This window comes from Cupressus sempervirens, chromosome 8 (genome assembly GCF_028749045.1).
Source record: "Cupressus sempervirens isolate cs-2001-9-10 chromosome 8, ASM2874904v1, whole genome shotgun sequence".
In the NCBI taxonomy this organism is placed as follows: Eukaryota; Viridiplantae; Streptophyta; class Pinopsida; order Cupressales; family Cupressaceae; genus Cupressus; species Cupressus sempervirens.
Window position 1 is genome coordinate 623,033,644 of NC_143125.1, and position 144,179 is coordinate 623,177,822.

General features: G+C 36.0%; 1 protein-coding gene across 5 annotated transcripts; it reads right to left on the reverse strand.

Moving 5' to 3' along the window:
• Positions 1-19,082: 19,082 nt before the first annotated feature.
• On the reverse strand, positions 19,083-113,900 carry LOC149543984 (arginyl-tRNA--protein transferase 2-like). 5 transcript variants are annotated; one of them, XR_016355726.1, is made up of 6 exons: positions 113,528-113,900; positions 57,112-57,150; positions 25,562-25,712; positions 24,199-25,407; positions 20,026-20,241; positions 19,083-19,884 (listed from the first exon to the last, which is right to left on the reverse strand). XR_016355726.1 is itself a non-coding variant. In XM_089798628.1 (6 exons), the coding sequence occupies exons 1-6, from the start codon at positions 113,682-113,684 to the stop codon at positions 19,762-19,764; spliced, it is 1,980 nt and encodes a 659-aa protein (XP_089654754.1). In that variant the 5' UTR covers positions 113,685-113,900; the 3' UTR covers positions 19,083-19,761. The 5 variants fall into 5 exon arrangements, 3 of the variants coding, with proteins under 3 accessions (XP_089654754.1, XP_089654753.1, XP_089654755.1); XM_089798628.1 differs by having other exon boundaries at positions 19,083-19,875; positions 20,026-20,335; XM_089798627.1 differs by having other exon boundaries at positions 20,026-20,335.
• Between the last annotated feature and the right edge of the window lie 30,279 nt (positions 113,901-144,179).

A 144,179-nucleotide genomic window follows, 5' to 3' on the forward strand; every position in this document is an offset into this window, starting at 1 on the left:
TCTTATTTGGCTCTGACCATCAAAGAGCCTACAATAGGATAATCATATAAGGAAGACCAATTTAAAGAGACCTCATACATGTAAGGACAAGGAGATTGTTCCTTTATGAATCATCAGTTGGAGGAACATTGTAATGTAAACCAAGATTCCATTGCTCACAACACTAGGAGCAAAAGAAGAGCTATTGAAGATGTTGCCCCTCCTCTCCCCAATTAGGCCTCAACTTCAAATGCAATACCCCATGAACAAGTAGTAAATGATCAATCAAATACCTATCAATAGAAAATGCAAAATAATGGCAGAAAGAATGTAAGTGATTCTCAGGTTGTTCCACCTCAACCTCCTACAAATGCAGCTCCCAAGGTTTCTACCAAAGCACCTCCTATGCCATTCAGTGTAGTAGAACAAATGAAGAAAAAAAATGTGAATATTTCCATGTGGGATGTTGTTGCTACCATACCCATGCAAAAGAGGTTGCTGCAGCAAGAATTGGAAAATATTGAACCAAAGGATCAGCTACCCCGCATGGAAAGTGCCACAAGCCTAGTACAACCATCAAGGGAGGAAGAAACAAGTAAAAAGGTTAGAACCCCTCCATTTTATGTTTCTCTAATTATAGGACATAAATTAGTCTACAATTACATGATTGATTTAGGGGCTAGTAGTTCAGTGATGCCTAGGTGTGTTACTGATGCTTTAAGAATGAAATATGATCCCATTGTTAGGGATGTGTTACAATTGGATGGTAAACTATCAAGACTATAGGGATCCTTAGGAATGTGGAAATGGCCCTACATGCATGTCTTGGTTGTACTGTAACTCAAGATATATCTATTGTTGAAGTCAAGCCATATTTTGTCATTTGTCTATCAAGAGATTTCATTGCCCAAATAGGTGGTTGCATATCTTCTGATTGGTCATATATGTTTTTTAGAACAAGATATGGAGCCAAAGCTTCAATCAAAGCAGAGCCTCTAGCCCTTCATCATAGTGAACCCTACACCCCTAATCTCATCAACATGAATTGCACTATCCTAGAAGTGGATGAGAATGACATAGTGAATGAACCTACTACTTCCCTAGCAGAGGTACCTAATTTTCTCTTAGATGAATGGGCTAATGCATATCAGTTTGATCCTATGTCTGAAACCCTTAAAACAGGCCTCAGTTCATATTGTATATTAGAGAAAGATGCTCTAGTTCCCAATCTTGTGGAGACTAAAGAAGACATGAGTGGGATATGGAGTATGTACTTTGATGGATCAAGGAATAAAAATGGATCAGGGGCTAGTGTGATGTTGATTTCTCCTACACAAGTAAGATATTACTTCTCATTCAAGCTCCAATTTAGTTGCACTAATAATGTAGCCAAGTATGAATCCTTGATTCAAGGTCTCCTACTTGCTCAAAGAAGAGGAATCCAAATTTTAAGTGTATATGGAGATAGTGAGTTGGTGGTCAATCAAGTGAGAAATCAGAATATCACCAAGAATGGTTTGCTCAAGTCTTATAAACATAGGGTATGGGATTTACTTGAAGGTTTCAATGCATTAAATATTCAAAGCATCCCTAGAAAAGAAAATAGACATGCTTATAGACTTGCAGCAATAGGTGCATCTCATGATGTGCGAGGGAATCTTGGGGAGAAGAAGAAGCAACAAATTAGGATGGTAGTAAGGCCTGCCATCCCTGACAATAATATACATTGGCCAGTGTTTGAATTTGATGAACAAATCGTAAACTTCTTACAAAATGAAGTAGAGTTTTCAGAGAGAAACCAGTCAAAACTACAGGATCAGTATGGTGACCAAATCATTAACCTCAGTTCCAACAAGTTGCCTAAGGGTCTCATTAACTTAGAGAGTGTTTTTAATCCTGATGACCAAGCAAGAGGCAGAGTCATGAACTTAGTTGCTGATGAAGATGATCACACTCCAGTCATGATTGCTAATGGAAAATTATTAAACTTGGGGAAGGTATGTTATGAAATTGAACAATAAAATTTTATTCATCTATGTCAAGAATTTAATGATATATTTGCCTAGACATATGATGATTTAAAGGGTTTTGACCCAAGGTTGTTTCGGCATACCATAGATTTAATTGACGATGTTAAACCAGTAAGACAAAAACAGAGGCCAATGAATCCCAAAATTGAACACTTAATGAGAAAGGAGTTGTCCAAATTGATTGAGGCCACTATAATTTTCCCCATCAAGCACTCTTCATGGGTAGCAAACCTTGTCCTTGTTAGGAAGAAGAATGGAGAAATTAGATTGTGTGTGGACTTTAGGGACCTTAACCAAGCTTCCCTTAAAGATCACCATCCTCTCCCTTCCATGGAGTAGATTTTGTCCAAGGTCAATGGTTCAAAGAGGTTTTCATTTCTTGATAGATTTTCTGGCTACAATCAGGTGTTGGTCAAAGAGTCTAATAGGTACAAGACTGCATTTACTACCAAATGGGGTACCTATGCTTACTGAAAAATGCCATTTGGACTAACTAATGCAGGTGTTACATTTTAGAAGGCAGTGGAAATGGCTTTCAAGAATATGATTCAAAAGCTTGTATTAGTTTACCTTGATGATATCATAGTGTATTCAAAGAATGTAGAAGATCATTTTGATCATTTAAGGTAGGTGTTCTCAAGGTGTAAAGAATTTGGGGTATCCCTCAACCCGAGCAAGTGTGTCTTTGCTACCAATCAAGAAAAATTATTAGGAGATATTGTATCTAAGGATGGTTTAACTATTGATCTAGAAAGAACAAAAGCAATACTTTCTCTCCCTCTTCCTAGACATAAGAAAGGGTTGCAAAGTTTCCTTGGTAGGATAAATTTTGGGAGAAGATTTATCCCTAATCTTGCTACCATAGTGAAACCCCTTACAGTTATGCTCAAGCAAAGTATGGTCTTTGCATGGACCAAGGAAGGGAGGGAAAGTTTATAAGGGATCAAGGTGGCCATAGCCTTATCCCCTACTCTCATTAATCCAAACTTTGAGAAGGATTTCATCCTTTATACCCTGGGTGGTGAGTCAACTATTTATGTTGTCTTGACTCAAACAAATGATAAAAATGAGGACCATCCCATAGTCTTCTTTAGTGAAGGGCTTAAAGAATATGAAGACAAGTACAGTTTTGTAGAGAAGCAAGCCCTTGTAGTCATCAGAGCTTTGGAGAAATTCAAACACCTCCTGTCTTATAATAAAATTAATTTGTTAGTACCTCATGCCAGCATGAAGGATTTCCTTTTGAGCAAAGATATTAGTGAGAAAAGAGCTAGTTGGATTACAAAAATGATGGAATATGATGTTGACATCCAGATTACCAAGCTAGTAAGAGGGAAAGGATTGTGTAAATAGATGATATCACCTCAAGAATCAGATGAGGAAGTTGTTATGATACTAACAGAACAACAAGAAGCAAGAAATGGTGGCCCAAGGAACTGGATGGATGATATGAAGAATTTCTTATTAGGAAATGGATACCCTCAAAGATTAGATAAAGTTAAAAGAAGATAGTATAGATTACAGTCAATTTCTTATATTATAGTTGATGGTATCCTTTTCAGGAAAGATTTAAATGGAGCCCTATTAAGATGCATTGACATAGACCAAGTTGAAAGAATGATCAAAGAGCTTCATGATGGTCCTGATGGTGGTCACTTCTCGGCAAGCACAACTACAATGAAGATCATGAGGGTTGGTTACTGCTAGCCGTCCTCGTTCCATGATTGCCATATGTATGTGAGGAAATGTGAAAAATGTGCTTTCTTTTCTGGTAAGCAAAAGCTTGCAGCTCTTCCTCTTCATCCCATTTAGGTGGACCAGCCTTTTACTCAATGGGGATTGGATTTCATAGGTCCTATCAATCCCCCTTCTAGTTCTGGTCACAAGTGGATCTTAGCTGCTATAGATTACTTCACTAGATGGACAGAGGCAGTTACATTGAAGGATGCCACAGAATCTTTAGTTGTTGAGTTCCTTGATGGAATTGTGACCAGGTTCAGTGCTCCTTCAACCATTATTTCAAATAATGCAAAGTCTTTTGTAGGAGCTCAGATTTGTGCATGGGCAATTGACCATAATATCTATTTGAGCACGTCTTCAAACTACTACCCTCAAGGTAATGGCCTAGCTAAGTCATCCAACAAGAATCTAATTAGGATCATAAAGAGGACAATAGAAGAAAACCAGAGGTGTTGGCAAAAAAATTGAGAACAGCACTGTGGGCTGACAGGATAACACCTAAGAGGTCATTAGGGAATTCACCATTCATGTTAGTATATGGTAGAGAAGAAAGGCTTTCAATTTCATTGGAGTTCTCATCCCTGGAACTAGCTCATCAGCTGGAGCTAATTGAAAATGATGTCATGACAGTGAGAATGGCAGAACTGATGGAGCTAGAAGAAAGAAGAAATCAGGCCATGCAGACCCTGGAGACATATCAACAGCAGGTGAAAAGAAGCTTTGATAGAAGGGCTAAGGTCAGAACCTTCAGAGAGGGTGACTTGGTCTTAAAATGGGATGCAGATAGGAAAAAACCAAGGAGGCACTCAAAGTTCGATGCACTGTGGAGTGGTCCCTATGTGATCATAAGTTGCAAGCAGGCCAATGCTTTTCAATTAAGCAAGCCTGGTGGTGAAATTTTGCCCATCCCATTCAATGGAATCTACCTCAAACCATGTTTCTAAGAGGGCTTGATTTTCCATGTACATAGGTAGTGTAGTTTCTTTCTGTTGGTTCCTACTTCCTAAGAAGTGCATGAGCACAGCTGTCTCTCCTACTTCCTTATCTTAATTTGATCATATCTATCCCATTTTTGTGTCTCCTCTATCTCATTTGAATTTCAATCACGAGGAGGAAGGAATAATCTATAATCTATTTGTAAATTGATTATGTTATCTATCTTGTTTTTGCTTCTCTTAGGGCAGACTTTGACCTATCTATTTTGATGTATCAACTCTCATCTTAATGTTATGGGTTCTGATTCATCACGATCTATTTATCTTGGATGCATTAGTGCCCATCTTATCGTTATGGGTGTTGATATTGTCTTATCCATTTTTGTCCTAATGTTTAGTTACACTACTTATCAACTGTGCATTTAGGATCATCTATCTTTATGTGCTTCATTCAATCAAATTTGGATTCATATTTTTATCAGCTAACTTGACATCATCATTCTTTGACGTAATGTGTTCCCAGATCATGCACAGATCAATCCAAGAGGGGTGAATGTAATCACCCAAAAATGGTCATCTAGAACATGAGCCCCCTTTCTATGATCACATCCTTATGCTTAATCAATCTTGTGTATTTATTCAAATCACTTATTCTTTGATCAAATCATCATGTTATTATTTATTCAATTGTAAGACATCATTTGACCACTTTATCCCAAGTCTTTACTTAATCGAAAGAATATGTCCCAGTTTAATTAAATAAATTGCATTTATCATAAAAGGGATTTCCTAATTTAAAAATAAAAGAAAAAGACTTTTTGTCTACAACTTGAATGCACACTTTCTAAGGCAATGGAATCTCTTTTTCCTCTTGATCTCTATAATCCATTTTTCTTTATTAGGAGGCTTTCTCCTCACTCCCTCATAGATCTCATGTTCATCCTAGTGTCATGTTGTCATTTTGTCTACTTGCATTCTTGAGCACTTGAGCACATACTTGCACATTAATCTACTTTCTTGCATCATACTAGCATAATTTCATCTTGCATTAGAGCATAGACCTTTACTTTCCTTGTTCTTTGATAAGATTTCCTTTCTTGTACTTGTATAACATTTAGGATAGCTTATATCTCATTCTATCTTGAATTTTCATTGAATCTCTCATTTCATGGTGCACTTTGCAAGGATCTCTTATCTTAGGTTCATTTGAGAGCCACTATTACATCTCTTTGATTCTTGCACATCATGGATAAAGAGATTTAGGTCACCATTCAAGACTCCATTTCTATTGGACATTTAGGATATGAGGTTTATAGAAGTGTGTGTTACATTTTTACACATACACTTTCCTTTATCCAAAATCAATTGCCCTCTTGTTACTTTCCAAGAATCAAGATTACAATTAACATTACAACCTTGTGAATAAAGCAAACTCACATAAATCAGATTGTGATTAAGTGTGGGAACAAAACTAACATCCTTCAAAAGATATTGATTACCATTTTTCAGAAGTAATAAAATATCTCATTTACCAATAATGTCACATTCTTTATTATCTTCAAGAAAAACTTTACCTAACATACCTTCATGATAATTTGTGAAAGCACTCTGACATGGGGTAGCATGAAAGGATGCATCTGAATTGAGAACCTATGAATTTGTATTGGTTTCATTGGTTACAAGAACCAAACTCCATCATCTTAACCGTTTTGGTATGTACACCATCATTTATCACTTCGATTTGAGCCTTCTTGTAATTCTAACATTTCTTTTTTTTTGTCATGATTTACCACAAACCCAACAAGTATTATTATTGCCTCTAGACTTTGAATGATGAGTTGATCTCCATATTCTATTGTTGTTATGATTACCTATTTCAAAACTTATACCTCTATTTCTTGTGTTCACAATAGTGGGAGTATCACCAGAGGAAAAATCTTGGTTCTTCCTTCACATGTCTTCATTGAGGAGTATGGTTGCAACCTCATCAAATTTCAGCTTATTCTTGGCTTCTATTGAAGTACTCACAACCATTACTACCACTTCCCATCTATTCAGAAGTGAAAATAATAGTAAAATATCTTTTCATCTCATCATCTAAAGTATACCATATGAAATCAACTAACATATTGAACTCATTTAGATGATTTGACATTACTCTCCCTTCTTTCATTTATAGGTTGTATAACTTTTTTTTATGGAAATTTTGTTTGATATTGAAAGTATCTCATATAATGAAGAAATTTTTTCAACTCATCTCTCTTGTTGTCTTCTTTGTTGAAACATTTTAAAAATCCATTACTAGAAACTGATAGAAAAATCATTGCTCTTGCCTTCAAATCAAGTTTCTCCCAGTCATTTTTTGACATAGTAGCTCTTCCCTTTGCTTTACCAAGAAATGTTAGTTGCAAATGTTGCTTGATAAGTAGTGATTCTCTCTACACTTTCCATAATCCAATATTCTGCTTAGAAAACTCTTCAATTTTCCATTTATCTACTTTGTCCATGACATTGAGACATCTTTACCGAATTGTAGAAAAATGAATAGAGCTCAACCTACTCCAGTACCAATTTTTGAGATAAAAAAAAGAAAATGCAAAAAAAAAAAAAACTAAAATCTAAAGTACGCTAGACACAAAAAAAAAAAAAAAAGATTTTATAGTTGTTCATCTAGGGAACTAGACTACATCCGCTCTTCAAGCAAATGATTCTCTATTATTCACAAACTATAATTTTACAACTTCTAGCAATCTTTCAACATTCTTACATTAATCACTCTAGTTCTATTTTGTTTATCACAACAACATCAAGGAAGATGAAATGACATATTCCACTTTAGCATCAATTACAAGAATAAAATGATTGGGCTTCAATAGGCAGTCAAAACTATTACAGTATAAGATCCATTGAAGAAAGCCTGATTATAGTTCAAACTCTTAGATATGTTGTATACAATTTATTTGTTTTGATGAGTAGAAGATATTTTCCAAAAGTAGTCAAATTGTGACATTGCTATCAAGATTCAATTAAGTGATTTTTGAGTCAAAATCATTGACCCATATTTCATGAGTAGTGATTCACCGAACCCACTCTTATGATAATGAATGGAACACTTATCACTCATTGGATCTAGGTGATGCTCACAGAGGTGAAGCACCAAGACTTCCCTGGAGGTCACCCATCCAAATACTACTCCAGCACAAGTGTGCTACAAAGTTTCCTCCATGTTTGAACCCACTCTACTTGCAACCCCATTAGCTTTCTAATGAATGGTTCATAAGGCATAATACTTGGTGAAGCTTTTGCAAATGGGGTTGCCAGTAGAACGGGTTTAACCATGGAGGAAACTTTGTAGTTAAATGTGCTCGAGTTGGAGTAGTACTAGGATGGGTGACCTGATGGGAAGTCTCGATGCTTCACCTCTATGGAAAATCACCTAGATCCCATGAGTGTTAAGTGTTCCATTCATTCTCATGATAGATGGGTTCAATGAACGATTATTCATCAAATATGGGTCAATGAGTTTGACCTAAAAATCACATAGGTAAATCTTGATTTCAATATCACAGTTTCACTTGTGGGTTTAAAAGTGTGCTCAAGTTGGAGTAGTATTGGGATGGGTGACCTCCTGGGAAATCTCGATGCTTCACCTCTGTGAGCATCACCTAGATCTAATGAGTGTTAAGTGTTCCATTCATTCTCATGAGAGATGGGTCCGATGAACCACTACTCATGAAATATGATTCAATGAGTTTGACTAAAAAATCAAATAGTTAAATCCTGATAGCAATATTACAATTTGAATTGTTATGGAAAATATCTCTTACTTATCAGTTGATGAGCATAGGAGGATTTACAATACTTAGTGAAGGTTTCGAAAATGGGGTTAACCATGGAGGAAACTTTGTACTTAAGCGCGCTTGAGATGTAGTCCTGGGATGGACGACCTCCCGGAAAGTCCCGATGCTTCACCTATGTGAGCATCACCTAGATCCAATGAGTGCTAAGTGTTCCATTAATTCTCATGAGACATGGGTTTAGTGAACCACTACTCATGAAATATGGGTTAATGAGTTTGACTTAAAAATCACATAGGTATATCCTGATAGCAATATCACAATTTGACTTGTTGTGGAAAATATCTCCTACCTATCAATTGATGAGCTTAAGGGGCACTCTAATGAATGGTTCATAAGGAAAAATACTCGATAAAGGTTTTATGCAAGCAGAGTGGGTCTAACCATGGAGGAAACTTCATAGTTAAGTGTGCTTGAGTTGGAGTAGTATTGGGATGGGTGACCTCCTGGGAAGTCTTGGTGCTTCACCTCTGTGAGCATCACCTAGATCCAATGAGTGCTAAGTGTTCCATTAATTCTCATGAGAGATGGGTTCAATGAACCAATACTCATGAAATATGGGTCAATGAGTTTGACTAAAAAATCACATAGTTAAATCCTAATAGTGATATCAAAATTTATTTGTCTAAGATTGTGAAGAAACTTGAAGGTATTGATAAACTTTATTAGGATATTTTCAGCATTATGATTTATATATAAGTCAACTAATACATTAAAAGGGAAATCTTATTTAGTTTATAGCATTTTTTCTTATACATCTTAATAGTTATAAAGTTTTAACTTGCAAGTTGTAAATTATTAAATACTTGTTTTTTGAAATCCATTGGTTTCATATCAAAGATGTGAAACTTGTGATAACAAGTGTTGGTGCACCTCTTAAGAAAGGAAATGGGTGCTTCCTTCAAGCTGGTGCCTTTAAAGTGTTCTAAACAATGAGTTGGAACAATTGATCCTAGCAACCACTTTTAACATTTTTTTTTCCATCTTAGATTTCCATGTAAAGTCTTGTGCAATATTTTTATTGTATGATTTAATCTCTTTTTTTTGTATCAATTTCAATCCCTTTCAATTATCAATTTGAAGTTTTATAAAGGTCATCATAAGTTTGAATTTGTCAAGGATCAAAAAGCTCTATATTCTACTAATTCACCCCACCTTCTCCATAGAATTGTGTTCTATAGAAAGTGAACAAGGACATATTTCTACTCAAGAAAAATTTAAAATATGTCAAGAAGATGTGAATTTGTGTTTTGAACATAAAGAATAATGGAGGGGAAAATAGTGAGGAAAGGACAAGTAAATAACATAGAGTTAATGTTCGATGAAGGAATTAAAGGAAATCCAAGCAAGAATAAGATATGACGAAGATCTTAAAGATGCCCAATCAAAAGAAGAAATGACAACAAAGAAAGTGGAGCTTTGTGGAGGATAAAATCTAGTAGTTAGAACACCCTTAGATTTAAGCTTGTCAATTTCCAACTATTGGTTGTAAATCAGTTTTGAAATAAAAGAGAAAACATGCATGTCAGTCTCAATCTATAGCTTATGATAATATCAGAAAAGCACAGTGAAAGGTGGATTTTGAATTCAACTACATAATCATTAATTAGTTGTTTAAGGACAAACAATCTTGGGAAGGGAAAAATTATCATGCCTTTTCGATATACATACTCCATATGTCCATTAATGAGAATTAAAATGATTATATTTGATATACGTCTTTGAATCAAGATAAGATAAGATCATATCAAATTAATTTATTAATGTCCAACAAGACACCACCAAAGGGTCTAAGGGACTGAAATCTTGTAGACTAGGAAACTACCAAGAATAGGAAAACCAAACGATGACCTAAAAAGAGGAAGATAGGAAACCAAAAAAGAAAATGAGATCGTTGAAGGAAGACTACAGGGTCTTCCTCAGTTGGAAGGAATCCAGAACCAAAGAGTATGGTTTGGGGTGACCAATGATCCAAATTGTCTTTGAGTACCACTAGAGCTGGAATGTTGCTACCTAGTAAACCCACCATGGGGTCTCACAAATCTAGTGTGATCAGGAATAGGAGTACAAAGTGATCGGTTCATGACCATGGCAGGGGACATGAGCAAGTAAAATTTGGTGGTGATACGTTGATTTGAGGAAACAGCATTTGCAAAGTGTGGTCACTAAATTGTATGGTCTCCTAGAGATAAAGCACTAGACAACGTTGATCAATGTATCAAAAAAAGGTGGATAGGGACCTGCAATCTCTAAAAAGGTAGTGAAACCTCCCTTTGATCTCATAGTAGATGGGACAATGAAAAATGAAATGGGTCTCCATTTCCATCTTAAATAAGGTACATGGGTGAAAAATTGGATCCTCTCTATCAATGTGATGGTCAGTCTAAACAAAAAGCTTGTGGGAATCAAGTCTGAAGGAACCAAGGGAGATATAGGAGTAACAGCAATGTTAGGCCAAGTAGGTGACACACACAGTAATCTTTTCACAAATATCCAGAAAGTGCTCAGCATAAAAGACCATTTGTGGATGCAACCCCTCCAAAGGGTAACTCCAAGTCGTGATAATGTACTACTTGTAAATGTCAAGTTTAACATGTTTTTTTAACTCCTCACACGAGAGGAGGAGGTGGGAGGGGGCATCCAAAGAGAACTGAAAAGGAGGGAGATGGAAAAACTCAATCTTGATCAAGCCCAGTAAAATAGTGGCTTGTGCATACCAACAATAGGCTCTGTTTGTTGAGGTGTTGGAAACAATAATAGATGAACTAGGTAGAAGTATCTGTGATGACCATCGACATAATCAACGAAGCCTTGGAGATAGTGAAGAAACCAAATCATGTCAAAGATGACACTAAGTTTGAAGGGGTGAGCCCTAAACTTGACCAAAATAAAATTGTTGGAGTGGATCAGTGGCATCTGATGAGATGTCTAAGGAGAAGTGTCTGAACCCTCTCTATCTAGTCCTAGACGGAAGCTTCAAGACAGGGGTCCCACACTACCGAACCATATACCATTGTTAGTCTAACCAAAGTGTTTATGAGGGACAATTTCGAACTAGTATCTTGAAAGTGATGTTTGAAGCATTGCCTCTACAACATGGAAAGGGAGCCCAACCCCTTATTAACCCAGGGATGAAAAGATGGTCTCAAACTAAAGAGGGGGTTGAAGAACTTAACCCTGAGGTAAATGTATGAGGAGACAATCTCAAACTCCTAGCCCTAATAGAAAAAATGGTGTGAGGTCTTTAAGTAGTTGAAGACCATAACCTGAGTCTTACTCAGGTTCGCAACTAGCTATCACTAGACATAGAAAGAGGCCAACCCATCAAGAAGCTTTTGAAGCCCCTCAGGAGAGGAGGCAAGAATAATCACATCATCAGTGATGAGGAGAATAGAGATTAGAACCTATTGTAAGTAGCAAACATCCCTAGGGAGCAAGGAGTCGCTAAGAAAAGTCTCTAGCTTGTTAATGTATATGTTGAACAAAGTGGGTGAGACATTGAAACCCTGTTTCATTCCAATCGTGCTTTGAATCAAATCAGAGAAGCGATTAGGAGTCCTGAAATGACTCACAAATTTTTCATAAAGCCTCATAATCGTAGTCAATAGAGTCTTTGAAATCCCAATGTCTCTGAGTCTCTAGAAAAGTGTCACCCAGGGGATGGAATTGAATGCTTTATGAAAGACCACAAAACAACAATAGACTTTCATCAAGCAGTGTCAAACCTCCTCAATGATAGCCCGAAATGTCAAGATATGGTCCATAGTGTTAAAATCCACATGAAAATCAATCTAGCCTCTTGCCCTACAACACCTCATGTCAAGCTCTCTAGAAATAATAGTATTTAGTGTAGTAGTGTAGGCATTGGAAAAAGTATGCCCAATCATGATGATCTTGTAGTTGCCAAGGTTTGAAACCAACACTATCTTATGGATTGGATAGATCATGTGTCTCGACAAAGAGTTAGGGAAGCTAGTGCAAACAACTCTATTGAAAAGCATATGGAGGAAGGAGCCCAAAATTGAAATACCATGCTTGAAGATCTCTACCCAAAACCCTTCCTCATCTGCAACTTTGCTACATCTCAAGGATATGATGACCTCATAATGTCGGAGGGAGTGAATAAGAGGCAGTGGGAAGGGGGGGTGGGTTGGCCAAGAATATCATTAAGAGTGGAGGCATAGGAGACGAGAGAATGGGGATCAAGGGTAGAAGGGGATAACAGGGGAACAAGGTGCACCAGAAAAGCTTCAGGAAATGGAAAAGCTTGACACAAAGGGATCTGCATTGCAAAGCAATGTACAACCAATTCTTGTGGCGAAGAAGGTGGTGATACAAGAGTTGCAATTGGGTGTAGGAGGGGGAGTGAGAAGAAAATGTCAAAGGTAAGGAGTGATGGAAGGCCTTACACTCATCATCAAACCATTAGTGCATGGGAAAGGTCTTCCAGCACACATGACTAAGAGGAGAAGGGGAGGTGCGATGGGGGATGGAAAGGAGAGTCGATTCCAAAATCATAGCTGCCAACAAGTCAAACATTGAAGAGGCTTGGTTAGAGTCCAAGAAGTAGTTAGGAGGGAGAAGTCATCTGAGATGGAGGATGAAGAGGTCACAATCAATCTCAATGAATCAAAAAGACATATGAGGACTAACAACCACAAATAAGGGATGGACATGGGGTGGGCAGTGAGGCTGAGGAGGGCATGATCAACCAAAGGGAGATAGGTGACTATGATGTTGTTGATGTAGGGGATGAAGGAGACACAAGCAAGGACATACACTACTATGTGGCCAACAAGTGAAGAGCTCAAAATCCAAAAAGCAAGAGAGACAATTCAAGATCACAAAGGTGGAGAAGGTGGCACCCATAGCATGAAAAAGGTCTGTGACAATCCTTGGAGAGGTGCTAAAGACCCAAACTGTCAGGATGTATCTCATGAGTATAAGTCATGTATGTGTTGCAGTGATGGAGAGGAGTTTAAAGATCTCAAGAAAATATCTTATTAATAAACCTCACAATCAAGTAATCATGTTGATTTATATCCCTTTCTTTGAATAATAGGCATCTACTTAAAGTCGGTGATTGAATAATAGGCATCTACAAGAATTGGCAACATTGTTTCATAATGAAGGGATAAAAAGCACGTTGAGAGAGACAACACCTTGGGGAAAATAGTGACCATAGCCAAGGAGGTGACTCTTCACCACCAATTGAGGGCTATGCATCGCAAAATGGTACTTAAAGGGCACCATAATTTAAGGAATTCATATCAAATCATCTCTAATATAAGTAAATTGCATATTCATACAATAATATGGTTTCAAAATTAATCAGAATTAGCATGCTATGATTGGTGTTCAAAATGATGCCAAATGTAAAGAACAATTGTCTTGCTAAAGTGTTATCATATATTCCACTGAATAGTATGTTTGAATGACAAGCAATTAACATTAGCAATATGGTAAAGAGAAACCCAATAATCATTATAAATTATATGATGTGCATGTAGGGATTCAATAACATTTTTCCTAACAACCTATCCTCATCATTACGTTCTGTCAAGCCCAAGAGGATAAATGACACTCACCCTTCAACCTCAAAGCCACACTTGGGGGTTGGCATACTGGAATGCAACTTTATGTGCTACTTGTGTACCTTATTATGTACTCTAGTGTATCCTTCATAATGTGATAGTTTGTTAATTAAAGTAATAAGGAGCCTTCTATATATTAGGCATCAATTCACAATGGTAAAATTAGCAATATATATATATATATATATATATATATATATATATATATATATATATATATATATAGAAGACTCATTACTTTAATCAACAAACTGTCACATTATGAAGGATAGGTTGGAGTACATAATAAGGTGCGCAAGTAGTGCCTAAAGTTGCATTCCAATATGCCACCCCCAAGTGGGGCTATGGGGTTGAAGGGTGAGTGACATTTATCCTCTTGGTCTTGATGGAAAGTAATGATGAGGATAGTTTGTTAGACAAAATGTTATTGAATCCCTACATGCACATCATACAATTTAAAATGATGATTAGGATTCTCTTTACCATATTGCAAGTTATACGTTTTCTCATCTTTTCATAATGAGATCTAACTTTGTTGCAATGTCTTAATATAGACTTAAACTTGTCAATCTATATTTCCTAAGTATATCATGTTACCTTATTTGGGAATTCTAGGAAAAAATATAGTAAGCTCCAATACAAGACATTACATAGTTGTGTGATTCAACTTTTGTTTGGTTACCCATCCCAAAAGGTTATTCAGAAAATAATGAGTTACAAAAAATAGCTCTCTTTTACATTTAAAAATTCTAATTAATCTGGCATCTTCAAACAAGCAATTTTAATCAATCAGGCACATCCAATAAGAAAATAATCAAGCAATTCAATTGAACATTCAATTTTTCTACAACAATTATGAAGTAAGCTATGCTATTTTATTTATGAGCATGCACTAATATGTTGCAAGACTTTGTGAGGAAATGATGTATGAAATTTATTTAGAGGGTTTCAATCCTAAGGTAAGATCTTGTCATTCTAGCGTTCATAATTGGTTTAACCTCTTATTTTGAAAGTGAACACATCCTACATTATCATAACCATTGTGGAAGTGTGAACACTAACAAAGTTTTACATAGGCAAGTTGCTGTATGATATAACCATTTTCGCCATTTTTTGCACACGTACAAATTCAATAGTAAGAATGTTGCAAACAAAGTATAGACAACTATAAGTGCCCAAAGCTAATTGTCCAAAGCTTCCATATCCCATTTTTTACCCATCTCTCAAGCCTCTTACCACCTTCAAAATTGAATACCTAATGATCTTTTCCAACATAAGCAACTCTAGATTTTAGTGCTAGGTTCCTCTCTATGTTTTGATCTTTTTTCGTTACTATTTTCGTATTTAATTCTATATCTATTGCAATGTACAAGATTTAGGCAATTTATCATTTTTAACCTACTTCACTCACACTTCACTATGCCAACATTTGTGACAAAGTAATGGAATCACTCTCTCTCTCTCTCTCTCTCTCTCTCTCTCTCTCTCTCTCACACACACACACACACACACACACACACACACACACACACACAAAGCCTATCCATGTTCTAATATCATAAAGAATTTGGGCTCTTTAAATTTTGTTGGCTAATCTTATTGATATCGTTTCCTTTTAAATCATTTCATAGCTCTAATCAAAAACGCTTTATTAATCGAGAGCACCCCATGTTAAGACTTGATAAAATATCACTTTGACAAAAAGCAAACCAATTTGAATTTGATCAGTAGTACTTCTAATTTATGAACTTCTGAAAATGATTTGTCATAACACCATATTTAATTAGTTCGATCGACGTTTCAAAAAGTAGAGAAATAAAAATTGACATAAATATTAAAAAATAATTATAATCTCGGTTGAAATTTAAGCAAAATACATTTTCATGTATGAGATGAGGATATCAAAAGACCAATTAATACTAGCAGTTGTTGTACATGCAACAAAGAGCTGATAGGAGTATATTATTTTATGCATTGAGAATAATTGGTAAACAAGTTATATAAAAATGAGTAATAATGAAAAAAAAAATTATCTATTGTAGATTAAATATGAATAATTTCTATGATGAAACATGTGTGCAGATCACTTGTCTTATTATTAAAAGCAATCTATGAGAAATGTCTAGTTTAGCTCTGATTATTGACATGATATGCCTTAAACATAGAATATTTATTTTTCAAAAATTTTAAAAATATATTATGATATTATTTTCAAAATTTGTGTGGTTATTTTTAAAGATGTTATAATATTATTTTCATATAAATGTGTATTTTTTACTTCTCATAAATTTAAGCAATCTATAATAATTACCAAAGATTTAAAAAGTAAGAAAAAAAAAAACTAAAAAACTAAAGCTAATTCAAAAATAAATTAAAAATATTATAATGTGTAATTTTTACTACTTCTCACAAATTGAAAGTGGAAAATAAAATTCAACAAAGTACTGACAATTTTCCAACCTAAATATTAATTTTAGGGAAACAAAGTTCCCACAGAGCTTATCAACTAAAATTATCCTCCGACCGTTCAAATTGTCCCATGACCATTGACGTAAAACCCATTAACTCACAAAATGTTTTTCTTACAACATTATGTATTTGAAAAATAGACCCGCAGGATCTTGCGTTAGTAAATTTACCTATCGATCAAGGTAAATGTTTCAACATTAAAAAACAACAAACAACAAACACCATTAGAAAGCCCGACCACTTTATCTAAAAGAATGAATGCTGAGGTTCTAAGGACATAATCGAGAGTAAGAAATCATAGACGTTATTACATGAAAATATGATATATCCTCTTTTAAAAGATGCACTGCCAACAATATAATATCTGTATAGCAAGTGTTAATTATTGTTAGTTGGACAGCTGTTATTTCTGACCCGAAAATAGCAGTAATATTTATGGGTAGCTTGGACAGTTGTTCGTCCTTATCTATGTATAGCAGCATTAGTTATGGGTAGTTTGGACAGTTGTTTGTCCACTTGCCAAGAATTAGTAAATGGTTGTTGCACGGATAATTATTTACTAATTTTAGTGATTCTCTTTTGGACACCTTGCAACCAATTCTATTATTGGCTGTCAAGTTGTCTTAATCTCAGCCGTTGGTTTGATTTAATCTCGGTCATTAGTTTTTCCAATAGGGTAGTATAAAAAGGGGTCATTGGGTCATTTGGATATACAAGTTTTGGAAAAGCATTTTGTAGTGATAGCAAATTGTCTTGCAGTGTTAGCAAAGGCGCAGTGTTAGCGTGGGGATAGCAATGGAGAATATCAACGGAGAAATTAGGAGGTTGTCGGAGTTCTGCCAGTAAGAGGCAAGGAATTTTGTATCTCTTGATTTGCTAAAGTTTAATATAATTCCTCAGCTGTAGAACTGGTTTTCCCTTAGGGGTTTTTCCAAGGACAATTTGTTCGAAAATATTGTGTTCATTGTGTTGTTCATTTCTTTTCGTATTATATTAAGTGAAGTTGCAGTTGTGTTATTTTTCAATATTAGCTGGGAATTTGTTTTCAGCAGTTTAATAATCATTTATGATAGGAGATTAATAATAAGTGACTGCAATAGTTGATTTTTCACAGCAAGAAGATTCGATTTATCTCAAGGAAATTGTTACTCCACTAACAAAGAGAGTTGGACTTTCTTCAAATCATTAGCCTAATTCTGCCAATTTGAGCTAGTGAAGGAATAAGTCCAATAATTCTAAATATCATGCTCAAGGGTGGTTGACATCTTGTAGGACAATTTGTTGGACTCGGTTCATTAGTCAGCGAAATGCTAGCATTCCACGTGTTCATTTTAACGCCTTCAAATTTGAAAGATGACATAACTTTTCTTAGAACAGGTAAGGAAAGTGGATGGCATATATTAAGCACTGCCGCAAGCACCTTGTAAAACTGACAATTTACAGTCTCAACCCTACTACTCTGTAATCGAATCATCAATAATTTGAAAAAAATAAAGCCAAACAATTAAAATTCAACTATGACAATTGATGGAACAAGAAGAGGTTCCATGACCTCCCAAAGAAGATAAGTGTATACACTTGGAAAAAGATAGATGATGAAGGATCCATGGTCACGGCAAGCAAAAACTGAGATGCTTGCCACAATGTTTTTTTGTTCGTAGTTCGATTTTGGGTTTTGGTAAGTTCGAAGTCTAGGGGAGAGGACCCAGTTTTTGAACACTCTAACTTCGCACTTATCAAAATCCTATGTGGAAATTTCAAATCACTCGCAATTTTTTGCAATAGCTTATATGGCAAATTATCTACTTATAACTAAGGTTTCAAGTCCACATCAACCATTATGATAACACATCAATATGTTTTTTGTCAAGTTGTCCAAAACAACCCAAATATAAAGTGAGACCAATGGTAGTGCAAAAGGAGTACCTATATTTGAACAATTGATGTGGCATCATATCATTGGTTTATTTTTATAACTGAAGGTACATTTTATTCAATTTTGGGTAGTCATCATTGTACTAACAACTTTAAAGTCACAAGTATTGGTACAATGTTGTCAAAAAAATTGGGCATTAAGTCAATACGTATAGGTATCAAGGCAACAACTCCCATCACAACTATTGGAACGTGTTCAAGTACCCAGTCCTCTCCCCTGCCTAATTAAAGACTGTACCACATCAACATGTTCTTGTTTGGGTGTTCAATAACTTATAATTGTTAAACTATGCTTCTTGATGCACTTGCCTCATCGCATATTTGCTATTTTTTTATGTGACTTATTGGAAGATGTACTTGTGATTTAGTTAACCATAATTGAAAGTCACAACTAATAGCTTAAAGGAATAGTGCTTTCGTGCCCAACACAATTAACTGCTCAAAGTATTGGACCACCCTCAACTACTTTGGTCCTCTCCCCTTCTGTAAGTTTTTTTCTTTCAACTCTTCATCAAAGAAAGGTATTAGCATTGGAGCTCAAAATAAAAACCAATGTAACTTATGGTATTTTCACATAACTTCTGGATAGAGTTCATAACATTCCAATTTTCAATAGATGTTACTGAAAGACAATCATTAAAAGCATCGAGCTCCTTGTGATTTACAAATCAAGTCCAAAGTCTCAGATACGGAGTTGTTTATTTTTTTGAAGACAAGTTTTTTGGTCAGTGTACAAGTTTCTGCATAAGAAATGTGTTGATCCTGCTCCTTTTGCATATAAGACAGCCTCACTAGATGGCTCATAACATTATTATTGGCAACTTTGTCTACTAAATTATAGGTTTAGAGAAAAAATCTCAATTGATCCACTTTTTTCACAATTCCCAGAAGGTACTTGGGATCACTTTGACTTGACGAAAGTGGAACCCCCTGCTTTATATGGTACAATTTCCAATAATATGTGAATGCAGATAAAAGCTCAGTACTAAAGATCATCAAAAAGTAAAAGACCGTCAAGTCTTAAACTCTAGTACTGAACCCCGAATGCACAATTTGCGTATGCATTGAACTGTATAAAGGTACTTTCTGAAAATAGATCTTTGCCTTATTTTTCAGAAAACATATCCTGCATTAGAGGCAGACACATTGAATGTAGAACATACAATTACAATGAGAATTGCCTGCAAGTACATACAACTACCAGTAGCAATACTTTCTGTAGTCAGGCTAGGCAGTATGCCATCCGTCTAGAAAGTTCGGTACCAACTACTTTGACATATTTCCTCAAATGTCCCACCAATGAATCAGGGTTTCCACGATCAAAAAGACCAAAAGTCTGTAAGTCCTTCACATTCAATATTTTAAAAAACAGAAGTAATAAGCCACAGGCATTAAGGCAAATGAGCTTCTAATAAATAACGAGAAAAACTGTTTATAATGTCTCAGAATAAAAATTTGTCTCCAGAAACACAAGCAAAAAGGATACCTGAAATTGAAACCGCAAGTCATTAATTTGAATCAGGACCCCGCTGATATCTTCTGCAGCCAAATCACTATCAGGATTTGCAATGCTATCAATGCCTATTGAATCATCACTACTATCTGAATTCAAGAATTCATTTAGGTCACTATCATGCATTTCCAGTCCATCTTCCATTTCATGATCATCTTGTCCAGAGAAATCCTGCCCTTGCTCGTGATCCTGGTTTGAAATGGATTCCACAGTGAGATAGTCAGAGAGACAAACATAGGGCTTCCTATCAAGCAAGGGTTTTGAAACTTGGAAGGGAATCCACCTGCAATAGGTAATGATAAAAGGTATCAAATGTCTAAATCTCACGAAATCATAAGGTATGCACCCTCTTCACCAAGAAATTCAAGGTAAAACACTTTTCCTTAACAAAGAATGGTAAGTAGGATTCACTAAAAATTTACAATAAATTTGGGTTTAAAAGGGTGTTGAAACACAAAATTTTGAAAAGTAAATTCTGTTCCCTTCCCCATCCAAATTAACTAATGAAACTTGCAGTTCCTGGCCCAAAAAACCTTACAACACAAAAAATATTGACAATTCCCACAGGTCTTGGCAAATTAGAAGAGACGGTGAGTGCTCCCCCAGTCTCATGAGAAATCTTCGAGAATCCATGGATCTGCCACAACTGAAATATAGGACCCGTCATTTACCACATTACATTCTTTTAGAAGTTAAAGGAAGCTTCATATCCCCCCTCATACCCACAATGTTGCTTGAGAGCTATTATGCAGGAGCATCCAAGGATAGTTGGCAATCTTGCATCATCCAAAAAGATTTCCTTTCTGTTTGCCTGTTTTCTGTTCTCACTGGAAAGTCTGTTTTTTGGGTAGAATCGGTACAGTTGGTTTGTTATCTTATGCAATCCTTATGGTGTGCTCTAGCCATCATGGAGATCCTATATCTAACTGTGCAGCTTGATCCGATATTTCCAAATGAAGTTATCTTAAAATTGATCTGGTCCTATATTTGGTTTCTTGTTTTAACCACGAGGTTGGCAAGATTTGGCTTGCGACGAAACTCCATGTTATGCAAAGCCTAATGACACATCATTCTACATTGCTATACATGTGGCAGACTGCCTTGTGCACATCATGATGTATCAAATTGAGAGTGCTCTTATGGATTTGGGCCCTGACCTATATGCTTGTAATACGTTTCTTTGTCTTGAGTGAAGATAGTTGATCAGGTAAGCTGACTCGCGGTTTGCAATCTTATATATAAGTAGGGTAGTAGACCTTGTTTAGAAGTAGCATTCAGGCATTAAGATTGGTAATAAAGACGGCCAATATATCAGATTGTGTAGATAGGAAATAAGGCTCAAGTCCTTAGTAATGAGGCATGTCTGTTGAATAATCTGTAATCTGTGTTTGCAGGCCAACTTAATTATAATTGAAGATCATATTTCCTTATTGTTAGTTTGTTCATTGTTTTGCTTTGTCATTTCTGCTGTGGTGTTTATAGCTACAGGGTTGGACATCTTCTTTGGAGATTTCTCTTGCCTTCACTGCGTCAAATGGTATCAAAGTGTAGTTATGATTCATGCGATTGCTCATCTGAGTTCCTGAGCTCACAAAGTTGCAGATTTGTTGTTTGTGTGGTGGCAGAACTGCAGATTTGGCCTACATCAACAAGAGGCTTGTCCAAGGAGGTTAGGGACTGGATTTGCTGCTGATTGTGCATGACAGAGAGAGTTGCTACAAAAGGATTGATTAGATCGAGTTCCAAAGGTTGTGAATCCTAAGATCCTTTTCATGGGATGGCAGAAGGTAGATCTGACCTACAATTGCAGAGGATTGCACAAGGAAGAGGTGGCGGATTGATTGAAGGGTGAGTTCATGGTTTTCAAGGACTGCGCTCAAGTTGTTCGAGGCAGATTGAAGGTGTTAGTCGATTGCTTGATTGTATTAAGGCAATCAACAATGGTAATCAGACCGCCGGAGTAGTTCTTGTTTAGAAGTAGCATTCAAGTATTAAGATTGGTAATAGAGCCAATATATCTGATTGTGAAGACAGAAAATTAGACTTGGGTCCATAGTAATAAGGCATAGCTATTGATAATCTGTAATCTGCATTTACAGGCCAGCTTTATGAAAATTGAAAATCTTATTTCCTTCTTGCTGGTTTTGTTCATTGTTTTGTTTTGTCGTTGCCACTGTGGTGTTTATAGCTGCTGGGTTGGATATCTCTTTTGGGGATTTCTCTTTCCTTGACTTCATCAAGCTATCAGATCAGTCTTGACCAACAGTCATTTCAGCCATATTAAATACTGAGAAAGGTTTTTAAGTACATCCATTATTGGGGATAAATCGGCCCCATTGGATCAAGTTTTATCTATGTTCTTCCACTCGTCAAAAACACTCAAGAGAGCTTCTAGGTCATTTAATCCACAGAGGAATTATAACCAGTTGGATTGGAACTTTTGACAGATGTATGATCAAAGAAGCTTTTTGAGGATGTTACTAATGCATAGAAACTTGGGGTCCACAAAAGCATTAAAAAATGTTGTAGAACACGTGGAAGCAGATTCGCAGCAGGTGCTCAACAAGAAGGCAGCAGTAAAAGCCCTTTGGAGCAGCTTTACATATGAGCTTTTTGGGCATGAAAAGAAACTAATGATTGATATGAAATGGCAGTTCATGTAACGTTTGGTAGTAAGCCTCTGTCCCACAGTTTCAGAATGGAGAGATGGGGGACACAGCAACAGGTTTTGGTTATGGACCAAAATTTGGGGACAGTGAGGAGATGGTGGCACAAATATAATGTAGCACTTCGAAACTAGTTATAGAAATATGTATAAGAAATTTCAATTGAAATATATAATATGGTACTAAACAGCATCAATTGGCATCATGTGCAGGAAGCTCACAAGGTTCTTGGGTACTCTTAGGATGGTTCTGCACCAAGTTAACTAAGGATCATTAGCATGGTGAAGATGTTTTGGTTTAACCTAATTATGGCAAATATTAGTTTCAAAAGGTACCAGAAAAATTCACCCTTAAAAGTATTGAGTCGTCATTTATTGCTGCTGTTTGCATTCGTAGTTGTTTGATATGTGCTGTTTTAATTACTGTAAAAAAAAATCATAATTAAGCAGCATAGTTGTTAAAGTAGTAAAAAGTGCTGAATGTATGATATCATTGGCGAACCAAACATACAAGTAGAGTTTATGATATTATTGCTATATACTGCAAGAGGTGCAGAGCTAACTACAATGTAAAATATAAGAGAGAGAAACAATTTTTTCTCAAATGCAGAAGACAATCACCACAAAAATGGTTCAATTTCTTTAGAATGTTCTAAACACAAAATTGTTATAGCAGTTCTTCAGGCAGTGGGGCTATTGCTTGAGGCAAGGTGAGGCACTGCAGGAAAGTCTTGGGGACATTCCCCATTGCAGCATTGGTGAAGGGGCGACAGGGGGAAGTTTGCCCCTGTCACAAGATATACTCACACCAGAAACGCTGGGATTCTTAGAGGGACACATCACAGTAAAACAATGTAAACAAAGGCTTTTCACAGAGCTTTTTCATTTGTGATAAATCTTGGTAAACTTTTCTTTAACCTTGATCGATGGTTGGTATACTTCTCCAAGAGATTGAAGCTACTAAAGCTTTAATCATTTATAATTTTATATTAACCAAAGCAGCTTCTGGGCTGTCTACAAGATTAATGTCAGCAAAAAAGATGAAGATATTATAAGGAACAGCCTGAAAGCATAAACAAAATAGAGTGTGAGACGTTATAAGTCTTAACCTGATTTGGAGAGCAACCCAAAAAAGACAAGAATTGTTGATCTGAATGGGGATCAACAGTAGTCAATGTGTCCTTTTATGTAGACGAGGGCTTTCAAAGGGATTCCTTATTAATGGAAAATCTTGTTAACTGTTCAATTAATCCTAATCATTATTTAGTAGGCTTCTTCAAGGCTCTGAAAATGCTTAAAGCGTTACTAATTTATATTACCTAGAGCAGTTTCAACAGCAGGAATGAAGTTGCGAACAGAACAGAACTAAAAGTGTTAAAAATAGAACTTCAGGCACAAACATTCTCAACTTACATTGGAAAGAAGGCAATAACAAAAGGAGCTTAAGTTTAATTTGGACAAGTAAAAGTAACAGAACTTACTGATAGCGAACAGGACACAACAGTTCTGAGGGATTATATGCTGCTTTGTATCTCATTTTTGGACAAGAATGAATATAGTAGCCAAGATAATAATACTGTAGAGAAGGACATATCTTTTGCATCTCCTGCACCCATTTTATTTCTTGTAGAGCTGAATACTTCCCAAGAGATAAAAATGCATAGTCTGGATCCCAAAACAGGTACTTGCTTGAAAAGCATTTAGGTAATATATCAACCACACCAACAGCAACTAATTGCCCATCAATCAAGTATTGCTGGTGAAATGAACCAAAGCCACAAGTTGGAACAGAATTGTTATCAGTTGCTGGAACATAAACTAAAGGAGTGTCTACAAGTAATCCTCGGTATGATTTTGCCTCAACATCCTGTGGTCTGTCATTATGCACCTTTATTTGATACTTCTTGTACAAGGCAAACTCTTGAGGATCAAATGACGATCTATTCAGATGAATCTCAAGTCTTTGTCTTTCATGCTTCTGAGAATTTTGATTGTCATCAGAAGACACAGCTCTTTTCTCATCAACTTTGGTCTTCTCTGACGAAAGTGCAGGACATGTCTTTACTACAGATGTTTTACCAAGAAAACTTTGTTCCAAATCTTGCATTCCATTGCAAGAAAATAAATTGAGATAACCATTGCAGGCCTGTATAAGGAAACCAGGAAACCCTCCAACTGTTTCTAGCTTGGAGGCCAATTTCTCTGCTACAATTATGGGAGAAACTTCTCTCGATCTCTCTTGCTGACGTTGGCCATTCTCCAAAACATCAGATGCACTCTTCAACTTCACTGGCAGCTTCACCTTATTCAGGATGGCTGCAATTTGAAATGAAATATTACAAGAGAATTTTAAGTCTTTAAAATTTTCTTTCAATTTCTTCTTCTTCTGGACTGTCGCTTTTTTCACAGCTGCCTTGGGGAAGTTGACACCAGTAGGAAGTTCCTCACTTTCTACACAAGCATTGACTAAATCGTCAATCTTCTTTGAGATATACATTGCCTCTTTGTCTATTTCAGATGTCTTCGAATTTTGTGATTCCAATGATACACTAGGAGACACAGAAGTTCCCTGCATTTCTGCTTTTGCAGACATATTTAAGGTTGAACTGCATAATCTTCCAGGAGTAAGAGCATTTTCTTTGTGCATGTTTCCTACAGTCCTTGGTCCATCATAAGATCCATCCAAAAACCTGAAGGTTGTAAGTGGAAATTACAAGCTTGGCAACAAACAAAACGAATTGAAGGATAGTCACTATTATTCAAGTGCTTGAAAAGGATCACAATCACTTGCACAAAACTAGTAGATCTCATTAAATTTATCTTGGGATAGTTACAATTTTATACCTTTGCATCTGCCGGCAGACATGTGTTTGCTCTTTAGATGGAACAAATGAGTCTACCTTGAGCCGAATTGTGTAAGGGGGACAGCATGTCCTTTCCATTTCAGGTTTGTAAAGAAACATACCAGATCTTCTCCAGCCACGATCCAGAAGATCTAGAAAGATAAAATGATAACAAAGGCCTTTTACTAAAGAAAAAGATGAAGTACAACTAAGTTCAATATAATTAGTTTCTCTCTCATATCACTAAATGTAAGATATAAAATCAATAGTTCCCACTTAAATCAGTATCAGCTTTTACTATTCATCCATCCATCAATTTTTTTTTCTCTCAAGAGCTTTCAACTCAAGGAATGCCTCATAGTCTATATTCTATGAATTTCTTTTTTCAGAACCACATTCCTGTTGGCAATTTTTCCTCAAACCATAGCTACAGTAAAGTTCACTGTTCTTCTTAATATTGAAATTGTTAAAATTCATTTAGAAAGTGATTTGGCTATCAAAACTTATCAAGTTGCACATAAAAAAGCATTAGTACTCTACCACAATGCTATGTCAAATCCCTCTTCTATTCAGTTGTATGCATAGACATAAGACTTGGTAAATCTTGGCATAAACTTGCCAGGTCACAAGTTGACCACAGCCCTCCAAAACAAACAGTTGCAACTTGCTAGGGCAAGTCTGCCTATGGTAAGTCACAAGTCTCTTAAACTGTCAAGTTTCTGCAGACTTAAAAATTTCAACAACCAGATTCACAAATCTTCCCAGAAAAACGAAAAACTACAGTACTGGTTCCCTCTCATAAGATTCAGACCCTGGTTCGGGTACAATCCGATCTGGATTCCACCCGTATTCCTGTTCAAAATCCTGCCAGAATATAAGCAGAATCCACAGGGATCTGCACATATGGTTGCCATAAAAACAGGGCCTACATTGCATTTTTATTTTTATTTTTTAATTAAAAAGCCTCTAATCCCTAATTAAGTCATTTATTGGTCATTCATTCATCTCTCAAGCATTGTTCACCATTTTTGCTTTGTTCTACAGTTGTAGCATTTTCCTTTGAAAATGAACACTAAGGAGGACTAAGACTTGCATCAAAGATTAAGAAATCGTTGGGAAGGCAGATTTAGTGCACAAAGGTAAGTGAATCTTCATTTTGTTCAAGAATTTAATAAATTTCAAAATATTTTTTAAAAAATGTATACATATTGCGGGGTTGTAATGCCAATTTTTTGTCAATTAATTATTTTGCAATAATGAGTTGAGTTTTCTTTCCATTTTATGTCCATTATTCAGAGTTTGATAGAATGGTTGGAAATGCAAGTGGAAGCTCTAGTTCAATTGTCAAGGAAAACCCTTTCAAAATAGATGAAAATCCACTGCTTTGGTATTACACAACAATGATTAGGGCAGTGCCCAGTGGTAGGAGTTTTTTAGCAGTGTAACCATTGCAATGTACAGTATTCAAGCTCATACTATCAAGTATTTTTGGCAGTATAACCATTGCAACGTAGAGTATCCGAGCTCATACTATAGAGTGAAACCTTGTAAGGGGAAGATGGGAAGAGGCTGCCAACTCATTTAATCTTGCAATATGCTAAAGAACAAGACGAAGCTGATAAGAGAACCAATAGAGGAAAGACAGAAAAATCCCATGCCCAGACACGCTCGATGGGACCTCCTAGAGGCTTGGTAAAATCTATTGTCCCACATCCTTTCTTGCCAATGCCACTACCTTCTAAACCCAAAAATATCTACGGAAAAGAGGCCCACTGGATGTGGCCTTCAAAAATGAATGAAAAGATGTTGCTGATCAAAGTATTGCCCATTGCTTGGCTGTGAATGGGATTCCATTCAACCTTGTTAGATCACATTATTGACAGGAAACAGTGTGTACCTTTTGCAAGGCACTTCTGATTATGTTAGTCATGGGTATGAAAAGGTGGGAACCACCTTATTGTTGAAGGAGAAAGCCTGGGTAGTGACACAATTGAATGTGATCAAGGATACATGGGCAGAAACAAGTGTCTATCATTTTTTATGGATGGAAAGATTGCAAGAATAGGCCCTTCATCAATGTTAGAGCAGTGTCACCTAAAGGGGTGATGTTCTTGGAAGCAGTGGATTGTGAGGGGCTGCAAATGTTATCCAAGTTATAACAAACAATGCTAAAAAATGTAGGGCAGTTGAGGCTATAGTGGAGGCAACATATAACCACATTTCACGGACACCGTGTACAATACACTCACTCAATTTAATCATGCAAAAGATTAGTACTCAAATTGAATGAGTCGATAAAATTTACACAAAGGCTGAGATACAAATGTTTGTGATTAATCATTACATGAAACCAGCGAGATTCAAGATCTTCTCTACACTGGAGTTGTTGAAGGTAATTTAAATTTGTTTTTATATTTTATTTTATAGTTTTAAACTTTTTTGGAGTTGTTGAAGGTAATTTAAATTTGTTTTTATATCTTATTTTATAGTTTTAAATTTTTTTTATAGATGAACTTGACATGTGACATGTATGTTTTATGTCATCAAAAGTTGCTGAAACGGGATTTGCATCTCACACAATTGTCTTAAGACAAAATGTGAAGGTGTGAGAGGCCTTGAGTGCTATGGTTCAACACTTTGTGGAGCATAAGCAGGCAATCAAACACAAAGAAAAAGAAGAGTTAACACATTGATTCTTCATGGTGAATGGTGGTAATTTGAAGAATATGTTTTAGAACTCATCAAGCCCATCATGAGCATGATTAGATTTTCTGATACTGGTCGTCTAAGTTTGGGTGTAATTTATAATGGTGTGGGCACCATGGTGAAGCACATACGATCGAGGGTAAGCACCACTTTAAAAAAAACGTTGTTTGGGGTTGGAAAGAACCACTCTTGTTGTCCATAAAATTATTGTTGATTGTTTGAACAAGATGACCAAACCCTTACATCTCTTGGTGTATGCTTTGTTGCCAAGGTTTTATAGCCAAGACATGGTTTCACAACCAACAGGGCAGCACGATATAGAGATGCAGAGGTTGTTGGTGGTTACAAGGCTGCATTTTCTAAGATACAGTCATAATCAAACTCAAAACATTGTCCTCACTGAGTTTGCCCAATTTGCATCTACCAAATATCACGACACTTCCACTCTTCATGCTCAATATAGGATGACGCTGATGAATGGTGGTATCTACATGATCAACACTTCATTTTCTTGCAATCTCTTGCAATTAACTTCTCTCCCAAGCGTGTATCTTTTTTTTTAAAAAATTTAATTATTCTTCAATTCTGAATTTTCATTTAAACATCGCGCTACCATATTGAAAATTAAAGACTAAATGTAAATGCTGTTTGCTAACTCAACAAGTTGCAAGTTCTTCTTCAGCTGAGCAAAATTGGAGTACACACTCCATCCACTTGGTTAAGCGCAATCATTTAGGTGCCAAAAAAAGAGAAGATTCGATCTTTATAAACTGCAACCTCCGTATATTGTCACTTAAGAAAACAGACTACCATGAGCATGCAACAAAGAATTGGGATCTAATCCCTGAGTGTTCTAACTTAGATGTCATGGTTGCACAACTTGCTCAAGTCTCTGATGATGAACAAGAGGCAGCTATTTCACATGACATGGACATGGTGAGTGCCACAATTGTTGGTTCAAATGAAATTGAAGAGGAACCAAATGTTTACCTTGGTTCCTATGAAGACGAATTTGGATAATAAGTTTTAAATATGGAATATGGCTCATGATTTAGATTTCCATCACGTAATGACATTTTGAGACTTTTGCAAAGTATGAATATGTCATATTCATATATTGACAATTATGGGTTTATCATTTTATGAGAACCCTGCTTCTAGTTTCTTAATATTATTACATGTTTGAACTTTGAAGTTTTGAACCCACGGAGAATGAACATTGACATGTTACATGTAAGAATCTATGAATATACATCCATATATTTTTTTTGAAAATGTCTATATTTATATAATGCAAGAGCATCTTATGTTCTTGGCAATCTTACATAAAACAGAAAATATTTTCTTTCAGTTTTCCTGTTAGTTCAGTTTTTTGTGTTTCTTTAAATACACCTTTGGTTTGGATCATTTGTTGTTGTGCCCTTATGGTATGTGCCCGACATCATGTTGAATCTATGTCAAAATTTGTATCTTGATTCGTTACTTTGAAAATGAGATCTCGTGGATAATCGGCAGGACCTATCTGTTCTTCATGTTCTAACAGTCAGTCAGAGCTTTCCAATCTCACGAAGCAATTTCCCAATTCACAACGCTTCATGACCATATTACGATGTTCCTTGGTCCTTGGCCAACATTTCTCTTGGATTGTGCTTTCATTTCACATCTATTTAAGGGAGATCCATATGATTTGGGTCCTAACCCATATTTTTGAATTATATTTTCTTCGCCTTGGAGAATGTAATCCGTCTAGGCTGACTTGATGCTTGCGAAGCTCTATTAATTCATGTAATCGATCCTTAGGAGTTCTTTTGGGGAATCCACAAATAGATATTGGAAGATTGGCTTTGTGAAGATCGATTGTAAGGATTTCAATCTGCAATTGAACCTGTATGCCTTGAATGTAAGCTTGCATGTTGTTGGCCAATTGTAATAGAATTTCTGATAACGTGAAGGGCTGAGCTTGATTTCTCTCAGTTGTTTCTGTTGTGTGACTCTTGTTGCACAGCTTGGACACGTCTCTTTGAGGTCACTCCTATTGCGATTGCATCAAGTGGTATCAGAGTGAGCTTCATTCCTTGAGATGATTAAATCTCTATTCTAGAGGTTACAAAGCTAGGTAGATTTGATTGTTGTGGGCTTTCGGAGTGAGGATCTGACCCACAATTGCAAAGGACTTTCTCAAATATGGTTCAAGGAAGAAATACCAAAGGTGGTGCTCAGAGAGATACAGATCCAGCCCTGATGGAGTTATTGAGACAAGTAGAAGCCAAATTGGAAGCTGTGGAAACAACCCAAAGGAGAGATCGACATATTGATCATGTGAGTGATGAAGAAGAATAAGTTGAGTAAGAATTAGAACCAAAACTTGATCAGGGAGATTAAAGACTCTTAAGAGCCTTAACAGGGCAAATGCAAAACCTTATTTCAATCCACTTGATTATGATGGCAAGTCAGATTCAAAAGAGTTTCTAGATTTAGTTACAGAGATGGATAAATACTCTGACTTTGAAGGTACAAGCGAAGATAAGAAGGTGAAGTATGCTTGCACAAAGTTGAGAGGTCGTCCATCCTTGTGGGGGGAGCATTCACAAACTGATAGGCAAAGAAGAGGTAAGGAGAAAATCATAAGTCATGGGGTAGGATGGTGAATAAATTGAAGGTAAAATCCTTACCTTCTGATTACCGAGTTAAATTGTTTAGGAAATTGCAAAAACCAAAAGCAGGACACTAGTGTGAGGGAGAATATAGAGGAATTCTACAAGTTGGATATCAGATAAGATCATACCAATTATGATGTGGAAAGGATTGCAAGGTATCTTAATGATTTAAGAATTTCAATACAAGATAAGATCAGTTTCCTCAAGTTGCAGAGTGTAGAAGAAGCTTATCAATATGCCCGAAGAAGATGAGGAATAGTTGAACAAAAAGGCAAGAAAAAAGACAGAGGAAGAGATGGTAAGCTTCAGAGAGAAGATTTGTTGGTGGAGGAAGATCTTATGCAGATCAAAATAAGGGCAAGACAAAATTCAAAAAGATAATCTCATACCAAAGAGATGATAGAAATTGTGAATAAAGCAGTCATAGGAGAGATGTCAGAAGGGTGTTTAGAGGAACCCGTTTCAAGTGTGGTGGGTAAGGTGGTCGAGCCTTTGAATGCATCCAAGGGAATTCAAGCAAAAAAGAGAAAACAAAGGAAAAAAATACATTTGTTGAAGATAAGTTTACTGAATAGTTGAACCAACCAAAAGATGGAGAAGCATTAGTGGCAAGGAGAGTCCTATGTCATGAGGAAATGGATCAATAGTCATTGATGAGGAAGAGTTTGTTCAAGACAAGATGCAAAGTTGAAGGTAAATGTTGCAAAGTAATCATTGACAGTAATAATTCAAATAACCTAGCATCCGAGGAGTTGGTGGCCAAGTAAAAGTTGTAGAGATTGATGCATCCAGAACCATATCAAATAGCATGGATAAAGGATGATCATAAGAAATTGCTGAATGAACAACTGATGCAGGGCCAAGGGCAAGGACCTCTCAAACTCCTTAATGACAATGCTGTCAAATTCTTGGCAATGTTGCAAATTGCTCAATATCTTTTATGCATCAAAATGACTCAATAGGGCAAACTAAGGATTTGGCCTTCCAAGTTTCCAACTAGGGTTTCTAGGACCTTAACTTACTCAAACTCATCCATGGAAAGTATTCGACAAATTTCAAATGCCCATCTTCAAGGAAAACCCAAAATGCTGATCAACTAGGCCTAGTAGCAATTAGGCCTCCAACGACTGAAAAAAATGTTTTCTCCAACTTTATCCAAATGACCTTCAAAACAAATTGCAGTTTTGGACACCCATTTGACCCCTCTTCAACATATCAGAAGTTCGGTATGAGTTGTTTTAGACCAACCTATTCCAATGGCTTATTGTGATAGATTTAAGGTCTCAATAAGGTCACTTTTACAAAGGAACCCCCCTTGAAACTTATCATCCAGCTTTACCACTTTACACAGCGTGTTGAATAGGTCTCAATTAGAGGAATCTTCAATCAATTTGCCTCTACAAGCTTTCTAGCACCAAAGTCCCAATTTGGTCTTCAAACCCTTACTAAATCTAGGGCTTCTTCGCTCTTGCCCTTGCCAATGAAATCTCAACTAACCAACTGTGAATTCACCTTCTCCTAGGCATATACAAGCATATCCAAACATCAAATGTAGGCCTCCAGTGGCCAGATATGCTACTACTATAGACAAGCAACCAAAATGTGTTCCTTCAAACACTTCTCAATGGTGGTCACCAAACCCTCTCATTTTCTTGAGATTTCATGTTAGTATAACATTATACAAGTTGAGATATGATCATTCCACGGGGATCAAGCTCTTACATCCATGGAATGATCATTCTTCCATGAGGAAATGCAAAATTGGTTAGGAAATAAAGCAAACTCCTAAACTCTATCAACAAGTTACTGAATAAATGTACTCACGAAGTTATCAAAACATTCACAAGCCTCTTTCTGATGTTTACAAAATATGCAAGGAATGAGAAATCAATCAATTACAAACCAAGAATTTACAAAACAATTTAACTTTTATTGCATTTTCATGAACTAGTCTATACAAATGTTGTCCAATCCATACCATGGTGATGTCCCTATGCCTTGACCAGGTTATATAGGGTGTCTTTCAACTTTCTTAACCAATCCCAATCCATTGGAATGTATTAAACCTATTTAAGGACTTAAATCCCCTTTCCCTCCTATTGGTTTCCAAAACCCCAAATTGGAAATTCAAGAGCCTACCACTTCTCCGATAGGATTCCACAATCAATTCTGGCCAACGAACGAGAATCACCTTGATTCCCTTGCACTTTAGGTTCACTACATCTAGGCGGGTAGACCTTCACCTCAAATGTTGATTGCCTAGTTTGAAGCTTTTCTATAGCAAATTTAAGCTTTGGAGAGTTCTCCAGCTAGCAAGGTCTTTGAACTCAATCAAAATGAAACTAAATGCTGAGTTTTTGAATTGAATGCATTGTATAAGGTTTTTAACAATAGATTTGATATTTGTAAGGGAGAAGTTATAGATTTTTTGACTTCGAATATAAATCCAATACTTCAATGATAAAAAGACCAGTGCTTTAGCTTATTTCGGCAATAGAGTCAACTATAATGAAGATTATAACGTACAACTTTATAATGTTCTATGCACATAAACTATTAACAGTTTAATAATCAAGATGCGACAGATCAAATATATATACAATTCTAAACTAGTACAGATTGTGCTTTAACTCCTAAGGTCAAGGAGACAAACTAGACACAGATTCGAAAACAATCAAATATTTCACAATATCTGCGATGATCAAGTTTAAAATGCCACAAATGACCTCGTCCACTTATCTAACCAAAATTGTTTACAAAATTAAAAAATGATTATAAAGGATGAATCAATTGAAGTTTAAATCTCCATGCCTTTTAATAAAAATAAACAAAGGTCTTTTATTTTATTATTAAAATAAACTATTTGAATTTACATTATAAAGTCGTATTTAATTTCCTTATCCCTTTGTACAAATGTTGTTCTTATAAAATGCTTGTCGAATATCTAATGTGTGTCTTGTCTTTTTGCTTCTCCCATTATTTATATCTTGATAATTAATGGAACATGACTTTTCGAATTCAAAGTCACTTCCTTACAAAAATAAATCACACTCTTTCTTTTTATAATCGCACCAATTGCTTAAGGTAGGTATTACCTTTGTTTTTGGGTTTATGCTTATTCAACTTTTTAATTACACTTTATTGACTTTATAATTTTTATGATAATCATACTCTTAATTTATTTCTATACCAATGATAAACCTTATCTCATCGATGGTTTATTTCCATAGTTGCCATGTACTCCATATCCTCCAAAATCTGTGGTTTGTAAATTTGGTTATCATTGCCTTTCAAAACCAAACCGTCGAATTAAAAATACCATCTCGTGACGTTTTGGTGCCTCCCGTATCCCTCTTTTGATCCCTACAGATACACACTTTGTTTTGGGAAAGTAAATGATTGGCTCGTGATGGCTTTGGTATCTGTGGGATTCCAACAGTGCTTCATTACTGACTTACAATGCCCTTTGAAACTCATCGTTGCTCTTGGGTGATTGTTGCAATAATCATTTTTGTCTTCTTGCTGGAAGCAATGCATATCCTACTAGCTTGGAATTGTCCTTTGCATCTTAACGTGGAACTATGACTCAGGATGAAAGTTGGTATGCATGAGATGGCATCCCTGTTTGGGTGTATGCTTGTAATCAGGACCTGCCTGAATATTTTCTTTTATATATGTGCCAATTACACCTTCCTTCATCCGACTTGTGGCTTTAGTTGCTAACGATACATGTAATTGGAAATTGTATTCGCAATTTATATGCCAAGATATTTTTCTCTTTCTGTGAATAAGGTTGAAAGTTTGAAACATCTATTTAAGCATCCATGTTTTGAATATTTTCTTGACACGCGGGTCATACTAATCTGTTCTTTCCTTTAGATTGACTAACCTCATATTTTCGATGCCTTAAGACAATGAGACTATTATGTCTAAGGGTTTCCTATGATTTCAAAAAGCTTCAAACTTCAAACTGAGAATGTCCTTTCTATGGAAGTGTTTCATTGGGCATACCAAGAGGAGCCTTGATAATCAATGATTGGAGAGTATTCGGAATAGGCTTGGGATATTTCGCAAATAGTATAATGTTTTTTCTTTTCAATGTCTTTGTTTACTTTCCAAGTCCAAAGGGGAATTAAGATATGTTCATGTTCCAAGGAATTTTCGCCACATATCATCAATAGACGTAGCTTTGCTTCAATCTCTTTAATATTTTGTGGTTGGAACTCAATATATGTAGTGATGATTCCATATTGGACAGAGGCTATGTTTGTCACGATCTTCCTGAAGATTTTGAAACTTTTCGCTAATGTCGCCGATCTTATGTTGCAATCTTTTCTATCTAACACTGCTTCTTACATTCTTACTTCAACTTGAATCGTTATGGTCTTCATAACTAGATGCATATCCAAACATTAACATATTACTTTGCTTCTAAAAGAAAAAAATTCTTTTATTTGCTATGCTTCTATTTTCCAGGCACAGATTTTTGTAGGGATTGCTACATTGAATCTTCCAAAGTGGACACTCCAAGTCCATACACACATTACATTGCTCTCACATCATTACCACATTCTTGAAGTTCTTATTCAGAATGTCACAGTTCTGCACTAGACCTTGCTTAGATGTATTGGAATTGTTATTTATGTATACATGCTTTGCTCCATTGTATTGCCTTAGGATAATCTGCCTAATGATCAGTTGCCTTCAAATTTTGATGACCTGTGCTCAATGTTGCTAGACATATAGCTTTATTGCTGCATCAATTAGTTATGAGTCTCAGCCATGGATGTCTTTCTTATTCAGGTATTATTCTCAATAGATTTACATAGGCTTTCTTTTGGACATTGCTACTATTCCAATGAAACTTGATTTATGCACATGCTCATCACTAACGTCTATCTTCAACTTCATATCCATCACAAGAAGAAACTCCATCAGTCTTATTGACAACAATGACAACTTCATTAAGTCTCAAAAATTAAAAAATTACAAATGGAGACCAAATGTTAGGGCTCCATCACCAAAACTAACTAGCCGTTAGAATTTGAAAATTCAAATTTTCAACTCACATTATATAGCTTTATTTGATTGAAAACTTACTCAAATTGCCTCCACTTTCATTCTAGGGCCTAATTAACCTATCTAAGGTCCTTCTACCCAATTTGATCGCAATTAGGCACTACTGGCCTCCCTTACATTCAAACTGGTCCTAAGGTCCTTATCAAAACCTTTAGGACTTCGGACTTTTCTATACATTTCACCATTACAAATGGGCCATGATAGGCCTTCCATGCCTGGGACCTCCAAATGGCCTTGAACTCTTCTAGGTGCTCCTACACCAGAAACATTTTGTGAAATTTAAGATTGGATCTTATCATGATGAAGTTCTTTGTCATATAATGTCTATGGATATATTTCATATCTTGTTGGATAGACCATGGCAATATGATAAACAAGCTTGGCATGATGGAAGGAAGAATACGTATACTATCTCTGCATGTGGAATGAAACAAGTATTGTTTCCTTTAGTAAAGACTCCTAGGAGTAAGATTAATACCAGTGTTTGTTGGTTGCAGTTAGAAAATTCTTGGAAGGATTGAAAAGTGAAAGTGTGTGTTATGCTTTGATCCCTAAGAAGTATGATCCTAAAGCAAGAGGACAACCTAAGGAGATAAAGAAGTTACTAACAGAGTATGAAGATATTTTTTCAAATAATGTACCTATGGATTGCCACCTGTGAGGAGTTTTAGTTATCATACAGACCTAATTCCAGGAACAAGTTTGCCTAATAAAGAAGCACATCGAATGACACCTACAAAGAATAAGGAATTGAATAGGCAAGTGCAAGAATTATTGAAGGGTTTGATCAGACAAAGTTTGAGTCCTTGTGCAATACCTATAGTTTAGCACCTAACAAGAATGGTGAATGGAGGATGTGTACTAATTATAGAGCAATCAATAGAACCATAGTGAAATACAAAATTCCTTTACCTAGAATGGATGATATAATGGATTGTTTGAGTGGAACTAGATATTTCACCAAGGTAAACTTGAAATGTGGGTATCATCATATCAAAATCAGAAAAGGAGATGAATGGAAGACAACATTCAAGACAAATGAAGGACTGTACAAATGGATAGTAATGTCTTTTGGGTTGACTAATGTATCTAGTACTTTCATGAGGTTGATGACTATGAGGTATTGAAGAAATTCTTCGGTAAGTTTGTGATTGTGCATTTAGATGCCATTCTGATTTTCAGTAAAGCAAAGGAGGACAATTTGTTCAATTTAAGACATGTATTGCAGAGGTTGATGGAAGAGAGTTTACTAATTAACACCAAGAAGTGCTCATTCATTCAGGAAAAGATGGTATATTTGGGATCTATGATCTCAATATTTAGAAGACATGAATCAAAAGTATAAGGAGAGAGCAGACATGAAGAGGAGACAGAGAACTTGAAATAGGAGATGAAGTGATGGTTCATTTGGGAGAAGGGAGATTTCCTGTTAGAACATATAGTAAGCTGAAGGTGAGGAAGTTTGGGCCTTGTAAGATCTTGAGGAGATTTGATTTAGGTAATGTATATGGAGTTACCAAAGGACATGGATATATCACCTATATCCAATATTCCAGTTCTATATGAATATCATGAGGCGTATTTCAGCAATGACGGTGGATCAAAGATGGAGAACCAATATCTTAACAAGAAATTAGAGAAGAATGAAGAGATGTTGGGTAGCAGAGATGGTAAAAGCACCAAAGGTAGAAAATATAGGAATTTCTTGTCAAATGGAAGTACAGACTATTGAAGATTCTTCATGTATTTCTTAGGCTAAGGTTGACCTTGTTGGTTTCTCTTTAGCATCAAAGTGAGAGGCTCACTTTTCACCGTGGCTGTTGGATGCAAGAGTATCTTGGGTTCTTGGCAATCTTGCATCAACCAAGAATATTTGTTGTTAGTTTTTACTTTTCTTGTTAGTTCAGTTTCTTTGTTTCTTTCAGCACACCTCTAGTTTGGATCATTTGTTGTTGTGCACCTCATGACATGTTCCTGGCATCATGTCGAATCTATGTCTAGGCTCCCATCTTGATTCATTACTTTGCGAATGAGACTCGTGGATTCTTGGCAGGACCTATCTGTTCTTCATGTTCTAACAGTCAGTCAGCGCTTTCTGATCTTGCAAAGTAATTCCCAATCAGCAAAGCTTTGTGGCTCATGTCACGATGTTCCTTAGTCCTTGGTTGACATCTCTATTAGATCGCACTTCATTTCACATCTATTTGAGGGAGATCCATATGATTTGGGTCCTGAACTATATTTGTGTATTACGTTGTCTTCAGCTTGGAGAATGTAATCCTTCTAGACCAACTTGATGCTTGTGAAGCTCTATAAATTGATGCAATTGATCCCTAACAAGGAGTTTTTGGGGAAATCTAGGAATAGATCTTGGAAGACTGGCTTTGTGAAGCTCAATTATAAGGAACTGAATCTGTAATCAGGCCTATATGCCTGAAGGCTGGAATGTAAGTCTGCATATTGCTGGCCAATTATAATTGAATTTCTGAATACGCAAAGGGATGATCTTTCTCTCTCAGTTATTTCTTGTTTTTTCTGTTGTGTGACTATTGTTTCACAGCCTGGACAGATCTCTTTGAGGTCCCTCCTACTGTGACTACATCAATATACCCACAGTGCAGAAATTCGGCCCAAATTTGTTTTGTTGAATCCCAGAACTAGAACCCAAATCTGAATCCGAATCTGAACCAGATCAGGATCAGTTGCTTAGAAGAAAAAGAAATGAGAAGAAATTCAACGAACTGTTAAAAAGTCACTCATTTTGTTAAAATAGTAAATACTTATGTGTTCCTTTTACTTCCATTTCATCCACCCAGTTAATGCAAATAATCCTTTGGTTTCTTTATATAACTCATAGATCCAATTTGTAAGTCTACATCAAGCTAAATTATTAAACTAGCTGATTGGTGTAAGGGAAGAATTCTTTACCTAATATCATTCATATTGTTCAATCAAAATCTATCATTTCCAATCCAAACCCAAGATAAAAGTGTAAAGCAGGTACCTGATGTTTCTGTATTGGGTACTAAGCAAAGAGATTCTAGGAGCAGATCCTTCTCTCTCCATTTACTATATTTACAAATTTTACATTCCTAAATTGTCTTCTGTTTCTTGACCTAGATCTGATGAAATGACCAGTTGAGGTGTACAATGCACAAGTGATCCTTTATGCTTCCATTTCACACAACCAGATAACACAACAAATTCCTTTGGTTTCTTTACATCATATATGGATCCAGTTCACAAGTCTGCATCAAACTCGAGTATTAGAATATCAGTTTGGAATATGGAAACAATTATTTATCTTTCATTCATTTCATTCACTCTTACTCTCACATTTCTAAACCAACAATTGAGTTGCCATTGCATAGTACATACATGATGCTGCAAACCATTGGGTTCCAGAGAAAAAGATTCCGGAGTTGGAATATTGTTATTTTTCCTAATTTTACAAATTTCATATTTACAATATTGTTTTTTTCTTGATCTATATCTGAAGATAGTCTACTAATAGGCATAAGCCTTTAATTAATCCTCTATAGCCAGCTTCATATGGTTCCACGACAGGCTATGTTTACAAGGGGCATGGACTTGACCAAGAAGACAGTTAAAGGTTTGTATGGCCACATGGATGGCAAATACTCATTGGGACATCATAAGCAGGGCTTCATGAGACACTGCATTATGCTGGATAATATTTGAACCCAATATTACAATTTTGTGGGAGTTTTGGGCCTATAAGGGAGATGTGACAGGTTTATACAGGGACAGTATGTTAGAGAAGCTTATGGCTATATTTAGATATAAAAACAATTCGATCACTGAATTTTGTCTGTTCTCTTATAATATTCATTGTCCCTTTTAAATGATTCCTTGATGGGTCAGTGTTTCTTGAGATGACTGCTTCCTGGTTTGATGCCCTCTTCAATCCAAAGTCTCCTACTCTTAAACCTTCTCCTATCGCTGAAAGATGATGCCCCCTTAGGTGACCCTCCTCTCTTGCAGAGTGACATATATTCGCAACAAATTTAGAAGCTGTCTTTATTATTTGCTAACTGTTGCCTTTAATTATTAATTAAACTAATATCTTTATGTAATTAAATTGCTGACTTTATGATAATCAATGCCTTAATTATATGGGTCATTGTTTATTGAATGATCAGTGTTTTTTTTATTGTTAATACTTAGATCACTGGACCAGTTTGATAACTTCGATTTCTCTTCCTCAGTCGGGGTCATGATCCACCCTTCCCAAAATTGTTTGTCATCAACCATAGTTGAATGATAATGGATTTTATATCATAATGTACCTTTTTCTATGCTACTCTAGTATTCTCATAGGTTGTGGATTCAAATTAAGACGTGTTTTTTTTTTCCTTCGATTAGAATGTCAGTTGTAACTAAAAGTTGGAAACTAGCACAGTTTTGTTTTAGAAAAATAGTAGGAATATGTTTACAGTTATCATTGCTGGATACATGTCAGGTATGAACCACACAGAGCATACATATAGAACCCCAAAGTATACACATGAATATATGCAACAGAGCATATGCACTAAAACACAAAGCATAAGCATGAATAAATGCAGACACAGAGCATACACACAAATACACTTATTGTTTGATACCTTCTCATTGACTAGAACACATACATTAATATATTTTTATCATGCAGGCTTGCCGGTTAAGGGGGAAAAAAAGAAGTATTTGGATCTGCAACAGGCATGTGTACCGAAGGGTTTGTTAAGAGCTGGGAAACAGCCTGAACTCAACTTACTACTCTCCCAAGTTGAAAAGGGATCTAATTCCACCTTGCCGATCATAAGCCACTTAGAGCTAGAACGAGGACATAACCCCACCTTTCCTGCTACCGTGAGCCGAGAAGGGAGCCTAACCTTGCCTTGCTGCTCATAAGCCACTTAGATCCAGAAGAGGTCCTAATCTTGGCTTTTTGCTTCCATGGGCTGGGAAGGGGGCCTAACATCACCTTGCTGCTCATAAGCCACTCAGCCCCAGAAAGAGAGGCTAACCTTTCCTTTCTAATCCCCTGAGTCAGGAAGGGGGCCTAACCCCACTTGCTAATCATAAGCCACTTAGAACCAGAAAGAGGGCCTAAACATACCTTTTTGCTCCCATGAGCTAGAAGGTGGCGGGGCCCAACCCGACCTTGCTGCTCATAAATCTGTCAAAAATTCGCTCCAATATTCAAATATTTGTTTAGTATGCCCCATACATTTGCTCCACTATGCTTCAAGGATCAACTTATGAAGTGTTACATCCCTTCCTTGTAGACTTTTCAAATAACTGCTTAACTGTTTCAAAGGAAGCATCAAGTTATTTAATTATGAGGATTACTGAAGTTATTAGATATAACTATGAGGACTATTGAATAATGAAGTTTTTTGGTTTATGAGGGTTATTGATTAATGGTGTATTTATAGAAATTAATATTCATGGATGAATAATATTGTACACTGACAACTTAAAAGAAGGATGATAATCAAGATGATTTATGTTAGTTTAAAATATATAAATGGAATTAAAATATTACTAATTTCTCCATATGTTAGTGGGTGCAGGAGAAGATAGCCTTTAAAAAGGGTGGGAGAGTATCATTAGAGATGAGAGAGGGTGCAAGCACGTGAAGAAAGGTCGGAATCACCATTCAAGTCGGATGCTATAGCTAAGTATCTTGGTCATCAGGGCACTGGGAGTTGGGTTTTAGTTGACTGTTAGTCACCTGTAGTCCGGGAGGGCCGGGGGTTGTTGGTTTTTTCCTCGTTGATTTTTAAATTAAAAGTATCAAAAATTCTCTAATAAGAATGTTGCATTAATACACCATGAAAGGAAATACCTTGAGAATCTCCTTTATCAATTTAATGAAACAACCTTATCATTCTGTCCATTTAAAATAACATGAATTGCAAATATTTTGTGTGCATGCATGTTATATGCCAATTGTCATGTGCATACATGCAAATGATAGAACCTCACCCATAAATACATATAATCATGAAATAATAAGAGAATTTATGTATCTACAATGAGCTTGAAAATCCCTATCCATGGGATGTGAAAATTGGCACTAAGTATTATGAGCATGTACACATTTTATATATATAATATTTGGACATACATGAATGATATAATTGAAGATAAATGATTAATATCAAATTAATTCTTATTCGATGTATTTTCTCGTCTTGGTGACACATTCTTTTATTTGATGTGGCGAATTAACTCCTTGCCACCTTAGTTACCCTTCTTGCTTTCAATCAGCTTATTGAGCAACTCCTCCTTTGGTAAATGCCTTGTCTTTTTAAAAACTTGCAACCTTCATTTTGGAGGTTACCTTTTACTGTTTTGCGAGAGCTGTGATTCTGAGAGTTAATGATTGCACCAGAATTGAATCATTGGAGATTTCATCGAACTATTAAGCATTTAATGAATTGAATTGCCAAAGAGTTTTCATTTCATCTACTCAAATTTTCTCAGGGATCAAATCCCATTCATCACTGCTCATCACCATGGACAGGCAAGCAATTCTTTTTTGCAATGATTGCTTGGTCATTTGATACCCATTTCTAGTCTCATCATCAAATGAAGTTTAATTGAAACATGATCTTATTCCATGAAAAGTATGAATAAGCACGAATAACAGCCACGGCTGTATATTATTAGAATGCATAATCTTCTATTAGAAAATAATGTAAAATCAATGTTGTACTAGGTTTCAGTCATTGCTGTCAATCCAACACAAGGAATATTATCTTGTAAACTATTGCATGGGAATTCAACATCTTCTGGCATTTGAAATCATCATGATCTGCATGAAATCATACTGAATAAATATATACTTGCATGTTTATATCAAAACAAAAAGCTCATGATTAGAAGGAAACTGTTGCCTGATAGTATCAACTGAAATGAACAAGCAAGCTGATACAAAGACCATACCATATGGATCGGCATATCCTCATTCTTCTGCATTAACTAATCAGAGAATTATTACATGAACCCAAACTCAGAATGCAGCTCATAATTGCCTTACTGTCATGAACTACCAAAGAAGAACTATGTTGGGTTATATCTATTTATATCATCCAAACATCATCAGAACTTTGTACTTCTATATTGAATCTATCTCCAACAATCAAGTTAGGGAAATCCTGTAGCTCTAATAATGAAATTTCCAAAATAAACTGAATCTAATCTAGTTGTTGAGGGTAACTGTATTTGACGCTTCATATGACATTTGCCAGCACAATGGTGGAACATAAAAGAATATATATTGTAGTACCAAATGAATTCATGGAATGAGTTAACCAAAGCTTGATAAGCATGCAAAAGATGGTCACTAGTTGGGATCCCGTACTTTCTGATTGTATTAGGAAGAATATTTGGTCTGTAATCACTAATCCATAAACCAAAAGTGAATGAATGTAAAAGCTGGGAAGAGACTCACTAGGGAAATAAAAACTATGTATTTTTTTTTATCGGTAATATTTTGTGTTTGACTGGTGCTACGAACCAGTGGGAAGAGACACACTAGTGAAATATAAACTATGCATTTTTATTTTGTTTATTCGTAATAATTCTCTTTTGACTGGAGTTACAAACCAGTGAGGCCACAAACTTGGGGACCTCATCCTCGAAACCAACACTCAAGACCTGCGAGCACAAAAGCCTAGCAGTGACACCAAACCCAATGAGCACAACTAACACACTCCACCGTGGGTCTGGCACAAGTTCCACGAGCATTCCTAGCCCAGCAACAATCTTGAGAGCTGACGACCATTGATTCCATCTTCATCAGCCTGAATGCCGATCGGCATGAACACCGTCTATAGCTGACACCGGCCCCTTATACCTCCCTGTCACCTTATCTCTCCACTATGGCATCCACCTTATATCTCCCTTCAGCCACAGCGACACACGCCTTCACCACGAACGGATCCAGCAAGGCATGGTCTCCTTTTTGCAAGCGGGGGGATTCGAACTTGGGATGCCATATCAGCACGCCTTGCAAGGACAATGACTTTGTCATTGCACTGACAGGTCAACCCCTGAACTATGTATATTTTTAAATGCCAGTGAGATAACACAATTGTCAAATTGGACTATAAATCAGAATAAGGCCGGGAAAGACCAAAAGAGTCTTATGGACTCAAACATATGAGTATTATGACGATTCTGACAGGATGAAGTACAATGCTTGCAATTGTAAACCTTGGCCATGGTGATGCTATGCAATGGTATCGTGATTCTCAATCATATGAACCGATAGTGCACGTCAAATCCGGAAGATCATTCTCATAGGCATGGATGTCTATAGGGTATGACCAGCTAAGATTGTTGTGGGTTCTAAACACAGAGATCAGATGTCACTGAAAAACCGGATCCTATTTCTGCACCCCTCATGCAGAGTCTGGCCGCTTCTAAAAAGTTGTGCGAGCGACAGAAAGGTCAATGGATGGGAGGTAAACCTTTTGGTGATTCTGTTCCTCTTCTTGGATGTCATCAAGATTAATATCAGAAAAGGAACAAGATCAGACACTGTCATCTTACAGGTTCTATGATTTCATGCCTTGAGTTAGTTTATTCAGTTATCAAGTTACTTCCATTTTACAACTGTCAATATTAAAATGTGTTAGTTATGCCCATGGAGAAGGTAGTTTTCTAATATCACATAGCTTCTTTTACTGAAGTCATTAAGTTAGTCATTAGAGGATATCATGTTTATGTGAATAAAAGATAATTAGTAATTGGGGGTTATCATGTTTATGTGAATAAGAGGAAATTAATTGTTGTTATATTGGTTAGTTAAAAAGTTTTATTTCATATGATTTGCTCGGTACTTGTATCTTGAGTAGTTAGTTTAAACATTTTCCATATGGTATAGGAGCTATTGGGTTCCATACTGGACCTAGGAGCTCGCCATGATTCCCCTGGTGAACTGAAATCTATCTGCCGGTGTTTCATAGGATGCAGATCCAATGTACACTGTAGAAGTATAAGACCCTAGTATAATCTTCCTCTAGATGAACCAAATGATGTATGACTATTCATGTTTTTTGCTTCCAAGAGATGATTTTCAGAAGGAGAGGCATAGATGGCCTCTTTTGTTCAAGGAAACAAAGGAAACCTCAATCAAATTTGATGAGAAGGTTGAAACTCGAAACTCACCTATAGAAAGAGTTGCATCGTATAGTCCAATAGGCGTTTACATTCCCACTAGGGAATAATGTCCTATGCCTTATAATTTTGATGGGCAGAAGGAACCCGTCACTGATGAAAGTGACTCATACAAGCACTTAAAAATGATTTTATTTATCTATTAAAAAAGAGGTTAAATTTCGGAATTGAAAAATAAATGGAAATTTAATGATTGTTTTCTTGAGTAATCTGTGTACTTTTTAAGGAAATAATTACTAAGGTCAATATAAACACTAAATCTATTCAAACTACATTCAAGTAAATATGAAAAATGGATAACCCAATGAACAACATTGGGGAATCCAGTAACATCAACAATCCCTAAGCCAAATTGAACCAACTCTTGAAGATGATGAATGACACCAAAACCAAAACCATATCTCGAATTTGGAACGGAAAGTTGAAGGTCAAACAAAAATGTTAGATGAGGATCATGAGACCTAACCTAGGGCAGTTTCCCCAAAATAGAAGAAAATCTCTAAAGCCAACAACAAGGAGAGTTCTCAAAAGCTCTAGACCAAAGCAATAAACAAAACCAGTTGGCTAATGAACTTTCTTTAGACATGAAGAAGGTTAAACTCCCAAGTTCACAAGCTCCCTGTTTAGGAATACTACAGAGAAGAGTTTAGTGGAAATGGAAAAATGTTTCAAAATCTGTAACTACTACAACAATTCTAAGGTGGCCTAGGGAATATCAAAGTTCCAAAGAAGTATTTATTTGGAGGAAAAGTAACAGAATGGAGTTCAACTGAAAATAACAGAAAAATCCATAGGGATTTCCAGGCACAAATGGCTACCACAACTTTTTTATGATCTGAAGTTGACAGATTTCAAGAATTTAAGACAAAGTGATGTCAGTCAATGAGTACTGATTGAAGTTCACCATACTTTACAAGTATGTTCCTCAATATCAACTTGAGAATTTTGGGATATAAAAGTTCATTATGGGACATAACAATCGTATAAGAGGGCCAGTAGATGTGCTAGTACTTTGAACAGTGGATGAGGTCCATGAACGGGCTGTCAAACAGGAGCAAAAAGATGACGATGATTCCAAGGATAATGGGAAAAAATAGAACTGAAAACCATCCTCTCAAACTTTCAGGAAAAGGGACTATAAAGGGAAAAATTGTGACTCTAGAAACGAGAAAAGGGGACACATTGACCACAAAAATAAAGGAAACAAAACAAGAAAGTGAACCTGAAAAGAAAGGTTTAACGGGAGAATGTTACACCTATTGCAGGGATCATTACACCAACCAATGTCCCACTATGATGCCAATAGGACAACAACAAAGAAATCACTTATTGCCACAGTAGACAATGTTTCAACAAAAGATACATGCAGTGGTAGATGATAGGAAAGTTGCATATCAAATTACTCCAATTGAAACAACGGATACACTTTATGACAAACCTATAACTATACTAATAGTTACTAGAGCCACTAAATGTTTTACATCTAAAATGTTGGGTAAATTTCCGAAGAGAATTGGTTTTATTGCCAGTTCTTCCTCGATAGAGTATACCAATTAGACAAGAGCTAGAGTAAAGTAGTGTTTGCTCAGAGCCAAGGTTGAGGTTCCAAGGTTCATTCCAAAGGTTAATTTTGTATGTGGCACCCCTAGGCTCCTACTACGTGATTTTGGGGATGAACTAGTTATGGACACATAGGGCAAGGTAGACTATTTTTCTAAGATTGTGGAGTGTTTAGATGGCAATGGAAACATGGTTTATATTCAAGGGGTCTGACGGAAAATTCCGGTACAACAAATTTCAGCTATGCAGCTCAAGAAAAACAAAACAAAAGGGTGTCAAATGTTTGTGAATAGAATGGATGAATAAAGTCAAAGAACTAGAAGTGGCATACCTAGAAGATGATAAGTGACATAACTAGAAGATATGATGATTTATGAAGAGAAAATAGAAGAAGGAAAAAGAGTAGAGACCTTTGCTGAAAAAAATCCTTACTTTCGTGAGTATTAAAATGTGTTTCCTAAAGAATTACCTAGTCTTTCACCAAAGAAGGTATTTGATTTTCCATTGACCAAGTGCCTGGGGCAGAACCAATTTCCAAGATCCCATATAGGATGTCCACTACTAAGTTAATGGAATTGAAAGCACAATTACAAGAACTACTTAGCAATGGATTGATCAAACCCAATGTATCTCCATGGGGAGCACCGATAATATTCATGAAGAAAGACAAAACCCTATATTTATGCATTAAGTATCGTATGTTGAACAAAGTCACCAACAAAACAAATAGCCCTTTGCCAAGGATTGATCTATTAGAGCAAATGAGACAAGCTACACTATTCTCTAAGATAGATATGCGGTCAAGGTATCACCAAATTTGACTAAGAAAGGAAGATATACACAAAACCACTTTCCAAACTCAATATGGATACAATGAGTTTATAGTGCCAACTTTTTGGCTTATTAATGCCCCAACTACCTTTATGAATTTGATGAATACTGTATTCAAAGATTGTTTGGCTAAATTCATTTTGGTGTTCTTAGATGATATATTAATCTACTGCATGAATGAAGAACATTACCAACACTTGTAGATGGTAATGCAACATTTCTAAGAACACAAGTTATATGGAAAATTATCTAAGTGCATCTTTTGCCCAAAAAGAAGTGCAATGTTTAGGGTATCATTTTTGCCAAAGGAATAGTCGTGGATCCAACAAAAATAAAAGTGATATTGGACTGGCCAATTACTAAAAATGTGCAAAAGGCGAGAAATTTATGGGGCTAGCATTGTATTATAGGAAAATTGTAATGCATTTCTCTCATATAGCCTATTCAATCACTTTACACCAACGAAAAGGGAAAAGCTTCGAATGGACAAAAAGATGTCAACGAACCTTTGATCACCTAAAGGAGAGATTAACTTCCACACCCACAATCAAGGTATCAGATCTAGCAAGACATTTTGTGGTGGTCACAGTTGCATTTGGAGGAAAACTAGCAATTTTAATGCAAGACGGACAAGTAATCACTTGAATCTAGAAAGTTGAAAAACTACAAACAAAATTGTGTTGCTCGTGATTAAGAAGTTGTCACTATTGTTCATACCATTTAGATATGGCAACAATATCTGCGGGCAACACCATTTGAGCTCAAATCGATTCATCAAGGTTTAAAGTACATATTTACTCAACCCAATTACAATGCCTAAAAGTAGATGGAAATAATCTTTGATTATTACTTTGAAATCAGTTCATTAAAGGCAAGGAGAAATGAGTGGTAGATTCTTTAAGTCATCAAAGACATTCATCCTTTGTGGTAACTATCAAGATTCAATACACATTTTAGGACAAGAACCCCCCAAGGATTAGAAGCAAATGAATATTACAACCAGATTCGATGAGCCCTTTAAGTTGACTCTCATGACCCAAGATATGAAGGATTCCAATTTGAACAAGACAGACTACTAAGATATCAAGGGCGAATGTGTGTTACCAATTCATCCATACAAAGGAGTTCATTTTACACCTTATTTGGGGCATCTAAGTGTTACTACACTATTAGTTGATATCAGACCCTTGTAATTTTTAATAGGAAATAAAGAAGAATGCTTCCAAGATTATGGCAAGTTGTTTAGAATGTCGGAGAGGCAAGTTGTTTAGAATGTCGGAGAGTATAAGTCAAACATCAACATCCAAATTGAATTGTTGAAATCTCACTATGTTCCTAATTCCAAGTGGGAGATCATAAGCCTGAACCTTTGAAGGTTTACCAATTCCAAGAAATATACAAAAAGCTATTTCAGTAGTGGTAAATATATTGACCACGGTCGTTCATTCAATACCTAAAAACCTAATTGATGAAGCACTCATTGTTGCACAACAATTTGTTCAAGAAATCTTCCCTTTGCATAGAATTTTTGAGAAAATCATCTCAAATAGGGATGCTAGGAAGACATCCAAATTTTCGCAAACCTTGTTTGTAGCATTGGGAACTTAGTTAAGCTTAAGCTTAGCATATCATCTAAAGATGGATGGTCAAACGTAAAGGATAAACCAAGTATTGGAAGATCTCTTAAGAGTAACCTACATGGACCAACTTTATAAGTGGGAGGACAACTTACCATTAGAAAAATTTGCCTATTAAAGTTGTACCAATCAACCATCATGATGGTACCATTTGAAGCATTATATGAAATAAAGTACAAGACACCATTCAATTCGAATAAATTGCAGGATAAGCTAATACTTGAACCTGAGATGCTCTTGGAAATAGAAGAACAAGTACAATTGATCAAAGAAAGGTTATTTGAGGCTAACGACTAACAAAAAAGTTATGTTGATGCTAATTACCCACCTAGACAATTTGAGGTTGGGGAGAAGGTACTTCTTAGGGCTAAACCCCAAAAATGTTCAACTAAATTTCAAAGATCTTCCAAACTAGTACCTAGATGTGTGGGACCGTTTGAGGTCTTGGAAGTTATCAACCCTATAGCCTACAAAATTCCTCTACCACCAGCTCTCACCCAATTATGTAATGTTTTTCATGTTTCATATTTAAAGAAATGCAAAGTGTATTTTGCGCACATAATTGATTTTAACTCCTTACGAGTGCAGGATTCAAGACAGCTCATGATATTTAAGCTCCACTTACGTAACTGAGAGATTACTCAATGTAAGGTGTAATGGGATCAATACGAAGAGAATAGTGCTATTGGGAGGTTCATGATGAAATCCTCCAAAAGTTTCCTCCTTTGTTTTAAGATTTTGGATATGTTTAAACTTTAAAGAAACATTTAGAATATTAGTTGAGGCAAACAATATAAATAACTGTTGTTAATGTTATGCTAGCTGCAAGACAACTCATTCATACCTATGTTCCTGTTATTCTATTCTCAGTTGTTGTTGAAAGAAAATAGAGACTCTAGCTTGTGTATGGCTGCGATTGAAGTACTTCTCTATTCCTATAGCTGTGTGTTTTGCATGTGATGATTTGGCACAAGGGCATGTGATTGCCTTGTTGGAAGAGGTTCCATCAGCATTTCCTTCGTATGGATTTTGTGGTTGACGATTCTTATGCTCATGAAGACATGGTGGCATCAGTTCCTTTCCTCTCCTCATCGTGTGGTATCATGTTTTGACTCTACTATCTACAAAAATTAATATGGTGGCATGGCATCATGAGTCAATGCATCACAACGATTCCTACTTGACACATGTCTTTGTGGTTGACGATTCTTATGCTCAAGAAGACATGGTGGCATGGCATCATGAGTCAATGCATCACAATGATTCCTACCTCACACATGTCTTCCTCTTGTGTTGAGCATTGTCAGGTTTTTTAAATAAAAGTTTGTCAAGTATGTAATTGCTTTCTGGCTTGTAATTGTTCTCACTTGGCATTCATGTGTGTCCCTTGGCATTTTGATTGAACTCCCTATTGTTTAAAAAGAAATCGAGAAGGATGCGAATGTATTGTTTTGATAATTATTGTTCATCGAGATTGTGTGTTATACAATAGGGTGCAGAGAATTTTGCTTGAGTGATTTTGTTGTTATGTTTAGCAGCGTTAGTAGTATCTAAGAGAGTTGCATCCTCTTGACTCTATATGTCACTACAATTTGTTTGTTGTTGTATTTTTCTATGTTGTGGAGTTATATGTGTTAAGCATGAGCACTGATGGTATTCCTATGGGGAAGTATTCTAGCATTGTTGGAGACATGATTCAAAGATTGTGTGTTGTATTCATGACAGAGTTTGTCATTGATGTCAACATACTAGTTATTCTATCAAGACTAACAGTGCAACAAATAGAGTTTGGTTTCGCGAGGTTCGAGGATTGAAGATGAGCTTATTCACAGTTGGTATTATGTTCTACGAAGTGTCTACATGCTAAAGTTAAGAGCGTGTATGGAAAGATGAAGACTAGATAGAGTTATCGAAGATTTAGTGAAGGCAGCACTCAGCAAGAGTTTGTGTAGTAGTTGTTGTTGTTTGGATTGTATCTCCTAATAGAGATGGAATCTGGTCATGCGGACTTGGACAGAGGTAAAAGACATGATGAAGATACTTTGGTCAAAGGGACACATCCAAATGAGCATCGAGTGAAGAGTTATGAATACTGTGAGCTGCCAGTTTGTTTGCAATTATGAAAAAGTGAAAAAATGTAATGTAACGTGTAAATGTAATATCTTAAGTTGGTCTTATATTATTATTGTAAATTGGGAAAGCCTCAAGGCCGACTCGATAATTTGTTTTAGGACTTAGTATAAAGGAAAGATGTTTTTCTGGAGGTAGAGTGTAATTGATTTGTGTAGTGCAAGTATATGAACTTGTATGTGAGATCTAGGGAACCTGATAATGAATATCTTTCTATCAAAAAAGTGTTTGGTGCATTTGAGGCATGGTGAGCCGACAAAGAACTGTATTTGGAAAAGAAGCTGTGAGACAGTGTTAATGTACAATTGTGTTATTCAGTGAGGATAGTACTGAAGCTTGTTTGGACAGTGGGTCCATTTGTCTTCCTTAACAACTCCTAACAAGGTCGGAATCTCCTAACATAGATTCAAAATCTCCTAACAAAGATTGATACGTACTGAATGTATTTGATTGACTCCTAACAGGATATTAGTACATCATTTTGTGGGTACCATCCCCATCAGGGTTTTCCCTCTGATCAAGGGTTTCCCTAATTAACAAATTTGATGTTATTGTGTATGGTGATCTTTCTATGGTGGTTGCATCTATTGTTTACATGTTTTGGAATTAATAAGGATTTTTCTAATTGCATAACTGATTCACCCCCACCCCCCCGCCACTCTCAGTTATCTTGGAGTTTACTTTCTAACAATATGTTATTATTGCACTAAGTGTAGTAGTGTTGAGTATTACATATATATTTTGCATTGCATTCAAGGTGTATGTGTTCAGTTGGTTCTATTAGAAACTCTAGAATTTCGGATAAAATAAAAGGCAGGCTGATTGTAGACATCAATCTTAAGAAGAAAAAAAACGTCTTGTAATTATTTTGAGAACTAAATAAAGGCACTATTTTCAAGGTGTGGCTAGGTTTTTCCCTCAAGTAGGAGGGTATTCCAAGATAAATGTTTGTGTTATCTATTACTTTTATTTTGCATTTCGTGTTCTTGTTTGAAAACTTAACATGGTATCAAAGCCAGGTCAGCCTTGACTCACTCATAAGGCAGGTTGAAACTTGAGATCACGTTGACCCTTCCAGCTATAAGAATTGAGACACACATATGTGTAAGTCTCCAGAGGAGTATGGATGATGATTGTCATTGAAGTTGGGTGATTGTGTTTCAATAAGTAAAGGATTTGTATGCAACTATGAAGTTGGCAGCAATAAGAAATTTTGCAATTGCTGTTGTTCATGTCTTCTACTAACTTGCATTATTGATAAGTGCAATTAGCTTCCTCTATATGATTGAATGAATGTATCCAGCACTTCAAAGTCAATTGATATTGAAAAGCCCTTGACTTTACCAGATAGTGCTGGCAAGTTAGCTGGCGTATTGCGAGGAAGATTAAACTATGAAGAGATAAGTATTTTATGAATGTATCCTTGAATATTGATCATGGACTTTATATATTAATTCATGCAATAACATTGACAGTAGTGAACCATGTACGCTTCTAGCATTAGTTTATTTACTCCTATTACTAATCTCTCTAAAATGCTTCCAGGATGGATTGATGAGCACAAGAATGATGAGAGATTGCATCTTGAGCTGCGTTGGTGGTTCTTGAAGAAGTACCTATTCAGATTGTCTTGTCATCAGTTTATTCTAAGAGATGAAATTAAGATTCAGAAGGAGCTTGAGGAACAGATGGAGAGTGCTCAATTCTTTGCAGAGGATTAGCAGGCTCATGTAGTAGCATGACTGCAAAAGCTCCTTGCTTGATCAAATATTAGAGTCAATTAATTTATTGTGAGAATCAAAGTTGTATGTTGTCTCAGTTAGGAAGTCTCAACATTTAGATGATCTTTTATGTGCTTTAATGAGTTCTTCTCAGCGAGAACAGTTCAGGGTGTAATTCCTTGGTACTAAGCTTTTCTCTATGAGAGACTCAAGGTGCAATCCCTTGTTAATAAAAACTTCTATAAGAGGGAGAAGTTTGAGGTGCAATCCCTTGGTAATATGAGTTCTTCTTTGTGAGCGAAGCTCGAGGTGAAATCCCTTGTTAGAGAAGAAAATCCCTTGTTAAAGTATTCTTCTCTATGAGAGTAGTTTGAGGTGAAAGCCCGTGTTCCACCCTCTACGAGTAGCTACAAAGGACCACCCTCTCAAACTAGCCAAAGTGGAAGTCACGTGTGAGACTCCATGACTTCGTTTTATTTTATTTTGTTTCACTCTCCAAGAGTAGCTATGGTGAATGTTATTATGTTGAGATAAGAATTTTGATTGAGAAAATCTGAGATGAGATTTTGTTGTTAACATTCTTTTGCTATAGCTTCAATTTCCTAAGCATGTTACCTATAGAATTAAGGCTTGGGGATCTCTCCTATAAAATAGTGGGCAAATGTTTTGGAAGTCCGACCTTGATGCAACTATAGAATGACCGATCTGATCAAACAAGTGGAGGGCCGATGACCTCTTAACTTTAGTGCATCCTGGGTTGCAGCTTGATTGTGCTTATCAGGTCAAGACACACTATGACATATGAATGGTCTATCTCATGCTAAGATGAGTGTTAATGTTTGGTAGCTGCAAGAGAACTTATCCACACCCGTGGTCTCTATTATTGTATTCTTGATTATTGTTGAAGGAAAGCCGAGTCTTGTGTATGATTGCGATTTAAGTACTTCTCTATTCTTATAGCCGTGAATCTTGCATGTGATGATTTGGCACAAAGGCACGTGGTTTCCTTGCTGGCAGAGGTTCCATCGGCATTTACTTCATATGGATTTTGCGGTCAATGGTTTCTTATATTCACGAAGACATAGTGGCATTGGTTCCTTTCATCTTGTCCTTATTGTGTGTCATCATGTTTTGTTTCTTATTGCTCACTGCAATTAATATGGTGACATGGCATCACGAGTCAATGCATCACAATGATTCCTACCTCGCACACATCTTCCTTTTGTGCTGAGCACTATCAAGTTTTTTATATAAAAGTGTGTTGTTAGTTATGTAATTGTTTTCCGGCTTGTAACGGTTCTCACTTGGCATGCATGTGTGTCCCTTGACATTCCGATTGAACTCCCTGTTGTTCAAAAAGAAAACAAAAAGGATGTGAATGTGTTGTTCTGATAATTATTGTTGATTGGGACTGTGTGATATGTAGTCAGGTGTGAAGAATTTTGCATTTATTGAGCTCATCAGAGGGGATTGTGTGGTTTTCTTGTTATGTTAAGCAGTGTTAACAGTATCTAAGACTGTTGCATCCCTTTGGCTCTATATGAGTCAGAGCAGTTTGTCTGCTACTGTATTTGTCTAAGTTGTGGAGAGTTATTATCAAACTAAGTCTAGTAGTGTTGAGGATTATATATATATATAGTATTGCATTCAAGGTGTATGTGTTCAGTTGGTTCTATTAGAAACTCGTAAGAGTTTTGAATAAAATAAAAGGCAGGTTGATTGATCGTCTGACAGTAGACATCAATCTCAAGTAAAAAACCTCATAATTATTTTGAGAACTGGATAAAGGCACTATTTTCGGGGTGTGGCTGGGTTTTCCCCTCAAGTAGGAGGGTCTTTCCAGGATAAATGTTTGTGTTAATGTATTACTCGTGTTTTGCATTTCATGTATTCTGGTTTGGAAACTTAACTATTGTGACTCTCATTCTTCGGGGGCAGTGATTAACAAGAGGGGTGGATATGTTACATCCCTTCCTTGTAGACTTTTCAAATAATTACTATAACAATTTCATAAAAAGTATGAAGTTATTTAATTCTGAGGATTATTGATTAACAAGCTTATTTGATTTAATTATGAGGACAATTGGTAAATGAAATTATTTGGTTTAGTTATGAACCAAGCTCTCTCACCCCTCACCTCATGGATTCTAACGAGATCAGAGACATAATTGATATTATACACTAATTTTAAAATTACAACTATTATATATGGCCCTTCAATAGGAAAGCAGTGAACCCCTATAATTTATTATTTATATTATAAAGCAGCTTCAGAATTTCAACTATTATTGACTATTAATATATATCAATAGCATTTTTAGTAGAAAACAACAAAAAATCAAGATTAATTGGGAGTTGGCATGTGCAGCAAGTTATTCCCCAAAAAATAGGATTTGTTTGGTTAAGAAATGTGGAAAACTAGCAGAAACCCCAAAAGTGACACTGACAGGAAAAAACCCACTGACATTGACATAATTCTCTGCAAACTCAACGTGTGATGCTGTAGCCGCAGCTGTGTTGCTAAGTCTTGAAGTGTTGAAGAGTCGAGAAGTAGCCTGAGAGATAAGCAATTACAAACGTAACTTTTCCCTTTTACATTTAATATATTGTATACTTGATAGATACTATTTATTTTTAACATTGATTTTGTTTGTATAAATTTCAAACATTTAAATTGTTGCAATATGAAACAAAAGAAGACAATTGAAAAGTTGCCTTATTTATTTGTTGCAATATGTTTAGAAAGAGCAGGGTAACAAAATGTTGTTTTACTTATTTTCGTATAAATAAAGAACCCTATAATAATCATTATAATCATCTTAGGCTTGTCAATTATGACATATAAGTTCTTACAATTAATCCAATCCCTAGATATTTAAAACTCTATTCAAAATTAAATTAAACAATTCATGCAATTAATAAAGTTGTTATGGTATATACATCTGTGTATATCATGCCAACTTTGTAAATAATTGTTTGTTGAGTATATATAATAAAAGGAACTTGAGAGCATTCTAGAAAATGAACTCTACTTATATGAATATGAAGACTTTCTTTTATTGAGAATATTTGCAAAGAAAGCTTCATTCTATTTTGGTGCTACTTCAAATCATAGCTTCATTGCAATCAATACAAACAAAATCAGTGTTAAAATTTTGAGTTGTACAAGTTAAAAATATATCAGGTGGAGGTTGTGCAAGTGCTTTGAATCATTTGTATCTAAACTTTATCATCTATGCTATAGAATGTCCTTTAATTTTTTTTTAAAGTAGTTAATGACTGTTTTTCTTCAACTTTTCAAGTTTTTTGGTAAATCTGATTTTTTCCTCATTTTTCTGAAAAATCTTATTACTCTGGTTGCCAATTTATTTCCCAAACGATTTATACTTCTATGGTTTAAAATTTAAACAATCAAAAAATGCTTTGGAATGGTTTGTTTTAAAAGCTGAGAGCATTCTCAAGAGGATTTATAATTTTATATAGAAGTTAAACAAATGAAAATATCATTGACAAAAATTTTACTCTATTAAAAAATTATTTGATGTACCATAAAAGATATTTTAATCAATTTTCCTCTCTTTTAACCCAATAAAAGAAATTCATAGCAGTAAATGCATGCCACATGTCAAGAACTTTGTCCCTATTGACATGGAATCGCATTGCACTTTAGGTGCATATCAGTCATATTTTAGACAAGATTTTCAGCCAACAAACATGTTTCATGCATGTTACGGAGAACAAGGCTGTAAGGAACTGGCAAAACAAAATAGAATTGAGCTTAAGTAGTTAAATGTTACAACTAATCTAACAGTACAAGTAGAACTAGACATATTAATAAGTTTTAAAAGACTAAAGTTCCAAGAAGGCCTTGCTCATCTTGAGCTTATTTAATCTATAGTTAAAACTATGAGAATAGCATTACAAGACTAGCATATGGCATCCACAGAGTACAAAAGACCATTCTTGATAACTGAGTGATGATTAAAATTTGTGAGCATGCCATTAAATTTACCAGCTTAGGGGTGTGAGACGAACCTTGATAATCATCCACACTTATACTGTTCGCCAATAATCCTGCCCCATGTTCATGAATGTATAAAAACCTGTTAGATTTTCTAATCAGATTTATGATGACCAAAAAAAGCTAAATATATGCAACAAATCACTAGAGTTCAAAAGTACAAATTATCAAGTTTACCTACTTTGTTTCATTTCAAATTAAGAAGTCAAAGAAATACTGTCTTTCAAGTGCAATTCAAAAAGAATGCATGATAGAGTGGTTAGTAAGATATTCCAGAGACATAATGGCTGAATTTGAACCTTTACAGCCCATAGCTCTTAAATCGAAAAATGTGAAGAACGAAATTGCAGCTAAACCAAAGACCCATAAATTGTTGACTAAAAAAACACAAATTTATGAATTCCTGGCAATACACATGCACACAGATCATAGATTGTCATAAACTGGATATTATTTGTCAATGCAGGATTGTTAAATAGGGGAAATTGTACCCAATGGCATATGTAAATAGAGGAATTATCTTTGCTGATTCAAGTCATCACAAATTGAACAAAAAATATAAATTGATCAATGAACGTGATTGAGCAGTTTTGATGATAATGTCTGCTAGTTAGATGGTAGGGTAATACAGAAAAATTTATCCAAATGAGAGAGGTGATCACCTTTCATATCAAGTCACCCAAATACACAATCTATCTTTCTTCTTCTTTTTTGCATTGCCATCATCACATCTTATAAAATAATCACTCAGTGGACTTTTGAAATTAACTTGCATGTTTTTATTGTTGATGTTTTGTAGCTTTACTCGGATAATTCACATCAAGATATATATATATATATATATATATATGTATATATATGTATATATATGTATATTAGGAGACACTACATATAATTATAAGAGTTTAATTAATAATGAACAGACATGTCCCATGAAGGGACATGTCTATTCTCCCACTCTCTTATAAATATAAGGAGAGGCTGCAATTGGAAAACAAACAGGCAGTGCCATTACACTTGTGGCGATCCTGAAAAATAACATGGTATCAGAGCAGGTTACAATCTTAAAAATAAAAAAGTTGTCTCATTCAATATGTCTAATAACTCTGATTGAAACTAATATGAATAAATGACTCAGAGGTGTAACCCGGATATAATCACAGACAAGGAAACTAAAAGTAAGAAGATATACTCGGTGAGAATGAATACTCTACCCATTCAAATCAACATTCTACCATATCGAACATCATGAATTAGTGAATAATTCATCCTTACTTTTTGGGTTATTCCAGATGAAATGAATGCGAGGGAAATGGAAAGTATTTGAGAGTAGTGTCTAAATTAAAAGTGAATGTGAATCCCCCATGCCATAAGAATATTCTTTGAGGGCCTGCCATGTTGCGAACTAAAGATATAAGGAAAAATGAAAATTGAAAGTTTATATTCTATTTTTGAATTATTGGACACATCTAAAAGATCGATCCTACAACCATTGCCAACATTCTTTCTATCTACAACAATCAATAAAACCGAAGGAAAACCTGTGCTTTTGATACATGGATGAAGATAAATTTATATGTTATATAAAATGATATTTGGGCTCAACTATGGGTAAGGACCAAATTTGATTCAAGCTTCCTAGTGGCTAAGCTTTGAGTAGATAAATGGCGATGGAGATTGAAGCATTTATTGCTTAGTATTGAGGGGTGAATCTTGGGAGATCCTTGCGAATTCAAAGGGTTCCATTCTATGATAATTTATGTTAGAATTATATTCATCCCATAAGGACTTAGCAATTAATAATGTGAAGATTTCCATTGATCTAATACACTAGGGTATACATTGGTGGATATTTATTTACAAATCTCTACTAATCGAGTGATTTTCACAGCTATATCTGTTTTGGGCTGGATTAATACAATGTTCATTGACTTCAATATTTGGGATCACAAGTGTTTACACATCTCCGCAATATATTTATACAGTCTGAATAAGTACTATGAAAATTGCTTGAAGGAAAGGTTTATCAAATTTTTCATGAGCCCAATGATATTGCGGCATTACGAGGGTTGCTTATTATTTGTCTAACATTTGAGACGAACCTGGCCAAGTATGGGCCTTTATGAGAAGTAGATCGGATAGCTTACGAGCTTGACCTAACATCAACTAGCGTTGATTGGTAACAAAGAAAAGATCTTAGTAGATAGGTGATATGGAGAAAGTTCATTGCACAGAACAAAGATAACTAAAGATCTGTAATTTATATTGTGCGAATTATCAAGGAGAGTATAGTAAACTCAAGAAATATAACTTTGATCAAGCCTATTCATCCACCACATGGACTAGTTGCACCAGTATCAACAAGAACCATTATTCAACAGTGCAAGAATTTGGCTTAGGCCAAAATTCACCCAAGAACTAAAGAACTCAACACAAGCACACAATAGACCAAAATAGACAGAGTATGATCAAAATGACGATATTCATTCAATAACTGGTTGAGAGTATACTAGGAGTGCCTGAATATAAAGGCCTCAGGAGAGCTTCTAGAATGCACAAAAGTTAGCATCATGATATGTCATACAACCTGGCACATGTCCACCAGATATGGGTTATCCTCCATTGAGCACGGGATTAAGTGCGATGATGTGAGGATAAGCCTACAATGGTGTAGCACGCAAATCAGTGGTGTAGACAACATGTGCTAAATGAGGAGTGCGGATGACTATGTTGTCATCATGACAACTCAGTGAATGATGCATACTCCTGTGTTGTAGACACCATGTGCATAATTAGAGTTGCATAACTCAGTGAGAGTTCACAAACTCCTAAGTGTCTCACCTAAAATAATAATAAAATAATGCAAAATAATTAAATAATGCATTAACCTAAGTAAAACTTAAGTAAGTGTAATAAGTAAATACTTATTTACACCAACACCCCCCTTTAAGTGCAACTTAGGGGAATGCCCTTAAGTTTACGAAATCTAGGATGAAATGCAATATGGGTCCCGGCTACTAGGCCATGTTAGGTACCCATGTACATAATGATATGCAATCTCCCATAAAGCAGGGAAAGAGGGAAAACCTCATGGGAAAAACCCTCCCCCAAAATGAGAAATAAATAAGGATGCATGGATGGATGGAGTAATCAAGACCCCCTCATTATGACATACATCCAGTATATACATAAGAGAATGATGAGTAGAGGAAGAGAGATAGGATAGGCTCCCCCCCCCCCCAAAGAAAAATGTCGAACAGTGATTGCTCCGATGAAGAAGTTGATCCAAGAATGCAGAATGGTGTTCCTCCCCTTAGGAAGAAACAATGCCAAGGGTACAAATGAGACGCTTCCGCTGTGTGTGGAAAGAATCCCATGGCTAAGTGATATCTCTGAAACCTGCTCAACTGACTGAAGAACCTGTCCCAAAGAATTGTCTGTCTCTACAACTGATGAAGAACCCTGCTGCAACTGCTGATCATAAGTATCCACAATCACTTCAACCTGAGAGGATCAATCATGTAGAGAATGAACAAGAGAGTCAGATGGAACCCTCATGACAATTGAAGAAGGAACTTCTACATCAAGAAGAAGAGGAATATAATGAATACTGTCCCCCAAATCTATCACTGAACCTGTATTTGGAAGATTGGATGTACCCTGTTGTTCTAGACCTATCACTGTGGCGATGTATGCATGTGGACTGAACTAATGAAGTGACCTCTCACTGTATCTATCGATAGAACCCCACGTGTCTAAAGCTAGTGAAGCATTATCGCTGAAATCACTATCAGTTTCCACACTGTATGATGTGCAAAGAGGAGTAGAGGACAAGGTGGGTGAACTTTCCTCAAAATGTACATCCTTCTCCACAAATATCTGATGTGTCTCAGGATCTAGAAGTTTGTATGCCTTCACACTGTCTTCATAACCAATGAAAGTACAAGGCCGAGATGTCTGTGCCTTGCATCCCCTGGAAGATTTCTTTGCCCATGCAGGACAACCGAAGACTCTAAAATGTGTCACAATAGGTTTTCTGCCGCACCATGCCTCAAAAGGAGTTTTCCCATCTAAGGCTGGATGAGGAGAACGATTAAGTATGTGAGTGGCACTGGAGATTGCTTCAACTTCTAATGATGGATTGAGAGACTTGGCATGAATCATGCAACTTGCCATAGACTTAAGAGTTCTAATCCTCAGTGCTGCAACATCTGTCTTATGCGGACTAAATGCTGCTGGAGTCTAAAGATCAATTCCCTCATGTCTGCAAAAGTCCTTAAGTCTTCTGTTCACATCCATGTTTCCATTATCCATGCGGAGTACTTTGATGGCTTTCCTGGATTTCCATTCTACATGTGTCTTTAAGTCTAGCAAATTGTCCAACACTTCATTCTTTTTATGCAGAAAGTAGACCCAAGTGAACCTTGAAAAGTCATCAACTAAGGTAAGTATGTAGCGACCCTGTCTTAATGCAAAAGGACCTGCTAATACCATGTGAACCATCTGTAGAACGCCTATTGCTCTAGAAGACTTCCCTCTTTGTAACTTCCCCTCTGGATGCATATCCATTGAATCTGTTGAACATTCACCCTTAGAAAAGTTGATTTGAGATAGACCTTTCACCATTTGGTATGTGCAAAGTTGCTGAAGATAGCGATAGTCAAGATGACCATACCGCTCATGCCATAATTGCATGTTTGAATGTGATTGAGATAACAAGGCCTTTGAAGAAGACTTGGGTACAAAATGCGAGAAAGAGTACAACCTCTTGTAATCATTCACTTTCCCCACTGCAACCAAGGAATCATCTTTAAGATTGTGCACTTTTACTGAGTCTGGAAGGAACTCAACTCTATGTCCATCTCCGAGGTGAGTGATTTGGTAGATTGAAAGGAGATTTGAACTTAGGTTTGGAACATAGAGAACCTCTTGAAACTCTCCATTTTTCATTTCCACGTTTCCTTTTCCTTCAACTTCCATTTTGTTATCATTCCCCATGAAGATGTGTGGTACCTTGGACTGCTTCATTGAAGAAAAATTCTCCTTTGAAGAACCCATGTGATATGAGGCACTTGAGTCAAATATCTATTCCTTTGAAGAGTTTGATTTAGCCATGAGTGCTTGCCCTTTGCCCTTTGAATCTGAAGAAGATCCCTTCTCCTTGTAAGCATTAGGCAATGGAACATTATGTTTCTTCATGATGTTGGTCAATTCATCAATCTTCTTGATATAACACTCATGCTCTTCATGACCCGATTTCTTGCAATAAGCACACTTCTTCTTCTCCTTATTGTAGTCCCCTTTCTTGTTGGAATTCGAGGACTTGCCTTGTTGATTGGATTGTAGTGTTGTCTTTTCTGCATCCTCAGATTTATCTTTCTTCCACTTCTTCTTACCCTTTCCTTTATTTGAAGACTGTCCAGCTGAATTTTGAGAACCCTCATTGGCCACCAATGCTTTGGACTGAGGTGTTTTGAGAATCCCCATTGTTTTCAACTTCTTTTCTTCATCATCCAACAATTTTGCATATTCATCGAAAGTGACTTTCTTATAGGCAGACCCTAAGGTAGTCTTTGAGGTGTTAAAAGAAGATACAAACGTGGAATACTCCGATGGCAGCTTGTTATCGATGAAATAGATCAGTCTATCATCTTTGATAGAACTCCCACAATCAGTAAGCTTTGTCCTTAATTCATTCACCTTGATGATGAAGTCTTGTATAGAGTCATACGACTTAAGATCTAAGGATACAAACTCATCTTCAATTTTGAACACATCCTCTTCTGACACTTTACCATAAAGGCTTTCGAGAGTATCCCAAGCTTCCTTGGATGTAGTACATTTCTTAATTTGATACATGATTTTATCATCTACCCCCAAACATATATCACCTAGGGCTTTCCTATCCATGGCTACCTAATCTGAAATTTCACTTGCTGATACATTATCACCTGCTGGTTTAGAAAGAGTACCATCTACATATTGTGAAACTCCATTATGCATTAAGTGATATAACATTTTGATTGACCACGAAGCATAGTTATGAGGAGTTAATTTAGGAAACTTCAAGTTGCCCATAATGCAAAAAATGAAAGAAAAGTGTAGAAAAGAAAGAACACAACACCAAGAACACCCCCCCTTTTCACTAAATCAAGAAACCCCCCCAAAATAGATGCTTTGGGCACTTTATCAGTAGTGCATTTACAATGGGCCACTTGCCAATTTTGGCCTTCGTGGACTTCTAATTTTGTTTGTTACAACCTCTTAATGGAGTACAAATCTGAAACTTTACAATGCGCTACAATTCTAAAGCATTACAAAGCAAAAAAAGGCCCTATTGCTGAAAGTGACAATTTTGTCCACACAACACTACAATTTGATGTCAGATCTGGAAAGTAGATGAAAAAATACGCACTTTCAAAAAAAACAGAACCTATTTTTGACTCCAGATGTGCCCGTAGGGAGCATTTGAAGTTGCAAAATGCAAGATTATTCAGGTACAGTCGCCAAAAGACGCAATTTTTGAACAATCCTTGCACCAAAACAAGAAAATAGCTGCACCACTGAAAAATTTAGAAAATTTTACCCAATTTCAAAAAAAATTGCACCTAATTTGGAATCCAGATGTGCGAGTTATGGCCTCTTGAAGTCAAACTGTAAAAACCAAAATGAATTTGGAGAGGGGTTGCATCAGGGAATCACGGGGTTAAATTTGACAGTCATATGGCCGTCTCAGCACTTATAATTTGCCTTGGAATGACGTCTAGACGGCCGTCAATTTTAGGCAAAGGGATTGATGACGTCAGCACAAAATTCGGACCCACTGGATATGTTAGCGCCTATGTGGTAGTATGGTGTAGTACGGATCCGTACGGACTATACGGAAAATCCGACGTGTCTGTGCCACGTATATAGGCCTGTCGTCCATGGATTGCTGACTTGATTGGTCTGCGCAGGGGCTGACGTGGCTGCGGAAGACTATCAAATGATGACGCGCGGCCTGACTGGGTCCCTTCGTGGATGACACATAGGCAGCCAGGTTGCTTACCGTGCAAGTGACTCCGCGTGTGTGCTGCTAGAATCCTCAACACACTGCCAGAATCTATATTGTCGTCGAAAATTGCTGCTGGCTCCAATAAACGAAAATTTGCGCCAATTTATGCAGATTTAATCCCACATTTGTGGGAAGCACTGTTACAGCGCAGTTTATATTAAATCCTGTGATACAATAATAACAAAAGAACCGCCGCCGAATCTGTGGTGTGGTGTGACCACCAGTTGTAGTGTTGGGTGGTTTTATCTGATGTCAGATTTAAATGGTAAGGGCCTGTTGTAGGGTAATGTAGCAGGTACGGCCAGCGATGTGATTGCAGAGTACAGCCCTCGAGCATAGGTTATAGAGATGTCCGCAGTATGAATAAATAACCCTGCAATATAAAAATAATCCGCCAAAATAATAGAGCCGAGCCGAGGTGTCACTGCCCGGTTCGGCAAAAAAATAAAAATTCTCTGCCGAGGCGATTTAAAAATTCTGAAAATAACAAATTCGGAAAAAATTGCAAAGAATAAATTTAATTCAGATCTAAACATCCAATAAAATAGATCTGAAAATGACCATACCCGAATTGCAAATCGGGGCCTCTAAGTTCCGAGTTGCAAAAAAATTATGCCTCACGATCAACTTTCACCAAATATAGGCAAATTTATAGTGGATCTTCACTGAATCGACACTCCGGACGCAACGGTGAGGTCAGATCTGGCTCTAGACGCTCCCAATTTCTGCGGATACTCCGGATTCGTGTCGAGGTGCTAAAGCATGAACAGTCTCGAACGGCTACATGATGAGAATCTCCCTCAGCTCTAATACCATGTAAGAATTTGGCTTAGGCCAGAATTCACCCAAGAACTAAAGAACTCAACACAAACACACAGTAGACCAAAATAGACAGAGTATGATCAGAATGACGATATTCATTCAATAACTAGTTGAGAGTACACTAGGAGTGCCTGAATATAAACGCCTCAAGAGAGCTTCTAGAATGCATAGAAGTTAGCATCATGATATGTCATACACCTAAGCACATGTCCACTAGATATGGGTTATCCTCCATTGAGCACGAGATTAAGTGCGATGATGTGAGGATAAGCCTACAATGGTGTAGCATGCAAATCAGTGGTATAGACAACATGTACTAAATGAGGAGTGCAGATAACTGTGTTGTCATCATGACAACTCAGTGAATGATGCATACTCCTGTGTTGTAGACACCATGTGCATAATTAGAGTTGCATAACTCAATGAGAGTTCACAAACTCCTAAGTGTCTCACCTAAAATAATAATAAAATAATGCAAAATAATTAAATAATACATTAAACTAAGTAAAACTTAAGTGTAATAAGTAAATACTTATTTACACCAACAAACAACAACCACCGGTATACCAGTATTAACAAGAACCGTTATCCAATAGTGACCACTGGTAGAAGGTGAAAGTAGCCACGTGGAAAGGGCATTGCATCAAGCATGGTAAATCATTAAATCCCAAGGCGATTAGCAATGACGCAAACGGTAGAAGGTTTATTCAACTAAACAGACGGAGAGGAAGCATGGACCCCACGCCTTGGGTTAAGGTATGGTAAGATGAAATTATTGATTATATTATGAGTTATGTACTATCATCTATTGTGAATATTTGGTTATGATTATTTGAATATCATTACAATATTATATGATTTTATACAACTGACAATTATAATGTGAATCGTGATAATAATGAGAATTTTTTGTTGTTGTTAGCAACAGACATGAGTTAAACTACTAACATTCTTATGAGAGTTGTGTCTTGGTCTATTTTCGTTCGAGAATGTTATTGCAGGAAGCGGGAGATTGAGAATCAGAGGGAGCTTGACATTTCATTAAAGGCAACCTTGAAAGAAAGGGAGCAAATAGAGGAAATGATTTAGTCAACCTTCATCGATCTTCGTCATATTGATTCAGAGGATGTAAACCATGTTGAGATGGATTCTCCAGTGATCAATAAACCGTAGCAGTTAAGAGGATTGTGATTCATGAATATACATTGTGGCTATGTGATTTTAACGGGCCTACCCTTTGTGTACATCATGAGGAAGTGACGACTTCCAAATGATGCCAACTTGTACTTATAGAAGTTATTGAAAGGTGACAATCTTACAATAATTTAATTTCTATTATGATGGATATCTTACGACGTCTATGCAAATCATGGTAGAATATACTTTGCATGGTGGATGTTTAAATGGTAAGCATTATGAGAATGCATGTGCACATACCTTATAAACATTTTTGAGTACATGATGAATGTTATTGATATTCTGGAAGGCATTACACAGACTTCTTAGTGAATATCACGCATCTTGATGTTTTGGAAGGCCATTACTCACAGAGTACTTGGTGAAGATCACACGTCCTAATATTCTGAGAGGCAATTACTCATAGTATTTGGTGAATATCATCATTATTCTAGGAAACCAATACTCATGATATCAGAGGTGATATCAAAGCTTTTTGAGTACTTGGTGGATATCGAAAGTCAATATTCTAAGAGACCAAGACTCGTGATATCAAACCTTATTTGAGTATTTGGTCGATATCATGTGTTCATATTCTAGAAGACCAATACTCTAGAATCTAGATATCAAATGTGATATCAAAATGTTGAATATCTTCTAATCAAAGATATTCTTATATTACATTGAGGTAATATGAGGTAATATACGGTCATGTGTTTATCCTCCCTAGCTAAGAGGGAGTGTTGACATTTTGTAGCTTTACTCAGATAAATCACATCAAGAAATGAATATATATATATATATTAGGAGACATTACGAGTAATTATAAGAGTTTAATTAGGGTGATGAACAGACATGTCCCATTAGTCCCATGAAGGGACATGTCTATTCTCCCACTCTCTTATAAATATAAGGAGAGGTTGCAATTGGAAAACATATACCTTAACAGGCAGCGCCATTACACTCACAGCGATCTTGAAAAATAACATTTATAATATGCAAATGCTCATCAAAGACACAAATGGCAAATTTTGACCCAACTCTAGGTGTATTTGATAATTTAAAACTCATCTCCACCTAGCGCAAGTCAAAGTGGCAAATTTGAGACCAGCTGCATATGTTTTAAAAAATGTTAATGACTTCCAAAAACACATGTAGAACATGGTGGCATTTATTCAAGACATTAAATATGGATTAAAGCATGTAAATGCCCTCTAAAAAGGTGTTCTTCACTAAAGTCATCAATCCAATAGACTTGGCGGCGATAGCAAAAGCATGTAGTTATAAACATACGAATACCTTATTAAAACGTTGTTGATGTCAGTTTTGTACCACTACATAACATATAGCAATTAAACACTTGATATGGAATATCAAGTCCTCAATTCCTCTCTTGCAAAGTTAATATTTATGAAGACATAAGCAAGAACTCCAATGTTCCTTACACCTGTGGATACTAACTCAATATATTGATGTGATTTGCTGGTAATCACGTAAGCGGGCTTACGTTATTTATTCGAAGATAACTTGGTGGTAGTTTGCTTGCTTGACTTTTTTTTTTTCCTTGATCAATTTCACTTTCAGCTACTCCTACCACTAAATGCTTATTGCTCTACTACTCGTATGGATGGAGAAATTAGGAAATGAATGGAGATCTAAATGAAAGCTTGCTAGTGGCGCTACCTCCATTGGTGCGATGATTCTAAGGGATACTCTTAGGATTTTCACACTGACACCTATCTTCCAACCCAACTTGAAGTACAAGCGGAAAGATGATATGCAAGTAGAACTTAGGAGCGATTGGACTAGATTACAACACAAGGCTTCCTAACAAGCCGCTAGGATGCTAGTGGCCTAGTACATGGGTCCCTATTAAACATTCACTAACATCACCATACAATTAGCCATCTACTTCTACTCTAAGAACATGAAATGAAATCCTACTTTAGTTTGAGAGATGAGAAGAACCATGCAATACACCAAAATGGTCATGTATATTCACCATGCAAGCCACCACAATGAATAGAGAACAATTTTGATAGTATTTTGGCAACAATTCTCCAACATAACTCTCCTACAAATGAGAGGAAAATGGCCTTATATAGAGGCTCTAAATTACAATGAATGGACGAGATTAAGAGGCAAAATCAAGGGCCAAAATTATATCTTACAAACCCTAATTAGGGTTACCATTATTCAACCAATTACATGAGGGCACCAACTTTGTGAGCCAATGAGAAAATTACAATAATTTACCAACCAATGAGAACATAGGACACTTGGCATGATTTGATTGAATGCACATGAAAGTGCCACCTCATCAACCTTATCTTATAAATTTATTCAATCCTTGAGATAAGGTGAAGCCTTGGATGCTTCAGCTTGTCCTTAGAAACTTTTTCATCACCACTCGAACTTGCTTGTACTTGATGTCCTGACCCTGAAAGGATAAGGTCTTCATGCACTTGGGGTAATCTTGCCTTGGCCTCGATGGCTTCCTTGGATATGAACTTCTTTGTAATTTGAGAGCCTTGCTCTTGGCCACTACCTTGAAATCGAACTTAACCTCCCCCATTATCCTTGCCTTCCTGGTCTTCCAACCTTGCCATTCGAATCCAACCAAGCTAGCTTGCATGAATATCCAAGCCTTGCCTAGCCTCAAATATTTTTAAATCTCTTCTACTAATCTGCTCTTTCTTGAAATTGTGGGGCTTCTTGAATCCCAATCTTCAATCAAATTCGCCCTTTACTCGATTTCATTCTTCACCAAAGCTCGCATTTCAACCTTTGTCGGCTTGCAATCAAATAGAAGGGCTAGGACCCCATGTGGAATTGCTTCTAGTTTTGCACTGTCCTAAGTTGTAATTCTAGATTTTCACTTATAATTCTAGCCCAATCAAATCTTCTTTTTCCTTTTTAAATTTCATCCATAAAGAAGTACATCCAGTTTTCGAATTGCATACCTTGAGCTAGGCCCATGATCCGACTAAGAAATACAATGAGATCCCCATATTCTGATTTGAAGTCTGCCATTGTGAGCTTTAATGATCTGGTGACTCACTTCTTTCCTTCGTGTAGCCAATCATGTTTTAGATGAACCTGGACGCACATGCCATAACCAATTCTGGGCAGGGCAAGGTAGGAGGGAAGGTTGTTGCATGTACAATTTCACTTTTGTAAATCCTCTTTGTCGTGGGGGATTGTCCTTCCTTTAGTCTATCATTTACCTGTATCATGTTCACAATACCAATATTGATATCGGTAACTCGCCTCATTTTTTTGAAGAAGGTGGTTTTGGGCATCATATCCTCTTTGTCTTTCTTGGTATTTGGTCCCTTAGGGTTCTTACTTGCACTAACATCTACCATCCTAAACACTTATTTCTACTCTTTCGTTCTAAGTGATATGGACTACCCTTATCGATCTCCAACCTTCTTTCTATCGATGGATTCTAACTTATTTTTGTCTCGCCAAGTCCTATCACTACACTTATCAATCTCCACTCTTCAACCTAGGGGTGAGACTACCACTTATTTCTGCCTCTTCGTTACCTTAGGATGAACTACACTTATATCTCCCAACTTCATTCCTAGGGTGGTCTAGATTATTTCTACCTCGCCAAATGTCCCATCATGGATTCTACACTTATCTCTCCAATTTTCAACCTATAGATGGGATGATAAATGTAAAAAGAACCAAGAGAAACAAAACAAGACAAGAACAACGAGCGAAATTCGCTTAAGGTCCACCTTTCAGCTCTAGAATGAATTGAATTCGCCTTTACCAATAGCCGGGTCCTTTTTGAAGTTCGGATCAGACCTAAGAATTTCAAGCCCTTTGCAAATAATGATGCCCTAGCTGAAAAAATCAGAATTCTGTCCTCTTGAGATTGCCCATGCATGTGCCAAAAAATTAGACTTCAATCACATATTTCCTTTACCAAATAATACTGTCCAGAGCTGATGCAAAATCGCAACTCGTAAAAAAAAAAAACCTCCACAAAGTTCGGCTCCACAAATTTCGGCTAGGGCAAAAATCGCAACTCTCTATGGAAGAAAAAATCAGACCTCAAACATGAAAATCTGCTCCTTGCAAAAATCGCCAAGTCTGATAATGTTCTCCCTTTTGCAAAGAAAAATTACCAAAAATAGAAGAAGGTGGCCCCAAAATTGCCAAGGAAAGGAAGAGACCTGCTTGTGGAATGAGAAATGAAGGGGGAAGCCTTCTTATACCCAACTCCACACATTCCTCCTAATTGGCCGACTAGCCCTAGGAGAGAAAATTTAATTAGTGCACAATTCTGACCCAGATTTAAATGCATCATTAAAATTACCTCTTCCATGGTGAAATTTTGCATTTTTAATTGCCAGTTAAGACAAAAATTGCAAAAATAAAATTAATAAAGCCTTGGAGATGCTAAACATTAAACTATCATTTAAAATCGGACTTAGCAAGCTAAAATCAATTTTTCAATTTTAATTTACTAATTTCTTAAAAGCTTTTAAAATCTTCAAGGAAAATTTAACCTATTTAACACCAATTTTTGCAATTTAATCCAAAATCAATTTTGCAATGCAATTTTAATTTTTTAACAATAAATCATTTCTCTAGAATCTAAAATCGATTTTCCTAATTCAATTTCACCATTACAAAATCAAATTTTTCACCAAAAATTAAAATTTCTGAAATAATTAAATCTAAAAAATGTATTTTAAAAATGCTAAAGATTACATAATTACATCTAGTTTTCAAAATAAAACCGTCTAAGTCCAAAATTTTGTAAATTTATCCTGCCAAGTATAGTCCAAATTATCGAGAAAATGTTGCCTTTGAAATTTGTCTGGCCTAAGGATAAAAATACAAGCTCCGGAAAATCAAGCTAAAACCAGTTGAATAAATAAATCTAACCACATCTCTTTCGGCTTGAAGGTGTCCAAGGTGTAAGATTTTCAAATTGAAATTTTGGACAACTTCAAAAAATTTTGCCAAGGCAATCAAGAAAAAGGTGGTCCCCAAAAATTTTGGAGCGATGATGTAAAAACTTCACAACATCTAGTATCAACCCAAAGAAATGTTCCTGAACATTTCAAGAAATAAGTAACTTAGAACAAAAATCTCAGGATGGCCTATCCAAAAATCTACTTAAGGACAAACACTCAATGAGGGAAAGATCTCTCAAGTTGAACCTAAGCACCCTGACCATAAGTTACTCACGTGTGTGCAAATGATTTATTCCCCACTCGACAAGAACTTGATAATCTCTCAGATCCATTAAACTTAGCTATTGTAAATATCCTTACTTCAAAAGCAACCTAGAGAGAGCCCCATTACCGGTCAGGCGTCCATAGCCTCAATGGAGTTATCGTTGTGGCACCACAATCACGGTTCTACCTTTAGTGATTATTTTTATAGCACCGGTAGAGATGATTGCACACCCTTGAACCAAATTTCATCTTTATTTTTGCTTTGATACTGCTTTTTCTTTTTTCTCATGATATTTTCTCTTTTTTTCTTTTCTTTTCAATCTTTTGTTTGGCTTGCAGGCAATGAAGCTTGCGAAGGGTTTGGAAAACCACAGTGGTGCTAAAGTAGGTGTATGATTTTTACTAAGTCCAATTTCACTTCAAAACACCGAGAACTCAGAGCAATTAAGTGTGAGTAGAATGTTGTAACCATGTCAAAGATAACTTAAGAACCTCTATCAAGTTCGACCCAGATTTAGTACAAGTCCTACCATAGACTAACGACTAAGCACACCCTTAAATCTTTGAACCTTGTCAAATGCATTCAAAAAAGTGAACAAGACGGACTTCGTTGTCACCAAAAATGTAAAATCTACACATCTCGCCCACGAGTGATAACATGGACCCCCTTTGCTCTTGCAAAGCCCAAAACCAAAATTGCTCCCCAACTGAGGGAAGCTAAAAGATCCTAAGTCAAATGACTTGATGCAAATCAAGCTCAAGCTCCCTCACAACACCTAAACTAAACAACTAAAAGAAAACTACTGTAACCAACTGAAAGGGAAACTACTTTACCCAACTGAAAGGAAACTTAATATACCCAACTAAAAGGAAACTAAACTACTCTCCTGAACCAAATGGCCCAAGACAAACCTACCCTAACTATGTACAAGACTCTAAAGGGACAATACTAATCAATCTAATATATACATTAGATCTAACATGGTTTCTCAAGATGTTCAAAAGTAACAATGTTTGGCTGATAGTTCTCAATCTCGCAAACTCATCCTTATACTCTGAAAAATATTTGGTCACCTCAAACTCAACCTCAAGAAAATTATCATGCAAGATCAACAATTGAGGAAATTCATTAGGAGCATGATCCAACCACAAACAAGTTTTCTCTCCAAAATTTCCATAATCGAAATAATAACTTTTACAACTTTGAACATCAAGAGCTAGGAAAGATACAACTTGGCATGACTCAAATTCAAATGGAACCTACAAATTCTCCACAACCCAAGAAGTCGAAGTTGGTGGTGAGTTATCCCAATAGCGTCAACACAAACCCCGCGAGTGATCGAGGCAGGGTCAGTCGTGAAGTCAAGGCCTTGAAACATCCTTCTAGGGGGCTTGTCCTTGTGAAACATGAATCATGCATCCTTGTGAATCTCCTCAAGTGAATCCTCAAAAATCAAGGATTCCTTGATATTCTCCCCATCAAACACCTCTCCAAATTGCTCGAACACAATATCTAACTGTAGCATCAACCCAAATTGTTCTTTGTTTTCCCTTTCTATGGAAGCAACTTGATCACCACTTAACAATCCTTGCATATCCTTACCAATACGAGCTTCATCATTTAGCATGTACTTTCCATTTGAACTCTCTTTAAGAACATCTTGCAATTCTTTATATCAACTCTCACCAAACATAGCACCTTCAAGACTAATAGGAGAACCACCGTACATCTTTTTGAGTTGCCCATCAACTTCCATTTCATGTGGCAAAATTTCTAGAGGTTGAAGTTGATGGTGAATCATGCCACTTGCAACAACTTGATCACCTTGAGAGGATTTGGACAATGACTCCTTTTGTATTTCTTCCATAGGATCTTCAAGCATCCCCCCAAAGAGTGTGGTGGAGATAGCATCTTGTATTGGTTTAATTTTTCCTCATATTTGAACTCTCTTGTAATATCTTGTAATTGCTTGTTCAACTCACCCACTTGATTTTCTTCCTTTACTTTAAGGATATTTGAAACTTCTGGCAACCCATCCTCAAAAGTCACCCCTTGAATTATGCACCAAAGATTTCCTTTTTGTCCACCTTTCGATGTTCCATTTGTAGTTCTTTGTGTGTCTTCACCTATTGACCTTTGCCTGCCATCCTTTCTCTCTCTTGGATAAATTCAATTGTTTCCTTGATTTTCTTGTCAACCTCTCCACCACGTGATATAATGTGTGAAGGTTCATCCACTTGCTTATCTTGAACATTAGAATCAACCATATCATTTTGATGTATCTCACCCTCTTCATTCTCTGGTGTCCAACTTAAAGGCTGAAAGAAATCCTTACCACCCCCCACTGATATTTCCTCATACCAACCCAATTGAAACTTGGCCAAGTCAATAGTGTCTTGACAAGATGGGCAAGTAGATTCTGAATGTGTGAGACTATGTACACTGCACCAAGAACTTCTTCCACATATGTTTTTCGGTTCCCTATTGATATCTTCTTTGTAATCACGAAAATCTTCCTCTAAATTGACAAAGACCGCAGGCTCATGTACTTGTGAAAAAGAAAATCTTCCTCTTAATGCAAAGTCCACTCTCAAGAGAAACACGAAACAATTCATCTCCTCATGATCTATAGTACCATGTATCCTGCACTTCCCTGATGCTGCAAGTTGAGACAAATCCAATAGAGGTAACCTTTTGTTCAAATCAAACCAAATTAGAAGAACATCCACCTGCCTGTCCATTGAGAAACCTTTCTTTTTTGAATTCTTTGATTTTTTTAATTTGTTTTTGGATTTTCACTTTAAAAGAGATCTCTCATCTCAAATCTAGCTTTGAAAGCTCATTCCTCGTCAATCTCTGCTCTGAACTTCCAAGTCGATCTAAGAATGAAAGTCATTCAGGCCCTCCTTCTAGCGCCAAATAATGTTGATGTCAGTTTTGTACTACTACATAACATATAGCAATCAAACACTTGATATGGAATATCAAGTCCTCAATTCCTCTCTTGAAAATTTAACAATTATGAAAGACATAAGCAAGAACTCCAATGTTCCTTACACCTGTGGATACTAACTCAGTATATCGATGTGATTTGTTGGTAATCACGTAGGCGGGCTTACGTTATTCATTCAAAGATAACTTGGTGGTACTTCACTTGCTTAACTTGTTTTTTTCTCCTTGATCACTTTCACTTTCAACCACTCCTACCACTAAATGCGTATTGCTCTACTACTACTTCTATGGATGGAGAAATTAGGAAATGGACGGGGATCTAACCAAATGAAAGCTTGCCAGCAGCGCTACCTCCATTGGTGTGATGATTCTAAGGGATACTCAAAATTTTCACACTGACACCTATCTTCCAACCCAACTTGAAGTACAAGCAGAAAGATGATATGCAAGTAGAACTTAGTAGTGATTGGACTAGATTACAACACAGGGCTTCCTAACAAGCCGCTAGGATGCTAGTGGCCTAGTATATGGGTCCCTATCAAACATTCACTAAAATCACCATACAATTAGCCATCTACTTCTACTCTAACAACATGAAATGAAATCCTACTTTAATTTGAGAGATGAGAAGAACCATTCAATACACCAAAATGATCATGGATATCCACCATGCAAGCCACATCAATGAATAGAGAACAATTTTGATAGCATTTTGGCAACAATTCTCCAACATAACTCTCTTACAAATGAGAGGAAAATGGCCTTATACAGAGGCTCCAAATTACAATGAATGGACGAGATTAAGAGGCAAAATCAAGGGCCAAGATTATATCTTACAAACCCTAATTAGGGTTGCCATAATTCAACCAATTACATGAGGGCACCAACTTTGTGGACCAATGAGAAAATTACAATAATTTGTCAACCAATGAGAACATGGGGCACTTGGCATGATTTCATTGCATGCACATGTAAGTGCCACCTCATCAACCTTATCTTATAAGTTTATTCAATCCTTGAGATAAGGTGAAGACTTGGATGCTTGAGCTTTTCCTTAGAAACTTTCTCATCACCACTCGAACTTGCTTGTACTTGATGTCCCGACTCTGAAAGGATGAGGTCTTCATGCACTTGGGGTAATCTTGCCTTGGCCTCGATGGCTTCCTCGATGCTTCTTTGCAACTTGAGAGCCCTGCTCTTGGCCACTACCTTGAAACCGAACTTAACCTCCCCCATTATCCTTGCCTTCTTGGTCTTCCAACCTTCCCATTCGAATCCAACCAAGCTAGGTTGCACAAATATCCAAGCCTTGCCTAACCTCAAATATTTTCAAATCTCTTCTACTAATCCGCTCTTTCTTGAAATTGCGGGGCTTCTTGAATCTCAATCTTCAATCAAATTCGCCCTTCACCCGATTTCATTCTTCACCAAAGCTCGCACTTCAACCTTTGTCGACTTGCAATCAAATAGAAGGGCTAGGACCCCATGTGGTATTGCTTCTAGTTTTGCACTGCCCTAAGTTGTAATTCTAGATTTTCACTTCAAATTCTAGCACAATCAAATTTTGTTTTTCCTTTTTCAATTTCATCAATAAAGAAGTATATCCAATTTTTGAATTGCATACCTTGAGCTAGGCACATGATCCGGCTAAGAAGTACAATGAGATCCCCATATTCTAATTTGAAGTCTACCACTGTGAGCCTCAATGATCTGGTGACTCTCTTCTTTCCTTCGTGTAGCCAATCATGTTGTAGATGCATGAAATAAGCCTCCTAGTTATCTTGAAATGACTTGGCCACCTGGTCCATCATTACTACTGTCATACTTATATATTGAGGGATGTTAAATGCTTCTTCAATTACCTGTCCGCTGATGTTGGCCAACACTCTCTTCCCGCCGTCAAAAATGATGGATTTACTAACCAAATCAAACCTAGACGCACATTCCATAACCACTTCCGAGCAAGGCAACGTAGGAGGGAAGGCTACTGCATGTACAATTCCACTTTTGTAAATCTTTTTTGCCATGGGGGATTGTCCTTCCTTTAATTTATCATTTACTTGTATCATGTTCACTGTACTGATATTGGTATCAGTAACTCACCTCATTTTTTAGAAGAAGGTGGTTTTGGGCATCATATCTTCTTCGTCTTAGTATTTGTTCCCTTAGGGTTCTTGCTTGCACTAACATACCATCCTAAACACTTATTTCTGCCCCTTCGTTCTATGTGATACGGACTACCCTTATCGATCTCCAACCTTATTTCTATTGATAGATTATAACTTATTTCTGCCTCGCCAAGTTCTATCACTACACTTATTAATCTTCAATCTTCAACCTAGGGTTGAGACTACCACTTTTTCCTGCCTCTTCGTTACCTTAGGATGGACTACACTTATATCCCCCAACTTCATTTCTAGGGTGGTCTAGCTTATTTCTGCCTCGCCAAATGTCCTATCATGGATTTTACACTTATCTCTCCAATCTTCAACCTATAGATGGGATGATGAAGTGGTGGATGATGAATGCAAGAAGAACCAAAAGAAAGAAAACAAGACAAGAACAAGAAGCGAAATCCACTTAAGGTCTGCCTTTCAGCTCTAGAATGAATTGAATTCACCTTTACCAATAGCCGGGTCTTCTTTGAAGTTCGGATCAAACCAAAGAATTTCAAGCCCTTTTCAAATAATGATGCCCTAGCTAGAAAAATCAGAATTCTGTCATCTTGAGATTGCCCATGCATATGCCAAAAAATCAGACTTCAATCACATATTTCCTTTACCAAATAATACTATCCAGATCTGATGCAAAATCATAGCTCCTCAAGAAACTCATACCTCCACAAATTTCGGCTAGGGCAAAAATCGCAGCTCTCTATGGAAAAAAAATCAGACCTCAAACACAAAAATCTGCTCCTTACAAAAATTGCTAAGTCTAATAATGTTCTCCGTTTTGCAAAGAAAAATCGCCAAAAATGGAAGAAAGCTGCCTCAAAATCGCCAAGGAAGAGACCTGCTTGTGGAATGAAAAATGAAGGAAGGGGGAAGCCTTCTTATACCCAACTCCATACATTCCTCCTAGTTGGCCAACTAGCCCTAGGAGAGAGAAAATTTAATTAGTGCATAATTCTGGGCCGGATGTAGATGCATCATTAAAATTACCTCTTCAATAGTGAAATTTTGCATTTTTTATTGCCGGTTAAGACCAAAATTGCAAAAATAAAAATAATAAAGCCTTGGAGATGCTAAACATTAAACTATCATTTAAAATCGGACTTAGCAAGCTAAAATTGATTTTTCCATTTTAATTTACCAATTTCTTAAAAGCTTTTAAAATCTTCAAGGCAAATTTGACCTATTCAACACCAATTTTTGCAATTTAATCCAAAATCGATTTTGCAATACAATTTCAATTTTTTAACAAAAAAAAATCATTTCTCCAGAATCTAAAATCGATTTTCCTAATTCAATTTCACCATTAAAAAATCAATTTTTCACCAAAAATTAATATTTTCGAAACAATTAAACATAAAAAAAATTATTTTAAAAATGCTAAAGATTACATAATTACATCCAGTTTTCAAAATAAAACCCTCTAAGTCCAAAATTTTGGAAATTTATCCTGCCAAGTATAGTCTAAATTATCGAGAAAATGTTGCCTTTGAAATTTGTCTAGCCTAAGGATAAAAATACAAGCTTCCGAAAATCAAGCTAAACCGAGTGAAAAAATAAATCTAACTACATCTCTCTTGGCCCGAAGGCATCCAAAGTCTAAAATTTTCAAATTGAGATTTTAGACAACTTCAAAAAATTTTGCCAAGGTGATGAAGAAAATGGGGTCCCCAAAAATTTTGGGCCGATGATGTGAAAACTTCACAACAAACGCGTTAGAGACTTGGTGGCAATTTTTTATGGTATTACATGTTCTCAAATACACATTTTTTCCTCAAATGTTGTGTTTTCCTCTACAGAGCTATGTGTGGCAATTTTTAGCAAGAATGCATGAGTTTTTAATGATGCAATTGTTAAAGATGGTAGCTGCAATAGATATCTTTATTTCTGAAAATATGAATGTTATTATCGTTATTGTCAGCTTCAGCTGAAAAGGACACTTAAGTTTAATTTGTAATATTAAATGTAAATGACGTCATTCACATGCATCGAGGCATGAATATTCAAATAGTTATAATTAATTATAGGAGTTATGGGAATCTCAAGAGACCTTTGGTTATAGTGTGAAGAGTCTCTCCTATTGTTGTATATTTGCATCAAGCAAAGGATATTGTACATTCGAACATTTCATTATCAATAAAGATATATTTCTGTTGTGTGGTTGGGTTTTTCCCTTCATTCTCAAAGGGTTTTCCCAGGATATCTCTAGTGTTTATTGATTCAATTTTTGCTCCTTATTGTTGTTTATCACCATTGGTTTATGGGCTAAAACTTAACATGGTATCAAAGCCTAGTTGAATAATAGCAATTAAAGAAGAGGGTTTTTCTGATTATTAGTGTATGTCATGTCTCTGAGGGAAATATTTTTTAGTCCGGATATGAGATGTGTCTTTATCATTCTCTGTGACCCTTGATGCAGTTTAGTGCATCATATTGTAGAGATAAATCAAGATTTTTTGTATATTTCTTCATGTCTATTTATTTAAGTGATTGTGCAATGTATTCTTCTTTCGTCAGGCATATTTTTTAATCATGGGCCTTGGGTTTCAATCCCTGGTCATAGATATGTAGTGCCTCAAAGATGATAAGATCAAATGTCTTTCTTAACTAATCATATGATTTCCTTCATCGGTTTTCAGTCTGGATTTTATTTAGTATTAATGCCTGTGTTATATTCAATGTTGACTATCCTTTGGTTCATATTTTTGACGCATTTGATGATCTTATTCTTTATAATGTTTCTTCTTTGAGTTGTCTCTATCCTTGTTTGAATGTCTCCTGCATTTGAGACTTCATTTAGCTTTTTTTAAGTTAAGTATTTTTCGTGAGATCTTGTTGCAAGTAGAGAAATTAGTTTGACTATGGTTTTAACTTTTGGCAAAGTCTTGGCTAGGTGAATCCCGTCTTAAGTATTGGAACCTTATGCTCAGGATACGATAGAAGGTTTATATGAAAAATTTATGGTGGAAGGCTCGGTTGAAAGGACAAGATTTTGTAATATGCACGCAGATGTGGTAATGCAATTTGTGGGGTGAAGTTTCAAATGACCTGCTAGAGCATACCACTATGCTCTCATATCAGTTTCAAGTCTCCTATTTTCGAACATTTTTTTTATTTCTATCAAGTGACTTTGCATAAATGTTCAAGATAAATATGTCTGATGTGCGCATGGATTCCGTAGATGCTGTCCAGTTTTCTTCACCAGTTATGAATATTGTCATTCTTGGCTCTTGCCAACTCATCTTCAGTTTCGATTTTGTCTAGCTAGTAATAGTTTTCCACAGTCTTTCTCTCCTATCTATTTTCACGTCAATTCCCTTGAGACATTGTTTTTAATAAAGTGAAGCTTATAGATGGGCATCTTCGAGGGAATTATTGGTAATTTTTTATTTCGTTAGGTGTTTTTGGTGAAACACAAAATTCTCACACTAGCCCAATATTTGTTAAAAGTGGTCATCTTTGCCAGAAGATCATCTTTGCATCTTCGCTTGTCTTGTAACTGACGCACTTGATTTATTAACTAATCTTAGTATTATGGTAATTGTGTAAAGTGTAATGCTCAATGAAGGGGTTCTGAATAATTTTTGGAGCCTTTCGATTAATGTTATCTTTCCCTGCTTTGGATGAAGTAAGAGGAATCCTAAACATTTTTGAGGCAATGACCATCGTCGGTGAATAGAAAATAAAACTACCATTCCTTTTGTCTTCTTTTTGTTCGATGAATAGAAAATAAAGCTATCGAGGGAGAATATATGCGCATTCGTGTGTTTGTACCTGTCGAAGATGGAGAGATTTAGCTTTGCTGAAAATGGGGGTCTACTTTATAGAGTTCATCTCTAGTTCAGAAATCGTAGCCCAGGACAATTTGAATGTCCTTTGTTGGATGCTTTATTGCAAAGCTTGGTCTTCGTTGCAACTCCATCTTCTAGTAATATGTACAATTTCATAAAGGTAACATTTTGTAACAGTTGAGGTATGTAATTTCTTTTTCTATATGTAATTACGATGTGTATCTTCTGTATATAGTTATATTTTCACACTTTTTGGAAAAACATCTGAGGCAAAGTATTTGAGTTGACTACAATATAATAAAACAATAAATCTATGGGAAGACAATCGAAAGTAATTGATATCTATCGTGGCTTTGTATTAGTTGTCTATATTGCAGAATGTGCCATGAGAAGGAACTCTGTTTGGCACTCAAGTTGAAGATATCATGTTGATCTTAAATGTTAATATACTAAGATTAGATAATGAATTAGATCACTAAGAATAGTTTATATTTTAACATTAATGATGATATCTTTTAGTACAGAACTAAGATTGAGATGAATGTTGTTGTTACATATTCACAGGATGCAATGATATTATGCAGTTTGGACAATGATGTTGCAAAATAATGATCCTTAGAGGGAGATGTTGATCTTTAGAAGGATATTTTAGCTTCAAAGGGAGGCTTCATAATTAAGAGGGAGTGCTTATGGAATCCCCTTTATTCTCATATATGTTTGTGACGATTGTGGTATTTGTAATATTTGAGACTTAAATGGAACCCAGTCTTATTTTGTTATTGCCTATTTTATTCTTGTGTGAATAAATGACATTGTAAGATCAGCTATGATAACTCTTTCACTATGCAATAGTGAACATCATGTTGAGAAAGTCCATAATGTCACCACGTTGAAAGATTCCATGATGGGAATTGGATGTCATGTTGAGAGATTCCATGGTAGTTCACGTTGAGAGATTCTGTGATGGGAGTTGGCTGTCATGTTGAGAGATTCTGTGACAGTTCGCATTGAGAGAGTGTGATTAAAGGCTTGGCTGTGAGTCTTACAAATCTTTTCATGTTGAGTGATTCCATGAATATGAGTATTTATTACAGGTTTTCATGTTGAGTGATTCCATGAATATGAGTATTTATTACAGGTTTTCATGTTGAGCGATTCCATGAATACGAGTATTTATTACAAGTTTTCATGTTGAGCGATTCCATGAATATGAGTATTTATTACTGGTCTTCATGTTGAGTGATTCCATGAATATGAGTATTTATTATAGTTTTTCATGCCGTTGAGCAATTCCATGAATATGAGTATTTATTACAGGTTTTCATGTTGAGTGATTCCATGAATATCAGTATTTATTACAGGTTTTCATGTTGAGCGATTCCATGAATATGAGTATTTATTACAAGTTTTCATGTTGAGTGATTCCATGAACAAGAGTATTTATTACAATTTTTCATGTTGTCTGATTCCATGAATATGAGTAATTGTCACAGGTTTTTCATGAATCTTATAGGATATATGGGATGAGATCTTATCATTGACATTTTGGTTGCAGTCTTGTATGATTGTTCAGCTAAAGATCTCTCTCTGGCTAAGAGGGAGTGTTGAAGATGGTAGCTGCGATAGAGATCTTTATTTCTAGAAATATGAACGTTATTATCATTATTGTCATCTTCAGTTGAAAAGGACACTTAATGTTTAATTTGTAATATTAAATGTAAATGACATGTGTCATTCACATGCATTGAGGCGTGAATATTCAAAGAGTTATAATTAATTATAGGAGTTATGGGAATCTCAAGAGACCTTCGGTTATAATGTGAAGAGTCTCTCCTATTGTTATATATTTGCATTAAGCAAAGGATATTGTGCATTCGAACATTTCATTATCAATAAAGATATATTTTTGTTGTGAGGCTGGGTTTTTCCCTTCATTCTCGAAGGGTTTTCCCAAGATATTTCTGGTGTTTATTGATTCAGTTTTTGCTCCTTATTGTTGTTTATCACCATTGATTTCTAGGCTAAAACTTAACAGCAATAACCCCCCAAAGGTGCATTTTTTAGTAGCAAATGCCCTATCAAATACAAGCAGTGATTTTTAGCAAGATTACATGTAATTTTTATCATGTAAATACCTCTCCAAAAGGTGTTTGAAGGCAGTGAGTTTCTTCCAAGAGCAAGCAGTGATTTTTAAAGGCATTAAATGTATTTTCAATCTATGCGTTTTGACAAAAACTACCAGTTTAGGGCATGATCTTCACCCAAAACACTTCATACATAGGCATCTTTTGCCTTGAATCACTTTGAGGAAGCATTCTAGGGTAAGTAAATCACATTTCCAGTTTGTTCTTCATCATTTTGCAAGCTTGTCTCTTGCCCTAGGTGTAGTGCCTACCTTTGTTCACATCTTTTCTGGACATTGATGCTATTATTATCAGACTTTGATGGACTAGTTTTATGTTGATAGTTTAGTGGTATTGTTTTGACACTATCAGAAATTATGTTATGGATTCAGTGGTTATATGATGAGATCATTTAGATTTTACATTTCATGCATACATGATGATCATTATACTGTTTTTAGTTATTATTGATGATTAGATGGTTGGTTTATTATCTTATGTGTTTTATTATGGATACTTACCCCATACTTGCATGTGTATGGTGTGCATGTTTTCTTATTGTATGGCGTTTCTGATGTGTTTAAGGAAGGGAGTCGTAGTCACCTGCTTAGTCGAGATCTACACGATGCACCACTTCCTGCCATTGTCTGTTTAGCTTAGCATTATATATTGTATGTACATGCATGGTTTTTCTGCAGGTAGCAAGTACCGAGTATCGACTTCCCTGAATTGCCAAGATGAGCGTACCCTATTATACTAACTCAGTGATAAGAGAAGGGAGATAAATTCTCAAGTCCAAATCCCAAACCTTTAAGCCAATTGTCCTAGTGAGGTATGACAAGTATCTGGATATTTTACCCACCGAATGTGTCGGATGACATAATTCGTGATTTTTAACCCTTTAGATTGATTTTGAGTAATTTGCTCTATGATGGGTTTTCATATTTTATCTTGGAGGTCTATGGTGAATTGTTTATTAATTAAGTCTTAATAAATGGATTTAATTAATAAATTAATTATTTGAGAAAATTAATATAAAATATCATGTTATTTGATATTTTGATTGTAATTAATTAAATGTGAATTATTGAGGAAAATGAATTAAATAAAAGAAAATTAGAAAATTAAAATTAATAATAATAATAAAATAATAATAAAGTAATAAATAAATTATAATAATAAAAGTTATAAAAATTAAAATGAAAGTTATAAATATTTAAATAGAAATTATATAAAAAGTGAATTGGAATTATAAGTTTGCATAGGAGTTAGCGCACTTCTCTATTTCTCATGTGTCAACAACACGAGGGTTAGTGCATCAATTAAGCACATGGTGTCTACAACCCTATGGCTCATCTTGAAGGTTGGAAAAGACCCATGCTTAGTTGGTGACACCTTCCAGCTGTTTCTAGAAGCATTCTAGATGTTTCCTGAAAGCTCTTTATATTCGGGCATTCATAGAAGCTTAGAGATAGCATTGGAGAGCAATTGGAGCATTGGAGGACTCGAGAACTCTGAAGAGGGGAGCTTGCTCTGCGGGTTTTCTGACGAAGAGCGAATTAGCATCAGAATCCGAGTAGATTCTTGTGATTTTACTTATGCTATTTTCGCATCTTGCATTCCCTGTCTTCTTCGTGTCTTCCATATGTCTTCTGAGGAATTTCATATTTTTATCATATGCATTCTCAATATGGGCAAATAAATTTATTTGAGAATTCTAAATGCATAGATCTAAAAGGAAAACGGGGCTAGGGTTTAAATTATAGCCAAACCCATTAGAAAGTTATTGAGAAAATTTAAAGAGTAAATATTTTAGAATCATATATATATATATATATATATATATATATATATATATATATATATATATATATATATATATTCTTTGTGGAAAATATATATATATATATATATATGATTTTAGGTCTACATTTTTAATGCATATCCAAATATATATGTTTATAAAAATTATATATATATATATATTGAAAGTTCGAATATCGAATTTCGTTTTTCTGTAAAATGTTTATAAAAAAATTTATTAAATCGAATGACAAAACGTTTATTTCAAACGTTATTGAAAACCACAATTAAAAAAATATATATGGGAGGGGCGTACCCCCCCGTACCCCATGTAAATGATATGAAGCCTACGCACCGTACCTGCAGTCGCAGGCCCTGCGACGGCAGGCAGGGTCACACGGCCACTGCCAACAGTGGTGGCTTTTGTTTTTTTTAAAAAGGTTATTAAATTGAATGCCTCCGTTTATATATGTAGCGCATGAATTATATCAATCGAATTTTGTTATAATTCGGTTTTACAATGTTAAAGATTGTGTTATTTATGATAGAGGTTGACAATATATATATGTATATGTATATGTATATGTATATGTATATGTATATAAGTATATATAATTAATTGTAAATGAATAGTATAAAGTTCTAAATTAATGAATCACTCTTTTAATGATTTAAAATATTGATATTGAGCTTGTCAATTATGAAGAGATATTAATAATTAATTTAATTAAACTCAGTTTAATTAAGATTAGTTATTAGAATATATAATCGAAGTTTTGATTCATTGAGAGTGTCAATTTTCAAACAATGTTATATAAACAAAATATTATTAGATCAATTAGAAAATTGAGTCTAATAGTTTTGGGGAGGAACTTTTATCTATCAAACAAATACATGGGTTAGGAAAAACGTGAAATTTCTCCACTTAATATAATTTGGAAAAACGTAAACTGAGACTTTTAAATTCAAATTTGAAAACTTAGCAAAACCAAAACATGTGTTTACATTGTGTATTCTTTATGCTATTGTTTTGGGTTTTGGGTTGACTAGTGTTGACCAGTATAGGACGTCTACCAAAGGCTTGGGGGTTATGTGATTGTAGTGACATGATGATGTTTTAATTTCGATCTTTATAAACCCAACTATGGTTTGTGATGGAATGCTCTATGTATTGGATGTGATTACTGATTGTTATAGTTGAGATTCTTGTGTATGAGACTCTTGGCCTAACCATTATTTTGGTCATCGATCAGTTATCCTTGATTATTTTCTAGTCGCCATGATGGGACTGAGATGTGGATTTATTCTTGATGATGTCATGTTGTGACATGTTTGACTCAACCATTTTTGGAGTCTTCGATCAGTATGATTGAGATATATATTTTGGTTATTGAGAACCCTTGGATATTTGATTATCAGTGATACTTCAGTTGCCAATAGAGAGCTGTTGTGTTCATGATTTTCTATGGATGTTAGCTCATGGAGATTTGATGCTTTTATGCATATTTGATGATTTTATTAATGATTATCTTTTGTGATTTTGAGATTTATGAGTCCATGAGCATTAAGGTAGGATATCTGCATGTAGTGACGGGAAGTGGCTTGCAATGGGGGTCGGGGCCCTAAGAGGCTGCCAGGGTAACTCATTGTAAGTTGGATTAATAAGTGATAACATTCACACCTAATACTAACAAAATGAACCTAAAAGGATAAGTGTTTTGTTCTCGCCCATGCCTTGAGCGCTTGTACAGGCTAGGATGGGAGTAGTGAGATGCATGGTTGCGACCTTGCATTCCGTAGTATGCCTTGTCAGTATGAGAGGATACTAGTGGCCGCATGAAATCAGTATGGACCCGTGGAGTTTAGCTAACTACCAGGGTAACTTGTACGTGATAATTGCGACGACACTTTCCCGCTTGCATGGTAGGTTCCTACATGTCATTGTGTGCCTCTGGGATTAGATGTCAGTTTTGTGATTGGAACCTTTGAGTTAGTATACCTTTAGGATTCCTGGACTTATGGAGATATGTGCTATGTGATTTTGATAGTCTGTTTGGGACTTGAGATTATCTCCTCAGCACGGTGGGAGTGGACCACTTTGGTACCACGCGGTCGGGTGGTAGTGTATTTTCCACTCTTATCATTTTGAGATTCATTGAAACATCGTGGCTGTTGCGTCCTTCATAATGATGGATATGTATCCTTTTCATTGATGATTAGCATATGTTAGATGATGTTATCTTATGCTTTTATTTGCATGTTAGATTACTTCTACATATGATGTTGTATTTATTAGGAGTGACATTCCTACTATGTAATACCGATGATCTCTTCGGTGATTTGGAATGTTACACACAGAGGGATGGCTAGGATCCACGATGGTCTAATGATACTATTAACGGTTGGAAGGAACCGTGCACTTAGTTTATTATGTTTGATCTTTATGATGGATGTATATGTTCTCTATGATGTTGTATCATGTGATTATCTCTACTTTGATGTATCATGGATTAGAATAGGATGATGTACCTTATTCTATGTATGTATATTTTTGTGCTTATCATACCCTGTGACATGTACAGTGGACGAATGAGCATTTGAAATGTAATGTGTAATCATTGGACTTATCATTTCATGTGGATGTTGTGCTAGATGGATTCATGTATGTAATTCAACGTTAAGGGATCTTAAAGAATGTAATCTGTTATTTATGTTATATTTACTTTCAGATGGACAATGCTATTGCTTCCGTTATTGTGCATAAGTTATATGTGGTATTTACTTTCAAAAAAAAAAAAATTGTTTCTAAACTTAGTGAAAATTCTAGGTTAATTCTTTGGATCCCTTGGCAGGGCATTACATTTGGTATCAGAGCCCGAGTTTCTACATTGGGAGCTCTGGGTATTTTGGAACAACTAGAACTTTGAACAATCAAGTGTATCTGTTCAATTTGAAACTAGGTGAACTGAAACAGAACTTGAACTGTTACTTGTATATTTTTCATACTTCAACACTTAGTTTCAAAACTGGAAATTTTACTTAAACCTAGACATAGAACTGAACTTAGTACCTTGTACTGTTGTAGGATGGTATCTGGGACTAGGTCTTCTGTTAGAGGTCGTGGTAGAGGCCGTGGTAAAGGCCGTGGTCGTGGCAGAACTATCAGTGTCCATGAGTCTGCCCATGAGGGATCGGCTCATGTAGAGAGCAGGGAAGAGCACTCTAGTAGGCAGCAGGAAGAGAGCCGTAGAGAGGACCAAGCTGAGTCTGAAGAGGTTGGTTTGAGACAGATGATGCAAACTATTCTAGAACGTCTACCTCCTGTTCAAGAACAGCCTAAAGTGCATCAGATAGAACAAGAGCATAGACCCAGGTCTAGGAGTCCTCGGAAGGATCGTCAGAGGTCCATTGTGTCCACTCAGATAAAGGATCTTTCAAGATCCAAGGTTAAGCCATTCAATGGGCAAGGTTCTGGTTATGTGGCCAAGCAGTGGCTTATTTCTCTCGATAGGATTTTTGCCATGCAAGAGTTCGACAGTAATGTTAAGGCAAGGTTTGAAATCACTAATTTAGAGAATTTTGGGGCCACTTGGTGGACAATTGAGGAGAAAAAGTTGGGAATCGATATGAGCAGTGTCACATGGGAATTATTCCTAGAGAGTTTCCGTGAACGATTCCTACCAGAGGAATGGAAACAGTAAAGGGCTGATGAATTTCATAATCTCAGATAGTATACCTTGTCAGTGACCGAGTATGAGCGTAAGTTTTATGAGCTTATGCCTTTTCCAAGATTCAGTGAAAATTCAACTCAGTTGACACAACATTTTATTAGGGGTTTGAATAACCATATTATTGGGGGAGTTAAGGTATTTGAGCCAAAAACTCTCAAGGATGCGGTACATCGAGCTATCCTTGTTGAGCAAAGTGTCAACCTTGGTCAAGGTGGTTTTGTAGGAGCGCCAGCAGCATCAAGATCTAAAAGCAACTATAAGTCAGGTGGTAACAAGAAGTTCTCTTTCTCTAAGGGGAAACAGTATCAGCAGCAGTCTCAACAGACACAGCAACAGAAGGGCTCAAATTCTCAAGCTCAAGGCAGTGGCAAAGGTTCTAACACCATGAACAACCACAATGCTCAACGCAATAAATAGAATCAGACCAATCAGCCAACTCAGAGTAGCCAGTCTTTTGTGAGCAGGAACAGTCGTCAACAATCAAATGTACCACCTATGGGAAGAGGTTCCGGCAGAAATACGGAATGTTTTTCATGTGGTCAAATTGGACATTATGCAGCTCAATGTCCTCAGCGAGCACCTCAGTTTTCAGGACCTAGACCTACAGTTTCAGAGCCTACAGTTGGTGGTGCAGGTAGAGCTCATAAAGTCTTTGCAGCAGTTGATCAGCGTCAGGCAGATCATCAGGGAACAGTGGTTGAGACCACAGGTGCTATTAGAGGTATATCTCTTTCAGTATTGTTTGATTCAGGAGCTACAGATTCATTTATTTCACCATCTATAGTTTCTAAGTATAAGCTGGATGCAGTGAAGCAAGATCGTGGTTGGCAAGTGGAACTAGCCTCAGGCATTAAGGTCTCCACAGATTCTGTAGTTCATAAGTGTGGGCTTAGTTTAGGAAGCTTTGTTACAGCAGTGGATCTTCGAGTCATACCCCTTGGTTCCTATGATGTGGTTCTAGGCATGGACTGGCTTGGATCTCATAGAACCAGTATAGATTGTAGGAAGAAAATTATTTTGTGCCAGGACAACCAGGGGAAAGATGTGCAGATAGTTGGGATACCGAGGCCTATATCTCTGCGGATGATTTTTGCTATGCAATTGAAGCGAAGTTTCCGTAAGGGATGTCAGATATTTGTTGTTATGGTAAATGATCTTGATGAAGAAGATCCCATGAGGGAGACTTTAGATCACCCGATTTTGCAGGAGTATGCAGATGTTTTTCCAAGTGAGATTCCAGGCATGCCTCCGAAGAGGGACATTGACTTTAGTATTGATCTAATTCCTAGAGCGGAGCCTATGTCTAAAGCTCCTTATCGCATGACTACTCAGGAATTGGGTGAGCTATGTCTTCAGCTAGAAGAACTTCTGGCCAAAGGGAGCATTCAACCTAGTGTATCACCATGGGGAGCTCCAGTGCTCTTTGTGAAAAAGAAAGACAGTTCTTTGTACCTTTGTATTGACTACAGACAGTTGAATAAGGTGACTATTAAGAACAGGTATCCTTTACCTAGGATTGATGACTTATTTGATCAGATCAAGGGAGCTACAGTATTCTCCAAGATTGACCTTAAGTCAGGATACCACCTGCTTCGCATTAAGGAAGCAGATATTCACAAGACTGCTTTTCGAACTCGTTATGGGCATTATGAGTTCACAGTGGTACCTTTTGGATTGACTAATGCTCCATCGGTTTTCATGAGTTTGATGAATGGTGTGTTCTGATCTTATCTGGACAGGTTTGTACTCGTGTTTTTTGATGACATATTGATATATTCTAAGACTCAGAAGGAGCATGAGGAACACCTGCGGTTGGTTTTGCAGTGTTTAAGGGACAATCAGCTTTATGCTAATGCAGCTAAGTGCGAATTCTTCAAATCGGAGATTCGGTATTTAGGGCATGTTATTTCAGGTGATGGTATTTCAGTGGATCCTGCAAAGATTCAGGCGATAATAGATTGGCCGACACCGACTAATGTGTCAGAGATTCGTAGTTTCATGGGTTTAGCCAGTTATTATTGCAGATTTGTCCAGAACTTCTCTAGGATAGCACATCCTATCACTTCTCTTCAGCGGAAAGGAAAGAAGTTCATATGGACAGAGAAATGTGAGGAAGCTTTCCAGAAGCTCAAGGAGCTTTTGACCAGTGCACCGATTCTAGCTGTACCGGATCCAGAAGGTGATTTCATGGTATGTACAGATGTTTCTCTTGAAGGGATTGGGGTAGTATTGATGCAGAATGGACGGGTGATTGCATATGAATCATGCAAGCTCAAGGATCATGAGTTAAATTATCCTACGCATGATCTTGAGTTAGCAGCAGTAGTTCATGCCTTGACAAGGTGGAGCCATTTCTTATTGGGGCACAGATTTGAGCTACATAGTGATCATTGTAGTCTTCAATACATTTTTACTCAGCCTAATTTGAATGCTCGCCAGAGGCGATGGATGGAGTTTCTATGCGAGTATGATTTTGAGGTTAAGTACATTCAAGGTAAGGAGAATGTGGTGGCGGATGCTTTGAGTCGCAGGAGACATGTGATAACATCGATGACTCTTAGTGTGGATTTGAGGAGTCGGATTCTTCAGGCACTTCCTACGGATTCCTGGTATCAGGAAGTGTGCAGAGAGATTGATTCAGGAAGATCTTTGGAAGGTAAGTTTGCAGGTTACGTTCGAGAGTCAGATGGTCTATTGAGACATTTGGGGAGAATTTATGTGCCATTCTCGGATGAGCTTCGCACCTTGATACTGGCAGAAGCCCATCGTACACCTTACTCAGCACATCCAGGTGTCAAGAAGATGCATGCTGATTTGAGACGTTTGTTCTTTTGGTCTGGGATGAAGCAAGATATTACTGATTTTGTGGCTAGGTCCCTTGAGTGTCAGAGAGTTAAGGCAGAACATCAACACCCGGCTGGACTTTTGCAGCCTAATCTCATTCCCTCTTGGAAGTGGGATATCATCTCCATGGATTTTATTGTAGGATTACCTATGACAATTCGACGTCATGATGCTATCATGGTCACCGTTGATCGGTTAACTAAGGTGGTGCATTTTTCACCGATTAGGTCTTCCTACACAGCAACTTCTATAGCTAATGTCTTTATGCGTGATATTGTGAGGTTACATGGTATTCCTAGCAAGATCATTTCTGACAGGGATCCTGTATTCACATCTGCATTCTGGACATCGCTGCAGCATGAGCTATTAAGATAATATCTTATACTTTCTATAATAGTCAACTACTTGTCTGTAGTCCGTCTTTCAGTCTAGATAGGAATGTTTCCTATCCTGTCTCTTTTTTCTTCAGTCCAGATAGGAATGTTTCCTATCCTGTCTCTAGTTTTGTTTCTAATTCCATCTTCAATCTACGTTGTTTCTTTTAGAAACAACGTCCTTATAATTCTTTATAAGGAACACATTTGTTCCTCTGTTAATCAATCAATCATCCGAAAATCCGTTAATCTGCCAACTCTTCTTGAATCTTGTAACATGGTATCAGAGCCATGATAAGCAATTTTTCGAAAAATTTATAATTTCTTTTGAAATTATCTACTCACGACTGCCTCCTGGTCTGCAAAATCCATGCCTGTATCCTTGGGAAAGCTCGCAATTTTTTTTCTGCAACTTGCGTCCATATATTTTCAAGCTCATTTGACAGCAAAATCACGATTGTAGGGTCAAGGATAAGTTCGTTTTGTCTGCATTCTTCATCATTTGCGCTCTCGCTGGAAAAAAATCTGCCATTTTTATCAAGAAATCTGAAGTTTTTTCAAGCTTTTTTCAGCCTGGGCCTTTTTTTTCGAAACCCTAATTTTTGGGGTCGAAAAAATATTTTGTTTGCAGATTCTTGGTGGGTTTTTCGAGAGCTCAACTGGGTTGTCATCCATTTTTCCTGGGTGCCTCGATTTTCGAGCCAACGGATCCAAAAAACGACAGCAGATTCCTTCTGGGTTTTTCGAGCTCTCTTCTAGGTCATTCTTTGATTCTTCTGGGTCTTTCATATTTTTGCCTCGAAGAATGTGCCTTCACAGATTTTCACAGTTTTTCATTGAAAAACGTGCCATGGCATCTCTGACAAATATTCTGCTCGAGAATAATTCCAAATTCAATGGTCGCAATTATGGAACCTGGAAGTAGTGCATCATCGCAATCTTCGAATATCGAAACACCGATCAACTTGTTCTGGGTGTTACGCAGCGTCCGACTTTTCCAGGTCTTGATCAAGGCGAAGCTGCATTTTTTGCCTTCTGAATCTGTTTCTATTTTTTCTGGGTTTGTTGATTTTCTCCTCAAAAATCATTTCAAGTTGTCTGTAATACGCAAGGTTGCGTGAGATTCTGGGTTTGTTGATTTTCTCCTCAAAAATCATTTCAAGTTGTCTGTAATACGCAAGGTTGCGTGAGATTCTGGGTTTGTTGATTTTCTCCTCAAAAATCATTTCAAGTTGTCTGTAATACGCAAAGTTGTGTGAGATTCTGGGTTTTACCGTTTTTTCCACAAAAACGAAGTTTTGTAAATGCAACCTATTTTGAGTCATAGCACTCTTCTGGCAAAGCTTCTTGGTTTCAACATTATGTAGATCCAGGGAGGGTCTCAATTATCACAGAATGTTCCGACATCCGTACGTTGACCATTAAGGGAGGGTATTAAGATAATATCTTATACTTTCTATAATAGTCAACTACTTGTCTGTAGTCCGTCTTTCAGTCTAGATAGGAATGTTTCCTATCCTGTCTCTTTTTTCTTCAGTCCAGATAGGAATGTTTCCTATCCTGTCTCTAGTTTTGTTTCTAATTCCATCTTCAATCTACGTTGTTTCTTTTAGAAACAACGTCCTTGTAATTCTTTATAAGGAACACATTTGTTCCTCTGTTAATCAATCAATCATCCGAAAATCCGTTAATCTGCCAACTCTTCTTGAATCTTGTAACATGAGCTTGGAGCGCAGTTAAACTTCAGTTCGGCATATCATCCAGAGACGGATGGTCAGACAGAGAGGGTGAACCAGGTTTTGGAGGATATGTTACGGATGTATGTGATGGATAGGCAGACACATTGGGAGGATTATCTCTACCTTGTGGAGTTTGCGTACAACAACGGATATCAGAGTTCTATTGGTATGGCACCATTTCAGGCATTATATGGACGTCCTTGTCGTACACCATTGAGTTGGGACAGTCTTGAGGATCGCATCCTGTTGGGTCCTGAGATGCTTCGTGATATGGAGCAACAGGTAATGCGTATCCGTGAGCACTTGACTACGGCACAGGATAGGCAGAAGAAGTATGCCGATGCTCATAGGACTGATAAGCAATTTGTTGTAGGTGATAAGGTTTTCTTGAGAGTGTGACCGCGAAAGAGTCCGATCCGATATGGAAAGGGTTCTAAGTTAGCACCTCGCTTTGTGGGACCATTCGAGATTCTAGAGAGGATTGGCCCGGTTGCTTACCGTCTTGCTCTACCGCCCAGCCTAGCTCGCATTCATGATGTTTTCCATGTTTCAGTGCTTCGGCAGTATATACCTGATATTGTACATGTCCTTGATTGGAATGTGTTGCAGGTAGAGGACGAGCAGCTGGCTTTGGAGCCGGTTCGTATTCTGGAGCAGTGGAGGTTGACCCTCAAGGGTCGAACCATCGAGCAGGTAAGGGTCCAATGGGACCCTACTGATGATTCTTCAGCTAATTGGGAGGATGCAGCCAGATTGAGGGAGTTATATCCCTACTTGTTTGTAGGCTTCTAGGAGTAAGCCTAACCCAAGGGGGGGTGGATGTAGTGCCTACCCTCGTTCACATCTTTTCTAGACATTGATGCTATTATTATCAGACTTTGATGGACTAGTTTTATGTTGATGGTTTAGTGGCATTGTTTTGACACTATCAGACATTATGTTATGGATTCAGTGGTTATATGATGAGATCATTTAGATTTTACATTTCATGCATACATGATGATCATTATACTGTTTTCAGTTATTATTGATGATTAGATGGTTGGTTTATTATCTTATGTGTTTTATTATGGATACTTACCTCATACTTGCATGTGTATGGGGTGCGTGTTTTCTTATTGTATGGCGTTTCTGATGTGGTTAAGGAAGGGAGTCATAGTCACCTGCTTAGTCGGGATCTACACGATGCACCACTTCCTGCCATTGTCTGTTCAGCTTAGCATTATATATTGTATGTATATGCATGATTTTTCTGCAGGTTGCAGGTACCGGGTATCGACTTCCCTGAATTGCCAGAATGAGCGTACCCTATTATACTAACTCAATGATAAGAGAAGGGAGATAAATTCTCAAGTCCAAATCCCAAACCTTTAAGCCAATTGTCCTAGTGAGGTAGGACAAGTATTTGGATATTTTACCCACCAAATGTGTCAGATGACATAATTCGTGATTTTTAACCCTTTAGACTGATTTTGAGTAATTTGCTCTATGATGGGTTTTCATATTTTATCTTGGAGGTCTATGGTGAATTGTTTATTAATTAAGTCTTAATAAATGGATTTAATTAATAAATTAATTATTTGAGAAAATTAATATAAAATATCATGTTATTTGATATTTTGATTGTAATTAATTAAATGTGAATTATTGAGAAAAATGAATTAAATAAAAGAAAATTAGAAAATTAAAATTAATAATAATAATAAAATAATAATAAAGTAATAAATAAATAATAATAATAAAAGTTATAAAAATTAAAATGAAAGTTATAAATATTTAAATAGAAATTATATAAAAAGTGAATTGGAGTTATAAGTTTGCATGGGAGTTAGCGCACTTCTCTATTTCTCATGTGTCAACAACACGGGGGTTAATGCATCAATTAAGCACATGGTGTCTACAACCCTATGGCTCATCTTGAAGGTTGGAAACGACCCATGCTTAGTTGGTGACACCTTCCCGCTGTTTCTAGAAGCATTCTAGATGTTTCCTGAAAGCTCTTTATATTCGGGCATTCATAGAAGCTTAGAGATAGCATTGAAGAGCAATTGGAGCATTGGAGGACTCGAGAACTCTGAAGAGGGGAGCTTGCTCTGCAAGTTTTCTGAGGAAGAGCGAATTAGCATCAGAATCCGGGTAGATTCTTGTGATTTTACTTATGTTATTTCTGCATATTGCATTCCCTGTCTTCTTCGTGTCTTCCATATGTCTTCTGAGGAATTTCATATTTTTATTGTATGCATTCTCAATATGGGCAATTAAATTTATTTGAGAATTCTAAATGCATAGATCTGAAAGGAAAACGGGGCTAGGGTTTAAATTATAGCCAAACCCATTAAAAAGTTATTGAGAAAATTTAAAGAGTAAATATTTTAGAATCATATATATATATATGATTTTAGGTCTGCATTTTTAATGCATATCCAAATATATATGTTTATAAAAATTCTGCATATATATATATATTGAAAGTTCGAATGTCGAATTTCGTTTTTCTGTAAAACGTTTATAAAAAATTTTATTAAATCGAATGACAAAACGTTTATTTCAAACATTATTGAAAACCGCAATTAAAAAAATATATATGGGAGGGGCGTACCCCCCCGTACCCCATGTAAATGATATGAAGCCTGCGCACCGTACCTACAATCGCAGGTACTGCGACAGCCGTCGCAGGCCCTGCGACGGCAGGCAGGGTCGCACGGCCACTGCCAACGGTGGTGGCTTTTGTTTTTTAAAAAAAGGTTATTAAATTGAATGCCTCCGTTTATATATGTAGCGCATGAATTATATCAATCGAATTTTGTTATAATTCGGTTTTACAATGTTAAAGATTGTGTTATTTATGATAGAGGTTGACAATATATATGTATATGTATATGTATATGTATATGTATATGTATATGTATATGTATATAGGTATATAAGTATATATAATTAATTGTAAATGAATAGTATAAAGTTCTAAATTAATGAATCACTCTTTTAATGATTTAAAATATTGATATTGAGTTTGTCAATTATGAAGAGATATTAATAATTAATTTAATTAAACTCAGTTTAATTAAGATTAGTTATTAGAATATATAATCGAAGTTTTGATTCATTGAGAGTGTCAATTTTCAAACAATGTTATATAAACAAAATATTATTAGATCAATTAGAAAATTGAGTCTAATAGTTTTGGGGAGGAACTTTTATCTATCAAACAAATACATGGGTTAGGAAAAACGTGAAATTTCTCCACTTAATATAATTTGGAAAAACGTAAACTGAGACTTTGAAATTCAAATTTGAAAACTTAGCAAAACCAAAACATGTGTTTACATTGTGTATTCTTTATGCTATTGTTTTGAGTTTTGGGTTGACTAGTGTTGACTAGTATAGGACGTCTACCAGAGGCTTGGGGGTTATGTGATTGTAGTGACATGATGATGTTTTAATTTCGATCTTTATAAACCCAACCATGGTTTGTGATGGAATGCTCTATGTATTGGATGTGATTACTGATTGTTATAGTTGAGATTCTTGTGTATGAGACTCTTGACCTAACCATTATTTTGGTCATCGATCAGTTATCCTTGATTATTTTCTAGTCACCATGATGGGACTGAGATGTGGATTTATTCTTGATGATGTCATGTTGTGACATGTTTGACTCAACCATTTTTGGAGTCTTCGATCAGTATGATTGAGATATATATTTTGGTTATTGAGAACCCTTAGATATTTGATTATCAGTGATACTTCAGTTGCCAATAGAGAGCTATTGTGTTCATGATTTTCTATGGATGTTAGCTCATGGAGATTTGATGCTTTTATGCATATTTGATGATTTTATTACGGATTATCTTTTGTGATTTTGAGATTTATGAGTCCATGAGCATTAGGGTAGGATATCTGCATGTAGTGACGGGAAGTGGCTTGCAATGGGGGCCGAGGCCCTAAGAGGCTGCCAGGGTAACTCATTGTAAGTTGGATTAATAAGTGATAACATTCACACCTAATACTAACAAAATGAACCTAAAAAGATAAGTGTTTTGTTCTCGCCCATGCCTTGAGCGCTTGTACAGGCTAGGATGGGAGTAGTGAGATGCATGGTTGCGAACTTGCATTCCGTAGTATGCCTCGTCAATATGAGAGGATACTAGTGGCCGCATGAAATCAGTATGGACCCGTGGAGTTTAGCTAACTACCAGGGTAACTTGTACGTGATAATTGCGATGACACTTTCCCGCTTGCATAGTAGGTTCCTACATGTCATTGTGTGCCTCTGGGATTAGATGTCAGTTTTGGGATTGGAACCTTTGAGTTAGTATACTTTTAGGATTCCTGGACTTATGGAGATATGTGCTATGTGATTTTGATAGCCTGTTTAGGACTTGAGATTATCTCCTCAGCACGGTGGGAGTGGACCACTTTGGTACCATGCGGTCGGGTGGTAGTGTATTTTCCACTCTTATCATTTTGAGATTCATTGAAACATCGTGGCTGTTGCGTCCTTCATGATGATGGATATGTATCCTTTTTCATTGATGATTAGCATATGTTAGATGATGTTATCTTATGCTTTTATTTGCATGTTAGATTACTTCTACATATGATGTTGTATTTATTAGGAGTGGCATTCCTACTATGTAATACCGATGATCTCTTCGGTGATTTCGAATGTTACGCACGGAGGGATGGCTAAGATCCACGATAGTCTAATGATGTTATTAACGGTTGGGAGGAACCATGCACTTAGTTTATTATGTTTGATCTTTATGATGGATGTATATGTTCTCTATGATGTTGTATCCTGTGATTATCTCTACTTTGATGTATCATGGATTAGAATAGGATGATGTACCTTATTCTATGTATGTATATTTTTGTGCTTATCATACCCTGTGACATGTACAGTGGATGAATGAGCATTTGAAATGTAATGTGTAATCATTGGACTTATCATTTCATGTGGATGTTGTGCTAGATGGATTCATCTATGTAATTTAATGTTAAGGGATCTTAAAGAATGTAATCTGTTATTTATGTTATGTTTACTTTCAGATGGACAATGCTATTGCTTCCGTTATTGTGCATAAGTTATATGTGGTATTTACTTTCAAAAAAAAAAAATTTGTTTCTAAACTTAGTGAAAATTCTAGGTTAATTCTTTGGATCCCTTGGCGGGGCATTACACTAGGCACCATTTTTGTATGCTTTTGCATATGGATTTGCTAAGTCAAAGTTTGTTCCACTTTTTGGCGTTGTATCTCTCTAACTATCTCCACATGCTCAAATTCAAACCTTGATGTTTGGATTTTGAAATCTGTACAAGTCCTATGCTGTTAGATAAATCTAAAATCCTAAAACTCTTGTATTTATTTCAGATTTGCTCAAGATTTGCAAAAAGACTTATTTTCTTATTTTTGATGGAGTTGAGGTAAAATTTCTTTGTTATTTTCCTTAAGGGATTGATGTATATATTTGATTTGTTTGTTCTTGCAAATCTTTGTTATTTCCATTTTCAGATTTCCATCTCTTTTTGTGTACATGAAGTTGCTCCTTCTATCTTTCATCTTCTCCAAGTGGCATGTGCAAGGTTTGATATTACTTGCAAATGCAATCAGGTGTAAAATCTCATTCTCAAAGGAAAGGCGAGCTCGCTATTTTTCCCACGTGTGAATGCAAGTTAAAACCCCACTCTCATGCATTCCATGTACCTCCATGTGGCTGCCCTATGGTTAAAGTTTCTCCCACATGCTTGCCGCATAGAGTATCACTTTTTGCATTTATTAAAATGTGTTATGTCCAATGTGTTATTCATTTTTTCCCTCATTCACTTAACTCCAAGCTTGTTGGTCATACATGCAATGGACTTTGGAAAACCTGTTTTTGGATTTTGTAATCACGTTTTAGCCATTCTGAGTTTGACCCATTTGCCCTTTCGCTGTCCCTAACCATTCCTTGCCCTTTCCCTATACATACCTTATCCCAAACCTGTGTTTTTACATCAAAAACTTGTCATGGACCCCTCACATGAAGATGTCCTCACACTATGGGATTTTCATGTGACATTTGTGCAAGCATACCATTTTGCAATGTCAAGAACCTACTCCAACAGAAGGCAAAGATAGAAAGAAAAGGGAGTATCAGTTGATTAGTAGCATAACTCCATCCCACCGTCACAAGAAATTTCCTATTGTGATGAAGTGCGGGATACCGACATATCTCATATGGACATTGAAGATTTCCTTGCAAGAGTTGATGCTGAGGTTACTAAGAATATGACATGGATTAAGCGCAGTCATATTCATCTATTGTCCAGTTTCTCCTTGGCAGCTCATGAGCCAGAATTCATTCTTGTATGTGCAAGACACTTTGATGCACTCTCTTGAACCATCAAAGATCAAGATGGTAATACTATCATTAGTCTCAATCCTGAGACTATTGATCGTATTTTTCATATTCCGCGCATTCCAGTTGTCACAAACATCACAAGGCAAAAAGGCTTTGGAGTGGTGGAACAAGAATACCTCCTATTGCACCAAGTTCGTCAATGATAATTGGTCGATCATTAAGAGGCTAAATCTTGTTAGATGGTCAATAAAAGGCATGCGCCGCTATGATTTCAAAGAAGAAATTAATGACCTCATCACATTGCTCAGTTGTTTAGCAAGGCTCAAGGATTCAAACACCTTTGAACCCTGGATCTACAAGTACATCTCTCTCATTATAAGGTCAAAGAAGAATATTATGGGCTGAACTAGTGAGTCATGCAAGTTGTGGTGAACATGTTGACTAAAGGCATGTTCAACATGAACTCCTACTTGGTGTATATTGCTGCTGCCCTAGTTTCTTTCTTAGGTTTGTCAACTAAAAATGACAGGTTTGTGGTGCACGCATGAGAATACTATGATCAGTTGACTCTGAAGCAAAATCGGATACATTTCTAAAGGGTTCAAGATGCCTTCTTTGGGCATTACATGTGTTTGTTTGCCAAAGAACTCCCAAACAAGTGAGTTTTAGATGAGACGCAAAACAAAGTGAATGTGTATGGTTGTATGCTTCTACAATTTCCCAAATTCACATCCATCAAAGGAGGGAAGGATTCGAGAGTACCTCAGGTAAAAGGAATTGAAACTCAATAAATCCTAATTGACTCAAGCGACAATGCTAGGGGATCAGAGGAGCCCTCACCATCGATTTCATGTCCTCTTGAGGTTCTTGCAACAACCTCTCTTCCAGATTCAGCACCTATATCAGATGAATTCCCAAATTCACCCTTGAACACAGCTATTGGTGCATTTTCCAAGGATCCACTGATTGAAGATCCCATGGCTATGTCATCAGCTGCACCTGCATCATAAATGGAAGAGTATGAGAATGTGTTTGACACATATTCTATGTACATACCTTCTCTTCCACATCAATATTTGGCTTTGATTGATGTGACTTCAGCCCAATTTGAACAATTCATGATTGAAGTTACACATAGTAGTCCTACTCCTGTAGCCATTCAGACTGAGGTGCCTATCATAGTTACTACAATTATGCAAGATAATCCGGTATGAACCATGGTGACTACTACTATAGTTGGCACATCTTCTTTCAGCCTTCCTCCATGGTTGAGCACCATCACGCAGAAGAGAAAGAATGAAGAAATCCCACTTGAAGAGTTTGATAGCAAGTTGCCAGGCCAAGAGTTTCAAAGAATAAAAGAGCTAAGACAATGTCTCAGGTTGTGGTGGATGATAACAACATAAAGTAGGCAGAAGTTGTTGAACCTCTTGTTGAAAAACCAACAGGAAAACTTGGAAGGCAAACAAATTTGGTATTACAATAATAGATAAGTCATCTATTATTACTTAATGGTTATCTATTGTAAATATCTAATTAGATTTAGTTTCCTTTCATTTTTTGCTTTCTCTAGAATAGAATGTTTCTATTCTTTATGATCGTTTCCTAAGAAAACATTGTCTCATTCTTTTGTATAAATTGACCATCTGGTCTCTGTTAATAGTAAGCAAGTATTTACTAATTACTTCCGTAATATGGTATCAGAGCTAATACTTCAATTTTTTTTCAAAAAAATTATAATTTTTTCTTGAAATTATTTGTTTAAATTTTTTCAAAATTATTTCAATTAATTTCTCTAAAACCCACCTAGGGTTTTCTACCTAGAGAAATTTGAAAATCATGAACTAGGGTTTTTATGAATTGTAACTGTGCTTATGCAAATCGCAGATTTGTGACTGGTATCTACAAATCGCAATTTTTCCTTGGCCAAACTTCTCTGCAAATTGCGTCTGGAAGGAACTCGCAGATATTTCTTAGTTGGTGTTTGGATTTACAGGTTAATACCTCTGCAAATCGCAACTAGAACATAAGTTGTCCGTGTGATTTCTTGCTTCTTTTGGCCACGTTTTTCTTAGGTCACGGGCAGCATTTTTTAGGGAGAAAACACAGTTTGTTTTGCCAACATCTCCTTGCTTATGCTGTCTCAGACAAAAATGCCCAATTCTGATTAAAATCGGATAGTTTTTTGGATTGCAAACACCATTTTTTCTATTTTGACCTCCTTGGCCACCGACTGAATTTTTTGCTTGAAACCCTAATTTTTGGGTTCAAAAATTTTTTTGATTGCAAATTCTTGGTGGATTTTTCGAGAGCTCAACTGGGTTGTCATTTGTTTTTCTGGGTGCCAAAATTTTTGAGCCAACAAATCCAAAAATTGACAGCATATTCCTTCTGGATTTTTCAAGCTCTCTTCTGGGTCACTCTGATTCTTCTGAGTCTTCTATAATTTTGCCTCGAAGAACGTGCCCTCACAAATTTTCATAGTTTTTCATTGAAAAATGTGTCATGGAATCTCTAACAAACATTCTACTCGAGCATAACTCCAAATTCAATGGTCAGAATTATGGCACCTAGAAGCAGCAGATCATCGCAATTTTTGAATATCAGAACACCAATCAACTTGTTATGGGTGTTACGAAGCATCCAACTTCTCCAAGTCTTGATCAAGATACATGGGATCTAAATAATCGAGAGGCAATGATGCTTCTCAAATTATATGTGGTTGTTGATCAGCTTTCTTAGATTCCATCCGACAAGACAACTGCCAAGATTTGGACACATCTCAAAGGTCTTCATGAGACTTCTAACAAAAGCAAAGCCTTCTTTCTGAAAAACACTCTATTTTCTATCATCATGGATGAGTGCACCTCGCTCCAGGCACACCTGAATCGGATTCAGGAAATCCGTGTTCAATTAGTTGCCATCGGTCGCAAGATGGAGGAAGAGGATATTGTGGTTATCACTCTTCGGAGTTTACTAAAATCCTATGAGCATTTTATCGAGACTCTCAACATCACATCTTCTGGTGTTGATTTGAAGTTCACTGATCTCTGCACACTGTTGCTTTAGCAAGATCGATGCAAACAACAGTTCGGTAGCAACTCAAGTTCCACCTCCACATAGCAAGCCTTTGCTGCAAAATCCTTTCAAAAGGATAAGGGCAAGTTGCAGCAGCCATCTCAATAGAAGTCTTCTGCTCCAGCATCAGATGGTTCCAGAAAGAACATTCAATGCAACTACTACCACAAGTTTAGACACATGAAGGTTGAATGTTGGAAACGCTTAGCTACACAGTCTAAGCAATCAAGTTCGTAGCCCAAAGTGAATAGTGCAGAGCACACTGAGCGGGCGAAATCTGCCTTTTACACCTTCATGGCTAAAAGACCTGCAGATCATGTGAAGTCGTCTACCTGGTACATTGATTCAAGTGTCTTTCATCATTTCACTCACTACAAAGACTGGTTTACTGACTACCAGCCTTTTTCAGACTCTGTTATTTTTGGTGGCGAAGAAGAGTACACGATTGTCGGTAAAGGCAACATTCAGATTCAATATGTTGGGAGGAATCTCATATTCCTTGATGTGTACTACATTTCAAGGATGGAACTAAATCTACTCTCAGTCAGTCAGTTGTTGCGACACTCTCCACACTTGGCAGTCACCTTCAATTCACATCAGTGCACCATCACTGATCGGGTGACTAAGTCTACTGTGCAGTGGGTCTTGAGGATCATGGTCTTTTCAAACTTACTGACTCTGGTGATTCTCAGGACTTAGATTTGGCTGCTCAACGATCTTTTGTCAGCACACTTTCGCATCAGCAATATGGGCACTTAAATGTGCATTATCTCTCACAACTTGCTCGGGATGAGCTTGTTCTTGGATTGCCAGAGATTCAAACTCAACAGCTTGGAGTTTGTGATATATGCCACGCTGGGAAGCAACATCGTACACCTTTCACCAGTGGCAACTCATGGCGAACTTCTTAGATACTTCAACTTGTTCATACCGATATCTGCAGCCCTATGGCTACTCCTTCTGTTCTTGGGTCCAAGTATTTTTTGTTGTTTGTTGATGATTTCATTAGAAAAATGTGGGTGTATTTCGTTAAAAAGAAATCAAATACATTTCCTGTATTTCAGAAGTTTAAACCTTTAGTTGAAAAAGAGTCTGGGAAATCTATAATTACTCTTAAATCAGACAATGGGGGGGAATTTTGTTCCAATGCTTTCTCCAGCTTCTTGGATACACATGGCATCAAACGCCAATTAACCACACCCCACACGCCACAACATAACAGTGTAGTTGAACATCGAAACAAGACAATCACCGAGATGGCTCGTTTCATGCTTGAACACAGACATGTTCCAAAGCAGTTTTGGGCAAAAGCAATTAACACTGCAGTTTATTTGTTGAACCGGTCACCCATAGTAGTGGTCAAAGGTAAAACTTCGAAAGAGGCCTAGTCAAGTCGCAAGCCCAGAATCAGTCACCTAAAGGTTTTTGGCTCCCTTGCTTTTGTTTGGATCCCTGATGCGTCACGCACCAAGTTCGATGCCAAGAGTCAGAAACTCATGCTTGTCGGATATAGCAACCTTCACAAAGCCTACCACCTGATCGATGTTGAGACATCTCGTCTCATCAACAAGGACCTTTCATGTTTGTTTCTCCTGTTCTTGATCCAACAGACCAACCTATGCAGGCTCATGATTTGGGAGTTCGGCTTCCATAAGGTCCACATGATGGGAGGGCTCTAGTAGCTCCTGCAACTCTAGTTCTACCAGTGATACTTGTACAAACACCTCCAACTTCTCCTACAAGATTGCCTCGCTTTGTAGATGCTTCACCTGAGTTTGATCCAGATGCTTCTGATGAGGATCCTGCTGATCAAGCATCTCCTATTACTAATGTTGGTCATTCTCCTATCCAACCTAAGTGGTGGGCTAAGACACTTGCTGATCTTCGTGATGATGAGCTCACTGATGGGACAACTGCTCGAAAAATAAAGCAAAACTACAGATTCTGTTAACTTTTCTCTCATGGCCAACATTTATAGTGTGTTTGAACCTCAAACATATTACGAGGCTTAAGGAATTCTAGAGTGGGAACAGGCCATGACATCTGAACACCAAAGTTTGCTGAAGAACAACACTTGGGTCCTTTCTGATCTTTCGCCAGGGAAGAAACCCATTGGCTGCAAATGGGTCTACAGAATCAAATACAAATCGGATGGTACTTTGAATAAGTACAAAGCTCGTTTAGTGGCGAAGGGCTTTTCTCAGGGTTAGGGCATTGATTATGAGGAGACCTTTGCTCCTATTGCACAACTGAGCACCATCAGATTAGTCCTGGCCATGGCAACACAGTTTGGCTGGAAGGTCCATCAGATGGACGTCAAGAGTGCTTTCATGAATGGTGATCTCCATGAAGAGGTCTACACGACGTAACCTCCTAATTTCAAGGTTGCTGGTAAAGACCATCAGGTTCTCAGATTGGTAAAAGCTCTCTATGGCTTGAACCAGGCCCCTCAGGCATGGTACATATAAATTGATAAGTACCTCAATGATCAAGGCTTCAAGAGGAGTTCTTCAAACTCAAATCTGTACATCAAGACTACTGACAATGAAATCATCCTTCTGGTTATTTATGTGGATGGTCTGATCATCACTATCAGTTCAGCATCTTTGATTCAGGGAATCAAACAGAATTTATGCCAGTCTTTTGATATGACTAACCTTGGGTTCATGCATTATTGCCTAGGTGTTGAAGTTTGGCAACAGTCTTCTGGTATATTCATCTCTTAGTCCAAATATGCTAGGGCCCTGTTTGACAAATTTCGAATGCAGATTGCAAACCTGCATCTACATCTATGAAGAAAGGTCTCAAGTTATCAGCAAAGTCTGATTCTCCTTCCGTTGATGATACTACATACAGGCAACTAGTAGGCAACCTCATCTACCTCTCTGCTACTAGAACTGATATCAGCTTCGCAATCAGCTATATTTCACGCTTTATGACAGCGCCTAAGGCTAATCATGGATGGCAGCAAAGCGTGTGCTTCGTTATGTGAAGGGCACTTCAGATTATGGACTTTTGTACTCTCATAGTTCTAATCCTAAACTCAGAGGGTTCACAGATTCAGATTGGGCACGCTCTATTAATGATTAAAAGTCAACATTTGGATGTGTTCAGTTTGGGATCTAGTGCAGTCACATGGACCAGTAAAAAGCAACAGGCAACTTCTCTCTCTTCTATAAAGGCCGAATACAGAGGGACTATTAAGGTAAGGATGTGAAGCTGTTTGGCTTCATTGAATGCTTGGGGATATGCAGATGTCACCAGCAAGACCGACTACTCTGTTTGTTGATAACGAAGGCATTATTAAGTTAGCACAAAATCTAGTCTTCCATGAACGAACCAAGCGTGTGGATGTTCACTGTCATTACATACGATAGTTGGTTGAAGGTGGGACTATCGATTTGTATTATATTCCTACCATAGATCAAACTGCACACATTCTCACCAAGCCTCTTGGTCCTGATAAGTTTGTCAAATTCAGAGGACAGCTAGGTGTGTAAGATAGATTAACCATTAAGGGAGGGTATTACAATAATAGATAAGTCATCTATTATTAGTTAATTGTTATCTATTGTAAATATCTAATTAGATTTAGTTTGCTTTCGTTTTTTGTTTTCTCTAGAATAGAATGTTTCTATTCTTTACGATCGTTTCCTAAGGAAGCATTGTCTCATTCTTTTGTATAAATTGATCATCTGGTCTCTGTTAATAGTAAGCAAGTATTTACCAATTACTTCCGTAATATTTGGGCTGCAAACAAGATGCTCAAAATGCACTTGATTCATTAGTTCTGAAAAATGACAAGTTGTGGGAAAAGAAAAATATGTTGAAAAGAGAAAATGTGTGTCTTTTGAAAACAATTGAAGAGATGAAGAAATCTGCAAATTGTGGATGAGTGGGCTGCCAGTATTGAATCACAAGGTATTCGAGTCATTTGAGATATCTACAGGATGTTGAAGAAAGGAAAGGAAGCCTGCCAAATTAAATGATATTCAAATATCACTTAAACGACAATTAGAGTTGTTGGATGGAGACATTGGTGCTTGGGAAAGCATGAAAGAGTTTGATTGTGATTATGAAGTTATCTCATCTGTAGAGATGTATCATGATCAATAGCCCCTGATTATTAACAATGAGCAAGTTTTGCAACAGCTCATGAAAGATGTGAAGGTAGCCATAATAAAAATTAATGAGCAAGAAGACATGATCAGCGATTGTTACAAGAAGTTTTCATGTGGAGTTATCACTGAGAACAATGAATTCAAGAAAGAAGATATTCTTACAGGGTTCACTGAAGCAATTTGCTTTTAGCTTGAAGCAGATGATTTCAATATTAGTGTGATGAATGCATTTGCAAGTTGGAAGTGTTCACTAGATTGACTACAAAGCAAAAAAGAAGTTTCTATCAAAGAAATTTTGGAAGCAACAAGTACATATCGAATGATCATAATGGTTGTTGAATACACTGGTGAACTTGATGCTGAAGTTGTGTGTAACTCACTGCAGAAATTTGCAAAGATAGTTGAGACTCTGTGAACATTTCAAATTTTCCATATGTTTTAGAGTATGATAACAAAGATTACATGTAAAGAGCAATAATGTTGTAAGAAAGCTTAACATGTCCCTATACAATCAGCTCATGTAGTGAAATTGCAATTGCATTAGGCATGCAATTTTGAATAAGACAAACTAGTTAGTTAGGAGTTTGTTCGAGAATAAGTCAAAGTAGTTGAGGAGTTCCTCTTTTCCTTCCACTTTTCTCTCTCCTATTTTCCTATATAAAGGAGAGAGCTCATTGTAAATAATCATCTTTTGCTTTATAGAAGAAGGCTAGGCTTGTAATTTGAAAGCTTTGAATTTCTTGTTGCAAATCTCTGACATGAATAAAGAAGAAAGTTTTCCCAAAGTTTGCGTTGTGAGGCTTGGAATCAATCTTTGTTTCTTATGTTGAATTGATCAATTCATCTTTGTTACTTCTCTCTTTGTGAAGCGTTTGAGCACTTGGTGTTGTTCTTGAAGACTTTGAGCTTTAGGAAACAATATTACTTTAGTTAATAGTGGCCGCAAGTACGAAGAGTTAAAGACTTTGTGTCTTGATTCTAAGTATATCATTTTAAATTGAATAGTTAATAAGAGACTTTATGCCTTATTAGTTGTTCATCCTTTATTCGAAGAGGATTGATCGTAAGAGACCGTGGGCTCTTATTCTTAATCGCACAAATGAAGTTGCAAGTACTGTCCTAGAAGTTGTTCTTACGTCAATTTCTAAGCCACCGGTATTATCGTAGCAATAGATACCTTTTGTTGATTCTCAAATAGTTATTGTTATCATTCCTTAAAAATGAGGAATTGATTCAAAGAACTGCCCATTTGTTAATTCCAGTTAGGTCTTTGTTGTAGCCACCTAAGGTAAGGAGGGAACCTCCCCTATTGCTGAGAGGAGAGATTTATCTCACTACATCGTTGCCTAAAATTCCCATTTTGTAAGTTGTAGTTCTCGTGACCTACAAAAAATTTAACCAACAACATTACCAGTGATCACTTCCATCTGGAAGGCAACTACCAAATTGTTTTAAACGTGATCAGAATGTGCCAAATGCCAAGTTGGAAGCTAGGGAAGTATTAGGGCAGACTTTGGAAGAAATTATATTTTTTTAAGAATTCATAATATCGCACATCTATTGAGAGAGGAATGAGATAGTGGAACAGGTGGCTATGGTTGCAGATGACCTAGCCGTTGAGGTACATCATTGACAGAGTGATGCAGAGAGGTGCGACATCATTTGAGTTCATAATCCCTCACTTTCTTTGCACACCTAGATGGGACAAGCTTTTATATTGAAAGATCAAGGGTGAGCTGGGGAAGGACGGATGACATAAGAAAACTTGTGCGAAGTGGTTTTATAAGCAATTGGTGCATGTTGGCAGCCAAATTGTTACTTGTGCAAAGAGAGAGTAAACGATTTGGACTCCTCTCTTTTTTTGTTGGGAAAGAAAAAGAAGTCATTCTACAGAATGTTTCAGAGTAGAGGATGATAGAGAGTTTTAGAACACAGGCGAGCATAGTGTTACTTGCCATTTGACAAGTGTTGGGCAACGAATATATGGGAAGAAATGGGCATTGTAGAGTTAATTCTAACGTAGCCTCAAAGTTTACGACAATGCTCTGGGACATTGATGAGACAAAGGAAATGGTGAAGAGGTTAGTGTCAAAATGGTCTGAAGGAAGTGGTGTGGGGAAATTGAAGGGTTGTTTGTTTCTTGTTCACCCCATGCAATGCTTAATCCTAGATAGACACATGCGGCCAAAGCTGGGTGAGGAGAACAACAACCATTGCAGATTTTAATGGTCTGTGGTGTTCAAATGGACATTCGGGTGCGGGGCAAGTAGGCTAGAACTGGCATTTAATTTCCCATAAAGCTGCATAGAAGTGGAGACCAAACACTATTACTAGGTAAATACTCTAGTGGAGGAAGAGGAAGTTGTGATAGGCAATGAGGCTGGGTAAAGGTGGTCAGGTGCTGCTTTGGCTGTGATACAATTTTGGCAGGGAAGGTGGTAGTTTTTAGTTTTCAGTTCCATTGTTTGGGAATCCAAGACACTTTTGTAAATCCGGTTTGAATAGATGCAACTAGGAGGGTGGCTAGTTAAGAATGTAAATATACAATAAAGATAATGCATTATGAGCCATTTTGTTGTAGGCTCTCATCTGGGGCTGGGGCTGGGGCTGTAGATGTCAGAGCTGCGGTTTTACTCAAGATGGGGTTTCTGCAAGTGTTGCTTGTTTGAACATCAATATATGGTTGTGGGTCCTCAATGCACTATATTAATCCATTAGAATAAATAATACTATTATTATTGAGTTGCCCTTAAATGGGAATCATCATGCCCAGCTTAAATAGTATAGATAAATTTATTTACATTTGAAAAGGGGGACATGAAATGTTTCCAATTTGTTGAAAAAATCTTGGATCTAGGTCTGGTTCAAACTCTCCAAGTCCTAGGAAGTAACCCCTTCATAATCATCCAAATCCCCAGTAAAAGAAGCAACCATAGGGTGAACCCAGAAAAAATGGTGAACCCCAGGTCATCTGCACCATTTGAAACACTATAGCAAATTAATTTTACCTCATTTGAATGTAAAACACAAAAACCATTCATTCTTGTTTTGAGCTGAAGTTGAGGTTTGCCCTTCGCTAAAGCAAGAGAAGAAGAAATAGATAGTGATTGCCAGGCCCTGAACTAATGGCTACAGTCGTGATAAATTGTTTACATTTGTCCAAGAGTACTATGGCAAGCAAAGGTGATCAAGCTAGAATATATAAATGATCTCGCCATTAACTGCTGACTCACATAGAGAGAAAACGGTATAAATCAAGGGATTACCAATGATGGTCCAGTAGATAGAAAAAGCCAGCCTGTTTATTAATTATTAATATATTGGATATTAATATGTTAATTTTATCTATTAGGTAAATAATAATCATAGTTACACCACCCTGGGGGACGGGGGGACGGCGAAACGAGGGGACAAGTTTCCGGGACGGGGGGACAGAGGGGCCTTAATTTGGGGACGACGGGGGGACGGTGGGGGGACGGCGGCAGGGGACAAGAGCGGTGTATATATCTATGCATATGGTATTTAAAAATGTTAGTTATGAAAATATGTATTGCAATATAGGATGTAAAGATGTAAAAGAGTGAATACTTGAAACATTGCATTGAATTGGAACATCGAACATTAAACATAAATAGTTGAATTTGCAAATAGTGAATAGCAGGATGCCCCCCATCCTCGGTGGAGGTGGTGGAATCTAGTGGGACCGCTGGGGACGGGAGACGGAGTCCCCAAGTCTCCGGTGCGTTGAAGTCTCCGAGACGTCGGGCAAAAAGGGGGGGGACGCGTCCCCGTGTTACTATGATAATAATCAAAAAATTAGATTATACTATATTAGTTACTAATTAACTATATACCTATCATGTATAAATAGTAGATACAAATATGAAAATATATTTAAATTAATTATTGCTACACTCACACTAAATCTATGTTGCTAGCTATATGATTCCTCAAAAAGTGAAGCAGCAAAGTCAAAATGTTACAAAGTTCTTTGCTCCGTTTAGTCATTTTGCTCTTGTAAGTGAATGTGCAAGTTGAAATGTACACACACTAACTCCTATGCATTTATTTAATTCAATTGGTTGGTATTTATGGAGTGGATGATGGAGAGTGTGCTTGAATTGCTTTCAGATCAAGATGAACTGGCAGCCTATTGGGGAAAAGCTAAAGAGATAGAATTATTATATTTAAAAGTTATAAATGAAACTTAAAACTTGCTATAAACTTGTAGTTATCCTTTTTTGGTTTGCACCCCTCTATATCATTGATGAAACTTAGTCCACATATATGCTAAGAAGTGATATGTTTTATTGCAATTTATATACAATGTAATAAAATGGGCATTGGTGCATATCATTTTTTAGCAAATGGCATAGTTTTCCTTATATTTGATGTATCCGTATTTGTTGAATGCAGAGTTGGTTGAATTCCTTTGCTGCAAGGCTTATTCCTGCTGCTTCCAATTTAAAGACAAAATTTTACCTTTAGTGGAAATTATAGTCTTGCACTATTATGATTTTGTAGTGGCAATTTATGATGCATTGATGTTGCATGATGACTTGGATCTTAAGGTTGTTTCCATCACAGGCCTGGCATGTTGGGCGAATCATAGCTTTATTAAAAAAAGATCACTACCTTATCCTTGACAAAAGAGATATCTAGGATTCTAGAGTGGCAATTCAATGAGTTGACAGGGATTAGGTAAGGAATATGGTTTGGCAGCGATTCCTTAAGACGTACAAAGAAAATAAATTTAAAGCCATTACAGCAATTACTAAGGCAGCAATTGATAGTAAAGGGATGCAACCCTTGTAAAGGTTATGATGTTATTAATATTTATGATTTTCCACCAACAATTTAAGACAAAAAGGGGAAATTGAGTCATTCAAGAAGGCATCATCTACAGGGAATAGAAACAAATCAGATCACCAATTCTGAGCAGAATTACAGAAATATACTTAACAATATATATAACTTCAGAAATACATTGAAGAATCAATCATTTATGAAGCCTTCAAATATTATGTAAGGGATTGATTATCGATCCTTAAAAAATAATTATTGTGCAATACTCTAGCAAATACATCAAGGAATAAAGATTAATAATAATACTTCAATGTCAATTTGTCAAACTTGAATGAACGATATATAGTCAATGTTCAATATTAAAATAATAATGCGAGCAATCAATTATGTGTCTTCATAGACATCATCAGCATCATAATCATTGAAATCTGCTTGCACAAATTTAGGCTTAGCAATCCAATTGGTTTGGAACTTTCAGTCATCAACCTTTAGCTCTATTTATCTTAGTTACTAATCTTGGTTCAGGTTTGGGTTTGTGAGATTGATTAAAGCAAAAACTGGTGTTGGGTTTCTTTTGTGTTCATACACCATAGTTACCAGAAACGTGACGGGAGACCTCCGTTTCCCATTGCGACGGCCGAAACGGGTTTCCCGTCATGAAACCGCCTTTTCAAGAGATAATTTCAGTTGTTAATAATCTCAATCAAATTTAAAAAATATGAAATCTTCCTCAGTTTTGACTACTGCAGAAACATAAATAATACATCGACCGTAGGAAGTAATAGTTTTAAATTCTTATAGTTTATGATCAGTTAAGTATATAGTTTCATTTATAATTATTTAGCATTTAGTTTTAATTTGTTACAGTTTAGAATCAGTTAACAACAGTTTCATTTATTATTATTATTTTGGAATGTTTTAAGTATGAGTTAATTATATTAATTTATAATATTTAAGTATGAATTAACTATCTATTAATTTAATTTATACATTTTATTAAAAATAGTTAATTATAGAATTAAGATTAAATAATTTATTTTCAATTTCAATATTTAGTAAATTTATTAGACTTCTTACACATCACATTTTATATAGATATTAATAATTTATAATTTATATATATATATATATATATATATATATATACACACACGTTTCTTATGCGCAACTTTTCATATATTGCGTTTCTCGTCACGTTGCCGTTGTCATTGCGTTTCGCGTTTCTCGTTTCTGGTAACATAGTCATACACACAAAAACATATTAGACATTGAATCTTTTCCCAATTTGATTTGCATCCTGGGATGGTCCTCGACAGTATTTGTTTCTGAACCTAAGCTGAAAATAGAACTACCAAGGTTATGACTTGGAACTATGGTTGGTACCCAAGGGTACAAAACTTGAACACTAAATGATGATATTACTTCTAGAATTACCTTATAGTATGACACAATTGGGTGCCTCCGAGCAAAAGCAACTAAGCAATGTACGATTTACTCTATAAATGTGATATTTAGGTCAAAGCCCAAGGGTACTAAATTTGAGCAATACATAAAAGTGAAAATGGAAGGAAATCCGGTCATGGCTTCAACCTTGAAGCTTTACTTTTTAAATTCTTAACCGAGAGTTTATTCATTCATCTCATAATCGAACTCTACAAGAGGTCTGTAGAAACTGAATGCAGCCACACAAAGAAAATAGAATAAAATAGAGATTTTTTACACAAGCCTAGCTCTGCTAAGCAGAGGCCAATTTCTTTTATTCCATTGACACACTAATTAATCTGATTACATTACTTCTTTATATTACAGAGGAATGCTTATTATTCAGCCTAATTTTCTCATCTAAACTAATCGTCCAATTCTACAATCATGGATATCCACTCCACTGGAAGAACCTCAAACAAATACAAATTGCTAAGTTCTCAAATTGATCTTCTTGCATGGGCGTGCCATTTGGAGAAGACTCAAACACAACTCTTTCTAATTGATACTTTAACTAGCGTAAATGGTGGAGATAATCTTGGATTTACATTTTCTTTAATCAGTCGTTGTTGTTGTGCAGTGAACTACCAGATCACACTCGATGATGGAATTGGAGTAAAGCAGCAGTAATCTACAAGGTCTACTCCCACCATAAATACTTAACATGTATTTTAAGTATTTTGATCCAACCCAAAGCTGCAATTTGTTTCATAACCTTAACTACATCACTATGAACCCTACGAGATACAGCTTGATCAATTAGTGCTCTTTTACAATATAAAAACTCTACAAAGGGACAGGTTATTAACTTACCGTGGGCAATACTGGTGCGTGCATCGGATTTGCAGTAATCGCAGTTTGTTCTCTGAACGCCGTAATCTTCGACTATGCTCTGCCCCCTCTTACTACTATTGCTGCTATTTCCACTGCTGCTGCCCAAATCTGCTCGACGCGACATTTTTCTAGACATTGAACTTATATTTGATGGAAAATATGAGATTCAGTTGTTTTCTTCAATTTATGAATAGCCCCCGTACGATACACTTATCAAATAAATGAATTCTTTCCCGAACGCGGAATTATACCTACTGAGCAAAGCGGAGAATTGTTTTGTTTTCCTCTCCCCAAAACCACGTCCTAATTATTATTTTTTATCGCTGGAAGCATCCAGTCTTCGCTCCGCGACCAAAGAATATGTTTTATTTATTAAATTTTAACATTCGAACTTACTTGTTCTCCACGTCTTTCTGGGGTAAGACACGTCAGACTGTTTGCCATATATGCTCGCGGTAAAAACCATGAAAATTACCTTTCTGGCAGGCCTCCATTTGGCTTAATTTATTTTGTGCAATGGTGTAGTTCAATTTTTATGAAAGCGTCTACCAACGGACAAGATGGATATTAAATTATTATTTAATATTTAATTAAAATTATAAATTCATTGCTGTGTAAATTTCAAAAAAACTAATAAATTCTAATAGTCAGCCAATCTGTGGGCTGCATAGCCAATTCTTACTCTTCTTTGTAAAGTTGTCATTTAGGAAGAACATAATAATGTGGGGCACACTTTTAGACATTTAATTTTGTTTAATATTTGAAAAAGTAAATTTATTGTTTACTCAAATTTTGATTTATTAAGAATCAGAAATATATGGTTGTTCATAAGTATATTAAAAATTAAATCTTGTTAAGTAACAAGTTTGACATCATAAAAAAAGGAAAAACTCATACAAATTTGACATAATAAACATCTCTCAATTCTTGACTCTTGAGTTGAAGAAGTTTCAACTGACAAGTTCTTGCTCTCATATTAGGTAGTTAAAACAACTTCGTAGATGAAAAATTATCCATATGAAATGTCAAGAAGGAGAACATGTTAAAATTGTACTTTGACATTTGTTTCAAATTGTCTCACTTTGTTTCCAATTGTAGGTGGTTTCTAAGGAGCAATCTAAGACCAACCTTCTTTTTTATGTAGGAGCATCCTAGGTACTTTGGCAATCTTGCAACACCAAAAAATAATTATTTCCATTGTTCTTGTTTGTTGTTTGGAGAGCGGCTGTTGTTGTTTGTGTTTTCTCTTTCTGCACAATCATCCCCTTAATGTAGACCTGTCATGGATCATTTGCATAAGCTCATAGAATCTAATTCCATCATTTGCAAAGTTATCCTTCTCTTTGATTGGGGCATGTTGTTTTCCTAACAGCTCAAGTAACGTACAAATTTGGTTTCAGCAAGGTTTTGTGTGGCATCATGGCATTTTGCACACTTGGGAACCTCTTCTTGGATGACGTGTGGACCTATCATTATGCCTGTTGAATTCTTCTTTGGAGCAGGACCTATACTTTGTAATAAATTGTCTGATAAGCTGACTTGTGGTCTTGTTGGCTATAAAAGTAGAGATCTAGGATTAGAAAAGTACAATGAAGTTAGATAGAAGGAAAAGTACAAAGATTTGGCTCTGTAGGCTTGAGCTCTTAAGCTTGTTGATTGTAATTTGAATGTAAACGGTTGTAACTAGGTAGGCCTTATGCCTGACATGTTTAATGAAGATTATCCCATTGCTCCATTGATTCCTCTATAATTTCTTGTGGTTTCTCCTATTTAGTGGATTCTGTGTAGCTTTAAGCGAGGGCAGTTAGGATGTGACCTATGTCCCCTCCCACCTTACGTCAGGTGGTATCAAAGCAAGTTACTTTCTTGAAAAAGTTTAGGATCGTGTGGTACCTTATTGAAGATTGGTTATAGGGTGACAGAACTGGTTTCTGACCTATAAACTTGCACGAGGTTACGATTCTTCTAAGAATTATTGTCAAAATGGTTTGAGGTAGAGGAAATGCAGGTAATGCTATAATGGATATGTTGAGATAGATTACAGCTACACTTGAAGATGCTGAAACAACACAGAGAAGAGGAGTGCATCTTGAAGATGTTAACGATGAAGAAGAAGAAGAAGAAAGACCAACAACACCGAATCCTGAACTTGAGGTAAAACAAGATGAAGAGAGACTTTTGAGAGCTTTGAATAGAGTGAATGCAAGACCAATTTTTGAACTTTCTACTTACAATGGAAGACTTTATACCAATGCTTTGTTGGATTGGATCTCTAAGATTGAGAAATATTTTGATTATGAAAGTATTCTCGAGGATAAGAAGGTGGGAGCTACAAAATTGAAAGGGCATGCATCTCTTTGGTGGGAACACTTGCAAACAGATTAGAGAAGAGGAAAAGAAAAGATCAAGACTTGGGTAATAATGGTCAATAAGTTGAAAAAAAAATCTTTCCTATTGATTATCAAGTTAATTTGTTGAGAAGAGTGCAAGATTTAAGACAGAAAGCTATGAATATGAAAGATTATACTCAAGAATTCTATAAGTTGGACTTTAGATCTAGACATATTGATGATGAGGTTGAGAAACTTGCTAGATACTTGAATGGTTTTAGGACTTCTATACAAGATGAAATCAATTTTATAAAGATGGAAAGTGTAGAGGAAGCTTATTTGTATGCTTTGAAGGTTAAAGAAAAGTTGGCAAAGAAACAAGAACACGGACAAAGGGCAAGAGGTGGATGATTTCAATGAAGTAGAAGAAGATCTTATGGAGAAAGGAGTAGATATGATAACATACCTATTGACAAAGGCAAATCTATATGGAAAGAAGATAATAGAAGCAGAGGAAGAGGTGATTATACTTAAGATAATTATACTAGTTACTCTAAGAATAATAGTAATGGGAGGAGAGATGATATATCTTGGTTTAAGGGAACTTTTTTTAAATGTGGTGAAGAAGGACATAGTTTTGAATGTGCATTTTTTGGTAAGAAAGTAGGAAATAGTAGTAGAAATGCTATGATTTAGGAAGAAGCTATTGATGCACCTAATGAACCTAAGAAAGGAGAGAATTAGATGATGAGAAGAACTTTGTGGAATGAACAGTTGGATATTGAACCTTGTTTTAAAAAAAAACTCTTTAAGACTAGATGTAAGATTAAAGATAAATGTTGCAAGGTGATTATTGGTAGTGGCACTTCTAAGACCTTGGCATCTGAACAATTAGTGACGAAGTTCAAATTGTAGAGATTGGAGCACCCTAGCCCTTATCACATTACTTGGATCGTAGATGAACATAAAGTGTTGGTAAGTGAAAAATGCCTTGTGAAATTTAAAATTGGAATTACTTTGATGAAGTTTTGTGTGATATCCTGCCTATGGATTGTTGTCATATACTTTTGGGAAGATGTTGATAGTATAGTAGGAAAATTTTGCATGATGATAGATTAAATCAGTATACTATTTAGGCTAATGGGAATAAACAAGTATTCAGTTTGTGAAAGATATGAAGAAACATAACATTTTCTTTCCTTTGATTTTTAGAAAGACTAAGAAACAAGATAAACTTGAACATCCACCTGAGTTGAGATCTTTGTTGATTGAATTTCAAGACTATATTTCTAATAATGTTCCTAACGGATTACTCCCTCTGAGCAGTATAATTCATTGTATGGATTTGATACTTGGAGCTAGTTTTCCTAACAAAGAACTGCATAGACTAACACCTGTAGAGAACGAAGAATTGAATAGACAAGTGCAAGAATTGCTTGAGAAATGTTTGATCAAAGAAATTTTGAGCCCTTGTGCAATACCTATTGTATTGGCACCTAAGAAGAATGGAGAATAGAGAGTGTGCATAGATTCTAGAGCTACAAATAAGGCAACAGTAAAGTATAGGTTTCATTTGCCTAGAATGGATGACATTATGGACAAGTTGAGTAGAGAAAAGTATTGATTTGAAAAGTGGCTATCATCATATCAGGATCTAATAAGGAGATGAATGGAAGATTTCTTTTAAGACTAATGAAGGTTTGCATGAGTGGTTGATTATGCCTTCTAGTTTAACTAATGCACTTGGTACTTTTACAAGGCTAATGAATGAAATTTTGAAGAATAAAAAATTGGGTAAGTTTGTAATTGTATACCTTGATGATATACTAATCTTCAATAAGACTATAGAGGAACACCTTGAGCATATCAGACGAATTATTGCAATGGTTAAAGGAAGAGAAGTTATTGATAAATCTGGAGACATGTTCTTTTTATGAAGGAGGAGCTTATGTATCATGATCTTTTTTATTAATGTTGATGGTTTAAAGATGGATCCTAACTTGTTGGAGAAGTTGGATCATTTCATGGATTGACAAGTTTCTACATTAAATTTATTAGAAGTTCCAGTTCAACTTGTAATGCTACAAAATAGACTATGAGAGGAGATAAAAATGATTTCAAGTGGACACATGGAGCAAATAGAAGCTTTGAAACATTAAAGAAAAAGGTTGCGGAATTACTTATTCTCACTTTGCCTAATTTTAACAAAGTTTTTCAAGTTGATTGTGATACTAGTGGTAATGTCATTGACATTATATTGAGTCAAGAAGGTAAGCCTATAGCTTTCTACGGTGAGAAATTGAATGATGCTAAAAGGAAATATTCATTCTATGATTGTGAATTTTATGCAATTATTCAAGTTTTGAAGACATTATCTGATGAATAGAGAATTTGTCTTTAACATTGATCATAAAGCTTTATAGTATTTTGAAAGTCAGAATAAGTTGAATCGGAGACATATGCAATGGGTTGAGTATATGCAAAAAGAAAAAAAATTGTGTTGAAACATAATAATAAATAGCCTAATAAGATAGTAGATACATTGAGCAAAAGAAGAAGTTAGTTGACAAAGATGAGAGTTGAAGTGTTTGGTTTTGAGGATTTAAAGAACTTGTATGAAGTTGAGCTTGGTTTTGTAGAACCTTGGAAAGCTTGTAAGAACTATGTAACTGATGAACAAGATAAGTGGGTTGATTATTTCATTCAAGAAGATATGTTGTTTAAAGGAATTCAGTTGTGTATACCCAGAGGATCTATGAGGGAAAATATCATTAAAGAGAAACGTAGTGGTGGACTTGCAGGACATTTGGGGATTGATAAGACAATGAAGATGATTTTTGAAAGATAATTTTGGCTGCAAATATATAAGGATGTTTAAAAGATGGTATGCTAAAGGAAGTAGTCAGAGTGTTGGATTGTACACACCTTTTCCTATTCCTTATAGACCTTGGGAAGATATCAGTATGGATTTTGTTTTGGGATTACATAGAACTCAAAGAGGTAATAATTCTATCTTTGTAGTGGTTGATAATTTTTCTAAAACAATACATTTTATACTTTGTAAGAAGACATCAGATGCAATACACATAGCAAATTTATTTTTCAGAGATTGTGAAACTTCATGGATTGCGTAAGACTATTGTTTTCGACAAAGATATTAAGTTTACTAATTATTTTGGAGGACAATTTGGAGGAAGGTAAATACTAATCTTGATTTTAGTTGTACATTTCATCTATAGACTGATGGACAAATTGAAGTTGTGAACTAAAGTTTGGGTAACCTTTTAAGATGTTTGATTAGAGATACACCTTTTAATTGGGATTTGATTTTAGTACAAGTTGAGTTTGTATTTAACAATTTTGTGAATAGAGTCACTAAGAAGACTCCTTTTGAAATTGTAAATGGCATGGGTCCTAGAGGAACTACTAACTAGATGTTGAAGTAAAGAATAGTGTCAAGGCTAAAGAATTTGTGGACTTTATGAAGAGTTTGCATGAAGAATTGAACATTAACCTACATGATATTATTCAAGGATATAAAGATAGAACATTTAAGAAGATGAGACATAAGACTTATGAGATTGGAGATGAAGTAATGGTACATTTGAAAAAGAACATATTTCTAGTTGGAACTTATAGTAAGCTAAAAATGAAGAAGTTTAGACCTTGTAGAATCTTGAAGAAACATGATAGTGGTAAATCTTTTGAAGTTGAATTGGCTGAGGATATGGATATTTTGCATGTGTTTAATATTTTAAACATCTTTGAGTATCATGAATCGTATGAAGAGATTATCCTAAGAAGAAGACAGAGGGAATTGACAACATTTTGGATACCAGAATTAGTAAGAGCACCAGTGGAAAAGATTACAAAGAATATTTGGTTTAGTGGTAGAATAAATGTGTTGAAGACAATTCTTGGATCACAGAAGGTGAGTTGGATCAATATGACACTTCTCATAGCATTAGGGCTTCTTGATGTGGACATTAGTTCTTTATTTACTCCAGGTGTCTGATGTAGGAGCATCTTGGGTACTTTGACAATCTTGCATCACCAAAAAGATTTCCTTTTCATTGTTCATGTTTGTTGTTTGGAGAATGGTCATTGATTTTTGTGTTTTCTCTTTCCACATAGTCAGTCCCTTAATGTGGATCTATTGTTGACCCTCTGCCTAAGCTCGAAGAATCTAATTCCATCATTTGTGGAAGTTATCATTCTCTATGTTAAAGGCATGTTGTTTTCCTAGCAAGTTGAGTAATGTGTAGGTTTGGCTTCATAAAGGTTTTGTGTGAAACCATGGGGTTCCATGCACTTGGTAACCTCTTCTTGGATTGTGTGTGGATGTATCTACGTCCATGTGGAAGTTAATTTGCTTATTTGAAAGGTCGTTCAATTCTCCTTTGGAGTAGGACCTATAATTTGTAATAAATTGCCTGATAGGATGACTTGTGGTCTCGTTGGCTATAAAAGTAGAGATCTAGGATTAGGAAAAGTACAATGAAGTTAGATAGAAGGAAAAGTACAAATGTTTGGCTCTATAAGCCTAAGCTCTTAAGCTTATTGATTATAATTTGAATGTATATGGTTGTAACCAGGTAGGCCTTATGTCTTACACATTTAATAAATATTATCTCTCATTGTTGCATTGATTCCTCTATTATTACTCATGGTTTCTCCTATTTGGTGGCTTTTGTACAAAACTCAAAGTGAGGGTAGCTAGGAGGTGACCTCTATCCCCTCATGCTTTGCATCACTTTTGGAGAAAATTAAATTCTATATCCTCTACGTATATTATGAGGATGTCATTGTTCTAGCTGCAAATAAAAAATAAAAAATAAAATAGTAATATATCATGTGCTTAATTTGTCATATCTCATTTTATAAGCCTTTGGTTGGTTTTACTCTTTTTTTTAATGTAAGAGCTTGATGTAATCTTTGGGTGAATTTTAGCATGATTTGGATGCCTCTTTATTAGTAGTCTATTGATTGCTCTTATTTTATGTATTTTATTTATTTGTATTGTTTTGATATAAGTAAGGTGACACATTTAAAGAAAGAGTTGCAAAAGTTCATTGGTTATGTTAATACCAAGGTTCAAGCTCGTGATGTGCCATTGAACTCGCATACCTTGTGCCTATGTTGAGTTGTTGCGCTCATAGGTTTGAATTTGTGGAGTGCATGGAAACTTCTAAAAATTGTCATTTATTGATAAAACTAAGTAATAAATGTGTTTTAAATATTTATTTGTAGAAGTGGTGACTTCATGAATATTTAATTCTCAATCAAATTCCTCTTAAATTTATATTGATAGTATTAATAACAACTTGTCCAAAAAGGCTTCTAAAGGGGACTCACTAGGCTAATCTAATCACTTAGGAGAATAGAGCACATGAGTGGGATAGTCTACATGAGGGATGAACTAAGAAAATTTTTGACAGGGCCTTGAAAGGTAATCTAGGACCATATAATGTCAGTTTTATACAAGGAATAGTTTAGGGAGTATAGTGGTGATGGATGTCCAAAACCTTTTTGAGGGAACAAATAATGCAAAAACCTTTTAGAGGGGACAAATAATGAAGCTAGGATGTGAAAAAAATTGCAATATGTTTGCATGGCAATGACACTATTAGTTACAAGGTTGCATTTGGAAGGTGATTCATTGATCATCATAAATGATCTTATCAAAGGAGAAACTTTAGCTTTGAATAGTAATAAATATATTAAATTGACTTGATTCTTTTTAAGAGTAAACAAATTTAATAGAATACATGAGTTTGTATCATCCCAAATAGTTAGCACCAATATTTGGAGCCTCTAGGACCTATTAGCTCCCATTTTGGTAAACTTGAGGTCTAAATGTCAGTTATGTTTGATTGCGACAACTTGCATTTTCTCCCTCCACGTCTTATTGCATTCCTCGACATCCTAATAGATTTTGAGTTGATTTTACCCATGGCAAGTTGACATATCAAATTGTCCTTAGGTTTTTGAGCCCAGATTTGGCCTGGGGCCCAATGGCAGGGTTGTTTTCATGGGTCTAGTTTTGTAGTCGGCATAGATTTAATTTTAACCCCATAATAGAGTATAAAAAGATATATCCTCCCCTTTTTTATCTAATTCAATAAATCAAGCCAAGGCATTCAACCAATCAAAATCTCAAGCTAGCATGAAGCAGTTCAAGTTTTACAATTGAGGATTTTCATTCAAGATTTGAAGGCAAGCATCCAATTCATGATATGTACCCATGTCTTCATTTCTTCAAAGATTCGTTCAAGCAAATAAAATTTTCTCTAATTGATGAAATTTTATCTCCATGATGGTCAAGTAAAGGAATTCTTAATCAACCAAGTTTTGATAAGAGAGGTCCACAACTCACAATTGGAGGGTGAATCAATTGTGCATAAATGCAATAAATTATAAAATGGATTACTAACAAGATAACAATGCACAATAATAGGAAAGCCAAAACCATAACACAATGGGTTTTTTTCTCAAGGAAAACCTTTGATCAAAGTAGAAAACCTCGATGGGGATGGTACCCACTAGATATTATACTACTATATAAATTTCTTGGTGAAGAATTTAACCTTATTATGAGTCAATTACAATGTATTTAGTATAACTATCCTTAAAGGATCGATCCTTGTTAAAGGCCCTTGAACCTTTGTTTGAGGGTTCACAAAATTGCTAGGAGTTGTGAGAACAAAAGGCTCACTACTTAAGCCTACTGCCCAAAGGATGAAAAGGTTAAACCAGCTTCTCTTTTGGATAAAAAAATCCAATAAGCTTGAATGGACTAAACAACAACACACTTGCCTTTACAGTTACTTTAAAGTCCATTGGCAATGATAGATTCCACACATACTTCTTCTCAAATCATGTGATAATATTTCAAATTTTCTCTGATATTCCAACCTTAAGGCTCACAATCATAACCATTCTCATAAATTATAAATGAAAGAAGTAACTTTCCTTTTGTACCAATTGTAAACAATCAATTAGGTAGGCCTTTTAGGAATTCCCCAATGCACAAGTAAATAAATACAACCATAATAAGGCATACACATCTTCTTAAACAATTATACAACCATTACAAATATTAACTCACATGCTAAAATCCATAATTAACTCTTGCCAATAAATTTCAGCATGCTTCCAGTAAAACATATCACACCTTACACATTAACTAAGCAGTCAACAAATGTGAACATATGCATACAAAAGAGCCTTCTATCATCTTATATACCCACAAACATTAAGTCCATCTTTCCATAAAGTTACATAAAACTTGTTGCAACTACCTCTGGCATAATTCATTGTCCATTGGTCTTCTATCGGTCTTCACTAAAATAAATATAACTCATCCAAAACAATGCATAAGATACAATAATCATATACATAATGTCTACAGTCATCATGAAATGTATTCATGCATTCATACTCAGGAATAAAATCACTATCTGTACTACACTAATCAATAACTTGCAACACACATGAATTGAGTATGTTTCCAACCACTGAATATATGTCAACATCAATTATGTAAGGCTAGGTAGCTTGCTTGTTTAATCATTATCTCCTCTAGGACTTTCTTAAGATTTCTCTTATCTTATTAGGGTTCAATTTGATATCCTAACCTCTAGAGGACCTCTATCTTATCCTCCAACTACTCACTACCTAGTTACACCATGGAATTTTGCTTCTTCATTCACCAAATGCTCTACAAGTTGACTTTCCCAACTTCAATTCTTGTTCCATCTTGTTCATTTTGTCAAATACAAGCAGTGAGGGGATCATACATGGTGTGTTGGACTTCACCTAGGCTTCTGGACACAAAACCCACAAATTCTTTGCATCTACTCCAAAACTGCCAAAAATAGGCCTAATTGAATTAGCCCTCCTACTTGATTTTTGGACTATAACCCCAAATTTTTCTGAAAAAGGTGGAAAAAAAATCTTAGATTCGAGTACCCTTTATAAAAACCTAAAATATTTTGTGGTTCTTAGGTCCCCAAGCCATCTGTACACCTAAAAGCAACTTTTGTGACTATAATCAAAGGTTTCAAATTAAGACAGTCAACATCACCTAGGTTCTAATCAAGGACTTAGTAAAACTTGATTTAAAACATTCTACTCTTGCACATGGCAAAATTATTAACCCTTCTCCAATTTGCATCTCATGGTTTGAAGTACCTATTACAGTCAAGCCTCCAAAATCTTCCTACAAATGTTGTGGTTGCCTAACCAAGTAACCATGACTTGCTTAGGGCATCACACTAAACATAGATATGCATCTTTTAAAAGGACAAGAATTTATATACACTATTTACACTAGCTCCACTCCCATTTCCCTTAAGCTCGTGATGAATCCACTATGGGAACTCATGGGGGAGCCATTTTTGTGAAAACTATCCCAACTAGACTAGCACACTAAGTATTTACAAAAGATTTTCAAGAACCAATCAAATGAACTTCTACAACCTAGAAACTTGAAACAAAAAGAACCATACAAGAAATAGATTCAATAATCTAATGCAAAAAGTTCAAGCTTCAATCCATTATTGTGATTATGCAATCGAAAACATGAAAAACTGGGGCAAAATTCATGATTTTCAATAACCAGACTTCCTTCTTACAATGTCCAACCCTTGGAATGGGTCATTTAGTGGTTTTTATATGTTTAATAAGAGGTTTTAGATAATTATAGAAACTATCAACCTCAAATCCACAACATGTTCATTTCTTGCTCAAATGTTGTTAAGCAACTTTTCAAAACAACTTTTACATTTTTGCAATTTATGAACCTCTATCACTTGGAACCTTCCAAGTAGGTCTAACATGGTCCATTTATTATGTCTAGGCATGATGTATCCTTTAGAGCATCAAACCACATGTTTTTTTACCACATTTCCCTATTTGACAACTTGCCAATATTTGACATCTTTTAGATATCTTTCACATCTCTCATTCCAAATTATATGTATGATCTTTAATCCATGCAAGGGAATGTAAAAAACATCACGAAGGACAAGATAGGTTAAAAACCATACCTTCCTCATGCTTGTATGATCCTAGACCCATAATCCATAACACAAGAAACATTAAGCAATCAAACCAAAACCTCTTAGAATGCATTAAACTTAGCCAACTTCACCTAGGTAAAAACTCAAACATGACCTTAAAAGGTCCAAACTCACACTCTTGACTTGACTAGAGTTAGTAATACCAAAACCAAAACTAGAAATCAAAACAAGGAGCTTTGACTAGGTGCTCCTACATTATACTCCCCCAAAAAAAAAAGAATTTAATCCATCCTTGGATTGAGCAAGTTGAATTTGTTGCCCAACCTCTTGAAGTCTACTTCTTTTATCCAAGTAGCATCAGTATCATCCTTTCCAAGCCATTTGATCATATGTTCCATGTAGTCCTTCCTAGTCTTCTTGTAGACCCTTGAATCTAGGATTTGATTTGTCCTCAAAGGTGGAGCAAGAGTTAGATTCAAATCTGCCACATCTTGTGTAACTTCTTGAAGGTTCAACCTTATAAGCATTGTGACCATATTTTGTAAGTACTTTGCAAGGACCCAACCTTCTCATCTATAGTTTGTGTGGTACCCCTTTTTGCAACCTTGCTCTATTCCAGTACACCATCACAAGATCCCCTATTTGAAACTAAACATCCCTTTTTTATGCATCCACTTTTTGCTTTAGTTTGCCAACATTGTCAACGAGAGTCCTCCTTACACTTTCATTGACCTCCCTCATAGAGTGGGCAAAGTCCTCAACATAGCCACTACCATGTGCTCCATCCTTAAACTCTCCCAACTCAGATATCCCTTAAGGATGTAAACCATAAATAATTTCAAAAGGACTCTTACCATTTGATCTATTCACTATGTCATTGTATGCATATTTAGCTTGCAAAATGAGTTGGTTCCATGTCTGAGCATACTTATTTGTGAGACACCTCAACAAGTTGCTAAGACTCCTATTAATCACCTATGTTTGGCCATCTGTCTATGGGTGATAGGCAGATCCAAAAGATAAGTTGGTTCCAAGCTTTTTCCATAGTGTCTTTCGAAAGTGGCTCGTGAATTTGGTGTCCATGTCTAAAACAATTCTCATAGGTAGCCCATGGATCCTAACCACCTCTCTGAAAAACAAGTGAGAAATCAGAGAAGCATCATGTATGTTCTTGCAAGGGACAAAATCGGTCATCTTACTAATCTATCCACAATCACATAAATGATATCATAACATTACCTTGTATGTTGGAATTCTTTAGAATAACTGAGAGGGTGGCGAGGGGGAAGGGGGGGTGAATTAGTTATCCAAGGTCTAGTTGTATAAATAAAACTTTTCACAACTTAGTGAATCCATAAAACATTTATCATCATGCATGCATTCCATAAGGTTATGCATTCACTTAAAACTTGTAGGTTACTATCAAATCAATTTCTAGGAATGTAAACATGAAACATAACAAGTTCAACAACATATTTGACACAATGAGTTATGTGGAAACCCAATTTGGGAAAAACCACCAGTAACATGCTACTCTTTTTCACTCTTATGAAGTGATACCCCATGAAAGGCCAACCCTATTAAAGGCTACAATACACACTATTAAATGTGACCCTATTAAAGGATTTGAATCACCCTATTAGGAGTGAGCCTTGTTAGAGGACTTTAGACTATTCGCTCAGAATGTCACCCGGTTAAAGGATTTACAAATGACTATTAGGTCAACCTTAATCCAAAGGATTTACCCTAGACCAATACAATTATTAGAGAGTAATAGTAAGGCTTTGATCTGATAACAACTCACAACTTCTTTTGTATATTACAGATCTCCATTTTAGCCCTCCATTCTGCTTGGCTTTCACACATTTTAGCTCTGATAGCTTATTCACCCTTCAAGCATTCATGCCCTTGAGCCTTCTTGCTTAACATGCCAATGCAGACTCTTCACTTAGGTCACTCAATGAAGAAATATCCTTGAATCCTTGTCTTCCTTAGGTTCTCGCACATGACAACCCTTTCTTCTAACCAACCACCCCTATAAATAGAGAATTAAGATATTTTTTGTTCATTCTCCATTGTCCAAGTTAGGGTTAGGACAGATTAGGTAGGATTTAATGAATCTACCCCTCATTCCATATCACTTCTAGAAACTTCTCCTTCAATCCTCTTTGAATTCACCTCAAAACAATTTACATGAATTCTGTGCTACCAACTCATCAATCTTATCTTCCACCTAGTTCACACAATCCAAGGAAACAAACGTGTTAGCTCAGATCCATCAAATTTACGATCTTTATAATAATACTGGCACTCAACACTAACTTGTTTCTGATGCTCAACACATACTGCATTTCTCGAAATCCTCTAAAAAATCACTTGGCATGAACTAAAGTTTATTGGTGTACGACATCAATTAAACTTTACTCGACATCTACTATTTCGCTCAACATACACTAAAATGAAATTTTACTCGGCTCCAATTGATTTTTCTACTCGGCTTACACTAACTTTTCTTGGCACCTATTATCAATCGGTCAAGCTTGGTAGACAAACTTTGTTTAACTTGTTCTTCTTAACTTGCTTAATGTAACCAACCTTTGTAACCTTAAGTAGATTACCAATGCACTATGATATTATTGTCTTAGTTGATTCTTGTACTCCTTTGTATATCATAACTCAACCTTTCCTCTAGGTGCTATCATTACATCTTTTGATCAAATCCTCCTCATCAATCAAACAAGTGATAGTATTTAAATCATATAAGTAGTTGTCTTACTAGCAAAAAAATAGGTTTGACATCAATGACAAAACAAAGATTGAAACATATTTATCATACTTATATCAATCTGTTTTCAACATTGTCTTTGGTAAGCCAACTACAAAATCTATACTTATGTACTCCCATGGTCTATTAGGGATTGGAAGTGGTTGATAAAGACTAACATTGGTGGATGTGCCCTTTTCCTTTTGACACACTATACAACTTTCCACATACTGTCTGATATCTCTAGTCATCCTAGGCCAAAAATAGAACCTAGGGACTAACTCTTGAGTCTTATTGGCTCCAAAATGACCACAAAGTGCCCCATTATTCTTTTCTTGGATCAAATTTCCCCTCATTGACCCTCTAGGTACACAAAGTTAACTCCCCTTAAATAATAAATCATTCTGTAATGTATAATTAGAAAACTCACCATGAAAGTTATTTTTGAACTCCTTGCATAACTTGTAGATGTGGACAAGGCCTTCATCATTAATATTTAGGTCTTCAAAGCTTTCAATCCCTATGATTTAGAGTTGAACCTTTTAGATTGTGAGGAGTTTTCTACTCAATACATTAGCTACTTTATTCTGCACCCCCTTCTTATGTTTAGTGGTGAATGTGTAGGCTTGTAGGTATTCTACCCATTTCATGCTTGCTAATAAGTTTGTATTGGGAGTTAAGGAAACTATAAGCTTGGTTGTCTGAGTATGCAACAAATTCATTTGGAAACAAATAGTGCCTCCACTTGCTTAGAGCTTGGATTAGAGCATACAACTCTAAGTCATATGAAGAGTACTCCCTCTTTGCATAATTAAGCTTCTCACTATGAAAGGCCATTGGCCTTCCTTCTTGGCTTAGAACAAACACATTACTGGCATCACAGTCCACTTGGAAAAGTTTCTCAAAACTAGGAAGCACCAGAGTAGGCAGTTTTGTTATATTCTTTTTTAGTATCTCAAAACCATGATCAGCTTGTGGGGTCCAATAGAACTTTGTCTTCATTTCACCCTTGATCGTATCCAACATAGGAGCACACATGCCACTAAAATGCTTGATAAACTTTCTATAAGACTAGGCCAAACCATGGAAACTTCTTACACATGATGCAGTCTTGAGAGTAGGTTAACTTAGAATGGTATCCACCTTGTCTTGATCCATTTTGAGGTTACCTTGAGATAAAACAAAGACAAGATAAAATAGCTCCTATTTCATGAAGTCACATTTCTCCAAGTTTATCATTAGCTTTTCTTCATGCAATTTCTTTAAAAAAAATTGTTAATTCTTCATATACTCCTCTTTAGTTTTGCTAAAAATTAATATGTCATCTAGATAGATAACAATAAATGTACCATTGTAATCTACCAATACCTCATTCATCAGCCTCATAAAAGTAGATGGGGCATTGGATAAACCTAATGGCATTACAAGTCATTCATACAAACCTTTTGTAGTCTTGAAGGCTATTTTCCACTCATCCCCTTCATTTACTGATTTGGTGGTAGGCACTTTTCAAGTCTATCTTGGTGAAATATTTTGCCTCCCCCTAAACAATCCATTAGGTCTTCAATTCTAGGTATTGGGAGCCTATACCTAATGGTTATTCTATTAATGACTCTAGAATCATTACAAATTCTCCAAGTTCCTCCTTTCTTGGGTGCTAAAACAATAGGGACTACACATGGGCTGATGCTCTTCCTAATTAGGCCTTGGTCTAGGGGCTCTTGAATTTTCTTGGCAACTTCCTCATTCAGTTGAGGGGTCATCTTATAGGAAGCTTTGTTGAGAAGGGTGGCTCTTGGGATAAAGTCTATTTGGTGGCGAACAAGCTTCTTAGGAGGTAGGTTTGCAAGTTTTCCATCACTAACAATTTCATGATATTGTTTAAGCAACCCTTATACTTCATTTGATATCTCTAATTTTTATGGCATAGCTTCATCTTTAGGTTTCAAAACCAATGCAACCTCTAGGGTCCTCAAAAAATCTTTCTCACCAACACTTGGACTGGAGGTCTTCATCTCTCCTTCTTCTATCAATGATTGAATCTTGAAAGTCACCCCATCCTTCTTGAATGAGTAGGCATTTTTGGTTCCATCATGTATGGCTTGGTTATCAAATTTCCATGTCCTTCCAAGTAGAAGTTTCCATGCATCCATGGGAAGAATATCACATAGCACTCTATCCTTGTATCTTGCTATGGTGAAATTTGCCCATGCTTGCTCTCCCATAAGAATATGTTGTCCTTTATTAAGCCATGTGACCTTATATGGGTTGGCATGTGAGATTATTTTTAGCTTCAACTTGCTAATTGCCTCTTCACTTATTATGTTATCTGTTGATCATGAGTCAATAATGATTCTACACACCTTCCCCATGATTTTGCATATGATCCTAAAGAGTGCCCTTCTTTGACTGGGTTCTTCCTTTATGGGTTCCTTAATTAAAGTCCTCTTGATCTTTAGGTTTTCCCCTTCTTCTGATTCTAGGGGTACCTCAGACGGTTTGTAGTTGCTACTAGATTCTTCTTGCACATAGTTGACCCTTTTTGTGCTTCATTGGGAATTTGAGCCTTTTTCAAGGCACCTATATGTAGGGTATCCTAACTAATTGCAATGATAACACTTCATGGTGGAAAAGTAGGATCCTCTCCTTTGATTATTGCTCCTTCCTCTCTAACTAGTGTTAGAGCTTTTACCTCTACTGGAACTTCCTCTTCATGAACTTCCTTCTTGTTGTTCAATAAACTTGTTGTCTCTTTGTGGCCTAGAATATGATCCTCTTCCACCATAGCATCTTTGACCTCTTCCATCTCTACCCCTACCTTTGCCTCTAAAATTTTTATTTGGTTCTTTTTTTCTCTTCCACTTTTAGAGCTAATTGGAAGCATTTATGGATTGACATTGTAGGAGTCCATAGGTTGACCTCTTCTTGTATGTTCCATTTAAGGCCTCCTAGGTACCTAGCCACTTTGATAGGTTCATCTTCTTGTACTCTTGACCTTAAACACAACTTCTAAAACTCTTCAATGTAAGTTGCCACATCCATGTCCTAATGTTTTAAACTTTGCCTCTTCTTATGTAATTGAATTCCATAGTCTTCTAGTAGGTATTGTTCTTTTACCTTTGCTATCGTGGCTTTCCAATTTTCAATGGGATTCTTTCCCACTTTCTCCCTCTCTTCTTGGAGATACTTTGACCATGTTAGGGTTGATCCCCTTTGCCTAGATTTGGCTACCTTAAACCTTTATTCCTCATTCACACCTTCACACTCAAAGTGGTTCTCCATCCCTTCAATCCACTCCATTACAAGTTCAATGTCCATCTTCCCACTAAACAAAGGAATCCCTTCTAGGGCTTTTCCACCTAATGCCTTGATGACCTTTAGGAATGGCTCTTCATCTATTGGAGGGTCTAGTTCAGGGATGATATCTTCCTCTTCAATCTTCTCTTTACTCTTACAGTTGCTTTCACCTTCTTGGTCTTTCTTCTTAGTTGCCTTAGTAACTTCTTCTAATTTTTTTTTCATTTCTTCTAGGGCTTCTTCAAGGATTCTGTTTCTTTTCTTTTTCTCATCCATTTCTTTGGCCAACTCTACACTGGTCATTGTGATTGTTTCTCCAACTGACTCTTCAGTCTGAAACATCTAACAACAAACCAAAATCTTTAGGCTCTAATACCAATTTGATGTAAGACTAGGTAGCTTGTCTACTTAGTCCTTATCTCCTCCAAGACTTGCTTAGGCTTTCTCCTAGCCTATTAGGTTTCATTTTGATACCCTAACTTCTAGAGAACTCATATCCCATCCTCCAACTACTCACTACCTAGTTACACCATGGAATTTTGCTTCTTCATTCACCAATTGCCTCTACAAGCCGACTTGTCAACTTTAATTCTTGTTCCATCTTGTTCATTTCCTCAACTACATAGAGCGAGGGGCTCATACATGGTGTTTTGGACTTCACCTAGGTTTGTGGACACAAATCCCACAATTTTCCCTCAAGTTCTTTGCATCTACTCCAAAACTGCCAAAAACTGGTCTAATTGAATTAGCCCTCCTACTTGCATTTTTGGACTATAAACCCAAATTTATCTAAATAGGGTGGAAATTTTTTTTTAGGTTCATGTACCCTTTTGGAAAACCTAAATTTTTTTGTGGGTCTTAGGTCCCCAAGCCATTCATACACCTGAAAGTAACTTGCCTATAATCAAGGGTTTCAAATTAGGATAGTTAACATCACCTAGGGTCTAATCAAAGACTTGGTAAAACTTGTTTTGAAACCTTCTCCTCTTGAACATGGAAAAATTACTAACCCCTCTCCATTTTTCATCTCATGGTTTGAAGTACCTATTACATTCAAACCTCCAAAATCTTCCTACAAACGTTGTGATTGCCTAACCAAGTAACTGTGACTTGCCTAGGGCATCACACTAAAAATAGCTATGCATCTTTTCAGGGCCCAATCATTTATATAAAATATGTAGACTGGATCCACTCTCATTTCCCTTAAGTCATGATGAATCCACTGTGGGAATTCATGGGGGAGCCATTTTTGTGAAAACTGTCCCAACTGGACCAACACACGAAGTATTTATAAAAGATTTTCAAGAACCAATAAAATGAACTTATACAACCAAGAAACCTAAAATAAAAATAACTGTACAAGTAAGAACTTCAATAATCTAATGCAAAACTTCAAGCTTCAATCCATTATTGTGATTATGCAATCTAAAATATGAAAAGCTATGAAAAGTGGGGTAGAATTCGTGATTTTCAATAACCAGACTTCCTTCTTAAAATGTCCAACCTTGGAATGTGTCATTTCATGGTTTTTATATGTTTACTAAGAGATTTGATAAAATTATAGCAACTATCAACTTTAGATCCATGACATGTTCATTTCTTTCTCAAATGTTATCAAGTGACTTTTTAGACTTGGTGACAACTTTTGCTTTTTTTACAATTTTTGAACCTCTATCACTTGGAACCTTCCAAGTAGGTCTAAAATATTTCATTTATGATGTCTAGGCATGATTTATCCTTTAGAGCATCAATCCATATGTGGTACTTGTCAATATTTGACATCTTTCTCATCTCTTATTCCAAATGATATGTATGATCTCTAATCCACGCAAGGGAATGTAAAAAAATCATGGAGGAAAAGATAGGTTCAAAACCATACCTTCCTCATGATTTTACAGTCCTAGACCCATAACCCCTAACACAAGCAACATGAAGAAAGCAAATCAAACCTCCTAGAATGGATTTGAACTTGGCCAACTCCACTTAGGGACAAACTAAAACATGACCTTAAAAGGTCCAAAGTCACACTCATGACGTGGTTAGAGTTAGTACATACCAAAATAAAAACTAGAAATCAATATAAGGAGCTTTGACTAGGTGCTCATGCACCAATCAATGAAAAACATGTCAGTAATACAACATGTTTTCCATCTCAATAATCTCCCCAACTGGCAATAATCTCTTATATTCTCAAGAATTTCCCCATTTGGAATTTAATGGCATCGTATAATGAAAAAACATCAATCCAAAAGTCTTCTAACTACAACAGTATGTATATCCTCAACATATATAGTTTCCTAGCTTCCCATAGACATACCTTCCCAAATGAAGGTTTTTCAAATGAATCTAGATCCCCCTTTAGCATCAATAGAAAAGGGTATCATAATAATGTCAAGAAACTAAAATAATGATCTTTGCCTTTGTGATAACAATCTCTTCAAATTGATTTATTTCCTAAAGAAAGACATGCAATACCTATGATTACAATAGTTTCTTGGATCAAGTCAATCTACAATAAAAAAGATATATTAAGTGCCAAAAGACATTATGACCAAGAAACTAATGAAAAAATCTCTCATCATTAGCTCTATTCACTCTTACTACTCCTCCCTAGGAGTAGTACCAAACATCACACCCATGTGTAAGAATGTTGTTTGATTTAATTGGACTGATGCATACCTGCATCAATTAATCTTTACAATATGGGGTCATCACCCCAAGAATATCTCTAAGATAGTCAAGATGTCCTTATCCAAAGGCTTAAGTGTAAATGTTTGTTATATGTTCCTTTGTGCTTACATATTCTAGTCTTATTTGCTTCTCTACACGCTCCTTTATCAACAAATGATATTTTATAGATATGTGGTTAGTTTTTGAAAATAGGATTATTTGACATGTTTATAGTGCTTATATTATCACATTGCATAATCACGGACTTGTTAAAGGATACTCCAATGTCCTTCAATATTATTTTGATCCAAATAAATGGGGTGCAATTATTTGCAACAAAAAAATACTCTACTTTTGTAGTAGGCTGAGATAAACAATATTGTTTCTTACTTAGGCATGAAACCAGTCTCACACCTAGGAAGAATGCTCTTCCACTTGTGTTTTTCCTATTATCAATGTTTCCTTCTCAATCTACATCAATATAAGTATATAAGGTAAAATAATTAGATCTAACATACCATAAACCATATTCTAGTATTCCTTTCAAGTATATGAGAATTTTGTTTACACCTACTGAGTGAGATTCCTTCGGTTTTTCTTGATATGTAGTAACAATTCCAACTGCATTTACCATATTAGGTCTAGTGTGAGTTAAATGTTGGAATCCTCCAATCATAGTTTTGTACCTTGTTTAAAAATTATTAGGTGTATCATCAGTAGAAGTCAATGTACATCCAGTCACCATAGGAGTTCCAACTGGTTTACAATTTTCTATTCCAAACTTTACCAACAAATCCTTAAGATACTTTGTGATATAAATATACCATCCTCATTTTAAGTTATTTGAAAACCAATAAAATATTTCACTTCACCTATTATAGACATCTTGAATTCACCTTTAATTTCATCAAACAAAATATTTCCCATTTCATCATTTCCACCAAAAATAATGTCACCAACAAATACCTCAATAATCAAAAGACCTTTAGGACTAACTAATGTTAGGATTAAACCATGGATAGAAATAACAATTACATGTAAATATAACCAATAATAGAAAATAATAGATCACACAAAAAAGAACACAAGACACCAAGATTTAACGTGGTTCACCCAATCCCCGGGCTACGTCCACCAAACAAAAGCCTAATATCATTACAATCCAATGATTATAACGTAATTAAAATCCATAATCCTTTGCAACTCAATATCACTACAAGAACCAATTTCACATCAAAACTTACAAAACAATCCCTAACCCTAAGCTCTTTTTATACAAGTCTTTTTACCACTTTAGGGTTATAATTAATAATTACATGTTGGCCCAAAATCGCAATAAAATAAGGCCCATTTTTTTTCCCCAAAGAATCTATGAAGTATGTATAGTACTTTCCTAATCAGTCACCATAATCTAACAATCTCCCACTTGGGGACTGATTAGGCTCCACACTAAACAAAAACTAAGACTAAATATCACTAAGAAATGCCTCAAGGATACAATTATACAAATCTACACAAAATGACAAAAAAAAATCATTCATTATCCTATGGAAGGAACCCGCAATATTCTCCTCCCTCTTATAGTAATGAACATGAAAATGATGCTCATACAAAAAATCCATACAACAACATTGTCTTACATTCATTTTCTACTAAGAAAAGATATAATACAAGCTACAATAATTATTGCACAACTCTAACCTATGACCCAATAGAAAATGTCTCCTATACACAAGCATGTATACAACCATTTACAAGTCCAAATCAAGAGAGGAGAAGTTCAACCCATTATCCTTGAGCATCCCAAACTCATGTGAAATAACCCATTCCTCCAACATAAGAACTTCCCCTACACCTTCAAATGACACATCAATGCACACTATGAGCCCCATGTAGGATCTGACACTACCAAGATAAGTGTAGTTATCAAATTCCCCTCAAGAGCTTCAAAAATTGAGTCACACTGAGTGGACCATGTATATACCTATTCCCTTTCCTTTGAAGAGAAGTGATATGATGAGCTAAGAAAAAGAGATCCTTCATGAACTAATGGTTTAACCCACCAAACCCATGAAACTATGAAAGTCATGAACAATAGTAAGTGTTGGACAATCTATAATAGTCCAGATCTTTGAAGGATCTGCAAAAATACCCTCCCAAGATAATATGGCCTAAATACTTGACCTTAGTCTAAAAGAACTTGCACTTTTCAAAGTTTTCATATAACTAATGGTCACAAAGCCACTATAATACCTAATGTAAGTGGACCTCATACTCCTTGATGGTCCTTAAATACACCAATATGTCATCTAGGAACACAAGGAAAAATTGATCAAGGTTTCATAAAATTCATGACCATTGATGGCACATTGGTCAATTTAAGGAAACTTGCAAAAAATATATAATTATTTCTATATAACACGTAATAGATCTTAAGCAAATAAGAAATTAAAATATGCATGCAAGAGAATATACAACATACCCACTAAAATATGACATGAGATATACCCTGAGAAACTCTCATTGAGGGAAAAACCCAACCTCCAAAAGCATCCATTACCATGTATTATTTAGCAAAAATACCATTGCAATACAACCGCGGAAGCCTTCAAAACCATAGTCACAACCAAACAATCCATGTGAACATGCATGAATTGACACATCCCATGACATTTTTCCAACCTTCACAAATACTCCCTTGGATAACCTATCAAGCCTCGTCTTGGTCAACTTTCCTTTTTTGCCTTTTGCCCTTCTCATACAACAACTACCCCTGTAGTTGCTTATATAGTAGCATAGGGTCAATTTGTAGCCACATAAATGAACAAGGAAACAACCCCTCCTAGCACATTCACCATCATGGATCAAAGTACATTACTTTCTCTATCTTGGCACATGCAACAACATCAAAGTATCCACTATCTCAAACATGAATGATCCCACCTCTTATTATACCACTACCATAAGACATACATAGAAGCCATCCAAAGAGAAAGCCACCCAATCTGTCACATAAGAATCATAAAATCCTATACCAACTAAAATGTCAAGCCCAAATACCTAATCCAAAAGTAACACGTGTATTCGTAGTTGTCAAAATCCATAGCTGAAATAATACCCACATCAAGTGCCAACCCATCCAATTATTTATACCTCCAAAGTTATACCAAGTGAATATCACATCATCAACATATCCAATCTATAACCTACAATCGCAAGCCTTGAGAGTAATACCTATCACATATACACCAAGAAGCTCCCACTACAAAAGATAATGTTGAATTCATAACCAATCCACTCCAAGTGAATATCACATCATCAACATATCCAATCTATATAACCTACAATCACAAGCCTTGAGAGTAATACCTATCACATATACACCAAGAAGCTCCCACTACAAAAGATAATGTTGAATTCATAACCAATCCACTCACAATGCCTCAAAGAAGTAAATTCGTGTAGTATCAAGGACATCCACAACACATAAACCAACAACCTGCAAGTATAACTCTCATAATAACTCTCCAATGCTCTCCTAAGTTCTCCACAACCAACAAAGGAAAGAAATAAAGGAATAACCATATCCTCTCTTGCATGACATACATAAACATAAACCAGTGATTAGAAGCTCTAACCAATCTCAAATCCAATGTAAGTGAAACTAAATCTCCAGGAAGATAATCAAGACCAAAGAAAAATCATGCAAATCATAACCTATATCTTGTCCTTCTACACACACCTCTAGATGTAAATTGTGCCAAGTAAGATCTCCTCCATAAAACCCCAACCAAGAAGCCACAACAACAACCAAACCACACCATATAAATAATCACAAATGTAAGCCTCTCACAAGAAGATCAAACTCATAAACCATTCCTAACTCAAGGAATAACCATTTCTAATCCAAAGAATATGCCCAATATATAACCATTTTCCAAACTCAACCAGCATAAAAAATGCACATAGAGATAACCAATGCTAAACCATCTCTCAAATAAACCCTCTAGAACTAACTCATGTACGATAGCACAAGATCCATATAAATGAAAGATAAGCATAAACATAATACACTTGAGAGAAATAATGGGCTATACCTCTCAAGTAGTAAACCACCAAGTAGACCAAGAGAGGGGAATGAGAGTATTCATCAAGATAGCCAAGCCTCCAACCAAGACTCATCTAAGAACAATCTCCTCTCAAGTCCATATCAGCTGAATGCCCCTTAGACTTCCTGTTGAAACCAAACAAGTGTTCCAACAAATGCATCTCTAATCCAAGAGGAATCAACATCACTTCCATCTCTAAGTATCCATGGGCACCTATAACCAATCAATTCATGCCAACTCCAAATACAATATATCAATATCATGAAGTATCCAACAAATAATCAATGCACTCAATACCAATAAAACTAAACCATGGTCAATGTCAAAGTTCCAACCATGGCCTCATAAACACAACAACATGATCTAAATATCTCAACCAAAGAGATAATATGCTCCATATGAACACATTGTAACATGTCAAACTCTAAATGCGTATCAAGAGTATAACATGACATAATAATGAAACCATCCTATTACCAATGATAACATGTCAAATGAAAGCATAAACCACATCTCTACCAAGAACCCCATGAGCACTCAAGATGCAACCATCTCTACATATCATGAATAATACAATCTTCACACACCTATGTAGAACCATTTCCACATACCATGAAGAACCATGTGCACCATGCAAATGTCAAAGACGCTTCTACAACAACAAGATCTAAGATATCCTCCAACATCTGCAAACAGTCAATAAATATATCAATGCCAATAAATGTAACTCAACCATGGCACCAAGTCACCCATGGCATCATAAAATCCATCTACTACATGAAGATCATCTAGGTCTACACACACAACCAAAGTGTTAGTACCAAGTGAAACCAAGATCTTCAAAGCAAGAAGATACAAACCAAACTAGAAACCAATCCTACACTGTCACATAATCACTGTCACAAGCTTCCACTAAATCATGTATCCAAGCTATCCATGAAATCATGATGAAATTTTTTTTCTAACCATGAGAATAAATTAAATGCATCAAACCATCAAAGAACTCAAAGTGCACATCATGAGCTCCTTAAAAGAAACCAAATAACCATGATCCTCAACTAAGAATATATATACCACCATAATCAAATCAGGAATCCAAACCAATGATTTCCAAGGATGTACTTGTATATCCAATCATGTCATGCCAAAATTTATGGAACCATGATCACATCCATTATCTGAGCATCTAAGTCTTAAAGTGTCCAACTTTTTAGCATAAAATAGTCAACCACAATCCTCTACCAGACTTTAACTAGTACAACATCTCATCCCCTCTACATGAAGATAAATCAAAAAATAATTTGACTAAGGGCATAAATAACCCAAATCCAAGACACAAATATGAATATGCATTAATAATGAAAGATTAGTGGGCAAATACAACCTATATCTAAGTTATATATGCAACTTGTACATATAGACAACTTACAACATTGCACAACTTGTAGACTGAACAAGTCATCATACATGTCCAAAAAAAAAAATAATAACCATATTATCATGTGACCAATCTAAAATATAAGCTAAATATACAATGACATCAAATCTCAAATCTCCAAAACATACAATGTCATAAACTCACAATGTTACCATAGTCAATATATATCATAAATCATTCAGATGAATATATCATCTAAGAAACCGTGCCAAATTTGCACAAAATATGAACCAATGTGTAGATCTCTCCAATATCCTTTATTTGACTATTCAAAGTCCAAAATTTGATTCTGTATGCCCAAGTTATGCCCGAAATTGTGCTTAAAATAAGTAGCATCTAACTTTTGGGCTATTAAAACATGACAATATTTCAAAATCATAAAATAGAACCTACACTAAGTTGTAGTGCTTTGAATTAACTTTCTAAGGATTATAAGAAGTCTAAAATCTGATATCCGAAGTGAAAGTTATGGTCATTTTTCGAAGACAACCTTTTTACCATTTTTACTACAAATTGTTTTTTATGATAAAAATTCTGCCATGATTAAATTTGACAGTCGTCACGGGCTGAAAGTAAAAAAGTTTTGCATTTTCTCTCAGCATAGCCAAACTTTAGAATATTTTATATCAAAATTATGAAAAAGCCAACCCAGATCCAATGGCAAGGTCTATTTTTCCCTAGGAGGTCATTTTTGCAAGATCCCCTCTAAAACCCTCATTGAAGAAACATCCAAAAAACCCTTTTGACCAACAATTTCACATGCCCAAAATTTGCCAATATCTCATCATAACAATAAATTAAAAACCATTAGATCTATAATAAACAACCTACATAATCCATATATCATGCCCTTTCTTTTATCCCTTCGCGCATTCCCATGGATTCAATATAGGGTTACAACAAAAAAATCATAACTCTTATACCACTTGTAAGAAAACTTGCAACAAAATATATATAATTGTTTCCACATAACTTATAATAGATCTGAAATAAATAAGCAATTAAAATCCACATGCAAAAGAATAGATAATACAACCATAAAAATGTGACACATGATACACCTTGGGAAACCCTCATTGAGGGCATAATCTAGCCTTCAAAACCATGCATCACCATATATTATTTAGCAAAAATACCATTGCAATGCAACCATGGAATCCTTCAAAGTCATAGCCACAACTAAGAAATCCATGTGAAGAAGTGTGAATCCACACATCTTATGCCATGCTTCCAACCTTCAAAAATGTTCCCTTAGCTAACTTGTCAAGCCTTGTTTTGCTCGACTTTCATTTTTTGTCTTTTGTCCTTCTCATACAACAACTACCCTTGTGGTTTCTTATATAGTAGAAAATTCCACAAAACTACCAAGTGGTATTACATAAACCATGTGCTACCAAATCCCTATTGACCCACATTTAATATTGGACATTTAATTATTGTCCCCAATATTAAATAATTACATCAAATATTATCACAATGTTGCAATACAACTCATTAAGAGTATTCCATGGGTATCTTTCCATGTTCTACATCCATCTAGGTGCTCCTAGGTGTAACATTACATTAAAAAAAAAATACAATATAAAAAATATTATGCAACGTGTGCAACACACAATCTCAACAGTCAACCTACAGGGTACAACCATAACTCATTTTTTCCATAATGTGTTCAAAACATCATTTGATGATTGTATCCTAACTTCAAAATCTATCTATGAGAACACTCTCTCTCCTTTCATCTAACCAAATAAATCATCGATTCTTGACAAGAAATATCATTTTTTCACCATGACATTATTCAACTATCATTATTTAACGCATGAACACAAATATCGTATCAGGATTAGGGAACATTGAGAGGGGGTGGGGATGAATCAATGTAGTAGTTGTTAGAAAATACAATTGAAACAATTGTTATGTTGTCATTGATGTCAAACCTATTGAGGAGACATTTTCTAACAATGTAGAGTGCCATATTTGTTGATTGATGAAGAGGATTTGAAAAGAGAGATAAATGAACTAGTGAAGTTGTTGAGTGAAGATGAGTAAGTATGTTGGAGTTACAGTGGGCACTTGATCAATTAGTCTTTGGCAAGACAATGTGTTGTTCAATCATTATATGAATTGGAGAAGACAATTGAGTTGATGTATAGAAGAGAAGACACGAAGTTGAGTAAAACACTAAGCTTGACCGAGTGACAGTTTCAAAAGTTCAATGAAGGCTAATGAAGTAGAAGATTAATAAACTTAAGAGTTAGCTGAGTAAACAGTAATAGCTGAGTGATAGTTATGACCGAGCAAGTCGAAGAAGGAAAATATAGTAATGACCAAGCATAGTGAAGACCAAGCAAGCCAATGAAAGTCAAGCTAAATAGAACAATAAAGATTGAGCTACATAGTGCTGATAGAGTAGACGAACTTAGTGACGACCGAGTATTAGCAAAATAATAGTTTGTGAAAGAATTGAGTTTGAGGTTGACATAGTTTAATTTTTAGATTAGTCAAAATGAGTAGATGATAAGGATTGATGAGTTGGCATATTTAATGCATGAATTGAGTTTTTTATGTGATCAAAGGAAAGCATTTAAAGAGAAGTATCTAGAAGTATCAAGAAAGGAATAAAAGGACAAAGTGGTGGATACATTCATTGAATCTAACCAAACCCTATGATCTATGGTGATGTTTAAGCAACAAAAGATCAAAGCCACCTATTTAAGAAGGCATAAGAGATGTTTTTTTAAGGCTGGTTTATTTTTGACTAATGATTTTATGGAGAACCTATGAAGAACCAAGTAGTAGAGGAAAGGTGAGAAGATTGGTGAAGTGTGATTGCTTGAAGGATTGCCAAGAAGATCATAGATGTTCAGATGTCAATGAAGTACAATCAATAAACCATCAAATGAATTGAATGGAGATCTGAATTTAAAAAGTGAGTTGTATCTTAATAGATCGAACCTATTTTTACTTTATAACCATTGTGGTAGTGAAAATCCTTTAATTAAAGTTGACCTAATAGTCATTTTGTAAATCCTTTAATTAAGGTGACATTCTAATGAAATGATCCAAATTCCTCTAACTAGACCACTTCTAATAGGGTGATTAAATCCTTTATTAGGGTCACACCTAATAGTGTGTTTTATAACCTTTAATAGGATTGGCTCTTAATCAAGCTTCCTTCAGAAGAGTGAAAAGTGGTAGCATGTTGGTGATTTTTCCCAAATTTGGTTTCCACATTAAATCCTAGTGTCAAACATGTGTGAATGTTATATGTGTGATGCATGCTATTTACTTCTATTTTATTTACTATTAGTTGACATATATTGAATAGAGAGATGAGTGATGAATGAATATGTTAAGTTGATGATAATATGCTATGTGGATCAAGTGGTTTTATAAGTTTGTTTAAGTTGTTTGAAGTTAGTCAGAGTTGAATTGGTATATCTAGGCATAGGGATAACTAATTCACCCCCTTCCCATCTTAGTTATTCTAAATATTCTAATAATTGGTATCAGAGCTTTGGTGGTTGTAAGGAAAGTTTAAAGGGACTCAAGCTAAATGTCAAGATGTACAAGAGAGAGGTACCTAAGCTGAACAAGGAGAACTTCTTAGCATGGAAACAACTGATGAAATTGCATCCATCTAAAGTTCAAGATTCTACATTGTACTATCTAGAAAATGAATACATTGAAGTTCCTAGATCCATGACTATTGAACTGAAGGAGAAGCATGAGCATAATCAAATGATGATAGATCTGGCATCATCTTTGACTTATATTGAATTTGAGGATGTGAAAGAGTGCACTACTATAAAGAAATGATACAAATCCATGGAGGAGACAAAAATTTATTAAGGGCTAAGGTAGAAAGCTTGAGAGAAAAGTTTGATGACATGAAAATGAAAGAGGTGAGACCATTGCACAATATTGTGGCTGAATCAATGAGGTTATGAATGCTATAAGAAGAGTTGGGAGAATCATATCTAATGAGATCATGATAAGTAAGGCATTGAGGAATTTACTTCCTATCTATGCAATTAGAGTATCTGCAAGTCAAGAACTGAGATGTACCCATGTTAATGATCTAACCTTGGATAGTCTGATTAGTAGATTTGCTGCATTTGAATTGTCAAATTTTGATAATTATACACCATCTAGTATTGAATGTGCTTTCAAGTCTCAACTAACCCTTGATGGATCTAAAGAAAGAAGAAGAGTAGATATATAGACAATGGTAGTGAATCATATGATGGTCTTGATGAGTTAGAAGAATTATTAGCAAGAATGCTATCTAGAGGAAAAGACAAATACAAAGGTAAGCTCCCTATTATTTGTTTTACATGTAACAAAATTGGTCATATTGTTGCAAGATGTCCCGAAAGAGATGAGAAGGAAGAAAGAAAGGACAGAAAGTACCAAGGAAGGAGAGAAATGAGAGAAAATTGAGGTAACAAAGACTACAAAGGAAAATGTAAGAAATCTTGTTATATTGCTAAAGAAGATGGTTTAGATAGTGATTCTGATGAAAATGATGAAGAAGTTGTTTATATTGCAATAAAAAATGAATATTCAATGAAGATGAGAAAGTTGAATTTATTTCACATGTGAATAAAAATAATAGATAGATAATTGATAGTGGTTGTTCACATCATATGACTGCTGATACAAGTAAGTTTGAAAAGCTAGAACATTATAATGGAAGTAGTGTTAAGTTTGGAAATGATGCACCATGTTATGTGAAGGGTAAAGGATCAATTGCACTAAATGATAAGATTAGATGTGAGAATGCATATTGGATTGATGGTTTGAAATATAACTTGTTGAGTGTGGCATAGTTGATTAGTTAAGGCTACTGTTTTGAATTCCAAAACAAAAAGGCAAAGATTTATGATGCTACTAGTGAACTAATTGAAAGTGGTGATCAAATAAGAAGTAACTTGTTCTATCGAGACCTATTTAAAGATACTTGTCTTTTTGCACAATTTGAAGATATTTGGTTATGG

Bases quoted from the DNA above. Each gene is read 5' to 3' on its own strand.
- LOC149543984 (XM_089798627.1), bottom strand. From the start codon at position 113,684: ATGTCTAGAAAAATGTCGCGTCGAGCAGATTTGGGCAGCAGCAGTGGA. The intron at 25,713-57,111 runs GTTCGTCTCACA...TTATCTTTCTAG, and splicing joins AAGTGTGGATGATTATCAAG to ATCTTCTGGATCGTGGCTGG. The intron at 20,336-24,198 runs GTAAGTTCTGTT...TACCTATTGCAG, and splicing joins TTGTGTCCTGTTCGCTATCA to GTGGATTCCCTTCCAAGTTT.